This window comes from Ovis canadensis, chromosome 9 (assembly GCF_042477335.2).
Source record: "Ovis canadensis isolate MfBH-ARS-UI-01 breed Bighorn chromosome 9, ARS-UI_OviCan_v2, whole genome shotgun sequence".
NCBI lineage: Eukaryota > Metazoa > Chordata > Mammalia > Artiodactyla > Bovidae > Ovis > Ovis canadensis.
In genome coordinates this window covers 57,367,019-57,511,197 of record NC_091253.1, presented here as the reverse complement: position 1 = coordinate 57,511,197, position 144,179 = coordinate 57,367,019, and the positions used below count along the sequence as shown (strand labels likewise).

The window sequence follows — 144,179 nt, the reverse complement described above, 5'->3', positions numbered from 1 at the left end:
AGGAAAATTCTTCAAGAGATGGAAATACCAGACCACCTGATCTGCCTCTTGAGAAATCTGTATGCAGGTCAAGAAGCAACATTTAGAACTGGACATAGAACAAAGAACTGGTTCCAAACTAGGAAAGGAGCATGTCAAGGCTGCATATTATCACCCAGCTTATTTAACTTATATGCAGAGAACTTAATGAGAAATGCCGGGCTGGAAGAAGCACAAGCTGGAATCAAGATTGCCAGGAGAAATATCAATAACCTCAGATGTGCAGAGGACACCACCCCTATGGCAGAAAGTGAAGAGGAACTAAAAATCTCTTGATGAAAATGAAAGAGGAGAATGAAAAAGTTGGCTTAAAGCTCAACATTCAGAAAACGAAGATTGTGGCATCTGGTCCCATCACTTCATGGGAAATAAAAGGGGAGACAATGGAAACAGTGTCAGACTTTATTTTGGGGGGCTCCAAAATCACTGCAGATGGTGATTGCAGCCATGAAATTAAAAGTCACTCACAAAAAAAAAAAAGAAAAAAAAAAGTCACTCACTCCTTGGAAGGAAAATTATGACCAACCTAGACAGCATATTAAAAAGCAGAGATATTACTTTGTCAACAAAAGTCTTTCTAGTCAAGGATATGGTTTTTCCATTGGTCATGTATGGATCTGAGAGTTGGACTGTGAAGAAAACTGAGTGCCGAAGAATTGATGCTTTTCAACTGTCATGCTGCAAAGACTCTTGAGAGTCCCTTGGACTGCAAGGAGATCCAACCAGTCCCTCCTAAAGGAGACCAGTCCTGGGTGTTCATTGGAAAGACTGATGCTGAAGCTGAAACTCCAATTCTTTGGCCATCTCATGCGAAGAGTTGACTCATTGGAAAAGACTCTGATACTGGGAGGGATTGGGGGCAGGAGGAGAAGGGGACAACAGAGGATGAGATGGCTGGATGGCATCACCAACTCAATGGACATGAGTTTGGGAAAACTCCAGGAGTTGTTGATGGACAGGGAGGCCTGGCGTGCTGTGATTCATGGGGTCACAAAGAGTCGGACATGACTGAGCAACTGAACTGAAGTGAACTGAACTGAACTAAGTCTATTATAGCTTTTCTTCCAAGGAACAAGTATCTTTTAATTTCATGGCTGAAGTCCCATCTGCAGTGATTTGGGAGCCCCCAAAATAAAGTCTGCCACTGTTTCCCCATCTATTTACCATGAAATTGATGGGACCAGATGCCATGATCTTAGTTTTCTGAATGTTGAGTTTTAAGCCAATTTTTTCACTCTCCTCTTTCATTTTTCTCAGGAGGCTCTTTAGTTCCTCTTTGTTTCCTGCCATAAGGGTGGTGTCATCTGCATAGCTGAAGTTATTGATATTTCTCTTGGCAATCTTGATTCCAGCTTGTGCTTCTTCCAGCCTAGCGTTTCTCATGATGTACCCTGCATAGAAGTTAAATAAGCAGGGTGACAATATCCAGACTTGACGTGTTCCTTTTCCTATTTGGAACCAGTCTGTTGTTCCATGTCCAGTTCTAACTGCTGCTTCCTGACCTGCATATAGATTTCTCAAGAGGCAGGTCATGTGGTCTGGTATTCCCATCTCTTTCAGAATTGTCCACAGTTTATTGTGATCCACACAGTCAAAGGCTTTGGCATAGTCAATAAAGCAGAAATAGATGTTGTTCTGGAACTCTCTTGCTTTTCTGATGATCCAGCAGATGTTGGCAATATGATCTCTGGTTCTTCTGCCTTTTCTAAAACCAGCTCAAACATCTGGAAGTTCATGTTTCATGTATTACTGAAGCCTGGCTTGGAGAATTTTGAGCATTACTTTACTAGCATGTGAGATGAGTGCAATATTGTGGTAGTTTGAGCATTCTTTGGCATTGCCTTTCTTTGGGATTGGAATGAAAATTGACCTTTCCCAGTCCTGTGGTCACTGCTGAGTTGACCTAGACAGCATATTAAAAATCAAACATTATTTACCAACAATGATCTGTCTAGTCAAAGCTATGGTTTTTCCAGTAGTCATGTATGTATGTGAGAGTTGGACTATAAAGAAAGCTGAGTGCCAAAGAATTGATGTTTTTGAACCATGGTGTTGTAGAAGCCTCTTGAGAGTCCTCTGGATTGCAAGGAGATAAAATTAGTCCATCCTAAAGAAAATCAGTCCTGAACATTCACTGGAAGGACTGATACTGAAGCTGAAACTCCATACAGTGGCCAGCTGATGCAAAGAACTGACTCATTGGAAAAGGCCCTGATGCTGGGAAAGATTGAAGGCAGGAGGAGAAGAGGACAATAGAGGATAAGATGATAAGATGGTTTCACCAACTGGATGGACATGAGATTGAGCAAGCTCTAGGAGTTGGTGGTGGACAGGGAAGCCTGGCATGCTTCAGTTCATGGGGTTGCAAAGAGTCAGACACAAATGAATGACTGAACTGAACTGACTGAAGCTCAAATGAGCCAGTGCCTTGAAAGAAAGAAATGAACAAAACTCACTCAAAGAGAAATAGATAACCTGAATATCTATTATAGAATGAATACCTTCCCACAAAGAATACTATAGGCCCAGATTGTTCCACTGGAGATTTCTACCAAAAATTTTAGGAAGAAGTAACAATAATTCTACATCATATGTTCCAAAAAATGAGTAAAGACTCTCATTTTATGAATCAGCATAACATTGATACCAAAACCAGAAATAAGACATTATAAAGAAACTACAGACCAATGTCCATATGACCTCCTTATGAGGAGGCATAAGTCCTCAACAAAATATTAGCAAACTGTATCCAGCAACATATAAAGCAACAGTATGAGCAGACTGGGGCTTATCCAAGGAAATTAAACTAGTTCAATACTTGAGAATCAATCAAATATTCATATAATTCACCATTAAGAAAGCTTTTTAAATTCATAGATTCTATTAATTAAGGAAGAAAAAAGCCTTTGATAAAACTCAGCATTAATGATTAAAATACCTCTGCAAAGTAGGAATGAAAAAGAATTTCCTTAACCTGATAAAGGGCATCTACAAAACACCTGTAGATAACATCAAAATAGTTATCTAAGCCTTAATCATCTAATACGTAAAATGAGGATAGAAATATTTGCTTTGTGGACTTGTTGTGAAAGTTAAAGTTGTTAGCATTATGCCTAGCACATTAAAATGGTGAAAATGGTAAGTCCTATCATATACACAGTAATAAAGTTTGTATTCATCACACATTAGTGCTGCATTAATAGTTGGAATGTAGCACAATCCAGATCTCAAAATGTCTCCAGTATGTATTACAAAAACAAAAGAAAAGCACAAGTTGTAAAAGCCACAAAGTGATAAAAGACAAATCAAACAGAGACAAATCTTAACTTTTTACCATTGTTATGCTGTATAGATCCCCTTAGGGAAGTAAGGAGACTCAGTGGTAAAGAATTTGCCTGCTAATGTAGTAGACATGGGTTCAATCCCTGGGTTGGGAACAGTATGAGTGAACTCATACTGCTGGGGTTGGGAAGATCCCCTGGAGGAGGAAATGGCAACTTACTCCAGTATTCTTGCCTGGGAAATCCCATAAACAGAGGAGCCTAGAGGGCTACAGTCCACAGGGTCACAAAAGAGGTAGACATGACTTAATGACTAAAACACACACACATACAGATTCCCTTTTGATTTCATTCAGTTCAGTTCAGTTCAGTTCAGTTCAGTTGCTCAGTTGTGTCTGACTCTGCTACCCCATGAATCACAGCAGGCCTCCCTGTCCATCACCAACTCCTGGAGTTTACTCAAACTCATGTCCATTGAGTCGTTGATACCATCCAGCCATCTCATCCTCTGTCGTCCCCTTCTCCTCCTGCCCCCAATCCCTCCCAGCATCAGGGTCTTGTCCAATGAGTCAACTCTTTGCATGAGGTAGCCAAAGTATTGGAGTTTCAGCTTTAGCATCAGTCCTTCCAGTGAACATCCAGGACTGATCTCCTTTAGGATGGACTGGTTGGATCTCCTTGTAGTCCAAGGGACTCTCAAGAGTCTTTGCAGCACTACAGTTGAAAAGCATCAATTCTTCGGCACTCAGTTTTCTTCACAGTCCAACTCTCACATCCATACATGACCACTGGAAAAACCATAGCCTTAACTAGAAAGACCTTTGTTGGCAAAGTAATATCTCTGCTTTTAATATGCTGTCTAGGTTGGTCATAGCTTTCCTTCCAAGGAGTAAGCATCTTTTAATTTCATGGCTGCAATTACCATCTGCAGTGATTTTGGAACCCCCCAAAATAAAGTCTGACACTATTTCCACTGTTTCCCCACCTATTTCCCATGAAGTGATGGGACCAGATGCCATGATCTTCGTTTTCTGAATGTTGAGCTTTAAGCCAACTTTTTCACTCTCCTCTTTCACTTTCATCAAGAAGCTTTTTAGTTCCTCTTCACTTTCTGCCATAAGGGTGGTGTCATCTGCACATCTGAGGTTATTGATATTCCTCCTGGCAATCTTGATTCCAGCTTGTGCTTCCTCCAGCCCAGAGTTTCTCATGATGTATTCTGCATATAAGTTAAATAAGCAGAGTGTCAATATACAGCCTTGATGTACTCCTTTTCCTATTTGGAACCAGTCTGTTGTTCCATGTCCAGTTCTAACTGCTGCTTCCTGACCTGCATATAGATTTCTCAAGAGGCAGGTCAGGTAGTCTGGTATTCCCATCTCTTTCAGAATTGTCCACAGTTTATTGTGATCCACACAGTCAAAGGCTTTGGCATAGTCAATAAAGCAGAAATAGATGTTTTTCTGGAACTCTCTTGCTTTTTCCATGATCCAGCAGATGTTGGCAATTTGATCTCTGGTTCCTCTGCCTTGTCTAAAACCAGCTTGAACTTCTGGAAGTTCACGGTTCATGTATTGCTGAAGCCTGGCTTGGAGAATTTTGAGCATTACATTACTAGCGTGTGAGATAAGTGCAATTGTGTGGTAGTTTGAGCATTCTTTGGCATTGCCTTTCTTTGGGAATGGAATGAAAACTGACCTTTTCCAGTCCTGTGGCCACTGCTGAGTTTTCCAAATTTGTGGGCATGTTGAGTGTAGCACTTTCACAGCATCATCTTTTAGGATTTGAAATAGCTCAGCTGGAATTCCATCATCTCCACTAGCTTTGTTCATAGTGATGCTTTCTAAGGCCCACTTGACTTCACATTCCAGGATGTCTGGCTCTAGGTGAGTGATCACACCATCGTGGTTATCTGGGTCATGAAGATCTTTTTTGTATAGTTTTTCTGTGTATTCTTGCCACCTCTTCTTAATATCTTCTGCTTCTGTTAGGTCCATACCATTTCTGTCCTTTATTGAGCCCATCTTTGCATGAAATGTTCCCTTGGTATCTCTAATTTTCTTGAAGAGATCTCTAGTCTTTCCCATTCTGTTGTTTTCCTCTATTTCTTTGCATTGATCGCTGAGGAAGGCTTTCTTATCTCTCTGTGCTATTCTTTGAAACTCTGCATTCAGATGCTTATATCTTTCCTTTTCTCCTTTGCTTTTGGCTTCTCTTCTTTTCACAGCTATTTGTAAGGCCTCCCCAGACAGCCATTTTGCTTTTTTGCATTTCTTTTCCATGGGGATGGTCTTGATCCCTGTCTCCTGTACAATGTCACAAACCTGTGTCCATAGTTCATCAGGCACTCTGTCTAGCAGATCTAGTCCCTTAAATCTATTTCTCACTTCCACTGTATAATCATAAGGGATTTTATTTAGGTCATTAGCAGATGTTAACTATTTTTGAACACTCAAAAATCCATTAGATTAAGTATAACCATCAAGTTAGAAGCAAAATTTAATTTTCAAAGGAAAAACTCTTCCTAATATAATTTATATGAATTCATAATGCTTTTTCTTTAAGGAGACATACCATATTAAAAATTCCTTGTGATGAGCACACAAGACATATATCCTGCTCTAAAATCAAGGAATTTTGATGACATAAGAATATATACCTTCACATCCAAGGCAAGCCATATGGCCAAATAGCACAGAGCCTCTTCTCTGCTATAAATGGAAACATTCTCCACTTAAGGATTTCACATTTCTAAAAATCCCTGGTTTAAACCATGGTCTCTTAGACAGACTAATGTGCAAACCTAAATGTGCAAGATAGAGGAAAATATGTCCACTGGGCCAGAGAGAAGAGGCCAGAATGGAACTTGCCATGGTGATATAAGGCAGAAGACAAACAGGACCTTTCTAGATACTACATATTGCTGAAAGTAATATAACAGATAGCCATATTCATGCCCTCTCTTTCTAACAGAAGTCTGATTTTCCTCATTCTCAGTTCCTGTGGCTTGGGTGAGAGTGGCATCAACCCAGCTCCAAGTCTAAGCATGTGACCCAAGGCATACCAACCAGAGTCAATGAAACTCAATTCTTATATTTTGGTTGGAATTATTGGAGAAAAAGTATGATCTTCCATTTGAATTGTTAGCAAAATAGGACATAACGCTAGTACTGCTAACAGCCATCTTATCACCATGAGGAAGAACCCACTCAAAAGATGGAGCCAATACAGAAAAAAGCCAAGCCAAGAAAGAGTCTTAACCCTATTGACATCATTTGAGTCTCTGGATTAGACCAAGTCTGAAGCCCTAGGCTTTTCAGGTCTGGAATTAATACATTTATTTTTCTTAAGCCAGTTATCAGTAAAAGAAAATACTCTCTAAAGAATTAGTATAAGATACACTCATGGTTCACACACTTTTAAATATTTGAGAAGAGTCAATACTATAGTCACATAGCTCATGTTTCAACCTTAAAAAGATTCTTCTATTTGCCGTAGACTCATACAAGCACCATGCTTTGTATTAATATCTTATTATTTTTTAATTTGTATATAGTTCTATTCATTATAGATATATTAGAGTATTGAAGGGTTTTCCCATTCATAGGGATCTCTGGTAAAGAATAAGCTTCTTCATAAATAAATAGAAATGTACATATTAACAGAAATATCAGAATAACCCATTATAAACCCTCTTATTTGTTAAAGTTCGTAAATAATAAGAAAAAAGAAATTAAACTTAAAAACATGAGACTAGTTATCTTCTTTATCCTCATCACCTAGTTCAGTACCTGGAACTTAATATACTGGTTGAATGAATAAGGAAATGAATACATGAATTTAAAAAATTAGTGTAAATCATTATCCAACATCTGACTCTTGGGTTTTTCCCATATTAATAATATTAGTTCTTTGTTGATTCAGTTTCTCTACAAGTAAAGTAGGGAAGGTCCCCTGGAGGAAGAAATGGCAACCCACTCCAGTATTCTTGCCTGGAAAATCCCATAGACAGAAGAGCCTGTCAGGTTACAGTCCATGGGATCAGACACAACTTAGCAACTGAGCGCACACACACACGGTGTAAGGTATAAATTTCTACTTGGAATCCCTGTGTGTAATTAGTACAAATCTGGAGCATACACTGTGCTTCCCTGGTAGCTCAGCTAATAGAGAATCCACCTGCAATGCAGGAGACCCTATTTCGATTCCTGGGTTGGGAAGATCCCCTGCAGAGGGATAGGTTACCCACTCCAGTATTCTTGGGCTTACCTGGTGGCTCAGATGGTAAAGAATCTGCCTGCAATGCAGGAGACCTGGGTTCAGTCCCTGAGTTGGGAAGATCCCCTGGAGGAGGGCATGGCAACCCACTCCATCAGCCACTCTAATGGTGGAAGAAAATACCACCCTTTGGGGAGACTTTACAAATGACACACTTCTCATTGCCAGTAGATAAATACACTGTTTCTTATCCCCGCACTTATTTTCCTTTTATTTCCTTTTGTTAGTAAAGCTTTTAGCAAAGGAAAATGAGTGATAAAATCACATGGCCCAAGTTCCACTTGGAATATTTTAGTAAATCTGAGTTTCTAAATTATTTTGATCTTTTCACAGACTTGAAAAATTGGGGATATCCACATAGTTGTCATAGAAATAGAACTTTCTCAGATTATTCCACAGTCATTCATTTTGGAGCCACAACAAACTGATGGTGTAAATGCTACTATCAACTTTTCAAAAGTGGATTAACTGAAAACCAAAATGGGTGATTGACCCTCACAGGGTAAACTACCAGGCCTGGAATGCAAAGCACCTGGCTTCCATATTTTTTGAGACCACAAAATGGTGGCTGCCATTCCAAACCAAAAAGATAAAAAGCAACGCTAAAGCCTCACTAATAGAATAGGCTTTTAGAGAACTTTCTTCCCTCTGGCCATGTCTGGGCTGATGACAATCTGACTGTTTCCTGTGCTACAACATATGTGACCAGACTCTCTCAAACACTGGCATGTGGTCATTTCTAAACTCAATGACTGGGTCAATCCCACTTCTGGGCATACACACTGAGGAAACCAAAATTGAAAGAGACACATGTACCCCAATGTTCATCGCAGCACTGTTTATAATAGCCAGGACATGGAAACAACCTAGATGTCCATCAGCAGATGAATGGATAAGAAAGCTGTGGTACATATACACAATGGAGTATTACTCAGCCATCAAAAAGAATACATTTGAATCAGTTCTGATGAGATGGATGAAACTGGAGCTGATTATACAGAGTGAAGTAAGCCAGAAAGAAAAATACCAATACAGTATACTAACACATATATATGGAATTTAGAAAGATGGCAATTTCGACCCTGTATGCAAGACAGCAAAAAAGACACAGATGTGTATAACAGACTTTTGGACTCAGAGGGAGAGGGAGAGGGTGGGATGATTTGGGAGAATGGCATTGTAACATGTATACTATCATGTAAGAATCGAATCGCCAGTCTATGCCCGACGCAGGATACAGCATGCTTGGGGCTGGTGCACGGTGATGACCCAGAGAGATGTTATGGGGAGGGAGGTGGGAGGGGGGTTCATGTTTGGGAATGCACGTACACCCATGGTAGATTCATGTCAATGTATGGCAAAACCAATACAGTATTGTAAAGTAAAATAAAGTAAAAATAAAAAATTTTTTAAATAAATTAATTAATTAAATAAAAATAAAAATAAATAAATAAATAAAAATAAAAAACACAGAAAAAATAAAATTAAATTAAATTAAAAAAAATAAATAAACTCAGTGACTAATACAAGTGCCTTGAAATTGTATTCAGATTACAAACTTGCTAAGAAGGTTCTATTTTCTCTGTGGCACCTGATATAATTGCGGCATTTGATCAATGAAAAATATTTTTCTTATTTTTTTACAAAATATTAATAAAAATTATCCTAGCTATTTGAAAGGAAAGAAGATGTGGTCTTGTTATCTTTTTCTGTAGGACCTCCATAACTTGGAAAATATCATACTAGTTAATTCTGATGGTAAGCTTTGCCAAAAACATTGGCATGATTTTCCTCACTGAAAGAATAAAGAAAACAAAATTACTACACCTGAATCACAGAATTTAAAAATGAAAAGAAATCTAAAAATTAGAATTCTAATTCTAAAAATTAGCAATCCAAGCTTCCTCATTTATGTCATATATCATTTTTATCCCTATTAACTGCCAAGCACTATACTAGGACCTGAGGATAAAATAAGAAAAACATGAAGACTGGAGGCCAGCAAGGTTACATGATTTGTTTAGAACCACTTAGCCACTTTGTGGCTATTTTATAAAGTAAATCAGCGATAGGTTCTTATTTTATGAACAAGATAGCCTCAGTTGTTTCCTTGGCCATATATGTGAAAAAGCACCCTAACCAGCATCACTGACTTCACAAGACTTCGACTACAGCCAACATTTTCTCATGGTCAATCTCAAGTGCTTACTTGCACACTCATTTTTATAAACAAATGAATGTACATTGGGTAAAGGTTTATAACAGCTCACTTTCAGAAGCATAGGCCAGGTTTCAAGATGAAGAATCCAAAGTGAATTTTTCTTCTGTTATCCTTATTGACTGACATCATCGTGGTTCAGGTGGTAAAGAATCTGCCTACAATGCAGGAGACCCAGGTTCAATCCCTGGGTCAGGAAGATCCCCTGGAGAAGGGTATGGCAACCCACCATGGACAGAGGAGCCTGGTGGGCTACAGTCCATGGGATTGCAGAGTCATACACAACTAACCAACTAAACCACCACCACCACCATGAGGTACTCCGACCATTATAGATAGGAAATTAGTTTTATCAACCACCCCTGCTCTGCTCCACCACTTTAAATTCATTCAAATCAGATGAAGATTTTCCACATAAACTTCTGTGAACCACCTGGGCTCACCTTCTCACTGTATTTCACTCACAACTGCTTAATTATTTCATTTTTCTACTTTTTGATTTTAAGACAGTAAAATTCATAGCTTGCACTGAAACTATAAGCTCTAGCCTTATAGTACTAAGAAGTAATTTATTATTAACAATTTACTTTTATTAATTTTTATTATATTTATTAATATAATTAAAATTAGATTTTAAAACAGCAAGCTTTATTAGGATGTAGATGTCTTGAACAGGACAAAATTTCAGGGTTAATCCCAGTTTCAGAGGGCTTTTGACTTCTCTCTTTCCTACAAACACATACACAAATACAGAAGGACTTTTGATCAATACGAATGAAAGATTCTTTCTGCTGTCAGTCCAAAGGACAAATTCTTGGGGAAAGTTCTCCACTCCTTTAGGCAAACTCTTTCTACCACTAAATGAACTAACAAAAGCAATCCTCCCTTTTTTCCAGGCAATCAATTTCAAAACCTAAACAACTATGAGAAGCGAGACATTTTGATGCACAACAAATGTCCTTTGAAAAAACTAAACAGGAGACATCAGGATGTCCCACTTTCTAGTTATAATCATTCACAGAAAATACTAAGTTTTCTTGCCTGGCAAAGGCCACTTCAGACCAAAAGGGCTGAAACAAGCATGCCTACTTGGATAGTTTTCAATGAAATTCTGTTGAAAGATTTTTTGATAAAAAATGTTGCTAGGGTTAAAACTTTAAGATCTGGAAAGGTTATTCTGGAGATCATCCACTCTGGGTAATGTGGTATCTAGAGACCCGATAAGGTTAATCTGAATTATCCGGGAGATTACCCCTGAGACAGCAAACGGTTCCATAAACATCACCATTGCTATCCCAAGCAGAGAAATTATATCCTTCACTTTTGTAAGCATTTTCAAGGAGACTAAACCTGAAGAAGTTGGTGAAATGAAGACTGAAGTTTATAGGCAAAGCTGTCACTGGACCTCTGAATTATGAGGCTAGACTTTCAGTAGCCGCCAAGTTATACAGGTCAAGGCCTCTAGGTCAACTTTCACCTCTTTCACAAAACCCATGATGAAATTTCAAAGCCTTTTATGTGAAGTTTTATTAACTTGGGTTAGCTGGAAAAAAAAAAAAAGGTAGCCAAGGCAAAATGTGAAATTTCATTATCTTTGTCCATTGTTTTCTGCCTTTTTTACTCCAATGCTTGTAGGATCATTCATGGATAATCAATTATTCTGGGCACACAGTGGGAAAGCAAGGTAAAAAGGTTAAGAAGATTCTTAAAAGAGGGCATTTTCTATACAATATTCAAGAACTTCTGTTTCCTTTTACATTTTCATACGTTTAACTTCCAAGCTATTTAAAATTAAGTTGGAATAGTTTAATCTTTTTCATAATTACCATAATGTTGTAAGATAGTAGGGGAAAAATACAAATTTATAGGTCATAAATTAAAATCCTTTATCATTTGGAACATAATAAGTGCTCAATAAATGTTGGTTGACAATTTCTGCCTTAAAAACGAAGCCAAAGTGTAAATATTACCATGTGCAAGTTGTGTTATTGCCATATCTAAGTGACCACTTGTACATGCAAATAGTTGTTTGGAAAGTGAAAATTTTAAGTATATCCAGATATGGGACCATGGAAAGACATGATTATATGAAAAAAGAATCGCTGTATTGGTGTAATTAATTTTTGCTTACCTTCAGTCAAGTGATCTAATTCTAACACCAATATGGGGACATTATTCTATAAAGTCCAAAATCACGGTTGTTCTAGATATTCAATCTAATTTTCCAGGCAAGAATACTGGAGTGGGTTGCCATTTCCTTCTCCAGGGGATATTCCCAACTCAGGGATCAAACCCGGGTCTCCCACATTTCAGGCAGACTCTTTACCATCTAAGCCACCAGGGAAGCCCAAACAAAGACTAAAACAATCCATGTGTTTCTTTCCAGCTCTCCTGTCATCACCCTAACACCTGCCCCTAGCATCTCTAGTCAGGACTCCTGCAGAGATCTTCTAACTGATCTTTCCAAATTCTCACTGTCCACTTTAAAATTTGCTCAATTTACATCCAGTGTTGTGGTTTTGTTTTTTTTGTTTTTTTTTTTTCAACATGCAGGGCTGACTACATCACTTTCCATTATTTGCAACATTTCAACAATTCCTAATTCAGAGCCTATCATAAAGGCAGACCATGAAGGCTCATATTCATGAAAAGCCACAAACTTCAAGTTTAACCCTACCCGCAAAGAAGGACAGGGTTTCCCTGGTGGCTCAGATGGTAAAGAACCTGCCTGCCAATGCAGGCAATGCAGGTTCAAACCCAGGGTCCAGAAGATCCCCTGGAGAAGGAAATGGCAACCCACTCCAGCATTCTTGCCTGGGAAATCCCATGACAGAGGGGCTTGGCAGGCTACAGTCCATGGGGTTGCAAAGGGTCAGAGTAAGTAGACAACAACCATCGCCAAATAAGGACATTTGGAATCACAGAGACATAGTGCCAGGACTGGGAGAAGGTGCTCAACCATACAACTTCAAATCGGTGTCCCATTACCGATCTTTACTGATTTTTCGACTAATTTTTGTAAGTCCTTTAATTATCTTGTGAACAGCATACTTATACTAAATTGTATTTTTATATATTCAGAGCATTAAAATGAAAACCCTAATTATAAGCCTTTTTAGCATTTCTTTTTCTTTTTCTTTTTTTTGTATACCATAAGCCATGACCTAAACTTCTCTCAACAGCTAAGAGGTACTTTTCCAGCCAACTTGGGATAACACAAGTACATAATGTGGCCCATGAGGCCCAACTGCCCTGGCTCCTACCTCACTCTACAGCCTTGTGACATCACCATACTCCTCTTGCCTCTGAACTCAGGCAACTCTGACCTTCCTTCTGCTCTTCAGACAATCCATGCTTCCTCCTGCCACAGACCTTGGTATACACTAGGCCCCTGAATGGAATATTCACCTTCCTTCTCTCCCTGATGCCCCTGCAGTGTTATCTCCTTCTCATCCTTCAGATCTCACCTCAAATGCCACTGCCTCCAGGAAGCCTTCCATGACCTCTCTGAGTAAATGAAGAAGAAATGAAAGTTGTTCAGTCGTGTTTGACTCATTGCAACCCCATGGACTGTAACCCACCAGGCTCCTCTGTCCATGGAATTCTCTAGGCAAGAATACTGGAGTGGGTTGCCATTCCCTTCTCCAGTGGATCTTCCTGACCCAGGGATCAAACCTAGGTCTCCTGCACTGCAAGCAGATTCTTTATCATCTGAGCCACCAGAGAAGCCCAGATCTCTGAGTAGATAAATTTATCCTAATATCCATTCTCTCAACACCACATTCTTACTCCAGTTATAATTACTTTTTATTTACATGATTCTTAATCTGTCTCCCCACCAGATGGAAATTGTAAGAGAAGAAATATCTTTTCACCTGGGGAGTAGGGGAGACAATGTGTATGTATATACATGCTTTCTGTTTGCCCAGCAGAGTTGGCTTGCATTTATAGGAGCTTAATGGATATTTGTTTAATGAATAAATGTTCTTTTTTATCACATCATGCTGCCTCTAAGAAAAGTCTAAACCAATATTAAGTACAATCTATGTTTTCAAAGAACAATCATATTCAACATTTAACTCTGTACTGGTCCAATTTATCTGAAACAAATAAGCAAAAACAACACAGATTTTTCAAAAAACTGATATTTAACCAAAATATTGTCATACCCCTTCAAAAACAACATCTCTTTTGCTACTGATTTCAAGTCTAAAGTACAAAGCTCTAACCTCAAGTGCATGAATCAGTGAGGCAGAAAAAAAAAAAAACACCAATGATTTGAGATACTATGTGGGGTTTTATGCTACAAACAAGATGGATTGAGTCAAGCCATTCAGCTGACCTGGTTCTCCATGGCTCTATAAGCATGTGAGCCATGTGGAGGAAAGTAGAGGCACCTATTGCTGCTTCTCAACCATCCAGATATCCTCCAATGGATCCCATCAGTGATCTGCTTTGCCTCCACTCTCATCTCACTTGTACATGTGGCTATGAGGCTAAAGAGAAAAGGTCTCTCCCACACCACAATCAATCATATTGTATCAATAGAATGGATAAATAAGAAAACTATATACATAATATAGTTGTCATCTGTATGTAATTGTAATATATATGTAATATGTGTACTATAAAAATTCAGCTTCCTACAAACAAAGGAAAAGACATCTAAACAATGGGGCATAAGCACGATTTGGTTGTGGTCACAGGATATCTCCCATGCTTTTGGAAAGGCCACTATAGGTCAGTAGTTGAATGGCTTATGTGTATACAGTGCTTGAAGTGAAGTGAAGTGAAAGTAATAGTTCCTCAGTAGCGTCTAACTGTGTGCATCTCTATGGACTGTAGTCCACCAGGCTCCTCTGCCCATGGAATTCTCCAGGCAAGAATACTGGAGTGGGTAGCCATTCCCTTCTCCAGGGGATCTTCCTGACCCAGCGATTGAACCCAGGTCTCCAGCATTGCAGGCAGATTCTTAAGTGCTGATACCAGTCTAAGTACATTCACACATTTTAACTTGTTGAATTCTCACAACTGTCTCACAAAATGATTATTTTCATTATCAACCCCATTTTCCAGATGAGGAAACTAATGCACAGGGTGAAGGTGAAGTCGCTCAGTCGTGTCGGACTCTTTGCGACCCCGTGGACTGTAACCTACTAGGCTTCTCCGTCCATGGGATTCTCCAGGCAAGAACACTGGAGTGGATTGCCATAAATTGTCAGAGATCACACAACTAGGGAGTGGGAGAACTAGGGTTGAAACCCATGCCATTTGGCTCCAGAGTCCTTGCCCTTAAAAATATTATACTGACTCTCCTCAGTTGTCTGTCTGAGATTCCACAATCCTAAATTTGTCATATCACTCTAAAATATCCAAAATCTCAGATTTTTTTCAGATACTACTAATCAACAACTGTTTGGAGTTGCATGTATCCACTTTTCTCAGCATTAGAGCAAATATTCATGATGTGGAACAAAGGCATCCAAGAAAAGAGAAGAAAGTCAAAGCAGTTAGAAGGCCAGAATCAACCCCTCCAATTGGGTATCATAATCATAGCTAACATTTTTTGAGTACTGTGCTAAGTGCTTTAGTAAATTGTCCCATTTAAACCACATCAGTTCAGTTCAGTCGCTCAGTTGTGTCCGATTCTTTGCAACCCCATGAACTGCAGCACGCCAGGCCTCCCTGTCCATCATCAACTCCCGGAGTTCACTCAAACTCACGTCCATCGAGTCGGTGATGCCATCCAGCCATCATCCTCTGTTGTCCCCTTCTCCTCCTGCCCCCAATCCCTCCCAGCATCAGAGTCTTTTCCAATGAGTCAACTCTTTGCATAAGGTGGCCAAAGTACTGGAAGTTTCAGCTTTAGCATCATTCCTTCCAAAGAACACCCAGGACTGATCTCCTTTAGGATGGACTGGTTGGATCTCCTTGCAGTCCAAGGGACTCTCAAGAGTCTTCTCCAACACCACAGTTCAAAAGCATCAATTCTTCAGTGCTCACCTTTCTTCACAGTCCAACTCTCACATCCATACATGACTACTGGAAAAACCATAGCCGTGACTAGACGGACCTTTGTTGGCAAAGTAATATCTCTGCTTTTTAATATACTGTCTAGGTTGCTCATAACTTTTCTTCCAAAGAGTGGGAAAGACATGTCACAAAGACACAGAAGCTAGCTTGAAGGGGCACCTTAGGCAAAATCTGGTCAGTTTGAACATCAAAATAATAATGACAGGGGCAATCCAGTGGTTAAGATTCCAGACCTCCACTGTAGGGGTTCCAGGTTCCATCCCTGGTTGGGAAGCTAAGATCCCACATGCCATGCAGTGTGCCAAGTAATAATGATAATAACAGATTATAAACCACTGAATAAAATAGGAATTGATGAGTCTACACTGACATAAATAAATGGTGAGAACAGAAGCTCTGCTTATAGTATGACACTGACTATTAAATGTACAAAAATGATGGAATTAGAAAAAAAACATACTTAGAAACCATCATGGTAATAATTAAGTTAAGCATGATACATCAATGCATCCTAAAACTAGTGGATGAAGGTGAGGTGAGAAAAAGGTATTTATGTAGTTTCTTTTTTATTTAAGTTTTATTGAAGTATATAGTTGATATATGATGCTGTGTTAGTTTCAGGTATACAGCAGAGTAAGGACTCAGTTATATATACATTTATATATTTTTCAGATTCTTTTCCTGGACAGGTTTTACAAAATATTGAGTATAGTTCCCTGTGCTATACAGTAGGTCCTGGTATTTATATACTTTCAATTTCCACATAAAACACTTACTTAATTACAAAGACAAAAAACAACTTTATAGTGGAGACACTATGGCAATCAAGTAACAGCATTTACACATCCAGCAAGGGGGCGAGTCAACATTGTATGCCACCCAGTTGGAACGCAGTGATAAAACACATCATCGCTTCTTTAATATTGTTGTCAAAAACTGCATAATCTGACCATGAGGAAACACTTGAAAAACTGAAATTGATGGGCAGTCTACAAAGTGACTGATCTGTGACCTGAAAATAGTCAAGGATATGAAAATCAAAGGCAGATTGAGGAACTGTTCGATACTGAAAGAATTTTTGTTTGTGACCACTGGTTGCAGGTGGTAATCCTGGATCCTTATGCTATAAAAGATATCAAAAGGATAGTTGCTGAAACTTGAATGGGATCTCTAGGTAAAGAGTATATAGGAGATTTTTGTGCTATTCTTGCAATTTTTATTTAACTTTGAAATTATTACCAACTAAATTGCTTCTTGTGTGTGCTCACTCAGTCCTGTCTGACTCTTTGTGACCCTATGGACTGTAGCCATCCATGCTCCTCTGTCCATGAAATTTTCCAGTCAAGAATACTGGTGTGGGTTGCCATCTCTTTCTCCAGGGAATCTTCCTGACCCAGGGATAAAACCTGGGTCTCCTGTGTCTCCTGCATTGGCAGGTAGATTTTTTACCACTGCACAACCTGGGAAGCCCCCTTAAAAATCTCAACTAGATAGTGAAATAATGTTGAATATGTTATAGAGTAAAACCATATTGTGATTTTTATATTAACCAAGAAGTTCATGGAAATCTGATGAAGTACTTCTTTATTAAGAAATGGTTAATAACCTATAATGGAAAAGAATCTGAATATATGTGTGTGTGTGTGTGTGTATATATATATATATATATATATATATATATATATATACATATACATGTGTACAACTTAGTATTGGGGATGCTAGATGAGGCTGAATTGCTAGAAACCATATTATGATCACAAGAAGAAGTCTAAGGATGGAGTCAAGTCAAGAACGACAAAGTGGAGATATAGAAGAATCTCAGTGGCACCCCACTCCAGTACTCTTGCCTGGAAAATCCCATGGATGGAGGAGCCTGGTGGGCTGCTGTCTATGGGGCTGCTGAGAGTCGGACACAACTGAGTGACTTCACTTTCACTTTCACTTTCATGCATTGGAGAAAGAAATGGCAACCCACTCCAGTGTTCTTGCCTGGAGAATCCCAGGGACGGGGGAGCCTGGTGGGCTGCCGTCTATGGGGTTGCACAGAGTCAGACATGACTGAAGCGACTTAGCAGCAGCAGCAGCAGCAGTAGATTGCTTTACCTCAGGATTTTCTATTATGCTGTTGTTATTGTTGTTTAGTCACTAAGTCATGTCCAACTCTGCAGCCTCATGGACTGTAGCCTGCCAGGCTCCTCTGTCCATGGGGTTCTCTAGACAAGAATACTGGAGTGGGTTACCATTTCCTTCCCTAGGAAATCTTCCTGGATCAGGGATCAAATTCATGTCTTCTGCATTGGCAAGCAGATTTTTTACCACTGGGCCACCACGGAAGCCCCATTTTCTATTATAGAAAATAACAATTATCCTTATTATTTAAATTAACTTGAGATGGGTTTTCTGTTATAGCCAAAAACATCTTCATACATATATATCAAGGAAAAGGCTCAAGATCATAGAAAATTTCCTACAAAGAGAATAAATCTTAAGATATGCATAAAGATGAAGCATCAGCCACAGGCCTCAAATATCTTACAGAGTTTCCAGAGTTCAACCAGTTTCTGGAAGATTATAGTACCTACAGTACAGGGGGACTTTTGTAAGCAATAGACTGTAGAGTTATTATAGAAGTCAACCACCAATCCACAGATGAAAGGAGGGGCACAGAGAGAGTAAAACAATCAAATTCAAAATCACAGCCTTTTCTTGAGGAGAAAGCTCCACGTTTCTTATTTACATAAAACAACCAACAACATTCTCTGCCTCAACTTTTGCTCATGTTGCTGTTGTTCAGCCATGTCTGACTCTTTGTGATCCCACAGACTGCAGCATGCCAGGCTATCTTGTCCTTCACTATCTCCCAGAGTTTGCTCTAACTCACATCCATTGAATCAATGATGCCATCCAACTATCTCATCCTCTGTTGCCCCCTTCTCCTCTCACCCTCAATCTTTCCCAGCATCAGAATCTTTTCCAATGAACTGATTAACAAGTTCAGTTGTTAATTCAAGACTTAGCATCTCAAGACATTGGATTGGCCAAGCGCAGGAGGTCATAGACTTAAGTACAGCAAATAGCCCCATCAAGGTGACTGTGGAGAGCTATCAACATAAGTTGCTTGTTAAAAACATCTGCTCCTAATACCAAAACTAGGGACCATATTCAAAGCACTCACTATAGTAGCCACTCTTGACCTTTAGGATGATATACACAAAACTCTGAGTGGGAGAACTGTCAGGAGGAACGAAGAGATGAGATAATAGCTGAGAGATAATTTTAAATGGGTTCCTACCCAGTTAAAGTTATCAGGTTTCTCTGAAATGGCATGTGACTTCACTGGGGGTATCCAATGACTTAGGTACTTGCCATTTGTCTGGAAAGAGATTCCATGTAGGGGGATTGCCATCTGCTGGTGGCTCTCTTTTTAAGGACTGAGACCCTTGAAATTTAGGGACTGTGCCTTATGGCAAACCACACACAATTATTCAGCAAGTGGTAGTTTCCTTTCCATAGAAAGATACTGTCTTCTCTGTTGATTAGATGGATATAAAATTTTCCCTTAGGAAGGTGAGCAAGTTATCTCTGAAAACAAATAGAAGAGAAACAAAATAGAAGACAAACACATTTCACTGGAATATCAGTTTTTGTCCAATGGTACACTAAAATCCTGCAGATAAAATAGTCTTCGTGATAAAGCAAGTACTAACAAAATTTCATTAAAGGGATTGTAACTCCCATGCTTGATAGACATAAATGTACTATGTTGGTTTATCTGAGCACATATTTAAAGACCAAGCCTTAAAATCTCCTGAGAGTCCTAGTCTCTCAGGCAACATATTTCTAAGTAGTATATAAAAAGAAATGAGAAAGAAAATCTAGCTTCCAAGCACAAAGCTGTAAATTTAGCCTTCAAAACCAAGATTAAAATTCCCTTTTTTTGTGAAATTCTTTGGAAGCACACTTCTTTATATCCTAGGTACATTTATGCAAGCAAAATTCAGTCCTTTGGAGCACAGAATATGGATTTTAGACCACGAAATTTCTCTATTTGCCCAGTATATCTTCAAGTCATTGAATTTAAGAAATATGAAATCAGGTCATATTATTTCACCTACATTTCATTCTTCAGAGCAACACTTCTCTTTGAGAATATCTCAGGATCTCTATATCAGGAACTAGCATCTCAGAATAGACAAGTTTGTGCTCTTTTCTTTAATGTAAAGTAACAGGAGGTGAAAAAAATTAAAAGGTAAGTGGCCTTTAAAAGTGAGAAACTCCTGTTACATGCTACAACATGGATAAACCTTGAGAACGTTATACAACACAAATACTGTACGATTACAACAAATACTATATGACTCCACTTAGATGAGGTTTCTGAAGTATAGTCAAATTCCTAGAAAGGTGGTGGCCAGGAGCTTGGGGGCAGGGGAAATCAGAATTTAATGAGTAGTAGAGCTTCAGTTTTGTAGGATGAATAAGTTCTGAAGATCTGTTTCACAACAATGTAAATATGCTTAACGCTACTGAACTGTACACTAAAAATAGTTTATCTGGTCAATTTTATATTATATGTTTTAGTTTATCACAATTAAAAAGGATAAACAAAAATATTAGAGGCTAAAAACATGATCTGCAAGCAAAGGTGAAAGGAATTGCTATCCCAGTATTTAGTCTAGTGACACAAGGTCACAGTCACATGGATCTGAAAATTTCTCATTAAAAGCAAACCCTTGACCTGCTTTCTCTACCTTTGGAGAGGGCATAAAGAAGAGACAAACTGAAACCACACAGCAGCAGCAGCAGGACGCAGCAGAAAGAAAGGCCCAACCTAGAGTTATAAACTTCACTCTACTCCGAACTTTGTGACCAGGACAAATCAAGTATCAGAGAGAGAACACTCTATCTTTGAGGTCACATGGGCTTCAAGGAAAGATAGGACTGCTTTTGACTCCCAGTTTTGTTTTGGTTTTGTTCACTGAATGTATGAATTTGAGCCAATTACTTAATGTCCCTGAACCTCAGTGTTCTCATTTCTAATGTAGGGATAATTGTAACTGTTTGGCAGGTTGTCAGGAGACTGTGAAATCCAACAATGATGGGAATGCATTCAGCAGAATGACTGATACCAAGTATTCAGTAAGTGTTTGTTCCCTGAGTAAAATTATTGGTACAAAAAAAGTTTATAGTAACTTTATTTGTAATGACTAAAAGCTGGGAAAAAATAAAGTATCCATCAATAGGAGAATGGATTAAAAAAAACTGGTGGTGTAGTTATACAAGGAAATACCAGTCAGAAATAAAAAGAACAAACTATTGATACAGGCAACAAGACTGACGAATCTCAAAAATGGTATGTTAAGCCAAAGAAGCCAGTCACAAAAAGTGCACAGTGTAATTTTGTTCATACGAAGTTTATGACTGGAAAACTAATCTTTAAAAAAGAAACAGTGGTTACCTTGGTTATCTCCGGGTGGGAGACAAGGATTTTCTGGGATGTGACATGAGGGTCACTCTACCATCTAGAGTGATGATAATGCTCTATGTCTGAAAGGAGTTTATATTACACAGGTGTATTCATTTGTCAAAATTCAGCAAATATTCTCTTAAGATTTCTGCATTTTTTGCAGATCAAAACTACAATGAGATATCACTTCACATCAGCCAGAAAGGCTATCATCAAAAAATCTATAAACAATAAATGCTGGAAAGGGTATGCAGAGAAGGGAACCATCCCACACTGTGGGTGGGAATGTAAACTGGTATAGCCACTATGGAGAACAGTATGGAGGTTCCTTAAAAAACTAAAAATAGAGCTACCATATGATCCAGTATTTTCACTCCTAGGCATATATCCGGAGAATAACATGATCCAAAAGGATACATTCACCCCAGTGTTCATTGCAGCACTTTTTACAATAGACAAGACGTGGAAGAAACCCAAGTGTTCATTGACAGAAGAAGATAAGGAAGATGTGGTGCATATATACGATGGAATATTACTCAGCCACTAAAAAGAATGAAATAATGCCATTTGCAGCAACATGGATGGACCTAGAGAGTGTCATACTGCGTCAAGTAAGTCAGACAGAGAAGGAGAAATATTATGACATCCCTTACGTGTGGAATCTAAAAAGAAATTCTGCGAATGAACTTACAAAACAGAAACAGACTCACAGACTTAGAGAACGAATTTACGGTTCCCATGGGAAGGTTGGGGAGACGGGATATCTAGGGAGTCTGGGATGAACATCAACGCATTGTCATATTTAAAAGGGATAGCCACCAAGGATCTACTATATAGCACATGGAATTTTGCTCAATGCTATGTGGCAGCCTGAATGAGCGTGGGGTTTGGGGGAGAATGGATACATGTATATGCATGGCTGAGTCCCTTCCCTGTTCACCTGAAGCTATCACAACACTGTTTGTTAACTAGCTATAACCTAATACAAAATAGAAAGTTTTTTTTTAAAAGATTTCTGCATTTTTTGGTGAAAATTTCACCAAAAAGAATGAAACAAATGTTGAACTCTACTTATAAATTATACATGCTGAGCAAACTGATGTCAACAATTTACTTTGAAATGCACCAGAAAATAAGAGAAGTGGATAGATATGTTATACGGCAATGGTAGCAAAATGTTAATGATAAAATCTGTCTGGTAGATAATACAGGTATTCACTGTAAAAGTCTTTCTACTCTTCTCTGTATTTAAAATTATCTGTAATGAACTGTTTTCTTTAAATTAATAAATAGAATTACATCAACCAAAATATTGGAAGTGAAAAGAATCTTTGAGGGCAGCCATTTTATTTTTTTTATATATTTTTTTTATTTTTTATTTTTTTATTTTTTTATTTTTTAAATTTTAAAATCTTTAGTTCTTACATGCGTTCCCAAACATGAACCCCACTCCCACCTCCTCCCCCACAACATCTCTCTGGGTCATCCCCATGCACCAGCCCCAAGCATGCTGCACCCTGCGTCAGACATAGACTGGCGATTCAATTCTTACATGATAGTATACATGTTAGAATTCCCATTCTCCCAAATCATCCCACCCTCTCCCTCTCCCTCTGAGTCCAAAAGTCCATTATACACATCTGTGTCTCTTTCTCTGTCTTGCATACAGGGTCGTCATTGCCATCTTCCTAAATTCCATATATATGTGTTAGTATACTGTATTGGTGTTTTTCTTTCTGGCTTACTTCACTCTGTATAATTGGCTCCAGTTTCATCCATCTCATTAGAACTGATTCAAATGAATTCTTTTTAATGGAGGGCAGCCATTTTAAAGTGACATCTAATGCAGGAATCTCAGTGACTTCCCAAAACATGTGGATTGTGTCAGCCTCTGTTTATATATGAATAATGGCTAAAAAATCACTATCCCCAAAGCAGCCTACTGCATCTTTGAATATGGCTGAAAGTAGTTTGTTAACTTACATTTAAACTATATTTAAGCAGTAAATGCAGAAGGGACAACATGATTTTGTATATGAAGTATAATCCAAGGAATTAGAAACCTGGGGTTTGGTGTGATATCCTCCTTTTCCCAAATCTTTCTCCCATTGGCTGACTACTTGTTTAGTCAACTTAATTAACCTACCTGGCCTACATTAATGAATGGTCGTTTATTCATTCATTCATCAACACAAGATTTTTGAAAGTGAAAGTGACAGTCAGTCAGTCATGTCTGACTTTTTGCGACCCCATGAACTGTAACCTGCCAGGCTCCTCTGTCCATGGAATTCTCCAGGCAAGAATACTGGAGTGGGTAGCCATTCCCTTCTCCAGGGGATCTTCCCAAACCAGGGATCAACCAGGTCTCCTGCCTTCCAGGAAAATTCTTTACTGTCTGAGCCACCAGGGAATGATTATTGAGCCCATATTATATTTCTTAAAACCCTAATACCCAAATACCTAAAGGCACAGGAGTGAACCAGGTGATCTGAGATTCCTGTTCACTCTAAGGCTTATGGTTCTAGGTGAAGAATTGATGAATAAGCCAACTGGTCTTTCCCACATATCTAACTAGTTGAAAAAGAAAACAGTCCATGTAATTCTCCAGGTCAGAACACTGGAGAGGGTAGCCATTCCTTTCTCCAGGGGATCTTCTCAACCCAGGGATCAAACCCAGATCTCCCACATTGCAGGCGGATTCTTTACCAGCTGAGCCACCAAAGAAGCCCAAAAAAGAAAACACTTTTTTCTTAATGGAAGTAGTTTTATTTTAATCACAAGTAATTGCATCATTTCTTTTACTTTTGAAAATAAAGATTAGATTATGCATTTAAATGTTCTTAGATGAATATCATTTTTTATAATTTTCCAAGCTATATCCCCTTTCCTGAGAAAGCATCTTCTGAGTTGCCCCTCCCAGCATGAAGCAAGCCTCTCCCTTATTAGACCATAGCTCCTCCTTGTGGTCGATAGATGTAAGAACCTTAAATTCAAACCACAGAAACAGGTAAAAAAGGAAAAAACAAAATGATGTGATCATAATAGAATTAGCTCTAAAATGAAAAACACCAGCATGACTTTCCTTGACTCTGTCTCCCTGAATTCTCACTCAAGCATCTGATCAACTAATCCAAGTCAAGGGTCCTACTTGGGGAAGAATCCAGATCAGGATATTCAATCCCAGGATCTTTTTTGAATCTCTGGTCGTTTAATTATTCAGGAAAGATCCTCAGATTGAATATCCTGATCTGGATTCCTCCCCAAGTAGGATCCTTGACTTGGATTAGTTGATCAGATGCTTGAGTGAGAATCCAGGGAGACAGAGTCAAGGAAAGTCATGCTGGTGTTTTTCATTTTAGAGCTAATTCTAATATGATCACATCATTTTGTTTGCTTCCCTGGTGGCTCAGACGGTAAAGCGTCTGCCTGCAGTGCAGGAGACCCAGGTTCGATCCCTGGGTCAGGAAGATCCCCTGGAGAAGGAAATGGCAACCCACTCCAGTACTCTTGTCTGGAAAATTCCATGGGCTGAGAAGCCTGGTAGGCTACAGCCCATGGGATCACAAAGAGTCGGACACAACTGAGCGACTTCAGTTTCAGTGGTCGTTTAAAGTAGCATGTTTTACCTTCTCCAGTCGAGATCTAAACAATAAACTCACCAGTCTTGCTTTGATCTGTGGCAAGTGAAAACAACTGCATGGTTAACTGCAGATTCTGCTTCATTTTGTAACAGTTCCTATTCTACCCAACATAATTCTTATCAATAGCTTAAATGAATATATAGAAGGATTGCTTATCAAATGTGTGAATAACATGAAGATGGAAAGCAAGTTAAAATACGAGGTGATCCAACTACAGTCCAAAAAAAAAATTAAGAAGCTGAATAATTATATGAAGCTAGATTTAACCAGATCAATTTTTAAGTGAAAAATCCACCTCAAAAATCTAAATGTGAAATAAATTGGGGCAAAATACAAGGCCTTACATTAAAATTTTTCAGAAAATGAACTGAAACCAGATAGGAAAATCATAGATTAGTGATAGTACATGTGAAAATTAACAGTGTGAGTTGGTTATTGAAAAGCTAAGATGACTTTGAACTACATTAAAATAAATGGAACCAACTTAAATGTCCACCAGCAGAGAAAGGATATATACTGTTGTAGTTATGACAATAGAATAGCGTGTAGCAGTGAAAATGAATGAACTAAAGTGTCATATATCAACCTAGTTGAATCTCACAAACATTAACAGTAAGTTACAAAACAATATATACATATGGGGCTTCCTTGGTGGCTCAGTGGTAAAGAATCCACCTGCCAACGCAGGAGACACGGGTTGGATCCCTGATCTAGGAGGATCCCACATCATGGAACAGCTAAGCCCCTGTGCCAGAATTACTGAGCCTGTGCTCTAGAGTCAGGGAGCCGCCATTACTGAGCCCATGTGTGGCAGCTTACTGAAGCCCATGCACCTGGAGTTCCTGCTCTGCAACAAGAGAAGCTATGGCAATGTGAAGCCTGTGCACTGCAGCTGGAGAGCAGCCCCTGCTCACCGCGATTAGAGAAAAACCCCACCCAGTAATGAAGACCCAGCACAGCCCAAAATGGATAAATTAAGAAAATTAAAAAACATATATATGCATATGAACATTTTAATAAAAGTTCAAAATTTTTAAATGGAAAATGATACTCTATATTGCTTAGAAATATGTGTTATTTTTTAAAAGAGAAATATGCAGTTACTTTGGGGAAGTAAGTGCATTTGGGGGAGCTATGCAGAGTGTTTCAACTGTCATTTGGTGATATGTCTTGTCTTTAATCTAGTGGCACGTCTATGAATAGCCATTGAATTATTTTTTTAATTTTTTGCATGTCTGAAGTATTATGTGATTTTTCTCTTTTGTTTAAATTGTTTTGAGAAGCAGTGAAAAGATAAGGGGAAGAGGGGAAGATTGGCTTCCCCTCATAGGACATAGGTTTCCCTGGTGGCTCAGATGGTAAAGAATCTGCCTGCAATGCAGGAGACCTGGGTTCAATTCCTGGGTCAAGATGATCCCATAGAGAAGGAACGGCTACCCACTCCAGTATTCTTGCCTGGAGAATTCCATGGACAGAGGAACCTGGTGGGCTGAGCAACTAACACTTTTACTTTCACTTTCATGGGACTTCTGTTCTAGTGGAGGAGACAGGTAGTAAGCATATAAATAATTACAGAGCATGGTAAGTGCTATTAATCATTTGTTCAGTATTTCTACAACTTACCAGTCCTGCGAACTTGAGCAAGTTATTAACCTCTCTAAATCTTTACAAAGCACAGATAAAAGTGTACCTTACTCACAAGGTTGTTTTGAGAACTAAATGAGGTAACTGTCGAGCACACAGGAAAACTAAGAGTTAGCTAGTACTATTAATAAGAATAATTCAGTGATTACACAGCATTCCAAGTTCAAATATACACACATATATATATACACACACTTTGTATTAAACATTCTGCTACGACTAAACTTTCTCAGCAGAATTCCTTTTTAATATCATCTCTTTAAGTAAATACTTTTCCCTTCAATCATCTTTCGTCTGTGTTGTGGGAATTCAGCCCTTTTCATCTTTTTCTGCAAATCTTTTTTTCCACTCCAAGATCAATTTGTGGCCATTTTTGCCAAGTACTTTCTATTTCTCTTTTCTTTTACTTTTCCTCCAAAAGTGGGGGAAAAAAAATCAATGTCTGGGTTCTCTGAATGCCCAGGCTCAGTTGTTTGTGGAAATTTGAAGACCAAGAGGGTTTGAGAACTATAGGTCGGTGTGCCCTCATCTAGTCTGGAACAATAATGCAAATGTGATACTCTATAAGAATGAGCTCACAGAAGAGTGGAGCAATGCATTCATTTATAGAAAGGAAATTGCACTCAGGATACCTGCTTTCTAGATCAGTGAATAGATGGCTATCAAGCTAAAGTAAACCTCTTAAAAGTTAATTTTTATGTGTAAGTCAAGCTGTGCAGAATGACCCTGAGATGGAATTAGGTTTATGGGATGGGAACCAAGAAGTGCATTTACAGCTGCTCAGACACATAAGAAAAAGCGCTTCTGGGATCATAACAGGTGAAAAGAATTTCAGTCATTCCTGCCAGGGAGGTGGCAGGATGCAGCAGGGAAATACCTGGGTTTAAAGTATGGATATTTACTAGGTGTGAGGCCTCAAGCAAGTCAGGTAATCTGTTTAAGTCTCTTTGCTACCAGTAAAATGGAAAGCCTAATAATATTACCCTTATATATTATTTTGAAAATTAAAGGAGATAATGATTATGTAAAGCATCCTGAATCTGAAAGTTTATGAGAGCCAAACATAGGTTTTTTTCTTTGGAAGGAAAAGGAAAGAAGTCTAACTTGGCAAAAAAAAAAAAAAAAAATCAGCACTGATTGCTAAGGAGTAAAAATGCAACCTTACCGAAAGATGATTTAAGAAAAAAACAGGGGGGGTTTATAACATGGAGATGAGATTAATGAAAAGAAGTATTTACTAATAGGAAATGATATAGTTTCTGCTAAAGGGAAATTTAAAAGAAATTAAAGAATACTTTAATGTAGAGGCTCACATATAAATATTAGCTCAACAAATGTTTCCTTTCCGCTTTTTTAGTGGGTATCTGAAACAGCAAGAATTTGGAATTTCAAAATTCAAAAAAGTTAGGTCCTTAAAAAGTTACTTGGTATATTACTCAAGTCCAAATTCTGCTGTTTATTAGGTGCATAACGTTAGAAAATCCAAGCCTTTCTGAGATTTGGAAATATAATAATATCCATCTTCTTCTGTAAAGATGTTTTGAGGAGTGAAATAAAATTATAGAATGCATGTTAGAAGTGTTCTGTAAACTATAATGTGCAATATCAGCAGACAATGGGTATCTAGTTGGTTTATATAAATATAAATTTATATTTAGTGGGAAACTTTTGCTATGATAATTGGTGATGTTTTAATTACAATAAAAGTAAGTGACTTCTCAAGCTCACACAGATAAATAACTCCAAGTTCTTGAAACTGATGAGCAAATAATGCTCTGTACTACTCTAATCAGGACTTAGCCTGAACCAGCAGGTTTCATGAATCTTAAGAATGGGAGCTTTTCAGTGGAAGAAATTACAAGGGAAAATATCAACAGATTTCACTATATAAACAAAATTTCCATACATATGAAATATAAAACTAAAAGGAAGGAGTCTTTACAACAAATGTGACAAAAGCTAATATCCTTAAACAAAGGCCTCATAAAACTAGATGAGCAAAACGATAAGACTGCAAAGAAAAACAGGACAAGGACCTTTTACAAATAAACACATTTTAAGATTGATCTATTTAATCATCAAGAAAATTAAAATTAAAAGCATAATGTGGTAATCATGTTTGAGTATTACTCAGCAAAAATTCAAAATTGTAGTAATGGTATCTTGGTACAGGTGAAATAGAAACTTTCATAAGTCCTTTGGGAACATAAACTAGTAGAATCTTTTGAAAAAACAGTTTAATAATACATATCAAAAAGTTAAAAAAATATACTCAACTCCTTGGTCCAAAAAAGGACCCCACAAAGACACATGGAAATTAAAGTATCCAATAAAGTATGCAGGATCAGCTTTCCTGGTAAGCGTTGGGGAATAAGGCCCGTTCCCTGGGGCGCGGCTGGAGGGCGCAGGAACTGGAGGCTAGGTCCCCGGGGGCCCCCAGCGCCAGATTGATACCCCTCTGATGAAGCTATGACCAGGTGGGCACGAGTCACTACCACACAGAACAAACGACCCTTTCCTGCAACATCATGGGAGGCTATGAAGAAGGGGTCCTCTGAGGGACACAGCCAGAATCTTCCAAAGAGTAAACAACTTGAAGCCAACAGGCTGTCCCTTAAAAATGATGCCCCCCCAAGCAAAACACAAAAAGAATAAAAAGAAAAAGGAGTATTTAAATGAAGATGTGAATGGATTCATGGAATATTTAAGACAAAACTCACAGATGCTTCACAATGGTGAGGTGATAGCAACAGACAGTCAGAAAGTAAGGGAAGAAATTGAAGTTGCTTTAAAGAAAGACAGTCGTCGGGAAGGAAGACAATTAAAAAGACAAGCAGCAAAGAAAAATGCAATGGTATGTTTCCATTGTAGACAACCTGGCCATGGGATTGCAGATTGCCCTGCTGCCCTTGAGAACCAAGAAATGGGCACTGGAATATGTTACAGGTGTGGATCCACAGAGCATGAAATAACCAAGTGCAAGGCTAAAGTAGACCCAGCTCTTGGTGAATTTCCTTTTGCAAAATGTTTCGTTTGTGGGGAAATGGGGCATCTGTCCAGATCTTGTCCTGATAATCCCAAAGGACTCTATGCTGATGGTGGTGGCTGCAGACTTTGTGGCTCTGTGGAACATATGAAGAAAGATTGTCCCAAAAGTCAGAACTCAGATCGAATGGTCACAGTTGGTCGCTGGGCAAAGGGAATGAGTGCAGACTATGAAGAAATTTTGGATGTGCCTAAACCACAGAAACCCAAAACAAAGATACCTAAAGTTGTTAATTTTTGATGATTAGTACTGTTGTTTGTTCAACATTCTGAACTGGGCCTGCTTCACAAGTTGGAGCTAGACTGTCCCTTGGAGGCCTGTATTATAGATATCAGTATAATTTAGGTGTGATCAAACCAATTCCTGAGTTCTGTCCATCAAGGGGCACTTCTCCCATTGTTTGGAGAAGATCACTGAAAAAAAGTGTAAGATGTTTAAAATGGATTTTCTAAAAGAATATATTTTTGACCAGTAGAACTTAGGTGTAACTAAGTGATTATATACCTGATTGTAACAATCATTTTTTTCTTAAAAACAAAATTATGCATTAATGTGAACTATCCCTAAACATAGGGTAACTGCTTTGCATTTGGAAGTGAATTTGTGGCCCTCTTGTTGGTTCCAAGTATCAGTTTATCATTATGTTAGAAATTTATTTATAATTGCCACAAAGTGTATTTTTAAAATATTAAATAAAAATTCATTTGCTATTTTAAAAAAAAAGTATGCAAGATCAACAACAATAATAGCTGTAGCCAACATTTAATTAGCGCTCATTGTCTAAAGTGCCTTACTTGTATTTTCCTGTTTAATCTGTACAGAAGTCCTATTATTTTCTTTACCCCAAATAAAGACATGGAGGCAAAGAAAGATTGGGTAATTTACAAAAGGTCACACATCTGGTAAGTAGAAGAGCTAGGATTTAGTTCATGCTTGGAAAATAAATTCCACTCTTTTTATTTCAAAGATAAACCACTACACCAGAATTTGTGATAGTAAGTCCCAAAGAAATGTCATTTATACCATATATTGGTAAAAGCTATGGTGGTCTTCAATAGCAGAATTTATCCTTCTCGTATAGAAACAGATTGAACTTTGTTGGCAATGAAAACAGTTTAATTCTTCTAAAAGGAGACAACTAAAAATTGTGGAGAAGCAACAAGTAGAGATGGAAAAATTTATGTATGTAAAGATCTTAGAATGGGAACTTGGTCTTTATTCTCAGGACTCTTTTGTCACCCAATGGATAACATCATTAGGGATAATGTAACCATGATGGTTGTTATAGACTCTATTCTTCTAACCACTATTCGCATTCCCCACAAGTCCTTCCTATGCATTAAATCAAATGATTAGGTGGTCAACTCAAAGCCCCTATCTAAACCTTGAAAGCTCTTGTTCCAATCTCCATATGGTATCCCCAGTGCTGTCCTCTTTCTCACATATACTAAAGCTACAGAAGGGAGACCAATCACGCGTTTGCATAACTGTGAACTAAGGGATATATCAATTGTTGGTTTTACAGTTAAATCATGCATCTAAAATCCAAGTCTACTTGGAATTTACTTTTTTATTCATAAAAAACTTTCCATTAATCTCCATCTTCTTTGAAGATGGAAGACTTCACCACAAAACAAAACGTGTGCTGTGTGAAATCCTTAAAAATCATAGCAAACTTAGTCAATTCTTTCAAAACTTGCAACGCAACTTAAAAACAAAAAATTTGCCAAATGGCCAAGTTGAAACAAATCCTAACTTGTTTAGTCAATTGCTCCCACCTTACATATTATAAACTGCCTTATATGATACCCGCACTTGTATTTTATGACATTGTTATGAATAATAACAAAATTCTTGTGCAAAAAGCCTTATAAAGTATAATGTGATTTTCATTTATAAATAAGGTGTTCACTGGATTATAAAAAATATTAAAATGGGATCCAGAATTTGACATTTTAATAAGTGTGTACTGTTCAGTTTAAATTCTAGATTAACTCTGAATTAAGCAATTCAGAGTTAGAATTAAGTAAATTTTTATTTTACCTGCTTAAAACCTTGCCTCTCTTGGCATATTTTCATATGTATTAACAATTTGAAAATGAACTCCTTTTTTTCAACAAATACATTAATAAGGAGTGCTGACATTTCTCTGGACTTTGCTTAAACTGTCATAGATTTTTGGCATTTTGCAAAAGGTCTAATTACAGTGTATGTGGAGGCCAAGGAATGAACTTCTTGGCTTTAAAAGAAGTATCTTTGATTGCTAAAGTGACATATGAAAATACACTACAGCTTAATAGAAGGCCTGAGGAATATTTTCAAGATCTCACAATACAGCTAACAAATTAACTTTTCTAATTAAATGAGGTACCATATGTAAAATGCTTACACTCAGTAGTCTCTTAGATATTAATTCTCTTCTCTCTACATATGTCTGGAAAAAGTCAGGGTAGAAGTTAAAAAGAGCATTGGGTAATCTCAGATCTTAACTTTGGGTAACCACAGTCACATACAGATTTGACTGAGGTTTGTTTGTGTCATACTACATTTCTTTTCTGCTTATCAGTTTCTAAGAAGTAAATTTCACAACTATTCATGCAAATAAAACACAAGTCATACATATGCAAAAAACACAAGTCATACATATATGCACATATACATATATGGCATATATGTATGTATAAATACAGTTTTTAATCATGGAATAAATATTCCATCAAAGAGACTTTAATGTTCCACAGAGGCAGATCTCAAATGACTTTTATGGTATCATGTTAAAAACCAGAACACAGTCCATTTTTACAGTAGATTTACTCAATCACAGTTACTAATTAAATTAGCACCGCTTTTATGTCCAACAAATTTTAAGAGTTGAGGCACTATTAGAGAAGCTACATATTATGAGTCTGTGGCCCACATTGTGTTTTACTTGTTAACCTTTTTTAAAATGGTCTGAAAAAATAGCTTCAAGGAATTATTTTTCTTCTTAAACTACACTTAGTATATGTCTATATCACTACAAATTTATTCATTTTTAATGTTATAACATGAACATTTTTATTTTAAAAGCTAATCCTTTACTTATGTCAACATATCAAATGGCTAAGTTCCATTTCTACTGACACATCATTTGAGACTAGAACAGCAATGTTACCTGAAGAGTTTATCAAACTAGCTGTAGCAGAAAAAGATCTACATATGAGCAATGGAAAGCCTACAAAATCAACCAGCCTGAACTATTATAATTCTTAAAATAAATAACATAAATCAATATAAAAGACTTAATACTGGTAGAAGAAGGAAAGTTTCCACGCCTCTAAATTTCTCATAATTTAAATATAAGAACCATTTAAGCCAGTTTGTCTGACTTAAATTAAGCTCTACTGCTGTCTTCTATCCAAAATAAGGCAAAATTTATGTTATCTAATATGTCATTGGATGAAGAATGCTCAACAATGAAAAAAATAGTAGAAAAATCAAAAGAAGTCAATGTTTAATTTTGCTGATGATAGATGACAGACTAAAAACCTTTTATAAAGCTTCTGATACTACACAAAACTAGTTAGTTCAAATTTTATCTCATGATTCCTATAGTCCAGACTCAGTTTTGACTCAAGACCCCGTCAAAACTTGGGAAATGGGAGTAAAATTTAACAACTGAGAATTTACTATACAAATATAGTCTTCCCTTAGAAAACAAAGACCCAAAATAAGTATGATAGAAATGTACTTTTATCAACATATATTTAGCTATTTTCAGGTCTAATTTTTCCTAAATTATTTATTCTACTATATGCCATAACTTAAAAATCAGTTACAAAATAAATCATATATATATATATGTATATATATATACACACACACACATATGCAATAGAACAAACTGGACCTTTCTGAAGGAAGTATAATTCATTCTTAAATCTCTTTTAAAATTCCCTTTTAAAAATGGAATTCCATTTTCCAGCATGGTCATTGCAGGGGAGGAGGAAAGAGGAAAGAGGTGGATAGTTAACAGAGCATGTCCATAGATCCCACAAATGAATAATCAATTTTCAAAGGATCCTCAAGTTTCCAGGGGTCTAGTAGATTTTCCCCATGGCTTATCTATTAAAATTCTAGCGGACAGCAATGACATTCACAGACATGGCTGTGCAATTTGTTCAGAAGATACAAAAGTGACTGAATCTTGTACAAAAGAAGTTCTTTGGGGTGGTCCCATGAAAGAACTATAGAAATTTGGTATTTTCAGGAGCTGAAGACAGAACCAGTGAGTCAATCTTCAAGAGAAGCTCCTTTTTACTAGAACCTTAAGATAATTTTCCCAAAGTTATCTAACTTTTCAGGATTCTGTGACAGAATTATACGAGCTTAAAACATTCTATTTCAGGAAAACTTTGAAGGAAGACATAAAAGGAGGAAATAAATCTCCCTGCATTCAGACAAGAATGCAAGCTAACAAATTTTCAAGATATCTGAGCAGGCTACTCAATGAGGTAAGGATAAGAAAATGGACCAAGTCCGCTGAGAACTCCAGCAGGGGAAATGCCTGAGGATATGATCAGTAATGGATAAGGGCAAGGTGGGAGGGGAACAGGGGAAGAGCTATAGATTAACAATTTATCATTCACCAAATAACTCAAACAAAAGAAAGAGAACTTCTAGAAAAACTTCAAAGATCAGATCTCCATGTTTCAGAGAGCCCCACAAAGAATTCAGAGAACCATGATGAATGTGGAACTTGATTCAACTCAAAATTAAATCCTCTTGCCACTGAAGCCATGTATACTGAATATTTTAACCTTCTTATAAGGGTTGAGAAAGGACTGAAATCTTGCAGGACCTCAGTGACTATGATTAACATCTCTATTAATACTAGTTAGTACTTGTTGCTCTAATGAGTCCTTGTACCTGAGAGTTACATCTCTCAAGAAGTGCTTCTTTCATTTAAATCAAGCCCACCAAAATCTAAAACCACACACCACAACTCAAGAAGACTACAAAATAGCTCTCTTCATGTAATCATAGATATTCACCAAACATATTTTTTTGCTCTTCCTAGTATTCTAAGGTGTAAATGCTTGCCCATGGCTCCTATATAGAATGAGAAAGAGTGAGAGAATGAAAATATATAACTTTATTTAGACTTGGGTGCTCAATTTCTTTTGGTCCTTGGTATGTAGTTGGCAAGAGGATATGATCATCTTAACAAATCTTCATAGTCCTTGTCTTGGTCTTTTACATAGGCCTATTTTGAGGAGTTCTATCTGAACTCCTGAAGCAGTAAAAGACATTGCTCAAGGTGGTTGTTATGGACTGAATTAATTCCTCCCCAAATTCATGTATTAAAGTATTCATCCCCAATACCTCAAACCTGTATTTGAAGATAGAGTCTTTATAGAGGTAGTTAAGGTAAAATGAGATCATAGCAGTGGATTCTAATTCCAATATGACTGGTGTCCTATAAGAAGGAAAGATTAGGACACAGAAAATACCCATACACACCAGGAGAGGATCATATGAGGACACACCCAGAAGGCAGCCATCCGCAAGTCAAGGAGACAAGCTTCAGAAGAAACCAAATATGCTACCACTTGAATCATGGATTTCTAGCCTCTAGAGTTGTGAGAAAATAAATTTCTGTTGTTTAAACCACTCAGTTTGTGGTATTTTGTTATAGCAGCCCTAACAAAAGAACACAATGCTATCAAAAAACTTGAAAATAAGATTATTAAGCTAAGAAATAGAGAGCTAAGAACAGAGTTTTAGAACCTAACCAAAAAAAAAAAGAGAGAGAGAGAGAAAGAGAAGAGCAGACAAAGGCCTTAACTTCTCTAGATTCTAGACTGAAAATAATAATCTTGTGCTTATAGTTGTGCTAAAGATAACATATAAGTCTTGTCTATTTGCTGTCTGCCAGATACCATGCTATTAAAAGAGGCAATAATAAAGGATGAAGTTAACCAGGTATTCAGATATTCCTTCTCTAAAAGATATCATGGATGAAAATGGTCTATTTTTTCCCAAATGAAAATGATCTTTTGTATTTCCTTCGTCACTATCTCAGAGTCACAGTCATATAGCTCACCTTTCCCAGTGTTCTCTGTGGTATTATAGTTAATCCAATCTACCTCTAAAAAATACTGTGCTCTAACTTTTTTCACTAGAAAAATTCTCAAAAGGCTACAAATTATTTTGATAATATGTCTTAATAATTCACCATTCCACTGCAATAAATTCTTGCTACAGAAACTGAAATTCAAGTTCTTAGAGAATGGAGATCTTATTTCTACTTTAGGGAAAGTAGTAATGTTGCAGGAAGGGGCCCCCTTCCAGGACCCAAAAGGGGGCTCTTGTCTAACACTTACTAATGACTTGTGTGAAGAGACACACGTGCTGACAAAGCAAGAGACTTTACTGGGAAGGAGAGCCCAAACAGAGAACAGGAAGGCAAGGGAACCAAGGAGCACTGCTCTGCCAAGTGGCTCGCAGTCTCTGGTTTTATGGTGATGGGATTAGTTTCTGGATTGTCTTTGGCCACTCAATCTGACTCAGGGTCCTTCCAGGTGGCATACACATTACTCAGCCAACATGGATGCCAGTGAGAAGGATTGTGGGAGGTTCTAGGACAGTGGCATCTTCTTTTGACCTTTTGTGAACTCTTCTGGTTGGTGGTGGCTTGTTAGTTCCGTGTTCCTTACCAGGACCCTGTGTGGTACAATAACTCATGCAAATGGTTACTATGGTGCCTGGCCAGGGTGGGTGGTTTCAGTCAGTGTGTTTCCCCTAACAGTGAGATGGGCAAAGTTTATCTTCAGCATCTCTAGTGCTCTTCCATCAGCATCACCCCAACTCCTTTATATAAACCCCCATGTACTTGGTCAAGGACTCAACCTTTCTTCTCCATCCCCTACCACCACCCCATCCTCATCCAAAACTTCTCTCATGGGACAGACTCATAAACCTACCTCACAGAGATAGGCAAACATCGTTAAATACTAAATAAAAATATGTTCACCCATGCACAAGAATCTTTTCCCAGCAACAATCTTTTCTTAAAAGAAATTCTAGTCTCCTGTATACATATACTTTTAGCAACCAATTTGAGTTCCTGAGTATTTAAACTGTAAGTCATTTCTATTAGTGATAAGTAGAAAAAGAAGGAACTAGTGATTGGGAATAGAAAAATAGACTGGTTGGCAGAGAAACTGTAGAACTTTTTGTATTGGGCCCTTCTTCAGGGATAAAGGAAGCTAAGGAAAAGTACCCTTCAGCTTTGGAATTGCACTCTCCTTTGGTAAGGAGGGCTTCCCTGGTGGCTCAGATGATAAAGAGTCTGCCTGTAATGTGGGAGACCTGGGTTCAATCCCTGGGTTGGGAAGATGTCCTGGAGAAGGAAACGGCAATCCACTCGAGTATTCTGGCCTGGAAAATCCCGTGGATGGAGGATCCTGGCAGGCAGTCCATGGGGTGGCAAAGAGTCGGACATGACTGAGTGACTTCACTTGGTAAGGAGGGAAGGAAATACGCATAAGAGCTGGTGCTGTGTTTTCATGCAAACTGCAGTGACTAGAACCAAGGTATTGAATTTTCAATTTAATTCATAGTTTAGGAAATATCTATTTAGTTAGGCCAAATATGTAAAATAAAGGCTACCCAGAGCTTGATAAATGTCAGATCCCTAATTTTGCTGCATCTCTAAGACAACTATCTGGGAAACTGGAGTCAACAACTCTGGATCATAAAGTCTAAAAGGATCCAGACAGAACATTAGACACAAAAGAAATAGACCCTTAGAATATATATTATCCCCATAAGGTAAATTGGACATTTTTTAATCTCTCCTTGAAACTAGCAGATAGAGATCCTGAAAATGCTCTAGCAGCAAGCAATGATTAATGGAAATTAATGGTAAAGTATCCATTATTATTCATATCAAAGGGTTGAAATACTACTGACTGTTCTCCTTATTTCATGTACTGAAAACTTCAAGCTTTCTAATTTAATTTATCTGGTAATATCTTATATTTTTAAAGGGTGAATTTTCCTACCAAAGAGTTTTTTTAGGAACTTGCCCTTCTCATTGGGTGTGTGTGCTGGGGCTGTGGGTAAGATGTCTGGTCTGTTTACATTTTAAGAATAGATAAAACCTTAAATCTGAGTGGGGTGGGGGTAGGGATGGAAGGAAAGAATTCATGTTTGCTACTAAAGCTAAACTTACTACTCAGAACCAACAACTAAGTACTGAAAGTGTTCATTTCACTGTCCTGGGCAGTTATTAAGTTAAAGTGATTATTCCTGCTGCCAGCATTTTAATCTATTCCTCATTTCTCCTCTTAGTATGAATTATTATGTTATTTAACATACTAAATTACTTGTTACAAAAAATATACTCACTAGAGTATATTCCTAAGTTTTGAGGAAAATACAAATAGTGTAATAGTTTGGGGGAAGTTATCAGATTCAAATATAAAGAAAAGAGTCTTTCATCTTCTGTTTGTATTACTCATGGTCACAAATATTCCTGTTCTTCCCAAACTATGTGAAAAAAATTTGACAAGACCTTCTAGGACAGTTAAGATAATAGGACATTAAACTATTAAATTATTAAAACTGACCTGATGAAATTTATTGCTTTTAATCAAAATACTGTTTGGAAAAATAGTAAAAATGTTATGTAATACAATAAATTAAACTGATTTTTAATCAGGTTGATGTATGTTTTCCTTTATAATGAAGTAATGGATTAAGTCTATTAAATGAGTGCATTTATAATCCCCCTTCAATAAATATATACTAACAATATTCTCCCAAGTATATGCTTTCTATCAGAATTTGTATTTCCTTAGGGGCCTTGGCAGAAGAGATATGACAAGGAAAAGGTTTTTATATGAACCAACTTTCCTTTCTTTGAAGGCTGGCAGGTCACCTGCAAGACTCTAGGGTTTCTTCTCCACTTTCCTCCAAATCTCATCATAGAGCCTGACACCTGTTCTGGTAAAAAAAAAAAAAAAAAAAAAAGTATGGCCTTAGAGGAATGATTAACTAGTGGTTGGAGAAAGTCAACATTTTCTTTAAGGAAAGGAGAGAAAAAAGTCTTGGCAAGGACAATGGTACTTTACATTTGCAAAGAGCTTTACAGGATACAAAGTACCTTCACATCCATTATTTTGATTCTTAAAACAAGTCTGTGAGTTAGGTAGAGCAGCTGTTATTTCTATTTTACTTAAGGAAATTGAGGCTCAGAGATGTTAAGTGACTTTCCTAAAGTCCTCAAATTGTTAAGTGACAGAGTCATAATTTGAACCCTTCTTTGAATTCCAGGAACAACACTCTTTCCATCACCACTCAGAAAAGATTGAATATTAGAACACTACTGAACAGCTTCTTGGAAATATTGTCCACTTTCTCAAAGAAAGAATGGCAATTCTTTATGTGTTAATAACATACTAAAGACTTCTAAGAGGTATAATTCTTTTTTTCAATTTTCCTAAGATACCCCTAAACATTTCCTTTCAAGGAAGCAACAGAGAAACAAAAGTGTTATCTCAACTTTTAATCTTGTTGTGGGAAACTCTTAGATGTCTACTGGAATCTTATCAATAAGTCAGACACAGGGTAGGGGAAGCTGAATGTGTAATAGTCAAATGAACCAGGAAATCTGTTTCTATGCAGTGCTGAACAAACAGCTCAAGGGGTGAGAGAACAGATCCAAGCTGCTGTTGATTGGACAGCCAGCTCTCTTTCTTCACAGCTTCCTGGTATATGTCTTTGCCTGTAAGCAGTGTTATGAAATAGTGTGATTTTAATCAGTTTTGACTGTACCCTGCTCTAAAGGTTTACTCAGTGCAGTCCTTAGAGGCACATTACCGTTCGGCCTCATTCCAGGGAAGAAGTCTGTTCTTCATCAGCTTCAGAAAGACAGGAGTGTTTTTGTCTCACCATTCCAGACCGAAAGAAGAACCTAAGACACAGATGGCCAGCCATGGCCTTGGCCTTGCCAAACTACAACCACACAGTCAATAGGCCAGTGTGTAGCCCAATTCTCTAGTAATGACTTAGCAGAGGTATGTCAAATGGCACAGTCTCTAAGACCACTCAACCCCCAGTTACATTTGCTTATAGCAATTTAATGCAAACAGAAGTCCCAGACAATCAGATGTATTCTGTATGACCCAGCACAAATGTTGTCTAATGCCTCCAATACATATGGCCATTTACCCCCCAGATTTCACAGATTTCTCCAGAATCTCTGAGAACCTTTAGGTAGATTCATTTTATCATTCATTTAATAAACAGTGCCAGATATTAGTTACATGGGGGGAAATAGTCATAGTTTAAATGTTGCTTTATCACAATAAATAAGTCATAATCTCCTCATTCATGAAGGTTATAGTCTAGGTAAGAGACAGTCAATAAACAGGTAATTTGTTAAATTAAAAGAATGCAATTATAATACAAGAAAGGTACTCCAAAAGAAAAATAAATAAATAAGGCACTGTAGTAGAAAGTAATAGTAAGTGGATGGGAATGATTTTTAGGTTGACCAGGAAAGGACTTTCTGCAGATTTAAGCCGAAATAGAGATAATCACATAAAAATTACATTGAAAAGCATTCCAAGCAGATGCCCCGAGCAAAAGCGCTAAAGCATAAAAGAGAACAGCATCTAAGGACCTGAGAGGGGACCACAGAAGATGGCGTTTAATAAGCAAAAAGAAGAATACTGAGATTAGAAAGGTAAGTATCATAAAACATGTAAGACCTCGTAATCCATGACAGTTTTGATTTTATTTATAAATAAAATGGGAAGCCAGTCAAGTATTTTAAGGGGCAGACATAAACCTATTTGCAGTTTTAAAAGGCCATTTGCCTTCCTCATTGTATGTGGAAATGAATTACAAGGAGATGAAACAAGAAGAAAAACACCAGTCTGATGCCATTATTGTAGTTTATGCAAGAAATGATGGTGCATGGGCTGAGATCATGGAAGCCAAGATGGAGAAACGTAAACACATTCAAGATATACTTTGGAAATAAGACTTTGAGAGTCTTACTGATGGATTGAAGGAAGATGGTGAGGTTGAGGGGAAGGGACAAATCACCAAGGACTCCTGGGTTTCTGGCTTGAATGATGGTGCTATTTACTTAGGAGAAAACAAAGAAAGAACAGGTATCAGCCAGAATGGCAAGGTGGGGATGGGGATTAAAAATCCATTTGAGGCGTATTAACTTTGAAATTCCTGTGAAAAATCCAAGAGGAAATACCAAATAGGCATATATATATATATATATATATATATATATATATATGTGTGTGTGTGTGTGTGTGTGTGTGTGCGTGTGTGTGCGTGTGTGTGTATGTATCTGAGAAGAGTCTACACTGAAGACGTAAACATGAAAATCACCAGCAGAGTATATAAAGGCATGTAAATAGATATGACCTAGGAAGAAAATATCCAGAGAAGAGAAAGGGACCTAAAACCAAGACCTGAGGAACCCCAACACTTAGAAGTCAATTAATATAAGAAAAGCTGTCAAGGGATAGAGAGGACTGAAGGCCAAGTAGAGGTTCATTCACTTGATCAGTCTCAGGAACACCCTGTAATAGTGGATTTGTGCCTTATCAATATTATTCCCTCCTGTGTCTTTCAAGATTAGATTCAACTACATCTAAGATAACATTCCTTAAACAAAATTAAAATGTATTTCTCTCTCTTGTAAATGAAGTGCAGAAGTAGCAGTCCTGTAGCTGTTCTAGGGTTCCACAGTGTCACTCTGCCAACCTTAACACATTCCTTCCATTTTCAAGGTCACCTCATGATGCAAGATATCTGCTGGAACTCCAGTCATCACATGTATTTCAAGATATCAGTAAGAGAAAAGAAAGACACCAACAGCATAACTCCTCCTTTTTAATGACTCTTTTAAGTCTCACACAAGACATCCACTTGTATTTATTTGGCTTAGAAGTTGGTCAACATGGCCACATCTAGCTTCAAGGTAACAATTTTTTTTCAAGTTAAATACTTTTTATTTTGTTCTGTGTTCTGCATCTGGGCAGAAATGCGCTCAGTTAATAATGGATCTCTATTACTAAGGAAGAAGAGAAGAAAATTGATAACAGGCTGGGCAACTAGTAGAGTCTGCCATAACCATCATCCTCAAACTCATAATCCTGAAACCATATTGAAACATACCTTCCCTATAACCTCCTTCAGAGGACCCCTCAAACTCTTGAAAGGCAGTGTGCACAGTGGTTTGGAATGTGACTCTGGAACAAAACTACATGGTTTCTACTGAAGTTTTTAAACTTAACATGTAACTTTGGGCAAGTGGATTAACCTATATGTACTTTAGTTTCTTCTGAAAATAAGGACAACAATAAGAGCTACCTTATAGGACTGAAATGAAAATTAAATAAATTAATACTTCTTAAGCATATTCTAATGAGTTAGAATGGTGCATTTTACAAAGCACTCAGTAAATATCAGTCATTATTATTCTCTTAAAAATTCTTCATATTTTCAAGACCAACTGGCTTCTAGAGTGGATATCTATCAACCCTCCACCTTTCTATCATAAACCCCTCTCCACTACCCAAATATGTGCCCTGGGATTGGAATATACAGAAGAAATCCTTGCATAGAACCAGACTTGTTTCCATCCTTTGGGAGAAACCAAAGCCTCTGAATCTTGATATTAATACCTTGAACAAGATCTGTAGCATCCATGCCCCTCTTTCCTCACTTAGCCTCCCTCACAATCGTGATGGCCTGGTATAGACCTCACATCACCTTTTCAATTCCCTATCAAGAGTGCCCCCAACAGACTCTGCTCCTATACTTTTCCTTCACCAAACATTTTTAAAGGAGTATCTATCTCACTTTCTCTGCTCAAATTGAAATAACTAACGCCTATTATTTGATTAACCAACGGATTTAGCTTTTACATTGGTATAATTTGCCATGCATGTTAGGTTCAATTACTATATAAAAACCTTTTTATATATTTTCATTTTTAGGTGAAATATTTTTATTGATTTTTTTAATATTTCCAATTTATTTATTTTTATTCAAAATTTTTATTTTATATTGGAATATAGTTGATTAAATAACAATGTTGTGTTAGTTTCAGGTGTACAGCAAAGTGATTTGGTAATACATATGCAAGTATCTATTCTTTTTCAAATTCTTTTCCCATTTAAGGTAAAACTCTCATGTTTTAGAGAGAAAAGTATGTTTTGTAACTCCTTGGTCCTGTTTGTTATCCATAGAAAATGTATCTACCACCTGCCTTTACTATACCTTATATTTCTACATTACTTCCCAATTTTTATCTAATAATAAAAGCAATACTCCAGGTGTATGTTATGCCAGGTGTATGCTAAGACTTTACATTCACAATATTACTGAATTTATTTTAATGATCACCTTATTTTGCAGATTGTGGAAACTGAGGCATAAAAAGGCAATAAAACTTCCCTTTGGCCATATAATTAGTAAACCTATGGAGCTGAGAACCTCAGAAGACCAAAACTTATTTTCTTTGAAATGTTTAAACCTGAATAAAAAACATAATACAAAAAATATATATAGTGTGACCCCACATATTTTAAGAAAGTAAACTCTATGATAATAATGCAGTTTGGATGTATATATACCAAAAGGTTAGTTGCAGTTATCTTGATGGATAGGACCATAAATGGTTTTCTTTTCCTTTTTGAGAATTATCTATATTTTCCATAAGAAGTAAGCATTAATTTTATAATTTAAAAAATGTTATTTTCTACATTAATATGGAAGTAGGAAAGCCCACTAGGACAACTGTGTTTGATTTTGAGTGTCTAAAACTACAGGCTAGAATAAAGGTTTTTAGCTGGGGTATATCAAGGGGTATAAATGCTCACAAATTTCCATGTCCTCCCTCGCATCTTTTACACACACACACACACACACACACACACACACACACCTCTCTATAACTGTAGCTGTCCTAATGTGTTACATGTTATTGTGTATGACGTTGAACATTTTGAAATTTCTGATATTCAAAAATTTCTTACCTACAAAAATGACAACTTCATATGATCCAATACAACTGAAAGAGCAAGAATCTGTGCCCAGTAGGGACAGAGTTGAGCCAAAAAATTATTTAAAAAGTAATAGACATACTGTATTTAAAAGACATTTAAGGACTAATTTCTTCTGCATCAAGGCCAAAAGGATTCTATACTTGATACCTGTGTTTAATAGCATATATATTTAAGACTCACTTTGCCCCTGGGCAATAAAAACGTAGCCAAGGTATACTTTGCTTTTTCTTATACCAAATGTCTGAGAAGAAACTAGATACATCACTGGACAATGTATATAGCTTTCTAGATGTGATATGGTCATCTTAATATGATGTGTAGTAAACAGGATGTGAATTATGGAGAAAATGTTTTTTCTACTTGACTTATTGGAAGTTTGGGATTGACATATATACACTACTTTATATATAAAGTATATATAAAATAGTTAACTAATAAAGACCTACTGTATAGCATAGGAAACTCTACTTGTTATTCTGTAATGGCCTAGGTGGGAAAAGAATCTTAAAAAGATTAGATATATGTATATGCATAACTGATTCTCTTTTCTGTACACATGAAACTAACACAACATTGTATATCATCTATACTCCAACAAAATTTTAAAGTAAAATAAAAAATAATAGTAATAAATATTGTAAAGCAATTACCCTCCAATTTAAAATAAATAAATTTTAAAAATAGATAGCAATAACAACAAAATGCTACTATGGTGGCTACTACTAATAATAATAAATAGCAGATGTAACTAAGAGCATAAACATATATATGTTAATTCATTTAATCATCATACAATCTTATAAGTTAGTACTATTAATTATCCTTAGTTTCAGATGAGGAAACCAAGTCATGAAGAAATTAAGTAACTTGTCCATAGATATATGTCTAGAAAGGGACAAGCAGATATTTGAACCCAAAGGGTCAGGCTTCAGAGTCTTGTAGTCTTTACCACTATGCTACATATATTATAAATCACAGTCTATTGTTATGTACAAGTGAAGCAAAAGTTGCTCAGTCCTGTCTGACTCTTTGAGACCCTATGGACTATAGAGTTCATGGAATTCTCCAGGCCAGAACACTGGAGTCAGTTGCCTTTCCCTTCTCCAGGGGATCTTCCCAAACCAGGGATCGAACCAGGGTCTCCTGCATTGCAGGCAGATTCTTTACCAACAGAGCTACGAGGGAAGCACTCATTAAAGTTATACAAAGTTATACACTCATTAAAGTTATAGAAAGTACTCATTAAAGTTAAGGATTTTTGTGTGCTTATTTTATTATTTATTTATTTGGCTGCGTTGGGTCCTAGTGGCTGCACACAAGATCTTTGCTGTGTTATGTTGGCACTTGGGCTCAGAAGTTGTGGTGCATGGAATTGGCTGCTCTACAGCATATGGGATCTTAGTTCCCCAACCAGGAATCAAACCTGTGCCCCCTGAAATGCAAGGCAGATTCTTAACCATTGGACCACCAGGGAAGTTCGTGTGTACTTATTTTTAAAATCAAAAAGAAATAGTCTAGCTCATATTTTTTGGCTAGCAATCTAGAGTTTCTCTTCTGTTATGTAATAGCTTAAAAGCCAGTCACAGGGGAAAAAAGCCATTCGCAGTCACCATTTGCTCAAATAATACACATGAAAGTAGTTAAAAGCTCTTTACAAATGTAAACTATTATTATTATAAAACTGTTTATATTTACAAGCCTCAAAGGACTTTACTGCCACTTAGCCTCATTACCACCCTATGAATTCAAAGATTGTGCTGACCAGAAAACATTTTTGCAGTTATTGCCACTTGCTATATATCTTTCATTTTTACTTGCCCCTAAACAATAAGATGGAGAAGGAAATGGCAACCCATTCCAGTACTCTTGCCTGGAGATCCCATGAGCAGAGGAGCCTGGCAGGCTACAGACTGGTCGCAAAGAATCGGACATGACTAAAGCGACTTACTTAGCATACAATAAGAGGGCTTCCCCTGTGGCTCAGCGGTAAAGAATCCACCCACAATGCAGGAGAGGCAGAAGATGTGGGTTCAGTCCCTAGGTCTGTAAGATCCCCTCAAGGAGGGCATGGCAACTACTCCAGTATTCTTGCCTGGAGAATCCCATGGACAGAGGAGCCTGGTGGGCTATAATCCTCAGGGTCACAAGGAATCGAACATGACAAGCAACTGAGCACACAAGCACACAAGAACACAATAAGTAAGTTTTAGGCATACTCATCCTTCAGTAAAAGTTTAAGTTAAATTATGTATATTAGAGTTCCTTATAAGAGCATTCAAAAGCTAATCTTTGCATAGTACTGTGCCAGAAAGTGTTCTAAGCAATATATATATATACTAATTCATATTAGTCCTATGAATAAGTACTATCACACCATGACTCCTCCATTTTATAAATGGTAAACTGAAGCAAAGTGGGGTCAATGAGTTCCCCAAGATCACATAGCTAATAAATAGTGAAACTAGAATGAAAAAGCAGGTAACCTGGCCTATAGGTCAGAGCTCATGTGCTCCCACTTATCACTTTAGTAGGTGTAGTTCTTAAATTCTAAGGCCCTGGAATTAGAAGCTATATGTTTCTGAGAGAATAAAGAAGATCTAAATAAATGAAGAGATACGCCTTGTTCATAGGTCCAGAAGTCCAATTTTGTTAAGATGTCAATTCTTCTCAATTGACCTGTAAACTGAACACAATCCCAATCAAAATCTCAGCAAGACTTTCATGTAGAATTGAAAAGCTAATTCTTAATTGTGTATAAAAATGTTAAAGATCTATAATATCCAAACAATTCTGAAAAAAGTGATAATAAAGTTGAAGAACCTATACTCCTTGATTTCAAGAATTAATATGAATTTTTAGTAATCAGAACAGGTATGGTATTGGCATGGTAATACCAACAGGCATGGTAAAGACAAGACATTAATGGAAAAGAGTAAAAATCCAGAATTAAACCCACATATGCATAGACAACTGATTTTTGACAAACATGCAAAGGGAAAGTAGTGGAGAAAGGCAGCCTTTCCAACAAATTGTGATAAAATGATTGCATATTTATGTAGAAAAAAATGTATTTGGATCCATACTTTGCAGTGTTTACAATAATTAACTCAAAATAGATCATAGACCTAAATTTAAAACTTAAAACCATAAAATTTCTCAAGGAAACATAAGAGAAAATATCTGGATCTTGGATAAGACCAGAGATCAGAAAATTTTTCCTATACAGGGCCAGAGAGTAAATATTTTAAGCACTGGACCAAGAAGAAAAAATGAGGATATTCGAGAGGTATTTACATAACAAGAAAGAAAAAAATTTCCACACGTTTAGTGGAACTAAATAACAAAGTGAAATTTATTTGTAATAAAGGCCCTCTATATTGATAAGAGTATGAACAAAGGAATTCTTTGAAGAGGGTAATATTTTACTTAGTTGGAGGTCAAAGTTAGTATTTCCTAACATCAAAATTGATTACAGTGTGACATCAGGGAAATTGGCAGAGTAAATACCTCCAAAAATTTGCTTCTCCATAAAAGCAGCAAAAAAAAAAAAAAGGTAAAAATTGTCAAAATAAACTTTTTCATAACTCTGGGAATTAATCAAAGGCTTGCGGCAATCCAGGAAACATTTAATCAAGAAAAACATCTAAATCTCAGTGAAAAATTAAGCTTTGTTTTAACTTGTACAAGTCCCATACCCAGAACTGCAGCAGTCTTGAAAAAATTCACGTCTCACATGCCCAATGAGAGCAGAACAGATTTCATTCCCAAAGAATTATTATTTGACCTGTCTGATAACTCTCCATTCAAAATGTTTGCATTTATATTTGACCCTTAAATATGTGTTTGAACTGTGCAGATCCACTTCTCAGTTCAGTTCAGTCGCTCAGTCGTGTCCGACTCTTTCCGACCCCATGAACTGCAGTACACCAGGCTTCCCTGTCCATCACCAACTCCCAGAGTTCGCCCAAACCCATGTCCATTGAGTTGGTGATGCCATCCAACCATCTCATCCTCTGTCATCCCCTTCTCCTCCTGCCCTCAATCTTTCCCAGCATCAGGGTCTTTTCAAATGAGTCAGCTCTTCACATCAGGTGTCCGAAGGATTGGAGTTTCAGCTCCAACATCAGTCCTACCAATGAACACCCAGGACTGATCTCCCTTAAGATGGACTGGTTGGATCTCCTTGCAGTCCAGGAGACTCTCAAAAGTCTTCTCCAACACCACAGTTCAAAAGCATCAATTCTTCGGCACTCAGCTTTCTTTATAGTCTGCCTCTCACATCCATACATGACCACTGGAAAAACCATAGCCTTGACTAGATGGACCTTTGTTGACAAAGTAATGTCTCTGCTGTAAATATGTTAATACAAGACCTGAAAATGCCCTAACCTCTCACTTCTGACTAACCTTAAGGCTCTGCACAAGTAGAAAATGAAGTGTAAGGTAGAGTGTAAACTTCTTGGCTGAGTATTGAAGGCATGCCTCAAAAAGCACCTATCAGTTCAGTCCAGTCGCTCAGTCATGTCCGACTCTTTGCGACCCCATGAATCGCAGCATGCCAGGCCTCCCTGTCCATCGTCAACTCCCAGAGTTCATTCAAACTCATGTCCATTAAGTTGGTGATGCCATCCAACCATCTCATCCTCTGTCATCCCCTTCTCCTCCTGCCCTCATCAGGGCAGCATCAGGGTCTTTTCAAATGAGTCTACTCTGCATCAGATGGCCAAAGTATTGGAGTTTCAGCTTCAATGTCAGTCTTTCCAATGAACTCTCAGGACTGATCTCCTTCAGGATGGACCTGTTGGATCTCCTTGCAGTCCAGGAGACTCTCATGAGTCTTCTCCAACACCTCAGTTCAAAAGCATCAATTCTTCGGTGCTCAGCTTTCTTCACAGTCCAACTCTCACATCCATACATGACTACTGGAAAAACCATAGCCTTGACTAGACAGACCTTTGTTGGCAAAGTAATGTCGCTGCCTTAAAAAGCACCTATAGTCTCTTGAAAAATACTGAGAGACTTAATGATTCCAGACATTTAAGGAATCTCTGTTAAATCATTACCTGACCACAAAGCTAACCAGTGGAAACTTTAGTGGGCACACACACACAAAAAAGATACAAGCTTATCAAAATTAGTTCTCAGAAAAGCTGCTAAACAAAAAACTGCTTCAACAAGTGGCAGTTATACCAAATCCTGAAGATGGAGCAGAATCTAATTTTCAGAGTGCTACATTATATTATTTGAAATGTCCAGTTTTCAACAAGAAGTTACAAGACATGCAAATAACAAGAAAGAATTATACAAACTCAGGATTAAGTTGTCAATATACACTGTCCCTGAGGACGTTAGACACTGGACAAACTAAAGACTTAATCAGTTATGCTGAAAATGTTCAAGGAATAAGAAGATAATGCTTAAAGAAATATCATTATTAAAATGATGTTTTATTGAATAGAGGCTTATCAATTTAAAAAATCCAAATAATAAGAAGCAATCAAATAGAGATTCTAAAGTTGAAATGTAAAATTGCTTTATGAAAGTTAAACAATATTGACAGGTGTTTATAAAAGGAAAAAAGAAGATTCAAATATTAAAACTATGAATGAAAGGGGAAATATTACTATTAACCATTCAAAACTATAAAGGATTATAAGGGAATACAATGAACAGTTGTAGGTCAATAAATTAGAAAAAGTGGAAGATTTTATTGAAAGACACAAATTACCAAAATTAATTTGAGAAAAAATTTTGGGGAGGGAGGTAGATTGGGAGACTGGGACTGAGGTATACACACTGCTATATATAAAATAGGTAAACAAGGACCTATAGCACAGGGAACTATGTTCAATATCTTATAATTACCTGTAATGGAAAAGAATCTGAAAAAGAATAGATAGATATGTGTATGTATAACTGAACCACTTTATTGTACACCTGAAACTAACACAACATTGTAAGTCAACTATACTTCAATTAAAAAAAAAAGTAAACCTATTCATCTATAGTCAAATTGTTTTAGTTGAGGATGCAAGAACAGTCAACGAGGAAAACTTAACTTTTTCAACAAATGGTGCTGAGACAGCTGCATATCCACATGCAGAAGAATGAATTCAGACCCATACCTTACACCGTACACAAAAATTAGCTTAAAATTAATCAAAATCTAAACATAAGAGCTGAAACTATAAAACTCTAACATAGGTGTAAGTCATCATGAGCTTGATTAGGCATGTTTTTCTCATACATAACAACAAAAATAACAGTCAAAGAAAAAATTGTTACACTGACTCCATCAAAACATAAAACTTTTGTACTTCAAAAGTGAAGATACAGTACACAAAATGGGAGAAAATATTGCAAATTATATATCTGATTAGGATCTAATATCCAGGTTGTACAAAGAACACTTATACCTCAACCCAATATAAAATGGGCAAAGGATTTCAATAGATATTTTCACAAAGAAGATACACAAGTAGCCAACAAGCACTTGAAAAGATCATTAAGAATCACTGATCACTAGGGAAATGTAAATTAAAACCACCAGCTACCACACTCACTGGGATGACTTCAATTTAAAAAAAAGTTGATGAGGATGTAGAGAAACTGAAGTCCTCATATCCTGTTAGTGGGATTGTAAAATGGCACAGCTACTACTGAATCAGTTTAACATTTCCTAAAAATGTTAGACATAGAATTATCATATGACCCAGTGATATGATCCTCTAGGGGTTCCAAAACAAATTAGTATAAACTGAATGACTTAAAATCATAGAAATTTATTCTTTCACAGATCCTAAAGTTAGAAATCCAAAATCAGGCTGTGATTTCAGACCATGCCCTCTCTAAAGATTCTAGGGAAGATTCCCCCTTGCTTCTTCTAGCTTTCAGTGGTTATCAGTATCTTTAGCATTATTGGGCTAAACACACTCCAGTTTGTGTTTCTGTCTTCCCTTTATGTATGTCTGTCTCTGTATGTCCTAATTCCCCTCTTCTTATTGTTGTTCAGTTGCTAAGTTGTGTCCAACTCTTTGCAATCCCATGGACTGCAGTACACCAGGTTTCCTTATCCTTCACCATCTCCCAGGGTTTGCTCAAACCCATGTCCATTGAATCAGTGATGCCGTCCAACCATCTCATCTTCTGTCAGCCTCTTCTCTTCTTGCCCTCAATCTTTCCCAGCATCAGGGTCTTTTCCAATGAGGCAGCCCTTCACATCAGGCGGCCAAAGGATTGGAGCTTCAGCTTCAGCATCAATCCTTCCAATGAATATCCAAGGTGATTTCCTTTAGGATTGAATGGTTTGATCTCCATTCTATCCAAGGGACTCTCAAGAATCTTCTCCAGCACTACAATTCCGAAGTGTTGATTCTTTGGCACTCCTCTTATAAGGACATCTATCATAGGATTACAGTCCACCTTAACCCAACATCTTAATTTTATTACAGCTGCAAAAACCGTATTTCCAGATAAGGTCATAGCAAAGACACCAAAGGTTAGAACCACAACATGGCCTTTGTGAGGGAGGATACAATTCAACCCATGACAATCAGCAATTCCACAACTAGGTATATACTCAAGATAATTGAAAATATGTGCTCAAACAAAATTTTGTACATGAATGCTCATAGGAGCATTATTCATAATAGCAAAAAGAATAGAAACTTTCAATCAATTTCTACCAATTATTCAAATTTGTGTCAGTTAGTAAGTGGATAAACAAATGTGGAGTATCCATATAAAGGAATTCACCATAAAAATGACAAGTACTGAAACTTGGTACAACTGGCTGAGCCTTGAAAACATATGCTAAGGGAAAGAAGCCAGACAAATGGCCAGATAAACAATTTCATTTATATTAAATGTTCAGAATAAGCAAATCCATACAGAGAGGAAAGTAAATAGCAGTTAGAGGAAGGGGTAATTAGTAACTGCTAGTGGGTATGGTTAGATAACATCACCAACTCAATGGACATGCATCTGCACAAACTCTGGGAGACAGTAGAGGACAGAGGGGCCTGGTGTATGCTACAGCCCATGGGGTCACAAAGAGTAGGACATGACTTAGCAACTGAACAAGAACAACAAAATGGGTATGGGCTTTTGGTGCTGATGTAAACTTTCTGAAACAGTAATTGTTCAACCTTGTCAAAATATTAAAAACTACTGAAGTATGCACTTTAAAATGATGATTTTATGATATGTGAGTTCAATCTCAATATAAAAAAATTAATGTAAAAAAATAAATTGCAAAGGTACATATTTTAATGCTGATCTGTAATGAGATGTTATTATACGGTCTTCCCTGGTAGCTCAGTGGTAAAGAATCCACCTACAATGCAGGCAGCTCAAGAGAAAAGGGCTCCATCCCTGGGTTGGGAAGATCCCCTGGCACAAGAAATGGCAACACACTATAGTATTCCTGCCTGGAGAATTCCATGGACAGAGGAGCCTGGTGGGCTCCATGGGGTTGCAAAAAGTTGGACACGACTGAGCTACTGAGCACACACAATGAGATTTCACACATTTTTATATTTGAAAATGTCTTTCACTTAGATAGGTACTACCAGATACTGATAACAATCCATAATCATATGATTTTAATTAAGAATATTCATCACTTGGAAGGCATTTACATAATTCTGCTAGATTCTTTTCTTCGTATTTTTCTTTCAGCATGTCATTACACTGCAGATTACTTCTAAGTGAAGGTTACTTGCACTAAGTTAAATGGATTATGAAATATGGAATTTCTCTTGCCTTTGCATTATAGTTTTTAAAATGCTTCTGGAAAAGATACCTACTACAAATCTGCATAGGAATGAAGGTCTCATTTCTTGTTTTAACACTGGACAGTATAGAAACTGTATAAAGAAGCCTGACATTACTTGAGATTCAAGAAACAAAAATCAAAATAACTTTGCCTCATTTATACTTTACTCATATATGCACTGTTTTCCTTGTAATTTTGGAGTAAGCACATTAACTTTTTGTTAAGTTACAGCAAAAGCTAATTTCCAAAGCCATTCAGTGTTAAATAGTAACAATTCAAAGAGGTTTTTTGCTTTCAGAAAAATTTCAGTCTTAGCCCTTAATTCAAGAAAATCACAATGGGATACTACCATTGCTAAATCATTGAACTGCTGTGTGGAAGGGCAAGCTAGGATATTCTGCTTCTGTTTCTGATAAAAATTCACTGAATGCACAATTGAAGCCCATGAGAGTGCATGAAGTCTACTCTTAAAACTACTGTTTCAAAAACAAATAACAGATTCAAATATTAATATTTCCTGCAGAGAACCACTAAATAACCAAAGGCTTTAAACAAGTTTTATTTTCAAAAGTTATGTTCATTTGTTCAACCAAATCTTTCCTGCTTCATTCACATTTTTACCACTAACAGATGTACAACATTTTAGCAAATACCACCCTTCAGGTTGAACTAAATTAATGTTTTCATAACTTACTTGAAAATATTCTCACCTGTAGTAGTTCCATGATGACTTTTCATTGGGTTAATACTTTATCACTTTGTATTGATTCTTTGAATGCTGTGCTCAGTCGCTTCAGTCATGTCTGACTCTTTGAAACCCCTTGGACTGTAGCCTGCCAGGCTCCTCTGTCCATGGGATTTTTCAGGCAAGAACAGTAGAGCGGTTGCCATGCTCTCCCAGGGATCTTCCTGATCCAGAGATCGAACTTGCATTGCATCCCCTGAGTCTCCTGCATTGCAGGCAAATTTTTTACCACTGAGCCACCAAGGAAGCCCTGAATCTTTGAATAAACAGTAACAGTTAAGGAATATCAATAACATTTTTCAATTCAACAAGAGCCAAGGAAATGCACTTGAAATCATTTGCCTTCATTTTAAACTGACTACGATGTCCCTCGTAATGTCAACTCTTTGAAGAATCACTTTTGCCCGACAACTAATAATCTTAAATGTTTTCCCTCACCACATTTATTCTTCAGTTGCTGCAAACAAGATTTAATTAACTCACCATCAGAAATCCTTGCTTGGCTGACAAATGGACCACTTGAAAGCTTGTTTTGGTTGTATCTCACTTTATATTTTTGGAAAAAAATTTTACCATGATGAGATATTTCATTGAAAATTTCTAATTTTTCCTGACTGTTCTGTCCTATGTATTGGGAATATCATGATGAACAGTCTGGTAATATCAATGTAAATATATTATATTCTTTCAGCACAGCTGTTGAGTCATTCCACAATAAATAAATACTTCACCACCTAATTTGTTTACAAATTGTTAATTTAAATGGGTAAACTCTACTGTGCCTTAAAAGCATGATATTTAAAGTCTAGTTTTCTCTTCTTGATGTGACATGACGGGAATGCCCTGGTGATGAAAAAGTAAATATAATGTCGTGGTACAGTGATATGTGATACACAAAATGCTGTCAACAGCATTACAACAGCATCACAGCAATTTATAGTGCATTGAGCAACAGTGGAAGATAATGGGATTATCACATATAGCTTCTGTTACAACTACCCCATTCTGTTATAGAGTCACAGATAATACATAAAGGAATAAATGTTCCAATGAAACTTTACTTTGGACAAGGACAAGTGAATTTCATATAATACTCATATATTGAGAAATAATACACTTTTGATTTGGAAATGGTTGATTTCCAACCATTTAAAAATGTTTAAGTATTTACCCACACAAATGAGTGAAAGACTGCAGAAATCTGAATAAGGTTTGTGGATTGTGTCAATAACTTGTATGTGATATTAAACTACACAGTTTTGCAAACTTCTACCACTGGGAGAAATTAGAGAAAGTTTATATGGATGCATCTTTATTGTTTGCTGTAATTTCACATGAACTTACAGTTATCTCAACAAAAATTTCTGTTAAAAAATTCTTGACCGCAGATCATGTAAAACAATCAGCAGCCCATATTTGCCCTATAGAAGACCTATAGTTTGCTGATCCCTAGATTAGGCTAAAATTTCTTAGATATGAAACAAAAAGTATGATCCATAAAAGAATAAATTGATTAACTAGACTTCAACAAAATTTAAAACTTCTACTCTTCAAAAAGGCACTGTTAAGAGAATAACAAAACAAGCCATTGACTGAGAAGAAACCTTTACAAAGTACATACCTGATAAGGGACTTGTATTCAGCATACAAAAAGAACTCTCAAAATTCAGCACAAGTAGACAAAAGATTTGAACAGGCCCATCACCAAACAAGATATACAGATGACAAATAAGCATATCAAAAGATGCTTATCATTATTAATCATTAATAAAACACAAATTTAAATCACAATGAGAGATCACTGTACAACAATTAGAATGTCTAATATTAACAAAATGAACATATCAAGTGTTGGCAAAGATATGAAACAACTGAAAATCTCATGCACTGCTGGTAGAAATATAAAATGATATAATCATTTTTGAAAATAGTTTGTCAGTTTCTTAAAATGTTAAATACATATAGCCAGCCATTTCACCTATTGGGATTTACTCAACGGAAAGGAAACATATGTTTATACGAAGACTTGTACACAAATGTTCAAAACAACTTTATTTGAAAAGCCAAAAACTGAACACAAGTCAAATGTCCATCAATGTAAAGTGTGGTATATCCATACGATAAAATGCTACTCAGCATTATAAATAATTAATGATGCCTGGATAAGTCTTCAAGGATTATTAATAAAATATAAGCAAGTTAAATCCAGCAATACATAAAAGTGTTATACATTATGACCAAATAGGGTTTTCTTGAAAATACAAGATTGATAAAATAAATCAATTGATTTATTGAATTGATAAATAAATTGAAAATAAATCAGTGTAGTTCATCATATTAGAAGAATGAAGGAGAAAAGACATCTGAGCATCTCAAAATCAGTGCATAAAAAATACTTAAGAAACTTTAATACCTATCTTAACGTTTAAATCTCAGAAAACTGGGGCTAGAAAACTTCCTCAATTTGATAAAAAAGCATCTACTAAAGATTTATAGCTACTAAAAAACCCACAACTAACATCATGCTTAATAGTGAAGACAATATTTTCCCCTCAAAGATCAGAAATAAGGCATATATCTGCTCTGACAACTTCTGTTCAACACTGTTGAGGTCCTACTAGTGAAATAATGAAAGAAAATAAATAAAAGGCATACTATTTGAAAAAGAAGAGGTAAACTATCTTACCATGAAAAAGAAATTATTATATACATAGAAGACACCAATACATATCAAAAAGGTACTAAAATTTAATAAGTGAATTGAGAAAGCTTACAGGGTGCAAGGCCAATATATACCAATCTGTTGTATTTATATATCTTAGCATGAAATTAAAAGATGAAATTTAAAGAATAATTCCATTTTCATTATCATGAAAAACAAAATACTTAGGGGTAAATTTAATAGGATACACACACTGAAAATTATAAAATATTGTTGAGGAAAATTTAAAGACCTATACAGATAAGGAAATACTGAAAAACTCAACTGAGTTAAGAAGTAAATCTTGTCATCCTAAATTGGCCCAAAGATTCAAAGCAATCCTAATCATGGGATAGAAATTTGGAAGAGAATGGGTACATGTATACGTGTGGCTGAGTACCTTCACTGTTCACCTGAAACGATCACAACGTTGATAACTGACCACACCCCAATGCAAAATAAAAAGTTAGGAAAAAAAAAACAAGCAAGCCTAATCAAAACTCTATCCTTTCTTTGTAAAGGATGACAAGTTAATTACAATATTTATTATGGAGCTGTAATGGACATGGGTTTGGATAGACTCTGGCAGTTGGTGGTGCACAGGGAGGCCTGGCGTGCTGCAGTTCATGGGGTAGCAAAGAGTCAGACACGACTGAGCGACTGAACTGAACTGAACTGAACTGAAAGGACCTAAAACAGTGAAAACAATACTGAAATAGACCAAAGTTACAGGACTTAACACTACCTATTTCAAACTTACAGATACAGTAATCAAAACACTATTCACTGGCCTACGGATAGACATATACAGCAATGGACCAAGAGAGACAGCCCAGTAATAGTTTAGAATAGACAGATGAATAGATAGTCAATTTATTATTTACAAAGGTGCTATGATAACTATATGGGGAAAGGACAGTCTTTTCAACAAATTGTTCTGGAACAACTGGAAATCCATCTGGAAAGAGAGAAAATGCAATCCTTACCTCTTACCACAGACCAAAATAATCCAAAATGGCTCACAAACCTAAATGCAAATTACAGATCTCCTAGAAGAAAACATCGGAGAAATCCTTGAGACTTTGGTGTAGGCAAATACTGATTTGCTTTGGCTTCCCTGGTAGCTCAGATGGTAAAGAATCTGCCTGCAATGCAGAAGACCTGGGTTTAATCCCTGGGTTGGGAAGATCCTAGAGAAGGGAATGGCAACCCACTCCTGTTTTCTTGCCTGGAGAATTCCATGGACATAGGAGCCTGGCGGGCTACAATCCATGGGGTGGCAAAGAGTGGAACATGACTGAGTGACTAACACTTTCACTGTGGTCAATAAAATGTGTATGGCTATGACATGAAAGCTTTAAGAGCCAGGACATGATATAACATGTTCCCTTTTCCAAGTAATCATGAAAGCATCTGTCCAGACAGAAGATTTGTCAAAGATTCTGCCCATTATCTGTGGACACGTAGTGTGAGAGTTAAATTTTTGTATTGTTAAGTCCTGAAATTTGGGCATTCTTTGTTACTGAAGCATATTCTAGCCTGATAAGTAATAAATGGATTGGTTATTCAATCCAAATGCTATTCTTCTCAAAAATGTAAGGATTTGTTGACAATTTTAATATAAAAAGCTGGTATATCATCATAAAGAAGAGATGTGCTATTGAAAACGACATGTGTCCAACCTCTGAGTGATGCAAAGAAAAATTGAAAAGTATGATTAAAGAGTGCCCAAAGAATGGTGTGGAGTCATTTCTACTGAACCACTGCTCTAAATCTTAAATCTCTATATTTTTATTCTACATAAAGGTGACCCCCATACTAACAGCCATATTCTGCCTTCTTACTAAATGTAACAAAAATTATAAAGAAATGAAGAGTTAGCTGCAACCAACTGGCTTAAGAACTAATTAAGTGGCTTGACTTTATGGTGGCCTTTAAGTCCAAATATTACAATGACATTTTGTCCATTCATTTTCTTTGTAAGTAGCAAATAAATCATTGTTTTTGATGCAGAACACTTCCCCTCTTTAGCTGAGAAATAGAAGCTAGAAATGGTATGCCAACATTTCACCATGAAGCTATCCATCTCCTTCCCAGAGTCTGATCCACACACATTCCAAAAGATTAACACACAAAATTTAATCTAAGTGTTTCTTCCCTTTCCCAAAATGCACACATTGAGGCTGCTTTACAACAACCGGATCATCCAGTTTTGCATGTGGAGCTTGTTAAGTGCTGAGCCAGGAGAAAAGTCAGCCTGATGGAAAGAAGAAAAAACCTGTGTTGCTCTATGACCATGGCCAGTAGGTTGCATTCAGCTAACTTCTTTCAGGCATAATCCATCATTGACAGAGCCAATTTGTTAATGTACATTCTCTGGCTAAATTAGGCCACAGACCTGCTGCCCAGCATACCATTATATCCATAGACATGCCAAATAGTAATCCTTTTTCAGTTGGGCAACCCAAACTAAAAATCCCTCAAAGACATTTATGAACTGCTTACCTCATTGATCAGACCTGTTTATAACCACTGAAAGAACATTTCTGAGCACTCAGTAATCATAATATTGGGGCTTTTTACAAAGTAACAAGATTTCTGTTATAGCACAATGACAATGTAATAGGTTTATCACAAAAGTGTGTTTCTCTTACATGCACAAATAACTTTTTTTATATAAAACAATAACAATTTTCAAAACACGTATTCATTTGGAACCAACAATGCTTAATTCTTGCCATTAAAATTCTTCAAACTTTCAATACCAAAGTATTCTCCTTACTTCATACCTGGCTATAAATGGTAAAAACTGAAACATTTTCAAGTCCTAAAAGGCAAAGACTTGCAAGCCATAAATTAAAAATCAAAGAGCTGATTTTTGCTGTTCATCTCACAAGGTTTTTTAATTTTATTTTTTAACATTTGTATAAATATTTTTTAAGTTGCCATGGTATTTCAGTATGATATCAGGAGACATCACAATCAAGAGTACTTGTAGTATATCAAATGAAACCTTGTGTGTTTTCACACTCCTATCGGTTCATAAAAGTTAGAATTCTTAGCTTGTTGGCTTGTGAAAGCTATGATAATGAAGGCCTTTCATGATGTTATAAACTAGATTAGATTGCTAAGAAATCTGTTTTTCACCAGAAGCCTTGACTAGCATTAAATTGGGCCATTCAAATTCAATTCATTTTAATACAAGTTAAAACTCAAATTATTAGGTTCCCCCTCCCGTCATGGAGTGTTGTCCCAAGCATATAACCCTAAAAAGAGATATATAATTGCCTTTTTCAAGCATATAACCCTAAAAAGAGATATATAATTGCCTTTTTGTTCTCATTTTGTTCTTTTTCACAAGTCTTTTGTTCAGAGATCAGCAAAGATCCAGACAGACAGCATATAGGTGTTAATATTTACAATGTTCCAATTATCTATCACTTTAGAGCCTGGGATTAACAAAGTGAATAAGACACAGTCTTACTCTCAAGTTGCTTACAGTCTGGTAGAGAAAGCAAACAGTAATGATGTAAAAAAAGACATTCTCATGGTATTACAGCATTAGATTGCCATGTATAATTTTGGTGCTTGGCTGGACCACCTTAAATAAAGTCTAATTATAAATGTTCAACATTTCACAAGGCAAGTGAAAATTTTTATTTTGTATATTTTACTTTGTTTATCTAAAACCTATGTATTTTCTTGGCTTTTTTAAATAAGTCAACTTTATTTTTAATAAATTATCTTGCAAAAATCTGCCAATATTCAAAATTCTTTTTTCGCTAGGTCTTGAAAGATTCATGCTACAGCAGGATTGAGCCATTTGCTTTATCCAAATGCTAGGAAACAGGGTTTGACAAGTGAGAATGGATGATCTGAAGGTCGACATTTTAGGTACTACCAACCTACATATCAATCAACCCAGGCCACACTTTCTTTGCAGCTAGTCTAACCCTATCTTTACTTATAGGCTAATGTCACATACAAGACAGATGAACTAAAACAGCTGCTTGATCCATAGACAGCATACGTAACATTTTTTGAAGTATATTACCAGGCTTTCCTCTTTCGCATACTATTTAGATATCATAAAGTATCCATCTTCCTTGGGAAGTGGGGTAAAGAGGATAGGATTGCTGCAGCATCAATATAAACAGAAATAAAAGTAGATAATCACTAGAGCCACCAAATAGAGTTTTCAAGTCAACAAGGTTAGGAAACAGTCTTCAAAGTCAGGCTTTGTGTGAGAGAAAAAAGATTTTTAAGATTCCTTTATGGGTGAAGAGGCAGATCTGGCTGACTTGACCAGAGATTTTCACAGAAGAAAAGTACAGATTAGACAATGAGAAGTGTGAAAACCTATTTCTTCCTTTGCAAGTGGCTTTTGGGAAGAGGGAGGAAGACAGAAGAGAAGGGAAGCAGCAAAAGAAAAGTATTTCCTACCCACACTTTCCAGGCTGAAGTGGGGGGATGCAGGGTGGACTGTTAGGTAAGATAAAAGGAACATTGAAGGCAAAGGGGCTCTTTACCCCTTGGGTCTCAGGAACAAAACCACTATGCAAGGCAACACTATGCTAGAACAGAGTAAAGAAGTAATACATCCCCAACAGAGTAAAGAAGGCAGAAAAAGATAGTCAGAAAGAGGCCTAATTAAAAAAAAAAAAAAGATGCCTAATTATCATTCCTAATCTCTCATCTGGTGGAGTAACCCAAAGGTTTCCACAGGTTCCTTAGGCAAAAAGTTAACAGGATAGCAGTCATGGTGGGGCCTTCCATGCTGAGGAACCTAGAGACCCACAGAAGAGGATAAGGAGATAGTCAGTGTTCTCGGTAGCTCATGGCAGAGACTTGAGACCCATGCAGCATCAATGGAAGGTGAAGTAAAACCATGCCAGATGGGATGAACCACCAGGTCCTGACCAAGCTGAGTCTAAACTTACAGCAGGAGTTGTATCCATTGCAGACTTCAGAAGCAAATGCCAATATATTACCCAGAATTGGTATCCACTAAATCCAGCTCATCAATTATCAGTCAGTGTATGTTCAAGATCAATACAAGGCCAGGTATAAGTTCCCTTCCCCAATATACTCGAAGATGAGTTTAAGGTGAAGCACCACTGCTGTTTGCATTTGTGCTTCAAACAAGAGTCAGAGACAGCTCACTGGACTTTTATCTACTACAAGATGGCAGGAGAAAAGAATTTCTTTTTTTCTTCAATAAGTTCTAGATCTGCTTTTTAATCTGAGATTTCCATGTAGGCTAAAAAGTTCAAATACCTGTAAATTGAATACATGCACCGTTGATGAAAATTAGTTATTATAAACAGAAGGAAAACAGTACCAGGACTTCCCAAGGGCCAGAGCAGTCAGCCATGAACTCTCAAATTCTGTTTCAGGTGAAGCCCACAAGGGTGATTCTGACCTCAAGTCCAAACCTCTAGAAATGCTAAAAAGGAGCAGAGCACAAACTGAGAGGATACCCATAGGTTCTTAAAGAACTTCAGCTGGATGATCCCTGCTCTATCCTGCAAAGGCCCAGAAGTTCCCATGACCAGCTACAAGTGAGCAAGACCACAGCCTCAGAACACTTTTCAAAATTAATCACCATTCTTCAGAAGTAGTGGTGGACCATGTTCCACCCCAATATGCATTAAGCTTTCCCCCAAATTATAGGCAGAATATATACCAAGTTTACCTTATGTCTAATAATTTTCACTCACTAATCTCTTTCTCACAAACCCCAGGCTGAGGTTCCTTCATGTAAATCCCTTTTCACATTCTCCAATCACAAAATAATTCAGGATCAACCTTTCTTTACCAAAACTCTACCACATTTGGTTCAAAATTTCAATAGTGCCTCTATATTTTCTTTAAAAAAAATAAAAGCATGAAAACTTATTTCTGCTTCATAACTCAAATAAATAAAGCTCATCAAATTTCACAGCAGACTTGAGACTATTGCTAGTGACTGAATTTTTTTTAATATTTGGGGACTATAAGAATCCCTTCAGATCAGGGACCTTATCTTATTTATCTTTGTGATCTCAGTGGCTAGAACTCTACTTGGAACACCATCATGCGTGTGTGTATGCTAAGTCACTTCAGTAGTGTCCAACTCTGTGTGACCCCATGGACTGTAGCCTGCCAGGCTCCTCTGTTCAGGGGATTCTCCAGGAAAGAATCCTAGAGTGGGTTGCCATTGCCTTCTCCAGGAAATCTTGCCAACCCAGGGATCGAACACATGTATCTTCCATCTAACTCGTATTGGCAGGTGGGTTCTTTACCACTGGCACCGCCTGGGAAGCCCCTCCATCAGTGTTGTTTGTTTAAATACTTATTAATGTGAACAGCTGGCTTAACCTGTTTATACACTTATGTTTTCAAATAATACCATGACTGAAGATGACTCTAATATTTATCAAAAGGAATGACACTATTAATAAATTTTTTAAAGGGGAGAGTAAGGTTCCTGAAAACATTAAATAGAATTATCATGATTCAGCAATTCCACTCTAAAAAAACTGAAAATAGTGACTCAAATAGATAAATGTACATGAATGTTCACAGTAGCATAAGTCCCAATAGTCAAAAAGTGGAAACAATTCAAGTGTCCACTGACAGATGAATGGATAAACAAAATATGGTGTATACATATGATGGGATATTATTCAGCCATAAAAAAGGAATAAAATTCTGATATATGCTACAATATGATAGGTGAACCTTGAAAATGTTACAAGTGAAATAAGCTAGACACAAGAGTAAAAACATATGGTTCAACCATATGAGGTACCTAGACTAGTCAAATTCATTAAAAAAATAGAATAAATATTATTAGGGCTGGCTGGTGGGGAGAAAGGAATGAAGAGTTATTGTTTAATGGGTAGAGTTTCTGTTTGAGATAATGAGAATGTTCTGGAAATACTGATTATGATTGTACAACATTGTAAAGTATTTAATGTCACTAAATTGTATATTCAAAATGGTTAAAATGGTAAATTTTATGTTGTGTATATTATGCCACAATAAAAAAGATAGTGACTATTAAATATTAAAACAATGCTTCATAAGGTAACCTGTAATAACATACTCTATAAAGTAAAGGATACAAGACATATATGCTGTGTAAATTACATATCTTACTTATTGACGTGAAACTCCAATGGAAACAAAGACTAATCTGTTAAAGAGTAAACAAGTAAAATTTAAAATAAAGATCATTGATCTTTATCAGAAACCTTAGCAATTGGCAAACTAATATGAGGGCAATGTATGTTTTGTTCTTACTTAGAAGTAAATTGAGTAAGAATGGATAAAAATATGTTGTCGTAACAGAATTTGAGATAGCTATAAAATGATGCTAAAGATTCATAATTGAATAAATCTTAAGTCACTAGATTCATTTTGTAACAAGTACCTTGACAAGTAAACATTGAAGTATATTTTATTTAAACTTAAAAATATGAAGGAATGTGGTGAAAACCAGCAAGTTAGAATACTAAGTCCTCTAAAGAGTTAAAATAAGCTGTAGTCTCTGAGCAGTCACTCTCCAGAACTGTGTCTTCATAAATTTGATTCATTTATAGAGTGTTTTTGATGATAGGCAATTCTTTGTTGAAAGTTAAGTGCTCTTTTATATGAATAAATAAAGAAGGCTTTGGTTTGAACTAATACATTATTTTGACAAATGTTTATCGGAAACCCAATTATGGGTTCATAAATCAGGGTTCTTTGTGGTCCATCAGGTGAGCTCACCAATGCCACCAGATGTCACAGTGCATACAGATAGGGTATTTAAAACAACTCCTTGGAATGCTGTCTCTCCCTGACACAATGACAAAAGGAAAAATAGAGCCTATTACCTTTAACTTAACAAAAATGCTTTTGCAAGATGTCATGATCATACCTTCAAGGAAAAAATAGCATTTGTTTTCTATTTACTGTTGGATTAAAATGATAAGGTCAAGAATGATGTATGGACTATCAGATAGATGATTTTCAAACACTCCTCATGATAAAAAGGGGAAAAAACTCATCTGCATACATCCCATGACCGAACTATGTCCTTAGAAGAGTGACTCCTTTTTCTTTTTTTCCTTCTCTTCCTTGCCCTTTACTCCCTTTTTTAAATAGCTGTTATTATATTTCCTGAAAAAAAAAAGAATCCTATTAACGATGCTTAGTGTACCTAGACCACAGCACATTCAGCTGTATATTGCATGAACCTAAGGTGGATGAAAAATGCCATGAAAAGTTTATCTTTTTCATTACCAAAAAGAAAACAGTTGACAAGACAATTATGGCAGAACAACAAACCCATTTTAGCCGAAAACTGGAAAGACTTTTAACTCTAAAGACTTTTGGAAGTCCTTGTATAGCCCAAATGTACTAATCACGGAAAGGGAGGGGATGAAGTATTTAATTAAAGCAGGCGTTTGCATATTATAGCTAAGAGGGGGAAATTTTATTGACGTTTGATTTTCTAATCCCAGTGAAAGATGCAGAAAAATATGATCTCAGTGATTTTCATAAATCTAAGAATTCCATCTCTTATCAATATTGCCAAATTTGTTGAAACTATTTCTTTTAACTTTCCTTGTTATATAAGTCCATAGCTGACAGTTTTGCTTTCTGTGTAGGCAAAGTATCTTTTCCTTTGTGGAGAGAATGATAACATATGATTTAAGATATTTGAGTATATACTGTGATAAAAATACTACATTTTCCTATATGGTACAGTTAAAAGGGGGCTTCTGCCCTTTTTGTTTACACATCACTATCCAGCAGTAGAAACTCAGGGATCCTGCGTATCACAGACTGCTGGACAGACCTCTGCATAATCCATCACTAACAATCACAGGTAACACAGGCCAGCACATCAGGGGTTTGCCTCTCCACCAACCAGGCAGCTCCACGTGAAGTGCCAATAGGGTAAGGTCACACATGCAGTGTTCTGCTGTTACTCTTGAACTGCACTGCCTATGCCTGCTAGCTTGGCTATTGCTCATAATATAAACAAATGGGTGAGTGACAGCTTAAAATGCTAACTGATGAGTTACCCTAATCTTAAACCCAAGAAATTTTGTCATTAAGACTAATTTAAAAGGACACTGTCTAAATACAGCTGTTATTTGTGAATGTCCTGAATATTCATTGGAAGGACTGATGCTGCAGCTGAAGCGCCAATACTTTGGCCACATAATGCAAAGAACTGACTCATTAAAAAAGACCCTGATGCTGGGAAAGATTGAAGGCAGGAGGAGAAGGAGACGACAGAGGATGAGATGGTTCGTTGGCATTACCGACTCGATGAACATGAGTTCGAGCAAGCTCTGGGAGTCGGTGGTGGACAGGGAATCCTGGCATGCTGCAGTCCATGGGGTCAAAAAGAGTCAGAAACAACTGAGAGACTAACCTGATTTATGAAAGACAAAAACATGTTACCACTGTATCACGGAGTTCAGTTCAGATCAGTCGCTCAGTCGTGCCCAGCTCTCTACGACCCCATGAACCGCAGCACGCCAGGCCTCCCTGTCCATCACCAACTCCCAGAGTCCACCCAAACCCATGTCCATTGAGTTGGTGATGCCATCCAACCATCTCATCCTCTGTCATCCCCTTCTCCTCCTGCCCTCAATCTTTCCCAGCATCAGGGTCTCTTCAAATGAGTCAGCATGTCGCATCAGGTGGACAAAGTATTGGCGTTTCAGCTTTAGCATCAGTCTTTCCAATGAACACCCAGGACTGATCTCCTTTAGGATGGACTGGTTGGATCTCCTTGTAGTCCAAGGGACTCTCAAAAGTCTTCTCCAACACCACAGTTCAAAAGCATCAATTCTTCGGCACTCAGCTTTCTTTATAGTCCAACTCTCACATCCATGCATGACCACTGGAAAAACCATAGCCTTGACTAGACGGACCTTTGTTAGCAAAGTAACGTCTCTGCTTTTGAATATGCTATCTAGGTTGGTCATAACTTTCCTTCCAAGGAGTAAGTGTCTTTTAATTTCATGGCTGCAATCGCCATCTGCAGTGATTTTGGAGCCCAGAAAAATAAAGTCTGACACTGTTTCCCCATCTATTTTCCATGAAGTGATGGGACCAGACGCCATGATCTTCGTTTTCTGAATGTTGAGCTTTAAGCCAACTTTTTCACTCTCCTCTTTCACTTTCATCAAGAGGCTTTTTATTCTTCTTCACTTTCTGCCATAAGGGTGGTGTCATCTGCATATCTGAGGTTATTGATATTTCTTCTGGCAATCTTGATTCCAGCTTGTCCTTCCTCCAGCCCAGCATTTCTCATGATGTGCTCTGCATATAAGTTAAACAAACAGGGTGACAATATACAGCCTTGACGTACTCCTTTTCCTATCTGGAACCAGTTTGTTGTTCCATGTACAGTTCTAACTGTTACTTCCTGACCTGCATACAGATTTCTATATCACAGAAAAGTGTTTAGAAAGATAGAAAGAACTGAACCGGGAGCTGGGTCTCCTAGAGCATCCTGGATTTATATTATCTGAGCAACTCCATTCAAAGAAGAGTTATGTTTACATGGGTGCCTGAAGGGCCTTGAATTCTTACAATGAATCAAGAGATTTTTCTTATTGGCTTGAGTTGTATGAATCTTCTTAATGTTAGGTTAGTGGACAGTTGTCAAGAACAACACACTGCTGTGAATAGTGACATGTCAGCAAAAGAGCTCCGCTGAACCACTCCCTAGTGAAACTGAGAATTATTAAAAAGTAAGCAAATAAAACTTCAGGAAATGATAGTAAGTGTAAACAACAAATGGAGAAACATCTATTCCAAAAACACCCAAGAAAGTTTCTGTAAGAAAGGTGAAAGTCTGTGTTATCTGAATCAAGACCACTCTCCCTACTCCACACCCGGCTCAATGAGGCAGACACTCCACTCAAGGGCTCCTGCAGCCAGGAATATGGGCTCCCCTGAGACTTAGCAAGACTTCAGTGTTTCCCATCTTGCACCAGCTGTCTCAGGCAAGTGCAGTCAAGAGGTGGGGGCTCCTACTTTCACCCAAATCCTACTTGTGGAACTGAAGCTTCTATAATAGGGGTATCACACAGAGAGAAGCTTGCCATTGTCCCCACCCACAGCTCCAGAGTCCTGGGTCAGAGATTTTACCTGAGGGAAGAAGCAGTCATAAAACAAGTAGCTCCTGATCTCTTCCCACAGAAACTTACTTCATTTGCAACACAACTTGGAGAAATTTAACCTAAGAGCACTCTCAAAAACAGTGGAGAATGTAGCGAAAGGCAACTGGGAGGAGATTTGTGTGTGTGATGAAGAAAAAAGCCTAGACTGTAGACTGGCTAATTTAATTTGTGGGAGACAACTAGGGACTAAGATATCTAGGAGGAGTCTTCCTGGGGTCAGAACAAATATCAAACACTGATTTCAGAAACTATTCTGTCCAAAAAGCCATAATTTGACTGGATTCATTTGTAGAGGAATTTATGCCCCAGGGCATTTTTTTTTCTTTTTAATACAGCAACCACCCAACACTTAACAGAGTTTTAACAGCTGAGTGTGGTCAGGGCCAGAGTGGAAAAAATTCAGTGAGTGCTGCTGTCACCCCAACATGACTGGACAAACCTAAATTTGTTCCTAGAAGCATCAGAGACTTAATACTGCGGGTAGAGGGTGACAGAGGATAAACTTAACTAAAATAACCCAGCCAATCACTAAACAAATAAACAAGCAAACAGCAATAACAAGCCCCAGAATGAGGGGACCAATGCCCAGAGTTGCTACAATATATTACCTAAAATGTCTAATTACCAAAAAAAAATTATGAGGCATGCAAAGAAACGGGAAATTATGACTAACACTCCAAAAGAGACTAAAGTAGGCAACAGAAACTTCCTATGAGAGCAACCAGATGCCTGATTCAACATAAAAATTTTCAAAATAACCATTATAAATATGTTCACAAAACTAAAGAAAATCATATTTAAAGAAGAAAAGAATACCAACAATGTTGCAGTAAATAGAGAATACCAGTAGAAAGAATCAAATGGAATTCTGGAAATAAAAGTACAATAACAAATAAAAAAAGTTGCTAGAAGGGATCAATAATAGATTGGAACTGGTAGAAGAAAGAAATAGTAACCTTGAAGACAGATTGATGGAGATTATGTAAGCCAAAGTACAGAGCAGAGAAATAAAGAAAAATAAACAGAGCCTCAGAGAAATGTGAGAAATCCTTAAGCACACCAACATACAGATAAAGGCAATACCAGAAGGAGAAGAAACAGAAGATCCATGATGCATGGCTGAAAATCCAAGCAGGATTTATTTCAAAGATTCAAGATAGGTTTATCATCTGAAACCAATTAATATAATAGGTCATATCAATAGATCAAAAAACAAAAATCACATAACCATCTCAACCACATAATCTTCTCAAAAAAATTTGACAAAAATTATGTCACCCCCGCCTTATGATAAAAATATTAAACAACCCAGGCATAGAAGGGAACACCTTCAATCTGATAAAGAGCATCTATCAAAAACCCACAGCTAACATCATAATTAACAGTGAAAGACTGAACTCTTAACTCCTAAAATGGGGAGCAAGACAAGGATGTCTGCTCTCACTACTTCTATTCAACATTGTACTGGAAGTTCTAGCCAAGGGGACTAAGCACAGAAAAAGAAAAGGCACCCAAATTTGAAGGAGTAAAACTATCTCTATTTGTAGATGGGCACATTCTTGTATATAGAAAGTCCTAAGGTACCTCTAAAAAGCTATTAGAACTAATAAATGAATTTAACAAAGATGCAGGATTTCAGATCAATACACAAAAATCAATTGTGCTTCCATACACTGGCAATGAACAATCTAAAATGAAGTCAAGAAAACAATTCCACCCCAATGGCATCGTAAAGAAATATCTAGGATTAAATTACAAAAGAAGTATAAAATTCATACTCTGAAAACTATAAAACATTATTGGAAGAAATTAAATATCTAAATAAATGGAAAACATCCCACATTTAAGGACGGGGAGACACTGTTAAGATGGTAATACTAACCAAACTAAACTACAGATTCAAAACAACCCCTATCAGAATCCCAACTGAGTTCTTTGTAGAAATTGACAAGCCAATTCTAAAATTCAGATGGAATTGCAAAGGATTTAGAACAGCCAAAACAACCCTGGAAAAGAAGAAATAGCTAGAAAGATTCACACTTCCTGATTTTAAAATTTAGCAACAGCAACAAAGCAACAGTAAGGCTATGGTTTTTCCAGTAGTCATGTATGGATGTGAGAGTTGGACTGTGAAGAAGGCTGAACGCCGAAGAATTAATGCTTTTGAACTGTGGTGTTGGAGAAGACTCTTGAGAGTCCCTTGGACTGCAAGGAGATTCAACCAGTCCATTCTGAAGGAGATCAACCCTGGGATTTCTTTGGAAGGAATGATACTAAAGCTGAAACTCCAGTACTTTGGCCACCTCATGCAAAGAGTTGACTCATTGGAAAAGACTGATGCTGGGAGGGATTGGAGGCAGGAGAAGAAGGGGACGACCGAGGATGAGATGGCTGGATGGCATCACTGACTCGATGGACGCGAGTCTGAGTGAACTCCGGGAGTTGGTGATGGACAGGGAGGCCTGGCATGCTGCGATTCATGGGGTCGCAAAGAGTCAGATACCACTGAGCGACTGAGCTGAAGTGAACTGAACTGAATCACAATAGTGTGGTGCAAGGACAGACATACAGACCAACAGAATAGAATTTAGAATCCAGAAATAATTCAGCAGCTCTTTGGCCAAAAAATTTTCAACAAGGGTGCAAAGACCAGTCAATGGGGAAAGAAGAGTTCTTGATAAATGGTGCTGGGACAAATGGATAGCCACATGCAAAAGAATAACACTGGATTCTTATGTCACACCATGTACAAAAAATAACTCAGATGGATTAAAGACATAAAGGTAAGAACAAAAACTATAAAATTCTTAGGAGAAAACATAAGGGCAAATATTCATGACCTTGGATTTGGCAAAGGATTCTTAGGTATGACAACAAAAATATGAGTAACAAAAGGAAAATTGATAAATTACATGTTATTAAGTTCAAAACTTTCGTGCTTCAAAAGACATCATCAAAGAATGAGAGTAAATATTTTCAAATCAACTATTTGATTAAGAGACTTGAATCTACAGTATATGAAGAATCCTCACAAGTCAATAATAAGAGGACAAATGACCCAATCTAAAAAATCAGCAAAGATATAAATAAACATTTCCCCAAGATGTTGTTGTTGCTGTTGTTGTATTGCTGTTGTGTCTGACTTTTTTGTGACCCCCATGTTCTAAAATTGACTGTGGTAATGGTTGAACATGTCTGTAAATATATATAGTAAAAAACACTGAATTGTACACTTTTAGTAGGTGAATTGTATGTGACTTATATATCTCAATAAAGCTGTTTTAAAAAAAAACAGACTAAAACAGTAATATTCACACAAATTTTTTAAAAACTGCTTTTCATCCATAAGTAAGTAAGTGAAGTCACTCAGTCATGTCTGACTCTTGGCGACCCCATGGACTGTAGCCCATCAGGCTCCTTCATCCATGGGATTCTCCAGGCAAGAGTACTAGAGTGGGTTGCCATTTCCTTCTCCAGGGGATCTTCCTGACCCAGGGATCGAACCCGCATTGCAGGCAGACACTTTAACCTTTGAGCCACCAGGGAAGCCCACAGACCACCAAAAAACACAAATCACTCTTTGGAGTGGTGATTAATCAGTTAAGAAATAGGTATTTACTAAGCCTTATCCTACCACTGAATTGAACACACAACCCTCAAACTGATGGACTGATTCGTGCTCCAAACAGGAATGAGATGACTTTCCTAGTAGTGTATGGAATGAGATATATTCACTTTTCCAGAGGTTCACAAAAAGTAACAGTACTCTGTTGCTATTGGAAACTCCCAAAAATGCTATACAAAGACCTCTGAGGGGCACAGAAATACAATCACAAGCTTATAGTCTAGTTAGCGTGCATACTGCTAGACACAAACTCAAAAGGTAAAACTTGTGTTTAATCTTAAAGCAATCATAGCGAAGGTGTTCTGTTGTCCAGAAGGACTGTAAGACTACAGCCTGCCAGGCTCCTCTGTCCATGGGATTTCCAAGGAAAGAATATTAGCATGAGACTGTATTTAGCTGCACTGGGCAGCACACAGCAGCATCAGCTACATACAACAAATTCTGATACATTCTCTTTCATTTTTATTCTGTTACAAATATTTTCTAATTTTCCCTATGACTTTTTAGATATACTCATATTTAAAAATGAACATTTAATTTCCAAATATATGGGATTTTCTAAGTATCCCTGATATTAATTTCTCATTTTGATACTAATTTCTCATTTAAATGCTTCCTTCTCTGCAATCACCCTCTGTGTTTTTTTAGTCAACTTTATTGAGGCTTTCAATGGCTAAGTCAAAGATCTCTCTTGGTAAATGTCACAAATGTAGGTTACTTTCAAATATCTTTTGATATTGATCTAACATAATTCCACAGTGATGAGAGAACAGATTGTGATTTCGATACCTTTGCTAACTGCTGCCAAGTCACTTCAGTCATGTCCGACTCTGTGCGACCCCATAGATGGCAGCCCACCAGGCTCCCCCGTCCCTGGGATTCTCCAGGCAAGAACACTGGAGTGGGTTGCCATTTCCTTCTCCAAGGCATGAAAGTGAAAAGTGAAAGTGAAGCCGTTCAGTCATGTCCGACCCTCAGTGATCCCATGGACTGCAGCCCACCAGGCTCCTCCATCCATGGGATTTTCCAGGCAAGAGTACTGGAGTGGGGTGCCATTGCCTTCTCCGTCGATACCTTTAGACCATGAAATTTTTGCACCTTGTTTTACATCTCTGGATATGTTCCAGTGTCTTCTGGCTTATAGTCTATGGGAACTTGAATAGAAGTTGTATCCTGCTGTTCTGTGAAAATTGTTATCAATACTAATCCCATTGAATTGGTTTACAGTGCTTTTCAGGTCTACTATATCCTTCTACTTTTCTGTCTATTCACTCTATTGATTTTTGAGAGTTTGATATAAAACTCCAACTAAAAATCTTATCTACTTAAGAAAATCATTGTAATATATAGTAGAACCATATGTAACTTTGTTTGTATTTTCCAAGTTTCCTGTAAATGTGTTATCACACTTTCATAATTTAAAAAATAATACTAGAGTGTGTTACCATTTCCTTCTCCAGAGGATCTTCGCCACCCAGAAATCAAAACCACATCTCCTGCATTGGCAGGCAGATTCCTTACCACTGAGCCACCAGGGGAGCCCAGGAGAAATTTTACAATGGTAAAATAATGACATCAACTGCTGCTGCTGCTAAGTCACTTCAGTCGTGTTCGACCCTGTGCGACCCCCTAGACAGCAGCCCACCAGGCTCCTCTGCCCCTGGGATTCTCCAGGGAAGAATACTGGAGTGGGTTGCCATTTCCTTCTCCAATGCATGAAAGTGAAAAGTGAAGTGATGTCCAACACTGCACGACCCCATGGACTGTAGCCTACCAGGCTCTTCCATCTGTGGGATTTTCCAGGCAAGAGTACTGGAGTGGGTTGCCATGTCCTTCTCCAATGACATAAAAACCAAGTTCAAAAATACTGCTGGTGGAAGTATGTCAAAAATAGAAACTTCCAAAGATAATTGCAATATATAAAACACTATCACAAATACCTTGCTGATTTTTCTCAACAACCCAGAGAGATAGCTGTATTATGTAATTCTCTCTACATACATAGAAATTGAGACTTAGATTAAATCATGAAGGTCATCCAGGTAATAATGACAAGGCAAGAAATCAAATTCAGGACTTTGGGCTTCCAAAGCAAAAGACAATATAGCAAGAACCCTGCAAACTGTATCTTTTGATTTTTCTCTAGTCCTTTTGTACTATCAAAAAATACATCTGAGAGAAAAGAATTACAAATTCCTGATAGTCTGTGAATCTTTATGTTTTTTGAGTTTTAGTGTATACTAGGTTTAATACTTTTAAAAGTACTTAGGTCTCACTTTCACAAAATAAAAAGTGCATGTATCAAAACAATAAATACCATTTAAGTGTAGAATTATCTTCGTAACTAAACCTATTATCAAAATGTCACCTCTCTGGGAACCACAAATTGTTCATGTTAACTCCCAATACTACTAGATGTATATGCAAATGCCCACTTAGAAAAGTCCAGTTTTTACTGTGATTGCAATACAAGCATCAGCCAGAGTTAGAACTGCACTGTGTCTCTATGACCCTCACAACCGCAAAGACAAGATTTTATTTACATTACAGTTGAGAATGAGCCTCATGATATTGCACAGAAAATTAATGTTTGGCTTTCGTTTTCTTATAGCCTATGGCAAAACTGTAGCTGATAGCATAAACCAGGGACTCTTGCACATCTAATTTTTCTATGGTTCCACTGCCCTCTAGTGGCTATGTTAAATTATTAACAGTGATATTAGCCTTCAGAAGTCAGCAACAGTTCTCAAAGTTGAGTGTGCAGACCAGCAGCATTAGCCACACTCGGGAACTTCCTAGACATACAGAGTTCAAAACCCACCTAAGATCTTCTAAAAAGAAACTCTGTGGATGGTGCCCAGCAGTATGTATTAATGGCCCCTCCAGGTGATTCTGATGCACACTAAAGTTTGAGAACCACTAGGCAGTCTAAAGGAGAAGGCAACGGCAACCGACTCCACTACTCTTGCCTAGAAAATCCCATGGACAGAGGAGCCTGGTGGGCTGCCGTCTACAGGGTCGCACAGAGTCAGACACAACTGAAGCGACTTAGCAACAGCAGCAGCAGCAGGCAGTCTAAGTGGAGAAGGAAATGGCAAACCACTCCAGTGTTCTTGCCTGGGAAATCCCATGGACGGAGGAGCCTGGTGGGCTGCTGTCTATGGGGTTACACAGTCAGACACAACTGAAGCGACTTAGCAGCAGCAGCAGGCAATCTAAGGGAAGCATTCTATTTGTAGTTGCAATAAACGTGAAAGTATAGAGGTACGTGTTAGGGTTAACTTTATGGTTTAACTGGGCTAAGTGTGCCAGATGGCTAGTAAGACATCCTGGGAGTCTGTGAGGGTGTTTCTTGAAGAGATTAGCATTTGATGAACTGAGTGAAGCAAATGGCTTCCCCACCATGGGTGGGTATCATCCAGTTAGTTGAGGGCCTAAAAAGAACAAAAGTCAGAAGAATGACAAATTCACTCTCTCTGGTCCAGCTATAACATCCATCACCACTTGTCTTCAATCATTAGGACTCCTGTTTCTCAAGCTTTTGGACCCAGATCAGCACTTAAATCATTAGCCTCATGATTCTTAGGCCTTCAGATTTGGACGGAATTACACCACAGGCTTGTTCTCCGGCTTGTCTATGGCTGATGGTGGGGCTTTTCGGCCTCTTACAACCATGTGAGCCAATTCTTACAAGAAATCCCCTCTTAGATGTTTCCATATATATCTTACTGGTTCTGTTTCCCTGGAGAACTCTGACCAGGACAGTGCATGAGTGCTCTTTTATAAGTATTGTTCATAATTATTACTATGCTTTTTCTAAATTTTCAAAAGCTCTTCATATGTGCAGAATAATCTAGAAAAAGCTTACACTAAATTGAGGAGGGATTTAAAAGTGCTATAAATCTATGGCTGAATGATATAGAAAATAAGATAAAATGAATAAAGGTAAAATAATTAGATATTAAAAGTTCATTTTAAGAGCTTGCTAACTAGCCAAAACATCTGACCAGGATCCAGGATCGACCCATTTATTTCATTGCTATAAAATCAATCATAAAATATTTGTTGAATGCAATGAATATTCAATCCAGGTTGGTGTGGGGATTGCAATATTCAGTAGATGTACTTTATTTTCTACCCATTTTTTTCCATTACATAAATTGTCCCTTTTCATTACATGTATTGTTAGTCAAATTATTCAATCAGTGACACAACCTTAGCCCCATCCCGAACTAGAGCCAAAAAATATTGGGACCAAACTTTTAAAAAATTGTTTTGTTGGCAAATAAATAATTTAATAATAGTTTTTACAAATTATGTGTAATTTACTATAGCTCTAGGCTGTTGATGGGTCAGTTCATCTATTTATCAGATAAAGAATAGAATGAAAGCAAACTAGATGAGGTCAAAAGTATGAGATTGGATCTGTGTGAAATTTGGCAAGTTACTTAAATTCTATGAGGCTTGCTTTTTCCAGCTAAAGGGTAAGGGAAGTGAAGTCGCTCAGTTGTGTCCGACTCTTTGAGACCCCATGGACTGTAGCCTACCAGGCTCCTCTGTCTATGAGATTTTCCAGGCAATAGTATTGGAGTGGATTGCCATTTCCTTCTCCAGGGGATCTTCCCAACCCAGGGATCTAACCCGGGTCTCCCGCATTGTAGACAGACACTTTACTGTCTGAGCCACCAGGGAAGTCAGCTAAAGGGTAGTGATAACAATAACTATATTGCCCAGTGTTTTGTGAGCATCAAATAAATAAGGATAGTGAGTGAGTGAGTGAAGTCGCTCAGTCGTGTCCGACTCTTTGCGACCCCATGGACTGTAGTCTATCAGGCTCCTCTGTCCACGGGATTTTCCAGGCAAGAGTACTGGGAGTGGGTTGCCATTTCCTTCTCCAGGGTATCTTCCTCACCCAGGGATCGAACCTAGATCTCCCTCACTGTAGACAGACGCTTTACCATCTGAGCCACCAGAGAAGTCCTTATACAAGGATAAGACAGACTTAAATATAGTGGGGTTTTTCTTTTTTTTTTTCAGAAAGGGTTTAAGCAGTAAGAGTTATACCCATCTTTTTGTTAATCATACCATGTTAAACAAAAGGAACTTACACATGATGTTTGAGCAAATCTCAGAAAAAAATGCAGACATTACAGAAAGACTTAACAATGGTACTGATTAATAAAAAGATGGGTATAACTCTTACTGCTTAAACCCTTTTTCAAAAAAAAAAAAAACCCACTATATACTCTGGATAACACATGAAAAAAAAAAAAACCTATCTGGAAAAAATGCAGGCAGACACTGGAAGGCAGTCAACATTCTGAAGAAGGAATGGCACTGAGTAAAGATAGACCCCCGTCGGCACACTGTGTATACAAACCGAGATAGAAAAGCTGCAGTCTTAATGGTTTAACGTCCCAGAGCACAGAGTATGAAGTGACCACAGAAACTGAAGAGTGACAGTGAAAATCGTAAAAAGGAGACAGCCAACATAAGCCTCATTTCATGTATTAACTCTTCCCAAATCTCTGACTGACTGAACTATATATACATGAGGGGCAGACTCCCAAGTAGTACATTAAAGGGTAATGAAATAAAGATTCTTTAGAGTTCAGAGTTTAAGTTTCTAAAAGAAAATATATATATATATTCCTCTAAGAAACAATCAAGAGGATCTAAAGATACTCATAGTATCCAAGAAACAATTCAAAATTAGCCAAGAGGTAGAAGGAACCCAATGAAGTATAAATAAAGAAAATGTGGCAAATATGTATATTCAGTTCAGTTCAGTCGCTCAGTCGTGTCCACTCTCTGCTACCCCATGAATTGAAGCATGCCAGGTCTCCCTGTCTATAACCAACGCCCGGAGTTCACTCAAACTCACGTCCATCGAGTCAGTAATGCCATCTAGCCATCTCATCCTCAGTCATCCCCTTCTCCTCCTGCCCCCAATCCTTCCCAGCATCAGAGTCTTTTCCAATAAGTCAACTTTTTGCATGAGGTGGCCAAAGTTCTGGAGTTTCAGCTTTAGCATCATTCCTTCCAAAGAAATCCCAGGGCTGATCTCCTTCAGAATGGACTGGTTGGATCTCCTTGCAGTCCAAGGGACTCTCAAGAGTCTTTTCCAACACCACAGTTCAAAAGCATCAATTCTTTGGCACTCAGCTTTCTTCACAGTCCAACTCTCACATCCATACATGACCACTGGAAAAACCATAGCCTTGACTAGAAAGACCTTTGTTGGCAAAGTAATATCTCTGCTTTTCAATATGCTATCTAGGTTGGTCATAACTTTTCTTCCAAGGAGTAAGTGTCTTTTAATTTCATGGCTGCAATCACCATCTGCAGTGATTTTGGAGCCCAAAAAAATAAACTCTGACACTGTTTCCACTGTTTCCCCATCTATTTCCCATGAAGTGATGGGACCAGATGCCATGATCTTCATTTTCTGAATGTCGAGCTTTAAGCCAACTTTTTCACTCTCCTCTTTCACTTTCATCAACAGGCTTTTTAGTTCTTCACTTTCTGCCATAAGGGTGGTGTCATCTGCATATCTGAGGTTATTGATATTTCTCCTGGCAATCTTGATTCCAGCTTATGCTTCTTCCAGCCCAGCGTTTCTCATGATGTACTCTGCATAGAAGTTATATAAGCAGGGTGACAATATACACCTTGCCATACTCCTTTTCCTTTTTGGAACCAGTCTGTTGTTCCATGTCCAGTTCTAAATGTTGCTTCCTGGCCTGCATACAGGTTTCTCAAGAGGTAAGTCAGGTGCTCTCATGTTCCCATCTCTTCCAGAATTGTCCACAGTTTATTGTGATCCACACAGTCAAAGGCTTTGGCATAGTCAATAAAGCAGAAATAGATGTTTTTCTGGAACTCTCTTGCTTTTTCCATGATCCAGTGGATGTTGGCAATTTGATCTCTGGTTCCTCTGCTTTTTCTAAATCCAGCTTTCACAGCATCATCTTTCAGGATTTGGAATAGCTCAACTAGAATTCCATCACCTCCACTAGCTTTGTTCATAGTGATGCTTTCTAAGACCAACTTGACTTCACATTCCAGGATGTCTTGTTCTAGGTGAGTGATCACACCATTGTGATTATCTTGTTCATGAAGATCTTTTTTGTACAGTTCCTCTGTGTATTCTTGCCACCTCTTAACATCTTCTGCTTATATCAGGTCCATGCCATTTCTGTCCTTTATCAAGCCCATCTTTGCATGAAATGTTCCCTTGGTATCTCTAATTTTCTTGAAGAGATCTCTAGTCTTTCCCATTCTGTTGTTTTCCTCTATTTCTTTGCATTGATTGCTGAAAAAGGCTTTCTTATCTCTTCTTGCTATTCTTTGGAACTCTGCATTCAGATGCTTATATCTTTCCTTTTCTCCTTTGCTTTTCACTTCTCTTCTTTTCACAGCTATTTGTAAGGCCTTCTCAGACAGCCATTTTGCTTTTTTGCATTTCTTTTCCATGGGGATGGTCTTGATCCCTGTCTCCTGTACAATGTCATGAACTTCCATCCATAGTTCATCAGGCACTCTATCTATCAGATCTAGTCCCTTAAATCTATTTCTCACTTTCACTGTATAATCATAAGGGATTTGATTTAGGTCATACCTGAATGGTCTAGTGGTTTTCCCCACTTTCTTCAATTTAAGTCTGAATTTGGCAATAAGGAGTTCATGATCTGAGCCACAGTCAGCTCCTAGTCTTGTTTTTGTTGACTGTATAGAGCTTCTCCATCTTTGGCTGCAAAGAATATAATCAGTCTGATTTCGGTGTTGACCATCTGGTGATGTCCACGTGTAGAGTCTTCTCTTGTGTTGTTGGAAGAGGGTGTTTGCTATGACCAGTGCATTTTCTTGGCAAAACTCTATTAGTCTTTGCCCTGCTTCATTCCATATTCCAAGGCCAGATTTGGCTGTTACTCCAGGTGTTTCATGACTTCCTACTTTTGGATTCCAGTCCCCTATAATGAAAAAGACATCTTTTTTGGGTGTTAGTTCTAAAAGGTCTTGTAGGTCTTCATAGAACCATTCAACTTCAGCTTCTTCAGCGTTACTGGTTGGGGCATAGACTTGGATTACTGTGACTGAACTATATTCTTAAAAATGGTTAAGATGGGTTAAATGATTAACTTTCTGTTTTCTTCCTCTTCCCTCCTTTTCCTTTTCCTCTACTCAATCTGTCTCCAACTCACTGAAAAAAAAAAGATAGATAGATAGGTAACTGGATGAAGAAAATAGAGGAAAGAAGACAAACACCAGTTCTAGCTCAGAAACAATGAGGGAAAAGTTGGAGGCAATTCAATTCTACCTTCTACCTTGTAATTATGAGAATTAGACCCTTTCTTTCAGTTCAGGCTCAAGATGGCAACTTTACAAGTCAATAGAGAAATTAAATAATAGAAACATTATTATACTCTCTAACAGTCATAATTAATGTACTAGAACTGGTCTCAAATTAAGAAAGGCAAAAATAAGCAACACACACATACACAAACTTTTTCTTTACTAACCAATGAAATAAAAAATAAGCAAACATATCTCTTAAGTGAATAGCTTATTCCATGAGGAAATACTTCATTCTACAATCTCTTTGAACTGGTTTTCCATCAACTTCATCCAGTTTTGTCTCTTCACTTCTGTTTGGGTGAAAAGTCCCATAATAAACAAGAAGAAAAATAATTCCAAGGAGAAGAGAAAGAACTATAGTAATGCTGACAGGTATAAAATAGTCTGCATTAAAAATAGAGAGTGGGTAAAACCAGAACACAATCAATATCCCCAATGTGACCAATACCCTTACAATATAATAACAAGACATTGGGCATTTGGTATTCTGTCCCTTAATATTAAAAAATGTAAAGATAAGAATGAATCCAACAACAATCCTGTATAGGATTTCCATGCTTGTCGAAACACAAAAATCAGTTTGTTCTTTAAATGCCCAAAATATACCTAAAAGCCAAAGAAATAACAATAGAAGGAAAGCAATCTTAACATTTAAGAATAAAAGAAGCACAACACTCAACATCCAAGATAATAATGTAAACAACTTGTAAAAGAGATATACAAGCTTGGGACAGGGTCCATTAAAGAGGTTTTTATCAGGTAAGGATTTTCTTAAAGCTACTTGATAATCAACAGTCGACCAAGAAACAGCACAGCAAGAGACCACGATGGCTGCATCTACAAAATAAAAAAATTTTTTAAGATGTAGTTATAGGAAGAATAATAGCAATATTATTTATTATACACCATACATGTTTTATCTGTATATACACAGCCACAAACACAAGTCAGGCACTTTGTATATTCATCTCATTTAATCATTTGAAATATATATTAATATTTCTGTACTACATATGAGGGAATTGAGGCTTAGAGAATAAGCCTCAATACATATATTACTTGACCCAAATCACACAGCCAGCAAGTTGCAGAGAGGTGAAATTTGAATTGAAATCTGCACGATTCCAAAGTTGGTGTACTTAACCACCATACCAGACTGTGAATAAATTCACTGGACAAATCTTCTTGAGCACCTGGTACAATGCAAACTGCCTACTACAGAAGTTTTCTAAGAGACTAGTTATAGTCCTAGCTTTTCCAGTCTTTTTGACTTTGGCCTTGGACATAAACCTAATTTACTGAGAAATGGCATTCAAGAAAGAAAACAGCAGGAAGACAGGGAAGGAGGTTATAGAGAAATTTTAACATAAGTATGAGGTATTAACAGCTCAGTTTCCCATGTCTTTAAGATGATAGATCAAATGAACAAATATGATCTAAAACTTATAAATTTCTATAGGCTTTACGTCTTTAGCCCATTTGTTTATCCCATCAAATAACAGAAAAGCAAGCTAATTACTACTTTGGAAAGACATGTCATTATCCCACCGTCAAAGCTGGGGACCTAAAACTGAAAGCAAAGATAGTAGGGAATTAGAAGGAAGTAATTTAGAGTATAATACAGAATGCTCATCATTCCCATTTAAACTCATTGGAGGTCAATATATTAGAAAAGAAAGGCAGATTTAAGACAAACCTATCTATTGAAGCGGATTGTAAATGACTTTGTCCACTCTTCTGGTTTTAGCATATAGCATTCTGGACTGCCCTAATTAGTTGGACTTTTGCTTCTTCTTTAATTCAAAAATATGAATTAAAACATCATTTCCCCTAAATTGCCCTTCAGTTCAGTTCAGTCACTCAGTCGTGTCCGACTCTCTGTGACCCCATGAATCGCAGCACGCCAGGCCTTCCTGTCCGTCACCAACTCCCGGAGTTCACTCAAACTGCCCTTCCGTGGTGTCTTTTTTATAACTGGTTTTAATTTCTACCAAATCTAGTACATATACTTCATTTTTAAACATCAATAAATGTCATAGAACTTATAAGAAAAAAGCAGTAGGTTGCTCTGCCCCTTCTCACTTCTCAGTAGGGACCCTCAGAAAAAAACCACTATCAACTCTTGGCATTTCTTCTGACATTATTGCCCTATTTCTAAATAAAACACATACTATGCTGTTTTTTAAATTCATCTACTTTAGACACTGCTTACTGATTTAAAAGCTGCTCGGCCAAGTTACTACATTCTACTTATATTTCTTTCCCTTTAAAAAAATTTTTTGTTAAGTATTTTATTAATTTTAAAAAATTCCTCAACTTTACTGAAATATTATTGATATATATGCAAGTTTACAATCTGATGATTTGATATACATATATACACAAAATGATGACCACAACTAGGTTAGTTAATACCTCATCCCCCCATGACATTTTTGGTGGGTCAACATTACAACTTTCCAGTATACAATGCAATATTTTTAAAACATTTCATTGTTCCTTACTTTGCTTATTATTTCATGACTCATAAATATTTTTTTAGCAAACTCTTCAAATTAATTAAACTCCCCAGATACATCTATTAGCTTTTTTAAAATAATAATATGATCTTTATGGTCAAAGGTAGCTGTTGTCAAGGTTTGCTTTCCTGTCTTCCCAGAACTCGCCTTTACCTTTCTTCACTGTTGATTTTGTTTCCCATTATTTCTTTCTTGCTTCATTCTCATGGTTGGATCAAACATTCTCCAGACATTTCTGAGAAAAACTGTACCTAAGCTGAACTTTTAAGCATGAATTTCTCTAAATGTCTTTATTCTACCCTCCATGTTTGATATACAGTTTCAACAGAAATAGAATTCAAAGTTTAAAAATATTTTCCAATGAAACCTTGAAGTCATTTATCTTTTAAATTCTAATCTCAAGTATTACAGTTAAGAATTTCAAAGCTATTCACTTTCTTTATATTTAAACAATCTTTAGTTTCTTTCAAATCTTCTAAAATCTTTAAGTCTCTGAAATGTTGTAATGATGGGCTTGGTGTGGACCATTTTATCAACTTTTCAATCTAGTAACACATGTCCTTCAGAGATACGCTGCTTTTATTCTTTGAAGGCTTCCCTAGAAATCACAACATGTATACTAAACATATTAAAGTTTAAAATTAATCAAAATTTCTACCTCACAGGAAGATTTATCATGAAGGTAGTGAAGCTTAAATTTCAGGGACCTATGCTGGCCCAGACTCCTTCCAAGCCTGACAAAGCTCTGGCAATGTGTTCACTTTGTCATATACTTTTATAAAATTTGGAAAAATAAGATGTTTTAATTGTAATTGCTTAAATTCCCTGTTTCTACTTCTATTTTCCCTCTTACACATTTTTCCCTAAGTGTACTGAACCAACTGTCATCATTTGGGGGCTCTAGCTAAAGGGAAATTGAGTTGAGAAGAGTTTAGGTTTAGGAGGATTTGTTTATAAGATTTGCTTGGAAAATTATGATGAGTAAGTAACAGATCTAGGATTTTGAAGGAGTTTGCTTTAACTCTTCACTATCCTGCCATCAACAGGTCTTTGATTCCTTAACATTAAGGTATGATGATCTATCCTTGTCCACCTGACGCTATTTGTTTGACATTATTTTCCATTTCCTGCTTACCTACCTGTTTCCAATATACTTTTTCTGCTCATTTTGCTAATCTAATCTGTACATTACAGTTTATCCAAACTGAATTTCCTTGTCTTTGCCAAACCATGCCTTTGTTTATGCATTTCTCTCAGTATGGAATGACTTTGCCTAATTACATCTATACAGATTCTTTTTAACTTCTTCTGATTCGACATTATTGACACCAGTAGAAAAAAACAAGACTCCCACTATTTACTAAATTAGACATCAACAATAAATTAGTGTTGTCAATTCAAACAGTATTTAAAATCAGTTACTTCATCAAAAAAAAAAATCTTGATATACCCTGATCTTAAACCATATTATTGAATAAATTGGTATAGTTTGTTTCAAATGTGACAATAATCCAAAAATATATATATAACATTATCAATAATTTGTGAAGTTGAAAGAAACTTTTCTAAATTTAAAAATAAAAATTCTGTTAACTGTACTACAAAAAAGATTGAATTTTCCTTTTCTACAGAAATTATAAAATCATTATCAAATCAAAAGCCAATCAGATACTAAAAATTTGTATTAAAGAGCATTAAAATAAGAAAAAGATATTACTTTTATTTCTCTTGTGAAATTTGTGGTATTGGTCAGATTTCTTATCCCTACAATTTGCTATTACTTATTTTTTATATTTTAAAAAATGCTTATTTTCATGCCTTTTATGGCCTGAATTATATTCTTCCAAAATTCATATGTTAAAGCCCTAATCCTCAATGTGACTACACTTTGAGATAGGCCCTTTAGGGAGATAAGTTAGGTTTGGCAAGGTCATAAAGGTGGAGCCTGAATCTAACAGGACTGGTATCCTTGTAAGTAGACAAAGAGACACCAGAGATCTCACTTTTTCTCCATACACAGAGGAAAGACATGTGAGGACACAGCAAAAAAGTGGCCATCTGCAACCCAAAGAGTCCTCACCAGAAATCAACCCGACTGGGCCCCTTGATCTCATATTTCTAGTATCCAGAACTATGAGAAACTATAGTTCTGTTGGTTAAGCTGCCCAGTCTGTGGTATTGTTATGGCAGCCCAAGCAGATAAAATAATATCTAATTTTGTCTTCCTAATAATATATTATTTTTTTTAAAAAACAGGTTCTAATTGTTTAATTTTACACCTTAAAAAGCCCAGATTCATTTCTGCTTTACCTTTCTCCTGAACTGTATAAGGCATTTAAGACAGTTTAACTCCATTCATCTTCTACCTGTCTTGTATTTATTTCTGTCTTGTATTTTCATTCTTTTCCTTAGCCACATAGTATTATTTTTGTTTATGCAGTCAATTTTCATTTAGAAGTGGGTAGCTTCACTTTTACCCTGAGGAGAGGAAGGGTGCCTTCTGGCATGTCAGCTTTACAAGTAGGATTTTCTACTAAATATCCCTCCCTCGTGAGGACCCTGAGTTTTGTCTCCAGTCCTCCGGACTCTGGGAAGCCATCAAAACTGAATCTGCTGTGTATAAGTTTCTGTAAAACTCCTCAGGGTGTAAATACCTTCACAGTCCTCCTCAACCCTGCTGCACTCCCACTTTCATGCATATTTTGGCCTGTTGTATTAGATTATTTTAAGCTTTTACGAAGAATTTTGAAACTATATACCCAATTGTTTCAGATAATTTCAGGAGGAGAATTGATTCAAATAATTTAGCCTTTTGGTGGTAGTGGAACTGATTTGAATAACCCAAGTTTTCCATCTGCTTTCCATCTTCTATATATTTACTGATATTTCTAGTCTGCTACTCTACTCTACATTCTCTTCATCCTTATGAGTTTTATTGTTTTCACTCCTTTACTTTCCTCTTTAGCATGTTTTCAGGAAGGAATAAAGATAAAAGAATATGTTTAGTTTTCTGAAGTCATTTTATACACAAATTGATTTTTTCTACATTTTGAATTTTTCTTCCTGATTATCAAAACATGGTTACTATAAAAATTTTGAAATTCAGAAAAATATAAAGAAGATGAAATAAGTAAAATCATTCATAATCCCACCACACAGAAGCAGCCACAGTTAACATCAGCAGATCTACCAAAGCACAGCTTGTAAGCTCTAAATGTTGATCTTTAGCTTCAGGGACTATATAATATACAACTATTCTGGGCATCACAAGGAAAAAGAGATCTCATACGCTGTAGGCTCATTTCAATGTTACACTAACAGATATGAAAATATTAGAAAAGACTACATCTAGAGGGAAACTGGGAACAGGAAGACTGTTTAGGGGAATGAACTCATCTCACAAGAAAATCTAGCATAGAAAGAACTCCAAGGGAGAGGAAAATCTGCTACTACTCTGAGGTGAATCCAAGACCACATGGAACCCTCATCATTAATGAAAAGTGCAACTATTTTTAGTAAATAATTAGTTTTTTAACATCTCAAAATAAACACCTATTAAAATATTTTTAATAGAAATATCAAACTGTCCTTTTAAAATGTACATTTAACCATGAGAAAATCTGCTATAAAAGAGCAACATATTGATCAATTTGCAAAACTAACATTTGTTTTGTAGCAGGTGCACTTGTACACAATGATTCTAATTCTAGGAATTTACCCTATGGATAAACTTCACACATGCAGAAGGATGCATGCATAAGATTATTCACTGCAGAATGTTTTTCCAACAGTAAAATATTAGAAACAACCTAAATTAACATAAAGAAGCTTGTCAGATAATTCAGGATACACCTATAATTTGTAAAACTATACAGATAAGAAAAATAAAATGTCAGCACTCTTTCTGTACCAATATGTTTAGATCTCCAAGACATAGGTTAAGTAAAAAAAAAAAAAAAAAGACAGTTTTCATGTTACCATCCTATGAAAGAAAAAAAGAGAATAAAGATAGGCTCTGAAAAAAATTTTTCTGAAAGAATCATTAAAAAGCTGACAGTAGTTTCATTTTAGGCAAAGAGAAGGAATAGGAAGAAGGGGAGCGAGACAGTACACCTTTAAACATTTTTGATATTTGAACTATGTACTTCTTTTCAAAAATAACAAATAACTCTTTAAAAAATGATAAAAATAAATATAAAACCTGCCAAAGAGTTACACAGTTGACATAAGATATCAGTGGCATCCATCTAACACAAAGAATTAAGAAAGACCTACACTGAGTGAAATTTGCTTGACCATGTTCCAGAAAGATGTAGAGCTGAAGAGCAAGTTGTGGGCAACCTTCCAGGTAGGTCTCAAACAGCCTTAGCATGCTCAAATCTGTCACCCTATCATTAATCTCTTTTTCCACGAAGTTTTCAGTTTTGCTGCTATACTTGAAAGCCACTTGATAACCTTGTTTCAAGGCAAACCAATACCTGTAAAGTAAACATGAACATTTATCTTCAGTAACAGATTCTTCATGTATGTTCATATACATAATAATTTTGAAAAAAAAAGTGTTTAAGTTTAGAATTTTCCCACAAACTTTATCTGCTACAATTTTGTAAACATTTCACAGTAGTATTGAGATTCAAGACTCCACAATTTTTATTGGATGTTTGATGTGTCAGTGCGTGCTAGCACTGTTAAGCATACACGATCTTATTTCATCTTCAAAATAATTATGAGACATGAGTAGGTATTATTCCCAATTAACAGTTGGGAAAAGTAAGACTGAGAACTAGAATGATATGCTGAAAGATACACAGAGTGTCAGGAGCAGACCTAGAGTCCAAACCTTTATGATTCCTAGTCCTAACCACTACTTTCTGAAAGACAAACTGCAATGTCCACTTCATGCATTTATCTTAATTATAAGACAGATATTAATACATGCCCTTACGAATATGTCAAGGTTGAAGATAAGACTGAATCTTCTTTCAATTTAATCTAGCAAATAATTACTTGACCCTTGAACAACATGGGGGTTAGGGACACCAAGCCTGTGTGCAGTTGAAAATTTCATGCATAATCGATAGTTGGTAGTTGGCCCTCTGTGTCCTCAGTTCCACATCCATGGACTGGGTAGTACTGTAATATTTACTACTGAAAAGATCTGCATATAAGTGAACCCACACAGTTCAAACCCATGTTATTCAAGGGTCATCTGTACTCCATAATCTACAAAGTATTAGTCTCTGTGACCATCAGCATCCTGAAAAATATATAAAACTTCAAAGACTCCTAAAACATCCTTGCTCAGGCTCTTCTTTACAAGGAATTTTTAAAATTAACATGAGTTATCATCATTCAAGTAAAATTAATGACAAAAATAATCGAAACAATTATTTTTAAAATAGCCGAGGGTAGAAATAAGACAATCAGGATTCTAGCCCAAAGCTTATCAAAATTCTTTATTTATACCTCAGTTTCCTCATATATAAAGTTACAACAGTGATATATATCCTGCTTCAACCTGCTCTCTCTGTCAATGTTTCCCATTTCAGTAAATGGCACTAATATTCATCATGTTGCTCAGAACAAAATGTGGGAATAATTTCCAATTTCTTTCTAACACCCTATAAAAATTCCCCAGCAGGTTCTCTTGGTTCTTAGCTCAAACTCCAAATATATCCAAATCTAAACACATCTTATCACTTCCACTGCCTCCATCCTAGTTTAAGCAGCCAATGTCTCTGGCCTGGATTACTTCAATAGCCTCATAACTGGTCTCTCTGATTCTACTCTTGTTCCCTATACAGCATCTAGGTTGAACCTCTTAACCATATTTCAGATGCTATCCCTTCAGTCAAAATGTTCTAATGCTTTCCATAATATTTAGAATAAAACACAAAGTCTTTACCCCATCTTACAAGGGCCCCTGTAATCTGACTCCCACACATACTATAACACTGCCTTTCCCTTTCAAGTCTCCCACACTTCCAGGGTACTATTCGTGCTGTTTTTTCCAACTTAAAGGCCTTGGTCTTTGCTACTCCCTCTTCCTGGAACTCTTCTAAACCCCAGAGATTTTACAGGCTTACTCCTTAACTTCATTCAGGCTTCTATTCAAATGCCATGTCCTTACTGATATGTTTCCAGATCACACCATCCATCATATTCTCTTTATCCTATTATTTTTCTTTATTACCACTTGACGCATTATGTTTTTATTTGTACCTTCTCACAAGAATGAGATCTGCATGAAAGCAGGGACTTTGTTTTGTTCATTGGCATATCCTAAGCAACTAGAACAGTCCTGGGACATAGCAGGCTCTCAGAAAATATTTGCTGAAGGAATGAACAAATGAAAAACTCATGACAATTTTTCCATAAAGAGACAGTAGATATGAAAGGGCTTTGAAAAGTTGAAAGATATAAACATAAGATATTCTGATTGTAAACATGATATATACATATATGAATATGCAAAGATTCTTTACCTAGCAAATAAAAGTATATTTTTATCATAAGAGTTTTGGAATAACATAGTCCATTATATTCCATGTGGACAAGATGCCAGGGTAGAGGGTCTACAAAAATGATGAAGACATGACCTCCACTTTCAATGACCTTACAGCCTAGTATGAGGATCAAGCCTATAAACTGCTAGCTGCAATAAGAGTCAGAAGAAATAACAACTCAACAGAAATATAAATACTATTGATACATTATAAAAGCACAGGAAAAAATGATTAACACTGTCCAGGATTTACAGGCCAGATTCATAAGATAATTTGTGTTTGAGTTTTTTCTGGGTATCTGGCACAATAAGGAGTTCCTGTATGTATATTATGTAAGACTAATAAGCAATACAGTATGCGGTTCCTATTCTTAAAGGTATCGATCCTTTCAAAGCAAGAGGATAAATACCACTTACTGAAAAACTTGAAAAACACACAAAAATTATAGGTACATGCTCAGAGCAAATTAATATAGCAGCAGAGTGGGAGAGCTAGCAGAGTACAGTGTTTAACAGTAATTACTCCAAAAAACTCAGGAGACTTAGATTCAAATCCTTGCTCCAATACTTCCTAGTAATGTTTTAGTTTCCTCATCTGAAAAAGGGAGTAATCATCATACCTACCTCATTGGGTTGATATGAGGATTAAAGGAACTAACATATGTAAAATGCTTAGACCAGTAACTGGCACATGTCAAGTGCTATGTCAATGCCTGTTAAAATAAACAAACAAACAAAAAAAACAGATGAGGCTGTTCACAGATGTGCACATTAATATTTCCAGGGACTTTAGGGAAGTCCAAATCTGTAGCACTTAGTGGCAAATGTATACAAAGTTCTGCTTATCTAAGGATAATTTCATGCAAAGGGGAGTATGAATATAATTTTTTAATCAACAGGATATTGTTTCAGTTTTATGGGATAAATGATGAAGAGGCCAAAGAAAAATAAACAGAAGGAGCTTTCTTGGCATATTTTATCACAATGTATTATTTTATTTGAGATAAAGAGGCAATAGCTTCTAGTAATGATAGATTCCTTTGCATCAAGCTCACCCTCCTTCTGATGACAATGATAAATTATAGACAAAAATGTTAAAGATAACAAGGCACTAAAAAACAACCAAAAGCAGGAAGAAGCATGAGGTCACTTAACCCTTGAGAAAAGGGAACCATACTACATGAGAAGCACATGTGGCTTTTCCTCTAACAGCATCGCACAGTCGAAATGGCACAAAGCAGACACAGTTCAAGCAGAAAGTCAAATTATTATTGGCTCAAAGAGTCAGAGGACTGAGGCTAAATCTGCCAGAGTGGTTAGAAATTAATAGGGACCTCAGAAAAGAGGGAGCCACAGAGTAAAAGAAACCCCAAATCTCTATATACTCTTCTTAAATCCCCAGTCAAACCCTTACTATGTATATGTAGGGTGAGACTCCAAGGAACTGAGGAACAATGTCTAAATAGGACCTGGGCAGAGATTTCAGCAGCTACCATAAGGAAGAGTCTGGAGTCTGCAATCCATCAAATTCAAGGAGCTTGGTAAATACTTCAGGCATCCTATTGAAACCCCAAAAGAGCCATGTTTTAGAATTAAAGACCATATTTCAGGTCTGTGAGACTCTCCTTAGGACTAAGGACAAAAGCAAAACAGACATTCCCTAATAAAGCTTAAACCAAGCCTCTGTAATACATCAAGGTAATTTACCAATAATTTAGCTATTTGCTTTCTCTTCAATGGAAGATAACAGAAATTACAGTCACTACAAGGTATCAATCACAATGCCCATTACACAATTAAAAAATTACTTGAGTAAATTTACTTAATGCAAATTAAGAGTAAATATAACTTATGCTAAAGGAGAAAACCAGGTAATAGAAACATATCAATTAATAGAAACATACCCACAGATGACCCAGATACTGCAATTAGCAAACAAAACACAGAGAGAAAAAATTAGGAAAAAAACTAACAGAACCTCATAACAAAGGTGTAATTGAAGTCACAAAAGAAACAGAGAAAATGGGACAGGAAAAAAATTAAACTTGACAACACACTGGCCAAAAATATTTTCCAAAGTTGATTAAAAACAACATAAAGCTCAATAAACACAAACAGAAAACATAAAAAGAAAACAATATGTAGGCCCAGAAAACAGCTATATCAATAATTGCAATAATATATGAAATGGAAATAGATTAAATTCTTCAATTAATAAAAGACTGTCAAGCTGGATAAAAAAATTAAGATTCAACTCTATGTGATTTGGAAGAGACTCTCTTTATACATCTTGAGCTTCCCTGGTGGCTCAGAGGGTAAAAAGGCATCTGCCTGCAATGCGAGAGAGCCGGGTTGGATCCCTTGGTTGGGAAGATCCCCTGGAGAAGGAAATGGCAACCCATTCCAGTATTATTGCCTGGAAAACTCCATGGACTGAGGAGCCTGGTAGGCTATACTCCAGGGAGCAGCAAAGAGTCAGACATGACTTCACTTTCACTTTCACTCTTTATACATAAAGATACAGACAGCTTGAAGGGCAATCACAAAAAATAGTTAGTACAGTGGCACCCCACTCCAGTACTTTTGCCTGGAAAATCCCATGGATAGAGGAACCTGGTAGGCTGCAGTCCATGGGGTCGCTAAGAGTCAGACATGACTGAGCGACTTCACTTTCACTTTTCACTTTCATGCATTGGAGAAGGAAATGGCAACCCACTCCAGTGTTCTTGCCTGGAGAATCCCAGGGACGGGGGAGCCTGGTGGGCTGCCATCTATGGGATTGCACAGAGTTGGATACAACTGAAGCGACTTAGCAGTAGCATGGCTATATCAGTACACCAGACAAAATAGATTTCAAATCAAAGAGCATTTACAGAGATAAAGAGGATCATGTCATAATGATATAAGAATCAATTTTTCCGAACACATCTGAATGTACCTAATAATAGAGTTTTAAGACACATGAAGCAAAAACTGTCAAAAGTACAAGAAGAAAAAGATAAATCCACTATCTTAGAGCATTTTAACACTCATCTCTCAGTAAATGAAAGAAAAGATAGGCCAAAAGAAAAAAATCAGTGAGAATATAGACGACTTTAATGACATTATCAACATACTGCCCTAATTTACATTTATAGACCACTATACTCAATGAGGGGCTTCCCAGGTGGCTCACAGTGGTAAAGAATCCACACACAGTGAAGAAGTGTTCAATGTCTTGGTCAGGAAGATCTACTGGAGAAGGAAATGGCAACCCGCTCCAGTATTCTTGCCTGGGAAATCCCACTGACAGAGGAGCCTGGTGGGCTACAGCCCATGGGATCTCAAAAAGTTGGACACTCAACAAAGGCAAGTTACAAATAATTTTCAAATGCCCATGGAATATTCACCAAGTTAGACTCTGTGCTGGGAAATGAAATAAGTCAGTTAACTAAAGAAGACTGTAATCACACAAATTATGTTTTCTGATCAAAATAAAATTGAGTGAGAAATCAACAACAATAACATATCTAGGAAAATCCACACATATTTAGGGATTGAAGGGCCCAGACTCTCAAGTTTCATATATATTGCACCCTAGGAAATTTGAACATTACCAGATGACCTCTCTCTAAAGAGCTTTAAATAGAAGAATAGGTAAGGAAAAACTGTTCAACTATTTAATGCCCATTTAGGAAACTTCGGGCTTTCCTGATAGCTCAGCTAGTAAAGAACCCACCTGCAATGCAGGAGACCCTGGTTCAATTCCTGGGACAGGAAGATCCGCTAGCGAAGGGATAGGCTACCCACTCCAGCATTCTCAGGCTTCCCCTGTGGCTCAGCTGGTAAAGAATCTGCCTTCAATGTGGGAGACCTGGGTTCAATTCCTGGGTTGGGAAGATCCCGTGGAGAAGGGAAAGGCTACCCACTGCAGTATTCTGGCCTGGAGAATTCCATGGTCTCTATAGTCTATGGGGTCACAAAGAGTCTGACACAATTGAAGGACTTTCACTTTCACACTTTAAGAAACCCCTTAAAAAAGGGCCTAGGGACCTATGGAGGAATTGAAACTCTTCTCCCATTGTACTCTCTTTCACACAATTTGAACTTTTCTACCAGCTATTTTAAAACAGCAATAATAACTTCCATATTGTAAATAAAGCAAATTCCTTTCATATATCCATCAAAGGAAAAAGTCTCCTTTGGCAAAGACAAAGGTATTATCACAAGTCATACATAAACTAGAAATACAAAAGTGTCATATAATTTATATTCTGAAAAATGTATTGTTCTACTCCATAGACCACTAAGCAGTAAGAACACACTTAATAGCAAAACACTTATACAGAATAAATAATTTATGTTGACATCCTTGTCTTTCATCTACCAACACAAACTCAATGTATCTATTTTGTAGGGAAATGAATCTGTAGTTTAGTATATCTCATGTTTTTGCATACTTAGTTTAAACAAATGCTTGGATAATTTGGCCACTTTTAAGAACTGCTTTAATTTTTGCTTAATCCTCACTATTCATGTCTGTTTTGGGCCACTTCCTGCACCAAGAAAACAAAGAAAAAGAGACAAAAAGAGGAAAATGTTTATTTATCAAATATCTGTTTAACAGTAATAGCAAACCTACTTCAGTTTTTCCTTTTCTTCTTAATTATTTTAATAGGTAAAATATTCACATAAATCAAAAATCAAAAGAAGTTACTAACTTTTTGAAAATACTGACAGGGAGGCCTGGCATGCTGCAATTCATGGGGTCACAAAGAATCAGGCACGACTGAGCAACTGAACTGAACTGAACTGAACTGACCCCACTCCTATGACCTAACTACCCAGTCTTCACCCTCCCTCATGACCATAACAATTCATGGTTACTAGTTTCATGTATACCCTTTCCAGAGTTTCTTTCAGTTCAGTTCAGTTCAGTCGCTCAGTCGAGTATGACACTTTGCGACCCCATGAATCGCAGCATGCCAGGCCTCCCTGTCCATCACCAACTCCCGGAGTTCACGCAAACACATCCATCGAGTTGATGATGCCGTCCAGCCATCTTATCCTCTGTCTTCCCCTTCTCCTCCTGCCCCCAATCCCTCCCAGCATCAGTGTCTTTTCCAATGAGTCAACTCTTCGCATGAGGTGGCCAAAGTATTGGAGTTTCAGCTTTAGCATCAGTCCTTCCGAAGAACACCCAGGACTGATCTCCTTTAGAATGGACTGGTTGGATCTCCTTGCAGTCCAAGGGACATTCAAGAGTCTTCTCCAACACCACAGTTCAAAAGCATCAATTCTTTGGTGCTCAGCTTTCTTCACAGTCCAACTCTCATGTCCATACATGACTACTGGAAAAACCATAGCCTTGACTAGATGGACCTTTGTTTGCAAAGTAATGTCTCTGCTTTTGAATATGCTGTCTAGGTTGGTCAAGGAGTAAGCGTCTTGGAAACTTTGCTTCCAAGGAGTAAGCGTCTTTTAATTTCATGGCTGCAATCACCATCTGCAGTGATTTTGGAGCCCCCCAAAATAAAGTCTGACACTGTTTCCACTGTTTCCCCATCTAGTTCCCATGAAGTGATGGGACCAGATGCCACAATCTTCATTTTCTGAATGTTGAGCTTTAAGCCAATGTTTTCACTCTCTCACTTTCATCAAGAGGCTTTTTAGTTCCTCTTCACTTTCTGCCATAAGGGTGGTGTCATCTGCACATCTGAGGTTATTGATATTTCTTCCAGCAATCTTGATTCCAGTTTGTGCTTCTTCCAGCCCAGCGTTTCTCATAATGTACTCTGCATAGAAGTTAAATAAGCAGGATGACAATATACAGCCTTGCCATACTCCTTTTCCTATTTGGAACCAGTCTGCTGTTCCATGTCCAGTTCTAACTGTTGCTTCCTGACCTGCATATAGGTTTCTCAAGACGCAGGTCAGGTGCTCTGGTATTTCCATGTCTTGAAGAATTGTCCACAGTTTATTGTGATCCACACAGTCAAAGGCTTTGGCATAGTCAATAAAGCAGAAATAGATGTTTTTCTGGAACTCTCTTGCTTTTTCCATGATCCAGCGGATGTTGGCAATTTGATCTCTGGTTCCTCTGCCTATTCTCAAACCAGCTTGAACATCTGGAAGTTCACGGTTCACATATTGCTGAAGGCTGGCTTGGAGAATTTTGAGCATTACTTTACTAGCATGTGAGATGAGTGCAATTGTGTGGTAGTTTGAGCATTCTTTGGCATTGCCTTTCTTTGGGATTGGAATGAAAACTGACCTTTTCTAGTCCTGTGACCACTGCTGAGTTTCCAAATTTGCTAGTGTATTGAGTGCAGCACTTTCACAGCATCATCTTTCAGGATTTGAAATAGCTCAACTGGAATTCCATCACCTCCACTAGCTTTGTTCATAGTGATGCTTTCTAAGGCCCATTTGACTTCACATTCCAGGATGTCTGGCTCTAGGTGAATGATCACACCATCGTGATTATCTTGGTCATGAAGATCTTTTTTTCATTGTGAAGAGTTTCTTTATGCATATTCAAGCACATGTAAATATGCCTTTTTACCACCTTTTAAAAATAGACTGTATTATATCATACCTGTTGTCTACACCCTGTCTTTTCACTTAAAAGTACATCCTGGAGATCTTGCCATTCCAGTATATAAAGTATTTTATCATTCTTTGTAATAATTATTGTAGTATGACATTGCATAGATATATAAATTCTACCAACAGCTTGTTTCCAGTATGTTGCTGTCATAAACAATACTACAACTGAAAAGCTATGCATATGTCATTTTACATGTATGCAGGCATGATAGATTCCCAGAAGAGGAACCTCTGGCCTAAAGATATGTGCACCTGAAATATGCTCAAACTGTTTATGAACTGGTATGGATTGTATCAATCCATACTCCCATCAACAAAGTAGGAGAATACCTATTTTCCCATACTTTACCATGACAGTGTATTATCACTTGGATTTTCACCAATCTGGTAGGTAAAGTATCTCAGTGAAGTTTTAATTGGCAGTTTTTAAATTATGAATGAGGTATAGTATCCTTCAGACAACTTAAGAGCCATTTGCATTTCCTCTTCTCAAAAATATCCTCATTCTTTTCCCCATTTTTCAACCGGGAGGATGACCTTTTTCTCTTTGACTTCAGAAGCTCATTAAATATGAAAAGATTAGGTCTTTTTCTATTAAAAATTATAAATATTTTCCCCTATGAAAACTGTTTTCCTTTTTGCTTTGCTTTTGTTTGTTGGGATATTTTTATTTATTGTGTGCAATTTTTATTGTCAAATCTATAATTTTTATAGCTTGGGGATTTTGAGTTATGGTTAGAAAGCCTCTCCATTTCAAGGCTGAAAGGAATTTTCCTATGTTTTCTAATAGTACATTTCTTGCATTAAATATTTGAGTCATTTGAAATTTATCCTGATGTCTGGTATTTTACCTAGCTGTATAGTCTATAATATGCAACCTGAAATTATCCCAACTCTAAAGTGAATCAAAACTTTTACTGTTCTTATGTTGCATATACTGGTTATTACTTCCTCTTATTTCCATTCTAGTCAATTTCTACAACCTGTGGTCTATTCATTTAAATGGCAAATGGGAAAAAAATCTGTTTTCTTGTCCTTGTGGTTTGGGTTTGGTGTTGCGGGTTGCAGGTGGGTGGTGCTTAGTGTCTCTCTGGAAACAAAACTCTTCCAGTTTATGCTTTCAGATTTTCTTCTGATTAGGAGTTAGCGCCCATGTCCTGTCATATCAAAGACTGAGAAACTGAAGACATAAACTGCAACATTTTAAAACTCTCCCAATACTCTACCCATCTCTATGTTTCTACCAATATATTTCTAAAGATTTCACCTTCATTACAGAACAGGCTAAACTCTTTTCAAGATCACATACCATGCTAGAGCATAAGCTAAGTATGACCTTTGTGTGAAGGTCCACTTATAATTTACTTATTTTTCCAAATGACTATCTACTTATTCCAGCATCTCTAATTACTAAGCATAAAAATCAGTAAGAATGTAGAATCTCTGTTACATGTACAAGGGAATTCCCATAAAACTATCAGCTGCCTTTTTCATAGAAATTCTACAGACCAGAAGGCAGTGGCACCATGTAGTCAAAGCGATGAAAGGAAAAAAACCTATAAGCAAGAATACTCTACTCGGCAAGGATATCATTCAGATTTGAAGGAGAGATATAAAATCTTACAGACAAGCAAAAGCTAAAAGAGTTTAGAACCAGTAGGCCAGCTTTATAAAAAATGTTAAGGAAGCTTCCCTAAGCAGAAAAGAGACCACCACTAGAAATATGAAAATTATGAAAGGAAGAATCTCATTGGTAAAGGCAAATATACAGTAGGGGTAGTAAATCAACCACTCATAAAGCTAATAGGAAGGTTAAAAGACAAAAGGAGTAAAATCATCTATATCCATAATAAGTATCTAAGGAACAAAAAAAAACAAAAAGATATAAAGTAAGTGAAGTCGCTCAGTCATGTCCAACTCTTTGCGACCCTGTGGACTTTAGCCTACCAGGCTCCTCTGTCCCTGGGATTCTCCAGGCAAGAATACTGGAGTGGGTTGCCATTTCCTTCTCCAGGGGGTCTTCCTGACCCAGGGATCGAACCCAGGTCTCCCACATTGGAGGCAGACGCTTTAACCTCTGAGCCACCAGGGAAGCCTTAAAAGATATAAAATATGAAATCAAAAACAGTAAATATGAGTGGTGGGAAGCAAAAGTGCATGGTTGTTACAAACTGTTAGAACTTAAAACATCATCAACTTAAAATAATCACATATCAGTATGATAAACAGATTGTTGACTTCCCTGGTGGCTCAGGCAGTAAAAGCGTCTGCCTGCAATGCAGGAGACCAGGGTTCGATCCCTGGGTCAGGAAGATCCCCTGGGGAAGGAAATGGCAACCCACTCTAGTACTTTTGCCTGGAAAATCCCATGGACAGAGGAGCCTGGTGGGCTACAGTCCATGGGGTCACAAAGAATTGGACTGTACTGAGCGACTTCACTTTCACATGGTAATAACAAAACAAATATTTATAATAGATACACAAAAGAAGGGAAAGAAACCAAACATAACACCAAAGACAGTCATCAAATCACAAAGGAAGAGAGCAAAAGAAGAAAAAAACGAAAAAGAACTGCAACAGTTAACAAAATGGCAATAAGACATATCTAACAATAATTACTTTCAATGTAAATTGACTGAATGCTCCAGTCAAAAGACACAGAGTAGCTGAATGGACACGAAAACAAGACCTGTATATGCTACCTACCTTCAGACCTAAAGACATATAGACTGAAAGAGAAAGTATAGGAAAAAGTATTACATGCAAATGGAAATCACAAGAAAGCTGAGGTAGTTATATCAGGCAAGACAGACTTTAAAACAAAGACTGTATGTAACAAGAGACAAAAAAAGACTTACATAATGATAAGGGGATCAGTCAAAGAAGAAGATATAACAATTGTAAATATATAAATACACAACATAGGAGCATCTAAATGCATAAAGCAAATATTAACAGACATAAAGAGAGAAACTGACATAGTGGACCTTGACATCCCATTTACATCAGGGGAGAGATGTAAGATCCAGATAAGAAAACACTGATCTTAAGTGACATTAAACCAGATGGACTTAAGAGATTATATATTGACCATTCCATCCAGAAGCGGCAAGATACACACTCTTTTCAAGTGCACATTGAACAGTCTCCAGGATAGATCACATGACAAGCCACAAAAACAAGTTTCAATGAATTTAAGAGTATTGAAATTATATCAAGCATCTTTTCTGACCACAATGGCATAAAACTAGAAATCAACTACAAGAACGCATAAAAAACAAAAATAACATGCTACTAGACAATCAATGGGTCACCAACAAAATCAACGAGGAAATCAAAAAATACCTGAAGACAAGTGAATATGAAAACACAGTGATACTAAGTATATGGAACACAGCAAAAGCTGTTCTATGAGAGAAGTTTATAACAATACAGACTTATATTAGGAAACAAAAAAGATCTCAGATAACCGATCTAACAGTAACAATCATGTTGGATATAGCAAGAAAATCTATCTTAAATTTTTTTGGAGTCCAGAAGGAAAAGAGACAGAAATATAGTAAAGAAAATGTTAGAAAAGATAATGGCTGAGAATTGTGCAGAACTCATGGAAGCTAATAATTCACAGCATCAAGACAGCAAGCAAATCCCAAGTGAAAGAAATAAAAATAAATTTTTTACATGGATATATCATAAACTGGAGAAACCCAAATATAAGGAGAAAAATCATAAGTGCAACCAGAGGGGAAAGAAAACAAAACCCTTTTAAAGAACAACAGCAAGACTGATCTAATTACTCAATAATGACAATGGAAACAAAAAGACGACAGAACATAACATACAGAGAGAAAATAACTATTTACCTAGAATTCTACTACCACTAACATCTTTCTCAGGAAAGATGACTATTAAAATAGCTCAAATTCAAAACCTAACTGTAACAAAATAGTACATTATCCTTTTAATATTTGTCTTTAATTCTTCTCCTTACCTTTAATACATATATTGCTTTGAACAGAATTAAATCTCTTAAGAAAATGAAAGAAAAGGAGATGTGAAATTAGATATATGGATAATCAGAATTCTCCAAGCTCATTTAGATTCTACTTTCTTTAACCATAAAATAGGTTTTAAACAACTCTATTTTTAAGTTTGTTTTTAGTTCTGAGTGATTCTGTACCCTAGCTAACCACATGGCTACGCAGTAAAAATTTCATCTCATTAAATCAATAATACAAGTTACTTAAAAAAGTAAGTTCTTTCCATCAGAGTTGCAAGTGATAGGCTGTATTTACATAATCAGTTTTAAAATATAAAATAGAGGAGAAAAGATTCGCAAGACATAGAAATGAGTCTTTTTCTTTCTCATAAAAATGTGATAATATATTAGAAAAAGCAACTTAATTCAGTAAATTAAAACATTCTATTAATGAACTTGGAAATTCTGACAGTACAATGACTCATGCAAGCATTGCTAGTGAGAAGCAAGTAACCTTTGTCCTACATGCAAATAGAGAAACTTTGTACATTTCACTAACCAGATGCAGAAAGTAGCTTCTGTCTGAATCAGAGAATAACAGTAGTAAAGATCAAAAGTATATGCTTACCTTGTAAAAACTCCACCTTGCAAGCAATGAAGTAGAAGAAAACAATGATGACTTTCTCGGCCTGCTTCTTTTAAATCAGCCTTGAACCAAGAATAACTAAAACACTGGACCACAAGTGTTCCAAAGAGCATAAAGCTTACTGTTAAAACACCAAAAACATACTGTCTTTCATGAAAAAATCTGACAGACACCCAGATGTCCACAATTAAATCAGTAACATAGATCATAATGCCAAGGACTGACATCATAAAATTCAACTTAGTATATTTCATTATGAATCACTGTATCTCTTGGTTATTTACCTTCTCCTCTCATACATAAAGAAAAAAACACATATTAGTGCATTCTTTGGTGTAGCACTGAATTTTAATTTTCACTCCCTAAATATTTTAAAGAATAAACATTATGAAATTGGAACACTAAAACCAAAGTGACTAATTTTAACTTTCTATTCTAAACCTCTAGTCCAGTTGTTACTAGGCTTTATTCAATCTTGTTTCACAGTGATCTTCATTACAGATGAAAACACCTAAAATAAAACATAAAAATTTCAAAAAATCTTGATTCTAACATTAAAAATCCTAGGCCATGACTTTATCAAAGCCCTACTTTTTCTAAAAATAATATATTACCACTAAATACATTTCTTACAATATATAGCTTTGGGAAAGTAAAGTGTTAGAAATATACTTAATGTTAGGGACCAAACGACGGTCTCTAGGACCTGAGTCATGTTTACCAGAAAGAGACAGGATATGCGCTCATCCTGCCTGGCCAATCATGTAACGCCAGCTACTCCTGTAACTGAGACAAAGAACTGCCTGTATATAAGCCGCCATACTCCTTTGTTCGGGGCTCTTGTCGGATTCCCTTGTGTGGGATGAGACTTGGGCCCTAGCGCGCTAGAGATAAACTCCCTTCTTGCCCTTGCAGTACCGTGGTGGACTTGCTCTCTCTCTCGGTCGGTTCAGAGATACGGGCTCGGAGCATAACACTTAATAGTTGACAACTTCCTCTCAGACTATTTGCTTTTTAAAAAACATAACGTACTCACAAATATATTTACTAAAGGACTATATATAGTGGCAAAAAATTGGAAATAATCTAAATGTATCAACAAGAAGAATTAAATAATGATAGATTCATAAAGTAAAATATCACAAAGCTACTAAAAATATATTTAACAAAGGTCCAGCAGTTGTGAAAATTCTTAATGTGCTTTGATATAGCAATTCCATCTAAGAATCAAGCCTAGGGAAATATTTACAAACATGCACAAAGGTATATGCTCTTTGCAGAACCTTTTTTAAAACAGCAAAAATTGAAAACAACCCAAATGACAATTGAGAAATCTAATTCAATAAATTATGGTACATTCACACTAAAGAATATACTATACAGCCTTTAAAAAGAATGAAGTAGCTTCATATAAACTGATTTCACAAGGTCTCCAAGACATATTAAATGAAAGAAGCAAGTACCAGAAGGATAAATATAGCATGTTGCAGTATATACTTTTTTAATATACATGGAGAGGGGAAAGGAGTGGAGTGGGAAGCAAGTGCAATTTCAATCTTTTAAATATTCTTTCATATTGTTTGAGTTTTTTACAACAGATATGCACTAATGTGTTTTATAATTTCTTAAAACAAAAACAGTAGTAAATGATACTTCTAAAGAATCTTGATGACTGGAGAAAATATTAATAACAGTTACTACACGCCAGGAATTGACCTATATGTTGCAAATAAAATGTCTTCATATAATTCTTACACCAAACTTAGAAGGTAGATATTACTATTATGAAGCCTATTTTATAAACATGAATGCAATCTGCAGATGACATCTGTTCAACCCAACAGGGATTTCTTTAATTGTACTAATGAATTGCCAAGATTTCATATAAAAATCCAGAGTTTTCACTGCTATCAAAGAACTCAAAGATCTGCTACAGTAGACTATCATTTCTTCATGAGCAGTGGGTACCCACCCTAGACGGCAAAGGCTCTCTCAAGTTCACCACAGTAGCCAGTAACCCCACTTCAGTCATTTCAACAGTGAGGTCTCAGTGCCCATGCAGCTATCTAATAGCTGTATTTCCTTAAATATGTTCTTTTTACCTCCCTATCCCTTATCTTCATTTGAAATATGGAGATAATAATGGTATATATCTCAGAGAGTTGTTGTTAAGGTTAAGAAAGGTTATATATATATATATATATAATTCATACAAGCCTCTAGAAAAGTACATGATACAATTAGAGCTTAATAACTGTTAGTTACCATTATTACTTTGCCTGTCTGCCTGATACCTGTAAGCATCTGAGTTTGCAGTCTTTGACTTCACTTTAAAGAATGTTAAGTGGAAAAAATACTGTTATAATCTCAAAGCTTTGAAAATGTAAAGGAAATAGGACTAGAGAAGTAGGAAAAACGTTAACAGTAGTTTCATCTGGGGAATTAACGGTATTATAGATGATTTGTTCTTCATTCTTTTCTATATTTATGAGCTGAACAGTTTCCCTCAAAATTCATACGCTGACGCACTAACCTTCAAAGTGACTGTTCCTAGAGACAGGCCTTTATAGAGGTAATAAGGTTAAAAGAAGTCACAAGGATGGGTCCCTAACCCAATAGGAGTGGTGTCCTTATAAGAAACGACAGAGCAAGAAAAGAGCCATCTGCAAGCCAAAGAAAGAGGCCTCAACAGAAACCAACCCTCCTGGCACCTCAATGTTGGACTTCCAGTCTCCAGACTATGGGAAAAATTAATTTATATTATTTAATCCACCTATCTGTTGGATTCTGTTAAGGCAGCCTGAGTAGATTAACACCCTATGTATTGGGGAAGATGTTATTTAAAAAAACACACACAATCTAATACTTAGCAGTGTTCCTGTCATTTTAGCACTTGTATGTAATTTCTTTTAAAAGTTTTCAGAATAATATTAAAAGATAGTTCACTGTTCTTACAGTAAAAAAAAAACACTCATTATTGCTACTTTTCCTACCAAGAATGTTGTGGCCAACAGGATGGAAAAAAATTTTTTTAAGTCTAAGTATTTCTCATCTAATAGGGCATGAATTTCCCTGCAGCCAGTTTCTTATCTTAAATGAAAGATGTCATGTCACTTTAAGCATGGAGTTTAGCAGGATAAGACTTCATCAAAAAGTTCTGTTTAATTAAATATTTATACCTATGATGTGCTATATTAAGCTCTTGAGATGTATCATGTGTAAAAGAAACAAGAATCCCTGCCATTGTGGAACTTACATCCTAGCACAGAAAGATAATCAAATAATAAAAATAAGTAAAATTAGACATCATATTAGAAGGTGATAAGTGCTACAGAAAGAACAGAGCATTTTAAGGGAAATCAGGAGTTGGAGTAGAGGCAGGTGCATCACAGGTTGTAATTTTAATTAGAATGGTCAGAGCAGGCCTCACTAAGATGGCATCTGAGTAAAGAAATTAGCCATATTGCTATTATATGAGAAAGCTTGCCAGGTGGAAGGAACAGTGAGTTCAGAAGTCTAATGTACTAGATTTTGAGTATGTGGAACAAAATTCCCCAAAATGTTGACGAATTTCTTAACATGAATATATTGGATGTGTTTAATATGTATCCAAGTCCTGTTTAACATCATCTAAAAAAACTGCAATTTCCTAAGCTTCCTATTTAGGAAAAAAAAAAATTTCCATATATAGTAGAAGAAAACAAAGAGTGAAAGTGAAGTCGCTCATTCGTGTCCGACTCTTTGCAACCCCACAGACAGTAGCCTACCAGGCTCCAGGTCCATGGGATTTTCCAGGCAAGAATACTGAAGTGGGCTGCCATTTCCTTCTCCAAGGGATCTTCCCAACCCAGGGGTCGAACCTGGGTAGAACTCCTGCAATGCAGGAGTGCACTGCAGACAGACGCTTTACTATCTGAACCACTAGGGAAGCCCATAGTAGAAGAATAGATAGTATTCTGATAGACGCTGAGTATTTACTATGTGTGAAATGTTTTACAAACTTTATTTAATTCTCACAAATTTCTGTAAGATTATCATCGGCCCCATTTTACAGATCATAAACTGAGGCTTAGAGATGTTGGTATTTGTGTGAGTTATCTCTAATGAGTAAACTAATTTTAATGTACAGGCATGCCTTGGAGACACTATGAGTTCAGTTCCAGACTGCCACAATAAAGCAAATATCACAATGAAGTGAGTCACACAAAGTTTTTGGTTTCCCTATGCATACAAAAATTATGTTTAAGCTGTAACTGTAGTCTATTAAGTGTGCTGCTGCTGCTGCTGCTAAGTCGCTTCAGTCGTGGCCAACTCTGTGCGACCCCATAGACGGCAGCCTACCAGGCTCTGCCGTCCCTGGGATTCTCCAGGCAAGAACACATTAATTATGTTTTAAAACTGTATATACTTAAATTTTAAAATTCTTCATTGCTAAAAAAACTCCTAACCATGATCTCAGCCTTCAGCAAGACAAAATCCTTTTGCAGTTGTAAAAGATAACTGATCACCATGACAAATGTAACAATAATAAAAAAAATTTTGAAGCACTGTGAGAATTACCAAAATTGAACACAGTAACACAAAGAGATCAAATGCTGTTGGGAAAATGGCACTGGTAGACTGGCTCCATGCAGGTTGCCAAAACGTTCAATTTATAAAAACCACAATATCTGAGAAGTGCAATAAAGTGAAGTGCAATAAAACGAGGTAGACCTCCTTGTACACAATTCTTAAACACTCTCCCCACAAATATAGCTTACTTTACCTGGCATGGAAAAGGAAAACTCTAGCCATTTGAATCAAGATTTACAAGATGGGAAAAAATAATTTCTAAGAAACTTAGAAATTGCATTATTGGCAGAATATCAGACTCAATAAACTAATCTGATCTGGCAGCTTTTAAATTCCCAATTTAGTGAAGCAGAACATAATGCCAACTGGAAAGAAAACTACACAGCAAAGTACTTAATAAATATAGCAGCTCTCATAAAAAAGGGCCTGCACTTCCTTCAATAACCACATAGTCGGATAACTTGTATGAAGGATGTTCATATTTATCCCTACAACTGATCACTGTTCCAATACCACCTTATGAGAAATAATGCCAATCTACAAAATTTCACTTCACTTAGAGAATTTGGAACACTGACTTAATAGGCGTTTCAATCCAGTTTCTCATTCAGAGGTCAACCCACCTGTGTGACTATCTGGCTGCCAGCCAAAAAATATAAACTTTGCCCACTGTACAGCTCTCTTCCTCTCTTTGCAATAAAGCAGATACCTGAAGAAGTACAAACCAGCAAATGTTCATTTGTCAATCAAATTTAATACACATAATATACAGACTTACTTGCCACATATAAAAAGACTTCTTTAATTCAAAGTTCCTTCTGGAAAATCTTCATCCTGGGAATTTTTTTTTTCTTCCTCACAGAAAATAAGCATTATTAAAGAGTGTGTAAACCTTTAAGATCCAAACCAAAATGAAACTGAAATCACCTGTTAGTCACATGTGCGATATTCTAATCCAGTGATAAGAGTCTATATCATTGTGACCATAGTACATCCTTTTTTTTTTAACTATCACCTTGGGGGAAGGAATTACATGGCTCCTTTTAAGGCTGATGAGTTTACAAGTTTTTACTATATAATCAATTAATTCTTTTAAAAAATACAATATGCTTCACAGCATATCTAAATGGACAATTCATGTTTGAAAGGGAGAGATTCCTGAATTTTAAATACTCTAATAAAGAATTTACAATGTATTATTAATAGAGCCCTACCTACCTAATTTTTCAAATTTTATACCTTCTCAAACCCTATGCCCCAAGAACATATGATCATTGGTTTCTATTACCAAAATAAACATTACAATTCTTATTTCCAAGCCTTTGCTTGGTTATTTACTGTCCAGAAAACCCTTCTTCCTCCAGCTACCTGATAAAAGTTATATCAATCCTTTAAGAATCAGCTAACATCCACTACTGTTAAGCTTTCTCAGATCATCCTAATTTCTCTCCTTCCTTCTAGCAATCTCACCACTTTCACTATACTTCTATAGGATTCACCTGAATATGCTTTAAAATATTATCATGTACATCTCCTTTTTAGTTATAAGCCTCTATAAAGCTATCCTATTCATTTTTACACACATTCCCGCACATCAATGACAATACATGTCAGAGGTAGCTGATCAATTATTGTAACTGTAACTGAACAGAATGTAAAACTCACTGGTCTTCTTTCATGGGAACTTAAAACTTCAAGTTACATTGATATTCACAAAGACTCAGTTTTGAATCTGCAGCCTCCATCTTTCTTCCTAGCTCAAGCCATACATCTAACTATTTGTGGATTTCTTTATGGGGATATCCCACAATGAACTCAACTTAAACTCCTCTAAACCAAGTTCATCACCTACACTCTGTTCTGCTCTTCTGCTAGTGTCTAACTTCTCCTTCTACGACTCAAGTCACTTTTAAATTATTTGTTGGGCCCATTTCTTCATCTACCAAATGAAGACCCTGGCAAGGAACTAAATGGGATTGAGATGGAAGGCACAAGGGAAATTCTAATTCACGAGAAAAAAAAAAAAAAAGTTAAGGAATAAGAAAGTTGAGCTGCCCACAAAAATAGTTCCACTCTCTTCTCAAAGGTTTGCTGACTTTCCAGGAGAGAGGTTTTAAAATGGGAAGCCAGCTTCTTGCTGGAAGAGCTACTGATAACAGACAAATAAATATTGTTGAGTTGAAAATACTTGATATAGGGAATTTTGATGATTATCCCAAGAAGTCTTTAAAGGACTTGTTGCTTGCCTTCCCATTGCAAAGGAGATAATTCACATGATTGTTTCAATGAAGGTTTTTGAAACATTTTGCTATTAAAAGTACATCTTAAAGACACAGGGAAAGAAATTTGCCACACATAATCTAGGTGTGTTTTCAAGAAATCTGGAATATTAAACTTTCGATTTGTAATATAAATACTGCATACAGAGCAACAATCCTTTCTCCAGAAGCACCTGCCAAAAAGGATGTTAAAAATGCATGCCCTACAACCTAGAGGGGTGGGATGGGGTAGGAGGCGGATTCAAGAGGGAGGGGGTGTGTATGTACCTATGGGGCATTCATGTTAATGTACGGCAGAAACCAACATAATATTGTAAAGCAATTATCCTCCAATTAGAAATAAATAATTATCTTTAAAAAGGCCTAAATTTTAGAACCACTAGCATCTAATGTATCAATTTATCATTTCTTTTGAAAAAGGCATGGGCTAGGATATCACACGTGTTCCACATCTTTTACATACATACAATTGCCCATAAGGGAATGAAACTGATTATGAGATCTGTGCATTCCCTTTTAGATAAACAGTAACTGGTTTTGTTTTGTTTTTTAATATGGGGAAGGTTAGTTAACACTAGGGTAGTTAACTGCTCAGCAGATTAGAAAAGGACTCCTTACAAAGAAACAGAAGTCCTTTATGTCTTGGACACAACCTCCCACCAAGACCACACCCCCAACACACACGCTCGCGTCTCCCCTAGTCTTGGGGTTGGTGGGGGTACTGCAAGTGGCACAAAAGGGAGCGGAGCTCCTTGAACCCACTGCAGGTGAGGCGTGGGATGTTGGTACAAGGTTGGGGCATGTCTGCAAACCTCCGTTTTGTGCCTGTAAAATGGACATAAAAATATTGCCTTCTTCACATTGTGAAGATTAAAGGAGATAGTAGTCAAAGCTATGGTTTTCCCAGTGGTCATGTATGGATGTGAGAGTTGGACTGTGAAAAAAGCTGAGTGCCAAAGAATTGATGCTTTTGAACTGCGGTGTTGGAGACGACTCTTGCGAGTCCCTTGGACAGCAAGGAGATCTAACCAGTCCATTCTAAAAGAGATCAGTCCTGGGTGTTCACTGGAAGGACTGATGCTAAAGCTGAAACTCCAATATTTTGGCCACCTCATGCGAAGAGTTGACTCATTGGAAAAGACCATGATGCTGGGAGGGATTGGGGGCAAGAGGAAAAGGGGACAGCAGAGGAAAAGATGGCTAGATGGCATCACCGACACAATGGACATCAGTCTGGGTGAATTCCGGGAGTTGGTGATGGACAGGGAGGCCTGGCCTGCTGCGATTCATGGGGTCGCAGAGTCAGACACGACTGAGCGACTAAACTGAACGTTTGTAAAATGCACTCGGCACAGCTGCTGCGGCAAAGTCGCTTCAGTCGTGTCCAACTCTGTGCGACCCCATAGACGGCAGCCCACCAGTCTCCCCATTCCTGGGACTCTCCAGGCAAGAACACTGGAGTGGGTTGCCATTTCCTTCTCTAATGCAGGAAACTGAAAAGTGAAAGTGAAGTCGGTCAGCCGTGCCCGACTCTTCGCAACCCCATGGACTGCAGCCCACCAGGCTCCTCCATCCACGGGATTTTCCAGGCAAGAGTACTGGAGTGGGTTGTCATTGCCTTCTCCACAGCAGTAAGTGCTAAACAAACCACCTACTCCAGTACTCTTGCCTGGAAAATTCCATGGACGGAGGAGCCTGATAGACTACAGTCCATGGGGTCGCGAAGAGTCGGACACGACTGAGCGACTTCACTTTCACTGCTATTTATTATAAAAGATAAACCAGTTCCTCCTCACACACCCACCCTGACCTGAAAACCCGACTAGCTACCCTTCCCGGGATTCCGTGCTCTGTAACTAACCCGAAACCTGCCTACCCCTTGCTCCATTCCAAGACTTCCCGGGTTAAAATGTGTCTTTCGCAGTCGAACAAACTAGCCTGCCTGAAAACAAACTCCTGCAAAACCACCAGGCTCTGTGACAGGCGGCAGCACGCAAGGGCCGGAGTCCAGTCTCGCCTCAGGCCGCCGCGCGCCTCGTGCCAGCGAACAACCTCGCGCTGCCGCCCACGAAACTCGGCTAGAGTCACGTGCCACTGGCCCGCCTCACCGCAAGTCCGCGACTCCCCCACCTGCTGGGCTCGCGCGTCAACACGTGATCTCCGGCCCCGCCCACGGCACCAGGGGTGATTTCCCCGGCCCGCCCACTTCGCTCGTGCTACGCCACGTGACCTATGTCCCCGCCCCCTGCACAGCTACGGGTCCACGCCCCATCCACTCGCGCGGCGTCAGGTGACCGCCGGCCCCGCCCCCGGCCTTGTTGCTGGTTCCGCGCCTGGGCGGTCTTGCCTGCTCCGCGGCGGCGAGCGGCAGGGGAGGAGATGGCTGCCACCTTGCAACGCATAGAACGGCTGTCCAGTCGGGTGATTCGCGTCCTAGGCTGTAACCCGGGTCCCATGACCCTGCAGGGCACCAACACCTACCTGGTGGGGACCGGCCCCAGGTAAACGTTTCTCCACCCTCGCCATCATACCTACCGCCCCTCGGGACGCACGGAGCTGGGCCTGCGGGGACTGCTCGCGGCGGGTGGAGAGGCTGTGCGCCTGCAGCCTGCACTGTGGGGTCCTGCCCCAGCCCACCCCGATTCGGACACCCCCTCCCCAAAATCACTTCCACCCGACGTAGTCAACTGTCTTAACTTACAAATGGCTAAGGAAAAACGGACATGTTTCCTGTTTTCGAGACCCAATTTACTTTGTTTGATTTTGAAAGCCAGAGTGAGGTTAAGTTGTTGAGACACTAGGATCGCTTGGAGTTAAGAATCCAAGAATGCGTTTACTTTCCTCACCTGACTTTCACTGGTGGTTGGCCCTGAGTTTGACTTCCGTTCGCAAAAGCGAGAGGTTGTATTGAGGCCTTTTTCTTAACTCTATAGCGGAGAGCAGGATTTCCTTGCTTCAAATTGCTCGAGTCAGGGAAAGAGCTAGCCAGCTTGGGGAAAGAAGAGCTAACTTTGTTTCTTGTTACTGTTGTGTGACTTTATTTTAAATATTTTTAACTATTTTAAATTATTCTGCGAATGGAATAACCTGTCTGTATTTTCAAGATTTTTGTCTTGTTCAGACGCATTCTGTTTTAGTGGTATGATGGAGGAACGGTAACATGTCAGTTACTGCACAGCAAGTGCATTGAGCAATCTTTGTGTAGTCCTTACTCTAGATAATAAAAATTGAAAATAAGATATAGTTTACCTTGAGCCCAGAATTTAATTATTCAGTCTGGACGTGTTCGTCAGTTAAACTTAATGACTCAGTCGTGGCCGACTCTTTGTGACCCTATGGACTGCAGCACGCCAGGTTTCCCTGTCAATCACCAACTCTGGAAGCGTGCTCAAACTCATGTCCATCGGTCAGTGATACCATCCAACCATCTCATCCTCTGTCGTCCCCTTCTCCAGCCTTCAATCTTTCCCAGCGTCAGGGTCTTTTCCAATGAGTCGATTCTTCACATCAGGTAGCCAAAGTATTGGAGTTTCAGCATCACTCCTTCCAATGAGTATTCAGGATCGATTTCCTTTAGGATTGACTGGTTTGATCGCCTTGCTGTCTAAGGGACTCTCAAGAGTCTTCTCCAACACCACAGTTCAAAAGCATCAATTCTTTGGTGCTCAGCTTTCTTTACGGTCCAACTCTCACATCCTTACATGACTACTGGAAAAACCATAGCTTTGACTAGACAGACCTTGTTGGTAAAGTAATGTTTCTGCTTTTAAATGTGCTGTCTAGGTTGGTCATAGCTTTTCTTCCAAGGAGCAAGTGTCTTTCAATTTCATGGCTGCAGTCACTATCTGCAGTGATTTTGGAGCCCCCAAAAATAAAGTCTCTCACTGTTTCCATTGTTTCCCCATCTATTTGCCATGAACTAGACGTGTTACGGAGAAGGCAATGGCACCCTACTCCAGTACTCTTGCCTGGAAAATCCCATGGATGGAGGAGCCTGGTGGGCTGCAGTCCATGGGGTTGCTCGGAGTCGGGCACGACTGAGAGACTTCACTTTCACTTTTCTGCATAGGAGAAGGAAATGGCAACCCACTCCAGTGTTCTTGCCTGGAGAATCCCAGGGATGGTGGAGCCTGGTGGTCTGCTGTCTGTGGGGTCTCACAGAGTTGGACACAACTGAAGCAACTTAGCCGCAGCAGCAGACATGTTACAATTAGTAAAATTAGTTGATTAATAAACAGTTTAATAAGTAGTTTATTGGGTTTTCATTTGAAGTATCCACTGTATTTGCCTTTTTCTGGTAAATCGGTTTTAGAAGCAGCAGCTTGGAGAATCTGGAAGTACTGACCATCTAGCAGAAAGCAAAAAGTTGAGTCAGGATAAACAACGCAGAGTCAGAGCTTTAAGCTGCCTCCGGGGTCTAGGCGAACAGAAAATTAGGCAGAAAAAAATACCTGATATCTAGCATAGAGTCGGGGTTGGCTTAGACCCACTCACCCCAGGAAGTCTATAGGTGTGCTCTTCACTTTTCAGTGTGTCGTCTTAAATGAGTTCTAAAGTCAGTACCTAAGATGAAAATTGCATATAGTCAAAATTATCCTTGGAAGTCTCTCAGGAAAACACAACATAGGAGATCAGTGTACTGTGTCTCAAAAAGTTCAACACAGCCTGTTTTTCCTCCAGCGATGAAACAGATGGCTGGTTCTGTTTGAAAACCAGATGAAGAAATTGGCGGGGGTTGGGGACAATGTTGTATGAAAAATCCATACTGTATCTTTAAACACTAGAATCACACTCAGCGTGGCAAAGTGCTGGTGCTAAAAGACATGAAGAACCTGAAGCTGGTTGAGAGAAGAACAGATTCCCCGTCTTTGATGTTGCACTACTTAGACTACTATGAATGGCCAGTGGAATCACTCACAGATGAGAGCGAGAGAGATGATGTTGAGCCCATGCAACTGAGCTGTGATAAGTTAATGTGCCAGTGCTGCTGCTCTGCTGTATAAAGTGGATGTTCAGTTCAGTTCAGTCGCTCAGTTGTGTCCGACTCTTTGCAACCCCATGAATCGCAGCACGCCAGGCCTCCCTGTCCATCACCAACTCCCAGAGTTCTCTCAAACTCACATCCATCGAGTTGGTGATGCCATCCAGCCATCTCATCCTCTGTCGTCCCCTTCTCCTCCTGCCCAATCCCTCCCAGCATCAGAGTCTTTTCCAATGAGTCAACTCTTCGCATGAGGTGGCCAAAGTACTGGAGTTTCAGCTTTAGCATCAGTCCTTCCAAAGAACACCCAGGACTGATTTCCTTTAGAATGGACTGGTTGGATCTCCTTGCTGTCCAAGGGACTCTCAAGAGTCTTCTCCAACACCACAGTTCAAAAGCATCAATTCTTCAGTGCTCAGCTTTCTTCACAGTCCAACTCTCACATCCATACATGACCACTGGAAAAACCATAGCCTTGACTAGATGGACCTTTGTTCGCAAAGTAATGTCTCTTCTTTTGAATATGCTATCTAGGTTGGTCATAACTTTGCTTCCAAGGAGTAAGTGTCTTTTAATTTCATGGCTGCAATCACCATCTGCAGTGATTTTAGGGCCCCCCGAAATAAAGTCAGCCACTGTTTCCACTGTTTCCCCATCTATTTCCCATGAAGTGATGGGACCAGATGCCATGATCTTCGTTTTCTGAATGTTGAGCTTTAAGCCAACATTTTCACTCTCCTCTTTCACGTCCATCAAGAGCCTTTTTAGTTCTTCTTCACTTTCTGCCATAAGGGTGATGTCATCTGCATATCTGAGGTTATTGATATTTCTCCTGGCAGTCTTGATTCCAGCTTGTGCTTCTTCCAGCCCAGCGTTTCTCATGATGTACTCTGCATAGAAGTTAAATAAGTAGGGTGACAATATACAGCCTTGATGTACTCCTTTTCCTTTTTGGAACCAGTCTGTTGTTCCATGTCCAGTTCTAACTGTTGCTTCCTGACCTGCATATAGGTTTCTCAAAAGGCAGGTCTAGTAGATGTTAGGTGGCTAGAAATGAAAAGTAATTGGGTCCAGGTGATTCTGATAAGTGAGATCCATCTATTCCACTAAGATCACTGGTGGCTCGTGTATCACTAAACCCAGTGGCATTTTACCATTCCCATCTTATTTGAACTTGAGTATCTTTTGATGCTGTGGACCACTCCCTGATTTATTGACACGGCCTTCTCCTGGTTTGTTCTCACCTCTCTAGCTATTCTACTCTCCAGCAATCTCCTTTATAGAATCATCCTCTTTACCAGATATTTTAAGCTGTTGAGTTCCTCAGGAGACAGTCTTACTCTTTCTTCTGTTCTCATCGTTGTATTCTCTACCCAGAGGATTTTGACTACTTCCTGGGCTTCACCTGTTGTATTCATTAATAACTCCCGAATTTATAGCTCCATTGTAGACAAATCCAGGTTCATCTTCAGACAAGGGTAGCCAACTGCTTTTTTATATCTCTGATTGGATACTCGAAACTACCTGTCTTCTTCCAGTTGTCTGAATCTTGGTAAACAGAACCATCCTCATATATAATCAAGGTAAGTACTTAAGTACCCTCCTTGTCCACTTTTCTTTACTTCCTGCACACACATATCCAAGCCATTATAAAGATCTCAACATTTCCACTGCTGTTAACCTGTCCAAGCCAGTACAACTCTAGCTTATGCTTTTAAAATAGTTTCTCACTGGCCTGTCTGCGTTTACTTTTGTCCCTGTTCAATCCGTTCTTCCCCACATAGCCAAAGTAGCAGTGTATGGTTTTTATTTTTGTGTTTTGGTCACTTATCCTGCAGCAGGCTAGCCTAACGTATTCACTGGCTGATTGCAGGGTTCCAGTGGAATGAGAGGAAGTATGTAAAGACCTAGAGGCAAAGGCTTACAATCACTTTCATGTCAGTCCATTGGCCATAGGAAAACCCAGTGTACATCCATACTCAAAGGATGAGGAAACAGGCCCTAGTCCTTGGTGGCAAGAACTTCAAAGTGACATTTCAAGAGACACTGTTAAATGTAGATGAAAATTGAAACTTCATTTTTTCCTTGCAGGATGCTTAATAAAATGAGGTCCTATTTGTAAAGTATTAATACAACTTAGTCTTGATTAAGTTGTGCTTTAATAAAACACTTATGGTATTTTTTTTAATTTCTGGAGACATAGTATTTCTTACTGTTTTAAATGGGATTTAATTAAAAGAGAAAAAAGAAAGCTTTCATTCATTCATAGTAGAAAAGTGCCTAAGTGCCTATAGTGTTTCAGGTAGTGTATTAAGGGTGTCCTATGAACTTGGCAGAAAAAATACACCTTTAACAAAAGCTTTGTTTTCTCTTGTCTTAGAGACTTGTAGATACCATAAATCATCAGATAGCCCCCAAAATGAATATATAATTTAAAATTTGATGTGACCAGTGAAGAGTAAGTCTGCTGCTGCTGCTAAGTCGCTTCAGTCATGTCTGACTCTGTGCGACCCTAGAGACGGCAGCCCACCGGGCTCCCCCGTCCCTGGGATTCTCAAGGCAAGAACACTGGAGTGGGTTGCCGTTTCCTTCTCCAATGCATGAAAGTGAAAAGTGAAAGTGAAGTCATTCAGTTGTGTCCGACTCCTAGCGACCCCATGGACTGCAGCCTACCAGGCTCTTCCGTCCATGGGATTTGCCAGCCAAGAGTACTGGAGTGGGTTGCCATTGCCTTCTCAGAAGATTAAGTCTAGGATAGTATAATTAAAGGTTTTAATCCAGTTATCACTGTCAGAAGTTTCCAGTGTGGCAATTCAGTCAACATCAGAAATCACAGAAGAGATATCATTAACACTTAAACTCAGGTTTTTCCAGGGCAAGATGGGGTTTTGCCTTGTGAGACAAGCATAACACATTTTTGATGTTAAAAATGTAAAAAGCAACAAAAAAGAAAAGCATAGCACATAGTAGATCATTCATAAACAGCTATTGAGGAATTAATGCACAAATGAATAACAGACTTTTTATCAAGATGAATCCTGTCTCCCCCAGCCTCAGCTTGAGAGGGATTCTTGTGAAACAGCATGAATTTAAGAAGTTGGTGAATTGGTTCTTGAGGAGGAAAATGTCCCCATTATTTCTTCACTTCAGAGAGAAAGACTGTTGCCCCCATAAAACAGTACTGTTCCGTCGCTCAGTCGTGTCTGACTGTTTGTAACCCTGTGGACTACAACATGCCAGGCTTCCCTCTCCTTCACCGTCTTCCCAGAGTTTGCTCTAACTCATGTCTGTTGAGTCGATGATGCCATCCAACCATCTCATCATCTGTTGCCTCCTTCTCCTGCCCTCAGTCTTTCCCAGCATCAGGGTCTTTTCCATTGAGTCTGCTCTTTGGATCAGGTGCCAAAGTATTGGAGCTTCAGCGTCAGTACTTCCAGTGAATATTCAGGTTGATAAAACAGGGAGGAAGGGCAAACAAAGCAGAAGGAGGTTTCAGAACCACAAAGCAGAAAAAGTAAGTTGTCTAAGTAAAGGAAGGAAACAGCTCAAACATTCCCCCACCCCCACCCCTTGCTCCCCTGCTGCCCTCACTTTCCCATACGGAAACCCCAGTACTTCATTTTGTATGTAGTGCAGAAGACTACATTTCCTTAGGGAAACCACTGAATCAGCTTCTTCCCTATTGCTCAGACATTTGAGGATGCTGTAAAAAATCTCGAGAGCAGAGTGAATAAACATGCATATTCTGGCATCAGAATACCTGGGCTTGAATGTTGGTTCTGCCATTTCTTTGCAAAGTAACCTTGGGCCAGTTACTTAATTTCTGGATATAATAATGAAAAGCCTACCTTCAGAGTTTGTTACAAGGAATACAGTTGTAAAAACATGTAAGATCCTTGGAACTGTGCCTTCCTTCTTGTTTTTTTCTTTTAAATGCTATGTAAGTGTTCAATGTCATTGCTGTTATTCCTCGTTGAGACTCGCATTTAGCTTTTAAGTTTTTTCAAAGAATCTTCTTAAGGTGAGATGATTATAGTTAAGCTTATATGCATCTGGTTTTCAAGCACTTTAGAAGCAAGGCAATTTATGCAGTTTCTTACACGTGCTGTAAATTATCTGTGTGAGAAATATATTGATACTATGTGTTCTGATTGTTTGATTATCTTCCATTTAATTTTCAGGAGGATCCTCATCGACACTGGAGAACCATCAATCCCAGAATATATCAGCTGTTTAAAGCAGGCTCTGACGGAATTTAACACAGCCATCCAGGAAATCATAGTGACCCATTGGCACCGTGATCATACTGGAGGCATAGCAGATATTTGTAAAAGCATCAATAATGGTAAACAGAAAATATTCATTAAGCACATTGAAGAAAACTGTGTTTTCAGGATCATTTAATTCAGTTAACAGAGCTAAGTAAGCTAGTAAACCATTTACTGAATACCCCGTAATTAAATGGTACTTTCAGAAACTACTGTAACTTGAAAACTAGCCCCAATTTTAACAAAGAAGGAAAGAAAAGTCCTATTTTCTACCTCTGATCTCTTTTACGTGGTATTTTTCCCCGATGCCCATAACAAAGGTCAGTTTTAATTTAGTTTGTGTGACACTTACTATTTCAGATTAAATAGTAAGCAGCTACTGTTGAATGTTTACTGTGTGCCCAGCACTGTGCCGATCACGTGGCCTGAGTACTGTGAGGTGGGTGTGTTCTTATCCGTATGTCTTCCAGAGCATAAGGCAGTCACCGTGATAAACTGAACTACTGGGGAGGGGGTGTCATATTGGTAATTCTCTGTCCTTGAAACCTCTTAAGTACTGACACTTCACCATCTTTCTCATTCCCTCATCCCATCACACACATAGTTTCATCCACCCATCCATTCCTCTACCAAACACTGGAGTGACTGCTATATGCAGGTACTATGCTTGACGCAAGGAACCTAGCAGTGAATAAAACATGGAGCTTTATTCTCACAGGGAAGGTAAATGGTAAATGGATCATAGATCAGATGGTGACAGGTACTACAAAGAAAAGTAAAGTGACAACATGAAAGCAAGGGGAGAAAGGGTTAAGCAGAGGAGGGCAGTGGCAGAGAGATCCAGGGTGGAGGGAGAGGCGGTAAGCTGTACAGTGTCTGAGAGCGGGGCTTACCTGGCTGAGGGCATTGCAGGGCCAGAGATACCGGAACAGTACTGTGCTTGGCCTGTCCAAGGCACTGGAAAGACAAGGAAGTTGAGGAAGCTCATTCACACAAGGGATGCACGTAGCATTCAACTAGTATTATCTGTATTACTGTCTTTTTAGGCCTTGAGACTAATTGGGACACCAAGATGTTCTCAGGCCCAGCACCAATATCACCAGGATGCCGATTGTGAAAACCTGTCTAACCTGTCTTACCTTCTCACTTCCTTTCTTCCAATCCAAGGGGACTATCCACTGCAGGAAATTATTCTTTCTTAGTCTGACCTGTCCTCGCCTTTGTTTTTCTTGTCCATCATTAAATTTTGCAAAGTGAAAAACTATACTGAGGACCCTTAATTACCTCTGGTCAGTTCTTTTAACATGAGGGTCAGGGTGATGAATTAAAATACTTATGGCCCCCTTTTTCTCCTTCATGAATCAGCTTTATTGAGCTTGAATTCACATACGTAAAATGTACCCATGTGTAGTGTATAGTTTGGCAAACATTGATGTGACCACTCCAATCAAGATAATTCTCCCAACACCCCAGAAAGATCTGCCAGTGGCCACCCTCAACAACCACACATCTGCTTCGTTTTGCCATAGGTTAGTTTTGTGTGTGTTTTGAAGTTTCCTATAATGGAAGAATACAGAACCACTCTTTGTCTGGCTTCGCTCACACCACATTTTGTCTCTGAGATTCACCTGTGTTTCATGCGTCAGTAGTCTGTCCCTTTCTTATTGCCAAACAGTAACTCATGGTAGGAATATACCACCATCGGTGTGTATCCATTCACCTATTAATGGCCATCTGACCCACTTCCTTCAAATTAAACATGAAAATAGGTTTGAGTTCCCTACAAAATAATATTTATTTAATAAATTAACTATTATATTGATTTAAAAGGAGAAATTTGACACAGCTTTATAGCCACAAAAACTTTAGTGCTTATTTGAGACGTGGCTAGTGTTTCATTCTGAACTCTGTGGAAACTAGACCAGCTACATGCAGACCTTGAGGTGCTCAGCACTAAAAAATTGTTCAGAGGTAACTTTCAGGGTCTCCTCCCCAAAGTTCCATATATTTCTGTATTCTCTCAATGGTTAATCGCTATCATTTTTGTTCCATTTCACTTTTTTTGTTCCATATTTTAATTATTAGTTTAAATTTTTTTATAATTTTGTTTAGCTGTTAGCATGGCAGAAAATTTCAACTACTTTACAGTGCTAGCCACCTATGTTTCTAACAGGACACACCAAAATTATAAATGCCATTTATAAGATTTTTGTGGGAAGATAAGTTAATTGCTCCGTCATGTCCTACTCTTTATGACCCCATGGACTACAGCCCACCAGGCTCCTCTGTCCATGGGGATTCTGCAGGCAAGAATATTGGAGTGGGTTGCCATGCCCTACCCCAGGAGATCTTCCCAACCCAGGGATCAAACCTGAGTCTCTCGCATTCTTGGCAGATTCTTTACCATCTGAGCCACCAGGGAAGACTGCCTCTTAAGCAAACTGCTTACAAAATGTAAAATACAATCAGTATGTGATTTGGGAACTCCTATGGCACCCCACTCCAGTACTCTTGCCTGGAAAATCCCATGGACGCAGGAGCCTGGTGGGCTGCAGTCCATGGGGTCGCTAGGAGTCGGACAAGACTGAACGACTTCACTTTCACTCTTCACTTTGATGCATTGGAGAAGGAAATGGCAACCCACTCCAGTATTCTTGCCTGGAGAATCCCAGGGACGGGGGAGCCTGGTGGGCTGCCATCTATGGGGTCGCACAGAGTCGGACACGACTGAAGTGACTTAGCAGCAGCAGCAGCAGCAGTGGCTTACAGGGAACCAGAATTTTACCAGACGTGAGAACTAGATGGCCTCTGGCTGTCTGAGTGTTTTGGTTTGGTTTGGGGTAAATCTTATAAAGTATATTTTGTTTTCTGATTATTATTTTGCAGCTAAAGTTGGGCCTTTGCCATGTGTTTAACACCCAAGCCTTAGGAGTCAAACAGTTGCTTCCTGCTTTTCAATTAGAATGTGTTTTTATTAGAAAGTATTATACATGAGCAATATCACATGTTTGTATCAGCTTAAATGATTAGCATCAACAATGTTGTTATAATCCATAAACCTTAACAAATGACTGAGGGTTTCCTCCTGTTTAAATAATTATATGATGGAGACAGAAATTAGTTGCCAAGTGCAGGGAGAAGGAAAGAATAAGGAGTGAATGCCATTGAGTAGGAGGATTTGAAAACATTCTAAAATTTTATAGTGCTCATGGTGTATAGTTCTTTGAATATACTTTAAAAAAAAACAAACCTAACAATAGTGAGTTGCACATTTCAAAAGGGTCGAGTTTATAGTATGTGAATTCCATCTGAGTAATAATATGATTGCTTTCAGCATGCCTGTCTTCATCTTGCCTGTATAGATTGCTATTGTGAATAGGATATGTGTTTTCAAATTTGCACATTATGATACAGACTTATTTTATCATATGACATTTGTTTTGTAATTTTGAGATAGTTGTGAGTTTTTTGGAAGGGTCGTCTGCCAAAGATCTCATAACTAGAGGTAAAATATCTCCACTGCTTCACTGAAAGGCAAAATTGTGTAGATTACTAAATAAAAACAAAAAGCCTCACTATCTCACTCTAGAATGAAGACAGCCTTATTGTGTAATGTCAGTTCCCAGCATGACATACTGTTTTTTGCCTCTGCCTCTTAAGATGCAAAGTAATGGGGTTTAGAGCTGAGAAGAGGGAAGGTCTAGTTGCTGTTGTTTTATTTTATTTGCGGTATTTCTGTCTCCTCCCTACCAGCCAGATTTCTATCCTTTGTCAGTTTTCCTCAGAATGTTTTCTTCTCCTGTATTTCCACTAATGCCACCCTAGCCCTGATGCTCACTATCTTTCAGTGGATTTATTGCAGTCACCTCACCCCACCCCTGTCTTTCTTACCTCTCCCCCTGCAGTCTCCCCACCTTCAGCCATCATACTCATCTACCTGTTAACACTATTTCATTTTCTTACTAAAGAGTGTACAGTAGCCACATACAGTGAAGTTTAAATCCTTCTGTTCTGTGAAGGGCACTTTAAGGCCCTCCATGATCTGAGCTCATCTTACTTACCCCACTTTCCCTCCACATTTCCAGCCAGTGTTTTGCTTTGGCAAATTTGGCCTTGGAATGCGGAATGAAGCAGGGCAAAGACTAATAGAATTTTGCCAAGAAAATGCACTGGTCATAGCAAACACCCTTTTCCAACAACACAAGAGAAGACTCTGCACATGGACATCACCAGATGGTCAACACCAAAATCACATTGATTATATTCTTTGCAGCCAAAGATGGAGAAGCTCTATACAGTCAGCAAAAACAAGACCGGGAGCTGACTGTGGCTCAGATCGTGAACTCCTTATTGCCAAATTCAGACTTAAATTGGAGAAAGTAGGGAAAACCGCTAGACCATTTAGGTATGACGTAAATCAAATCCCTTATGCTTATACAGTGGAAGTGAGAAATAGATTTAAGGGCCTAGATCTGATGGATAGAGTGCCTGATGAACTATGGAATGAGGTTCATGACATTGTACAGGAGACAGGGATCAAGACCATCCCTATGGAAAAGAAATGCAAAAAAGCAAAATGGCTGTCTGGGGAGGCCTTACAAATAGCTGTGAAAAGAGATGTGAAAAGCAAAGGAGAAAAGAAAAGATATAAGCATCTGAATGCAGAGTTCCAAAGAATAGCACAGAGAGATAAGAAAGCCTTCCTCAGCGATCAATGCAAAAAAATAGAGGAAAACAACAGAATGGGAAAGACTAGAGATCTCTTCAAGAAAATTAGAGATACCAAGGGAACATTTTATGCAAAGATGGGCTCGATAAAGGACGGAAATGGTATGGACCTAACAGAAGCAGAAGATATTAAGAAGAGGCGGCAAGAATACACAGAAGAACTATACAAAAAAGATCTTCATGACCCGGATAATCATGATGGTGTGATTACTCATCTAGAGCCAGACATCCTGGAATGTGAAGTCAAGTGGGCCTTAGAAAGCATCACTACGAACAAAGCTAGTGGAGGTGATGGAATTCCAGTTGAGCTATTTCAAATCCTGAAAGATGATGCTATTGAAGTGCTACACTGAATATGCCAGCAAATCCGGAAAACTCAGCAGTGGCCACAAGACTGGAAAAGGTCAATTTTCATTCCAATCCCAAAGAAAGGCAATGCCAAAGAATGCTCAAACTACCGCACAATTGCACTCATCTCACACGCTAGTAAAGTAATGCTCAAAATTCTCCAAGCCAGGCTTCAGCAATACGTGAACTGTGAACTTCCAGATGTTCAAGCTGGTTTTAGAATAGGCAGAGGAACCAGAGATCAAATTGCCAACATCCACTGGATCATCAAAAAAGCAAGAGAGTTCCAGAAAAACATCTATTTCTGCTTTATTGACTATGTCAAAGCCTTTGACTGTGTGGATCACAATAAACTGTGGAAAATTCTGAAAGAGATGGAAATACCAGAGCACCTGACCTGCCTCTTGAAAAATCTGTATGTAGGTCAGGAAGCAACAGTTAGAACTGGACATTGAACAACAGACTGGTTCCAAAAAGGAAAAGGAGTACGTCAAGGCTGTATATTGTCACCCTGCTTATTTAACTTATATGCAGAGTACATCATGAGAAATGCTACTGGAAGAAACACAAGCTGGAATCAAGATTGCCAGGAGAAATATCAATAACCTCAGATATGCAGATGACACCACCCTTATGGCAGAAAGTGAAGAAGAACTAAAAAGCCTCTTGATGAAAGTGAAAGAGGAGAGGGAAAATGTTGGCTTACAGCTCAACATTCAGAAAACGAAGATCGTGGCATCCGGTCCCATCACTTCATGGGAAATGGATGGGGAAACAGTGGAAACTGTGTCAGACTTTATTTTTTTGGGCTCCACAATCACTGCAGATGGTGACTGCAGCCATGAAATTAAAAGACGCTTACTCCTTGGAAGAAAAGTTATGAGCAACCTAGATAGCATATTCAAAAGCAGAGACATTACTTTGCCAACTAAGGTCTGTCTAGTCAAGGCTATGGTTTTTCCAGTGATCATGTATGGATGTGAGAGTTGGACTGTGAAGAAGGCTGAGTGCCGAAGAATTGATGCTTTTGAACTGTGGTGTTGGAGAAGATTCTTGAGAGTCCCTTGGACTGCAAGGAGACCCAACCAGTCCATTTTGAAGGAGATCAGCCCTGGGATTTCTTTGGAAGGAATGATGCTCAAGCTGAAACTCCAGTACTTTGGCCACCTCATGCAAAGAGTTGACTCATTGGAAAAGACTCTGATGCTGGGAGGGATTGGGGGCAGGAGGAGAAGGGGACGACAGAGGATGAGATGGCTGGATGGCATCACTGACTCGATGGACATGAGTCTGAGTGAACTGCGGGAGTTGATGATGGACAGGGAGGCCTGGCGTGCTGTGATTCATGGGGTCGCAGAGTCGGACACGACTGAGCGACTAAACTGGACTGAGCTGAACTGTTTTGCTATGGACAAGTAGGCAGCGTCACATTTGGCACGTGCACAGAGCTCTTCCTTGTCTCTGTACTTTTACTAGCACCACTCCCCACAGGTCTTTCTCTGAACCTTTTCCCATCCTACTCATTCTGTAAGTCACACCTCAAGTTCTGTTTTGTCTGTGAACCCCTGCCTAACTGTTGCTCCTTTCTCCAAACACTTGTTGCTTTTATTAGCTTCATTGTCCATTTAGTATATCCATGAAATAGGTCTCAGTGTAGTCCTCTAATTATTGCCTGTTTGTGTTTTATTTCCCCAACTATGACAGTTTTTAAGCACTTTGGGATCATGGTGCTTGTATTCACTATACGTAATATACTGGTTATATGATTGCCCACTCAGGTGTTGATTGGTTAAGTAATTGATTGTCCTTGTGTCAGGGAGGGTATTATGGTTTACAGTGATTTTAATGTTTTCATATCTCAGCCCTGGGTTTGGGGCTTCCTTTCAGCATTCATAGAAGGAACCTTATGCTCTCATCCTTTTATTATTAAGTTCTGCCATGATGCCGTATCTCTTTTATTTTGTTAGGCACTTAAATTAGAGAAGGAAACAGCAACCCACTCCAGTATTCTTGCCTAGAGAATCCTGTGGACAGAGAAGCCTGGTGGGTTGCCATCTATGGGGTCGCACAGAGTCGGACACGACTGAAGTGACGCAGCAGCAGCAGCAGCAGCAGGCACTTAGATAGAAAAAAGTTTCTGGGTTCTGTACTGCTGCTCCTTAAACACCCATTTTCTTTTAAATTTTCATTTTATATCAGAGTATAGTTGATTTACAATGTTGTGTTAGTCTCAGGTGTACAGCAGAGTAATTCACTTATGCATGCATTCGTGTCCCACTCTTTGTAACCTAATGGACTGTAGCCCCCCCCACCCACCCACCTCCCCAGGCTCCACTGTCCATGGGATTCTTCAGGCAAGAATACTGGAGTGGGTTGCCATTCCTTCTCCAGAGGATCTTATAGATAGACAGACAGACATAAATATATATATATACACACACACACACATATCTGTTCTTTTTCAGATTCTTTTCCCATATAGATTATTACAGAGCTTTGAGTAGAGTTCCTGGTGCTATACAGTATTCAGTTCCCATCTTGATCTCAAAGCTAGCTGAGACTGTGAAGTGCTATTTCCAAATTTTGTATAAAAATAAGAGTGACTAGAAAAACACAAAGGTTTTTATGTAGATCTGAAAGGGTATGATAGAATAAAAATCTCTTTGTTAAGGTGGGAAAAAATAGTTACCATCTCAGAGGTATGCTTCATCCCAATTTCTGTTGCCTCTTACTGTTAATTTACTCAAGAGTTTGTGGCTCTATGGAAGTTGATCTTGTAAAAGGCTGAATTATCACTTAAAATGTGACTTTCATATATTTTACATGTTTTGTGACTAGACACTACCTATTGCATTAAAAAACTCCCACGGAATCCTGAGAGAAAAGAAATTATAGGCAATGGAGAGCAACAGTATGTTTATGTGAAAGATGGAGATATAATTAAGACTGAAGGTGCCACGCTAAGGTAAGTCAATGTCCTTGAGCTGGGGAAGGCAGGATGGGGATCTACATCTATGTGTTACAAAAGCGGGAGAAGGGAGATTTCATCACATTTGCTTGTCTGAGTGAAGATATCTCAGGAAGGATACAGAAGATGTGCTGACATTGATTTCTCTGGGCGGAGACAACAGGTTGCTTGATAAGCAGAGGAAAAGACTTTTCACTCAATCTGCCTTTCTAAAATTGTTTATTTGAATTAATTGAGGACCTTTGTTAATAAATCAAATTTAAATGTTAAAAAATGGAGTAGCTTCCTGCTAGGGTGATTTAGGGACCTTCCCATTAGGTAAATTCAGGGCTCTCTCATGCTCTCATTTCCAAAGGCTGCCCCGTCCCTAAAGTAAACACATTTCAGGCCAGACTCGTCTCTCCTGAGACCTGTCTGAGGGATTTGAAAGGGTATTTCAGATTCAACTTCAAAGCTGAACTAATTCTGGTTTTCTCTCCCCCACAAACTGTGCTTGCTTTCTGACTTCAGAATAGTTACTTTTCTTAGTACTTTATAGAAATTTTTTTTTCTGCTAAGATAGAAGCTGACTCCTCTTCACTCTTTATTGTTCCTCCTTCTCCCCTCCCCACCCTCGCCTGCTACATTTAATCGGGTTAGTTTTTAACCTCAGAAATATTTGGCAGTGCAGCCTCTTTCACCATGTGTACAACCACTACCTCTTACTCAATCTTCCTGGCTTCCTAATCTAACCCTTTGTACCTCGTGTCACCTGGAACGTAGAATAGCGCTCCCTGCACACAAGGTGATGTTTGTTCCCTTGATGTGTGACAGTCTGGCCCCACAGGTTCCTGGTCTTCGCTCTCATCACTGCCCTCGTAGGCACAGTTACAAGGACATTGTGTGCATCCAGGCCTTGGCTTGTACCATCCCTCATACCAGGCATTGCCCCTTCCCCTCAACTTGTCTCCCTGACAGATTCTTATCTGTTCATTCTTCAAACCTAATCCACCCATTACGTAGTTGCAGAACCCTTTCTGGGCAAAATTCATTGCTCCTTCCCCTAACTTTCCTATAACCTTTATTGTTTTGTCATAGCACATATTAAATTTTAAGGTTTTTTGTACGTAAGTACCTCAGGTAATCAACTCCTTAGCTGCACTAATTAATATTAGTTAATTCTAGTTGCTGTGGTCAACCAACCCAGAAATGGGTAATGGCTAAAACACGGAAGAAGTTTAGTTCTCAGTCACAGAAAGTCCAAAATTGGGTAGTGATTAGTGAGGGACTCTCCTGCAAGTGAGGTTTCAAGCTCCTTCCATTTTGTGATTCCATTACCCTCAGTCCTTGCTTTCAAAGTCGCCATGCTCACCTCCCTCAACCCAGCAGGTGGAGAAAGAGGCATTGCAAGCACTTTGACAGAAAAGGCCATATGCAGACTCTGAAAAGAATGGTTTTCCAAATGAGTCTTTCTCAATTAAAAGAAAAAAAACCACTGGGTCTGTTCATAAATGCATTTTATTGTGATTGTTCATAGGATTGTCTGTAAGATATGATACACACTGACACTATTTTTTCCATGGTGGTTTGATTTACATGTATTACAGTTCAGCTAACATCCATCAACTCATATAGATAAAAAGAAATGAAAGAAGAATAAAAAGAAAAAAAGAGCAATTTTCTCCTTGTGATGAGAACTCAGGATTTATTCTCCTAACAGCTTTTTTATAGATCATACAGCAGTGTTTAGTCACCTTGTTGTACATTGTATGCCTTGTACCAACCTTATAATTGGAAATTTTTACCTTTAACTACCTTTCCTCCATTTCTCCCTCCCCTCACCCTCCACCTCTGGTAACTATGCCTGATCTCTTTTTCTGTGAGTTTGATGGGTTTTTTTTTTTTTTTTAAGATTCCACATATAAGTGAGATCATGTTGTATTTGTCTTTCTCTGTCTGACTTATTTTACTTAGCATAATACCTTCAAGGTCCGTCTACATTGTCCCAAATGGTAGGATTTCCTCATTTGTTATGACTGAATAATCCTGCATTGTGTGTATATGTGTGTGTATATCACAACTTTTTTATCCATTTATCCATCAGTGGCCACTTAGGTTACTTCCATGTTTTGGCTATTGTAAATGACACTGCTGTGAACATTGGGCTACAGATATTTTTGGAAGTTAGTGTTTTCATTTCCTGAGCATCTATTCCTGAGAGTAGAATTGCTGGTGATATGTAGTTCTATTTTTAATTTTTCGAGTGTTCTTCATCTTGTTTTCTGTAGTGGCTGTATCAATTTACAGTCCTGCCAATAATGCACAAGCGTTTCCTTTTGTCCACACTCATAGCAGCACTTCGTATCTCTTGTGTTGTTGGTGATGGCCATTCTGACAGGCATCAGGTGACATCTTATTTTGGTTTTAATCTGGATTTCCCCAATGACCAATGAACAATTTTCATGTTCCTGTTGGTCTTTCATCTATCTTTGAAAAAATGTCTATTCAAGTTTTTGGTCATTTTTTTAATTGGATTTTTTGCCATTGAGTTGTTTGAGTTCCTTATTTATTTTGGATGTTAACTCCTTATCAGATATATGGTTTGCAAATGTTTTCCCATTCTGTAGACTGTCTTCATAATTTCATATTTGCTAGAAATATACCTACTGGAATCATTTTCATATAACATGAATACTTTCATTAACAGGTTGCAGCAGGTTTAATCAGACCAGAGATGATTTCTAACATCTCTTTAATAACTTGACATTGGTGTAACTATAAAATTGTAATTGTTTGCAATATATAAAGCATATACTTAGAAACTATAAAAGCATAAAATTCTTAATGTCAGTTCTTAATGCCTCTCAAAAGTGATTGCTCCCCTTACACTAGTAGCTTATGTTCTTGTACCTTATATCTATTACATTTTTAGCAGAATTTTTTATAAGGACTTGATTTTTTTTTTTTTTGGTAAGGGAGAAATCATTCTACGTTACACTCATTTCTGTTTTCTTCTTGTTCAGTGGCTAAGTCATGTCTGACTCTGTGCAACCCATGGACTGTAGCACGCCAGGCTTCCTTGTCTTTCACTATCTCCCACAGTTTGCTCAACTCATGTGCCTTGAGTCAGTGATGCCACCCAACCATCTCACCCTCTGTTGCCCCTTTCTCCTTCTACCTTCAGTCTTTCTCAGCCTCAAGGTCTCTTCCAATGAGTTGACTCTTCAGGTCAAGTCACCAAAATATTGGCGCTTTCAGCTTCAGCATCAGTCCTTCTAATGAATATTCAGAATTGATTTCCTTTAGGATCGACTAATTTGATCTCCTTCCTGTCTAAGGGACTCTCAAGAGTCTTCCCCAGCACCACAGTTCAAAAGTATCAATTCTTCACAGCACTCAGCCTTCTTTATGGTCCAACTCTCACATCTGTATAGGACTACTGGAAAAACTATAGCTTTGACTGTACGGACCTTTGTTGGCAAAGTGATGTCTTTCTTTTTAGTACACTGTCTGGATTTGTCATAGCTTTTCTTCGAGGGAGCAAGTGTCTTTCAATTTCAGGGCTGTGGTCACCATCCACAGTGGTTTTGGAGCCCAAGGAAATAAAATCTGCCAGTGTTTCCACTTTTCCCCATCATTAGCCGTGAAGTGATGGGACTGGATGCCATGATCTTAGTTCTTTGAATGTTGAGTTTTAAGCCAGCTTTTTCACTCTTCTCAAACTCTCATCAGGAGGCTCTTTGTTCCTCCTCATTTTCAGCCATTAGAGTGGTATCATCTCAGTCAGTCAGTTCAGTTGCTCAGCCGTATCTGACTCTTTGCAACCCCATGGACTGCAAAACCTCAGACTTCTCTGTCCATCACCAATTCCCGGAGCTTACTCAAACTCATGTCCATCAAGTCAGTGATGCCATCCAGTCATCTCATCCTCTGTCGTCCCCTTCTCCTCCTGCCTTCAATCTCTCCCAGCATCAGGGCCTTTTCCAGTGAGGTGGTTCTTCACATCAGGTGACCAAAGTATTAGAGTTTCAGCATCAGCCCTTCCAATGAATATTCAGGACCGATTTCCTTTAGGATTGACTGGTTGGCTCTCCTTGCAGTCCAAGGGACTCTCAAGAGTCTTCTCCAACACCACAGTTCAAAAGCATCAATTCTTCAGCACTCAGCTTTCTTTAAAGTCCAACTCTCACATCCATACATGACTACTGGAAAAACAATGGCTTTGACTAAATGGACCTTTTTGGTAAAATAATGTTTCTGCTTTTTAATATGCTAACTAGGTTGGTCATAGCTTTTCTTCCAAGGAGCAAGTGTCTTTTAATTTCATGGCTACAGTCATCATCTGCAGTGATTCTGGAGCCCAAAAAAATAGTCTCTCACTGTTTCCATTGTTACCCGTCTATTACCATGAAGTGATGGGACCAGATGCCATGATCTTCGTTTTCTGAATGTTGAGTTTTAAGCCAACTTTTTCACTCTCCTCTTTCACTTTCATCAAGAGGCTCTTTAGTTCTTCACTTTCTGCCATAAGGGTGGTGTCATCTGCATATCTGAGGTTATTGATATTTCTCCCAGGAGTCTTGATTCCAGCTTGTGCTTCCTCCAGCCCAGCATTTTGCATGATGTACTCTGCAGGTAAGTTAAATAAGCCGGGTGACAATATACAGCCTTGACATACTCGTTTCCCCATTTGAAACCAGTCTGTTGTTTCATGTCCAGTTCTAACTGTTGCTTCTTGACCCACATACAGATTTCTCAGGAAGCAGGTAAGGGTGATCTCTTTAAGAATTTTCCACAGTTTGTTGTAATCCACACAGTTAAAGGCTTTGACATAGTCGATAAAGCAGAAATAGATGTTTTTCTGAAACTCTCTTGCTTTCTCAGTGATCCAGCAGATGTTGGCAATTTGATCTCTGGTTCCTCTGCCTTTTCTAAAACCAGCTTGAACATCTGGAAGTTCACAGTTCACATACTGTTGAAGTCTGGCTTGGAGAATTTTGAGCATTACTTTGCTAGCGTGTGAGATGAGTGCAATTGTCCAATAGTTTGAACATTCTTTGGTATGGCCTTTCTTTGGGTTTGGAATGAAAACTGACCTTTTCCAGCCTTGTGGCCACTGCTGAGTTTTCTAGATTTGCTGGCATATTGAGTGCAGCACTTTAACAGCATCATCTTTTAGGATTTGAAATAAATAGTTCAACGGGAATTCCATCACCTCCACTAGCTTTGTTCATAGTGATGCTTCCTAAGGCCCATTTGACTTCACATTCCAGGATGTCTGGCTCTAGGTGAATGATCACACCATCATCATTGTATGGGTCATGACAATTTTTTTGTCTAGTTCTGTGTATTCTTGCCACCTCTTCTTAATATCTTCTGCTTCTGTTAGGTCCATACCATTTCTGTTCTTTATTGTGCCCATCTTTGCATGAAATATTCCCTTGATAGCTCTCATTTTCTTGAAGAGATCTCTAGTCTTTCCCACTCTGTTGTTTTCCTCTATTTCTTTGCATTGATCACTGAGGAAGACTTTCTTATCTCTCCTTGCTATTCTTTGGAACACTGCATTTAAATGGGTATATCGCTCCTTTTCTCCTTTGCCTTTAGCTTCTCTTCTTTTCTCAGCTATTTGTAAGGCCTCCTCCGACAACCATTTTTCCTTTTTGCATTTCTTTTCCTTGGGCATGGTCTTGACCACTGCCTCCTGTACAATGTCAGGAACCTCCTCCCATAGTTCTTCAGGCACTCTGTCTATCAGATCCAATCCCTTGAATCTACTTGTCACTTCCACTGTATAATCGTAAGGGATTTGATTTAGGTCATACCTGAATGGTTTATTGTTTTTCCGTACTTTCTTCAATTTAAGTCTGAATTTGGCAATAAGGAGATCATGATCTGAGCCATGGTCAGATCCCGGTCTTGTTTTTGCTGTCTATATAGAGCTTCTCCATCTTTGGCTGCAAAGAATATAATCAATCTGATTTTGGTGTTGACATTCTGGTGATATCCATGTGTAGAGTCTTCTCTTGTGTTGTTGGAAGAGGGTGTTTGCTATGATCAGTTCATTCTCTTGGCAGAACTCTGTTAGCCTTTGACCTGCTTCATTTTGTACTCTAAGGCCAAACTTGCCTGTTATACAGGTATCTCTTGACTTCCTACTTTTGCATTCCAGTCTCCTTTAATTAAGAGGATGTCTTTTTTGGGTTTTAGTCTTAGAAGGTCTTGTAGGTCTTCATAGAACCATTCAGCTTCAGCTTCTTCAGCATTACTGGTCGGAGTATAGACTTGGATTACTGTGATATTGAATGCCTTGGAAACGAACAGAGATCCTTCTGTCATTTTTGAGATTCCACCCAAGTAATGCATTTTGGGCTCCTCTTTTGAAATCCAATTATTATTAATTTATCATTAATGCCATTAGAGTGGTGTCAGTTTTCTTAAATACTGTTACGATTTGAATTTTGTCATCTTTGCAATGTCTAGGGCGGTGGTCTTATTAGTTTTCTCCATAGCTTTATTATTATTATCAGGGATCTTATTGAAACACCCTTGCATTTTTTATAAACTTTATTTGATCACTATGTTATTTTTAAATTTGCTTTTGCATTCTATTTGTTAATATTGAGTTGACCAGAAAGGTCATTCAAGTTTTTCCATGCCAGCTTATGGGAAAAACCCAAACAAACTTTTTAGCTAACCTAATATTTTGGTTAAGATTTTTATAATAATATTCATTAATGAGATTGGGTAGTTAATTTTCTTTTTGTGCAGCCTTATCAGGTTTGGCAGTCATAAGTTTTCCTTCTTTACCTAAGTTCTGGTGTAGATTATAGTGAAACTATCTGACTTTTAAATGTTTGTTAGACGTAGTCCATAAAAATACTGAGCCTTTAGTTGCTAATAGTTACACATCTTGTTAGTGAAGCTTCATTGTTGCTTACTAGTAATATGGTCCTGTGAGTTAAGCTTAAGTAAGACATATAATTTAAACTTATTTGTCTATTTTTTATAGATTCTCTTTTAAATTCTAGATTAGCCTGGAAACTCCCGTGGATAGAGGATCCTGGTAGGCTACAGTCCATGGAATTGCAAAGAGTCGGACATGACTAAACGACTTCACTTCACTTCAGACTTTAAAAAGTCATGTAATCTAACTTACTTTATTAAGAAAAAGGTTTACCTGCATGTGCATGCTCAGTTGTTTCAGTCATGTCCAACTCTTTGCAAACCTATGGACTATAGCCTGCCAGGCTCCTCTGTCCATGGGATTCTCCAGGCAAGAATACTGGAGTGGGTTGCCATGCCCTCCTTTAGGGGATCTTCCTGACTCAGGGATTGAACCCAAGTCTCATGTCTCCTGCCTTAGCAGGCAGATTCTTTACCACTAGCACCACATAGGAAGCCCAGAAGAAGGTTTACTCATCATAACTTGCTAGAATCTAAAACCAAACTTGAAAATATGTTTATTAGACCATTAGGTAGGCTTTTCAAGGTCTTGAAGCAGAGAGGAATGCAGAATTACCTTCGGTAGGTAGCTTTTTTAGGCCAGACAGACACACACACTCAAAAAAAATTCAGGCACATGACATACATAATTAGCAAAGGGGGTGAAAGTGGACACCTCTAGGGAGAAAAAATGAAAGAGGGTGGAGCAGTGACAGTAACAAATCTTGAAGGACTGTTTGATCCGTTGCTGCATCTTGACTTTCCCATTTAGTTTTTTTTTTTTCTTTTCACTTTTCTTAGTCACTTTTATTTTATTTTTTTTAATTTTTACTTTATTTTACTTTACAATACTGTATTGGTTTTACCATACATTGATATGAATCTGCCATGGGTATACATGAGTTCCCAATCCTGAACCCCCCTCCCACCTCCCTCCCCATATCATCTCTCTGGATCATCCCCGTGCACCAGCCCCAAGCATCCTGTATCCTGTATCGAACACAGACTGGCACTTCGTTTCTTACATGATAGTATACATGTTTCAGTGCCATTCTCCCAAATCATCCCACCCTCTCCCTCTCCCTCAGAGTCCAAAAGTCCATTCTACACTAGTTTTTTTTTTTTAATAATTTCCCACTCTGAAAAAAATCAGAGTTGGTTTCCCCCCATTCTCCCAAATCATCCCACCCTCTCCCTCTCCCTCAGAGTCCAAAAGTCCATTCTATACTAGGTTTGTTTTTTAAAAAATTAATTTTCCACTCTGAAAAAAATCAGAGTTGGTTTTCACACTTCTCTTACTTACGGGCTCCATTCCTGTCTCCCCGTCTCCTGGGGTCATAATTTTGGTTAGCTCAGTATTCAATGTTAACCTTACTAGGACTATAGATACTATTTACAGCTGAACCATGTAGTAAACTGTGCTTAATTTTCCTTTCGTGCTTTCCTGCAGTTAATAATTGTTTTGTTACTTGAATAATTTTCTATATACTTATCATTAATTCAACTCCAATCACATAAATGTTCTCTCAGAGTGTTTAAATGTATCTGGGATTCTCGCATTTCTGTGTTCTGGATGAACCTCCCTCAGAGCCTCCTAACTTGCTGTCCTGGATGGGTCTCTTCCAGGCTGACTGTATGATCCTCCCAGAATTCCCTTCATGCGCACCTGGGGCTTCCCCTTGCCTCCCTCCAGTCTTGGATTACCTGTCCCCTGTACCCCATAATTTTCTTTCTTGATACTCCTGTTTTGGTGGAGCCCACCTCCAATAGCTTTCTGAGAAAGTGCATTTTTAAGACCTTTCATATCTAAAAATGTCTCTGTTTAATCCAACTTGACTTAAAATGCACTGTTTGTAAATTCCAGGTTGAAAATCTTTTTTCCTTCTTGGTTTCATATGCAAGATTTCATTGCCTTCTAGTTAATACAGTATCAAGACTGAGAAATCTGAAACCTTTCAGATTGCAGAACTTTTTTGACCACCTGTTTGTTTTTTTTCTTTCTGTTTTTTTTCTTCTTCACTATGTTCTGGAAATTCCCAGTGGTATACCTTGGAGGAAGTTTATAATGGTGGATCCTTGAAAGGCCTTTTCAGTCTGGAAACATGTGTCCTTCAGGTCTCACAATTTTCCTGAAGTTGTTCACTGATGTTTTCTGTAATCTGTTTTGTCCTGTTTCATTTATTAAACCCCGCCTGTTTTGTTAGAACGCGTAGACTCATCCCCTAACTTTTATTTTTTTTCTCCTGGTTTCTATCCTTTTTGCCTTTTTGCTGTACTTTCTGGGTGGTTTTTAATCTCCTAATCCAATTTTTCCCTTTCTCTTCTCACAGTTTTAGCTTTCAGGAGATCTTTTTGCCCCATAAATGCTCTGTTCATACTATTCTTTCTTGTTTCATCGTTGCAACTTCTCATCTCTCCTAGGACATTAGTGAGGCTGTTTTTCTTTGTGGCTGTGGAGGGGAGGTTTGTGTGTGTTTTTGTTTTTGTTGGAAATTTTCTTCCTTATAATTTGTAGCCTCTAAATTGGTTTCCTTGTTTTTATTTGCTCTCCTCAGTTTGAAAGGTTCTCTTCAGATGCCTGGTGATCTGGTGTTTACCAGTGTCTTCTAAGGGTGAATGTGTGCACAGTTGCTTCAGTCATGTCAGACTCTTTGTGACCCCGTGGAGTATAGCCCGCCAGGCACCTCTGTCTGGGATTCTCCCAGCAAGAACACTGGAGTGGGCTGCCATGCCCTCCCCCATGATGTCTTCTAAGGGAGATGACAGCTCTTTGGGAGCTCTGAAAACGGCTCCTGTAGGTTGTGCGCCACCCTGTGGCTCCATCTAGATGAATTGTTTAGTTGAGGAACTTCCAACATAGGAATCAGAGTCTTTCTTCCTGAGCTGGGAATGTTTCCCAGCAAAGACTTTTCTCATCTTCATGAAGAGTAAAGGCCTGGCTGCCAGCATTATAGGAGCTGAGTGTGGAAAGAAGGCTTGCGGATCCATGTGTATTCACGTGGTCTTCCTGTTTTTAGAAGAGTGTAACTACCTCTGTCGGTGTCTATGTTTCACCCTCATTGAAGTTTCGTTCGTTGAAGATTAAATCTCCAGTCTTCTCCTTCAGTGGGGTTGGGGTGCTTGTCAGGCTGCTCCAAATGAGAGGGGAATCTGAAGACCTGAATGTTTGCTAAATACACTCTCAGCCAATCTTTCTTCCTTTAATCTCCACTCCCCCTTCTACTTCTAGATTCCTGGTGCCCCACGTCCAAAGACTGGAGACTTCTACAGTGTGAATCTGGTTGGGTCTCAGCTTTCACATCTGCCAGCTTAGATGTCAGTTTTTCTCTCATCTAATAAGTCATTTCTCACTCATATGTCTTCTTTTAGCTTCTAGAATTCTAATGATATGGTCCATTCTCCTCACTCCTATGGGTTTATGCCATTTTTCACATATCCCTTTATGGTAATTTATTGATGTTTTAGGAAAAGAAGAGATGCAGGTGTTCAATCCAGTCTTAACCAGAAACACATGCTCAATTCCTATATAATAAATGCAAATATGCAATTATATCTGCCCTATCTTCCCCCCAAAAAAGTCCATTATTGAGAAAAATTATCTAAAGTATTCCAGGCAAATAAAATCCAATACTGTTTAGAATAGGCAAAGAGAAGGACTTCCTTGGCAGTCCAGTAGTTTAGACTCCATGCTTCCACTGCAGAGGGCATGGGTTTGATCCCTGGCCAGGGAATTAAGATCCCTCATGCTGCATTGAGCAGCTGAAAAAATAAAATAATTAATTTTAAAAATCAAAACAGAGCTCTGTTTTTGCAGCCAAAAAATAAAGTTTTATTTTAAAAAAGAGGTAAGGATAATTAACCTCTCAAGCTAAATAAAACATAATTTAAATCTTATTCCATCAGACATTTTTTGCTATCTCCTGTGATTTCATTATCTAAAATAGAAAATGAAGAGGTTAATAGTACCCACCCCATTACTAGTAGGAAGGATTAAGTGTATAATGCTTGCAAATTCCTGAAGTCAGTGCCTGGCACATGGAAAGCAATATATTGATATTAGCTACTACTGAGTGCTAAGCATTGGGAATATAAAGATGAGAATTAGACAGGAGTCCAGCCTTTCAGAGATCATAGCCTTGTGAGGTAGAACGGTAAACAAGAAAACAATGTGAAATCTGCAGTAATTCAGAGTATACAACTCAAAGTACAGGAGTAACAACAGAAAAAAATGACCACTAGAGAGGGTTGCCTGTATGTGGCTGAGCAATCAAGTACTCTGCAGAACAAATTATTTAGACTTAGTTTTTTAACTGGTTGATTATTGGTAAGGTCATAAACCTTCATGTAGGGGATTTCCTGGCAGTCCAGTGGTTAAGACTCCACTCTTTTCAGAAAATGTGTTGACATCATTTATTTGTGTCTTTTCCATAAAGAAGAAGAGAATAATTTATGACTCAAAATTTCTTCCAAGCCTGCGAGTTCCAACTGTTGCTATTTCTTCTTTGAACTAGAGTTATATACACACCTGGCCACACTGATGATCATATGGCTCTAGTCCTAGAAGAAGAAAATGCTCTGTTTTCTGGAGATTGCATCCTAGGGGAAGGAACAACTGTATTTGAAGACCTCTATGATTATATGAACTCCCTGAAAGAGTTATTAAAAATCAAAGCTAAAGTTATATATCCAGGTGGGTCATTCTTTTAACCTAGCAAACCATTTGTTTCAAATGATGAGAAAGATTTCCTTTTGGTTTGTGTGTGTCTTCAGCCTTGAAGAGATATGTATAAACTGCTTCTTTCTAAATTAACCCTTAAGTCTTGTCTAGCAATGCAATTAAAAAGAAGACTGAGAGTTGTATTAATAACTTTTTTAAAGATAGGGTTATTTTTTAACATCTACCCAGCTGTTAATAGAACTCTTAAACAAAGGAAATAAACTTATTGGGACCAGAAAATGTTTTCATTTCATGAGCTATCTTTAGTTTTGTTAACTTGATTTCTGCTGTGGACTGAATTTTAGCCATGTGACCAAGTAACATTTGACCTCTGAGCTTTAGTTTTTTAACTCACACTGTGGAAATCAGTGGGGCTTCCCAGATGGCACTAGTGGTAAAGAACCTGCCTACCAATACAGGAGACTAAGAGACGTGGGTTTGGTCCCTGGGTCAGGAAGGTCCCCTGGAAAAGGAAATGGCAACCCTCTCCAGTGTTCTTGTCTGGAAAATCCCACGGACAGGGGACCCTGGCAGGCTATGGCTCGTAGGGTTGCAAAGAGAAGGGCACAACTGAAGTAACAAGCATGCATGCATGGAAATCAATATTTTCCATATTAACTGTGAGACTGTACATTTATTTCAGTTCCTCAGGAAAAAAAATACCTATTATTAGTATATCAGCTATCACTGCCCTGCTCTACACTATGAATCTCCCCTCCCTCTTAAAACCTAAGAAAGATACAGGACCCAACAGAAGGACCCAGGAGGGAAAAGAGACTCAATTACTGACTCTCTCAAGTCCTTCTGACTTGTTCCGAGCCAGAGAGCCATGAAAGGGTCTGTAAATACAGTGTCTTCAATACCTTCATATTCTTTCATGAGTTCCCACTGCTGAGGGGTGGGAAACATACAGTTGGTGGGACTAGGCATTTGGATTAATGTATGACATCAAAGAAGCAGAGGCTGACAACTGTTTTGAAAAAGAAGAGAGTAGACGTTTGATGCACTCACATTGGAGCAAAGCTAATGAGAGGGTGCCTGGTACAGGTTCCTGGAGTGTTGGCTTTAGTGAATCCAGTGAACTGGCTTATTGGCACAGCAGGAGCCCATTTGTCAATGGTATTCCATAGCCATAGCTACCACATATTAAAGCCTACTACCCTACCTGCAGGTACAGTGTCAGGATCTTCACAAAGCTGTCTTCACAAAAACTCAGTGAAGCAGATAGCTGAAGAAATAAGCTCCAAGATTCAGAGACTTTCACAGCCATACAGCTAGTAAATGGTAGTCCGTATCATAAAGCCTGAGCTCTTTATATAACAGGTCAGTCTACTTTTGGTTTCTTGTTGTTACTCTTTAGTTGCTAAGTCATGGACCCCATGGACTATAACCCGCCAGGCTCCTCTGTCTGTGCGCTTTTCTAGGCAAGAATACTACAGTGAGTTGCCATTTTCTTCTCCAGAGGATCTTCTTAACCCAGGTATCGAACCCACATCCCCTACATTGGCAGGTAGATTCATTACCACTGAGCCACCAAGGAAGCCCCTACCCCTGGTGATTGTTCTCAGATATCTTTAAAAAAACCTCTCTTGCAGATTGGTGTAATATATTCATTTTCACTGTTTTAAGAGAAGGCAAATTTCATTATGACTTTATCTGGGTTATCAATGTTTCTGAACTGCTAGCCTGTGCATAAAACTCAAAGTTCTCCTGTGGTCCTTGTGAGTTGTTAATAGCTCTTCATCACTTCCATGAAGTTACTTTATATATTCCACTTTTCAATCTTTGATAAGCACAGTGGTTAAGAACACAGAGTGGTTAAAAGCATCTGAGTCAGAATCCCAGCTCCATTTGGTTATGTAACTACAGGCAGATTAATTACCCTTCCTATGCCTCAGTTTCTGCTGTTCAAAGGAGAAAATAAACATACATACTTCATGGGATTCTTGTAAGAATAAAATGTATCAAGCATTTAGAGCAGTACCTGGCAAATAAACTCAACATTAAAAAAAAGACTAAGATCACGGTATCCAGTCCCATCACTTCATGGCAAATATTGGGGAAACAATGGAAGCAGCAACAGACTTTTTATTTTCCTGGGCTCCAAAATCACTGTTGACAGTGACTGCAGCCATGAAATTAAAAGGCACTTGCTCCTTGAAAGGAAAGCTATGACAAATCTAGACAGTGTATTAAAAAGCAGAGACATCATTTTGCCAACAAAGGTCCGTATAGTTAAAGCTATGGTTTTTCCAGTAGTCATGTAAAGATGTGAGAGTTAGACCATAAAGAAGGCTGAGTGCCATGAAGAATTGATGCTCTTCAATTGTGGTGCTGGAAAAGACTCTCAAGAGCCCTTGGACAGCAAGGAAATCAAACCAGTCAATCCTAAAGGAAATCAACCCAAAATATTCATTGAAGGACTGTTGCTTAAGCTCAAGTTCCAACACTGTGGCCACCTGTTGGAAAGAGCTGACTCATTAGCTGATGCTGGGAAAGATTGAAGGTAAAAGTAGAAGGGAACAGCAGAGGATGAGATGGTTGAGTGGCATCACTGATTCAAGTACATGAATTTGAGCAAACTCTGGGAGGCGGTGGAGGACAGAGGAGCCTGACATGCTACAGTCCACGGGATTGCAAAGAGTCGGACACAGCAACTGAACAACTGGCAAATAATGAACACTGTTAATACTACCTGTTGTTACTGTTGTGGTTACTATTTTTATTGTTAATTTTATTGTTATCTTTTAATTGTTACTCTACTTTTTTCTAATGAACACTAATATTTTATATAGATTTTGACGTAATTCTCTAAAAGTTTTTATCTTGGTATGTAATTTTTAAATCTCTTATTACCTGTATAGTTTTCCAAATAATTCTCACTTGTATATTTAGTGTGCCTTTTCCAGTACACTTTGAAATATTTTTTTGAGTAGAGTGAATTAACTTCAGTTGTACTTAAAATTTTTTATTTGGTTGAAATAATTTTTATAATTATTCTGATTCAGGACATGGCCCAGTTATCCATAATGCCGAAGCTAAAATTCTACAGTACATTTCTCACAGAAACATCCGAGAACAGCAGATTCTTACAGTATTTCATGAAAACTTTGAAAAGTCATTCACAGCAATGGAACTTGTAAAAAGTATTTACAAGGTAAATTTTGTTTATCTTATTTGTACATAGCCACAATTTTAATAGAAGAATCTATTCACTAGATTATTAATGTGGTAAACTCATCACATCATGGAGCAGAATGAGTCTGTTAATTTTTTAAGTAATATTAGTCACTTGTATAGATTTGAGATCATCAAATCTCAAGTTTCTAGAATGCAGAAGTTGATAAACACTGGCCCAGAGAATAACCCTTCTGAGCCTTTATTAAGCCTTTTATACTTCATTCTGTAGGAGGTCATTGCCAACAGCCTGGTGATGAGGCTTTGTTATGATTTATGTTTTACATGGAGAAGGAAATGGCAACCAACTTCGGTATTCTTGCCTGGACAATTCCATGATCAGGCTACAGAGGATCCTGGTGGGCTACAGTCCATGGAATAGCAGGGAGTTGGACACTACTGAGCGGCTAACAACAATCATATATTACTCTGACCATCTTGATTATCTAGTGTCCTACTCGGCAGCGAATGAGAAGGGGTGATCTGCTGGAGACAGATCCTGGCTAATAGCAGTGAGAATTAGTAGCAGTGCCTGTGGAGGTGAAAGTCGCTCAGTCATATCCAACTCTTCGAGACCCCATGGACTATACAGTCCATGGAATTCTCCAGGCCAGAATAGTGGAGTGAGTAGCCTTTCCCTTTTCCAGAGGATCTTCCTACCCAGGGATTGAACCCAGGTCTCCCACATTGCAGGCAGATTCTTTACCAGCTGAGCCACAGGGGAAGCCCAAAGGATTAAAAGGAGAAAGGCCTCAAAGAAGAGCATGAGGAGAGTCATTTAGTAGAGAAAGAGCCCCTCACACAGTGGCCTCTGAGCACATTCTTGTTTAACAGCAGCATGTGGCAATCCATCCGTAGGATTCAGTTTCTGAGCAAATGTGTATTAGATAACTGATGTAGGCAGTATAGCTTAGGGGTTAAGAATGTAATAAGATTATCTGGGTTTTAAGACTCCATGGCCATAAGATACCTGAGAGTGTAACTAAAGATGAACTTGAAAAGGAACCTGAGTAAGTTTCATTTAGTAAAGGTCTTTAACGTCCCATCAGACCAGTCAATCCCTGAATGTTCATTGGAAGGACTGATGGTGAGGCTGAAGCTCTAATACTTCAGCCACCTGATGCAAAGAGCTGACTCATTGGAAAAAACCCTGATGCTGGGAAGGATTGAGGGCAGAAGGAGAAGGTGGCAGCAGAGGATGAGATGGTTGGGTGTCATCACTGAGTTTGACATGAGTTTGAGCAAGCTCCAGGAGATAGTGAAGGACAGAAGCCTGATGTGCTGCTGATTTCAGGTAAAATGAGGACTTAAAAGAATTCTTTGAATTTTCATTAAAATGTAATTCGATGACCTTAACAAAACATTTTCAGGGAGCTGAGAAATGGAGATAGTCAATTTAGTTAAGAAGCTTGACTTTGAAAAATTCTTATTTAAAGAATAAAAAAGACAAATAGTGTATGTGACAAATAAGTGTATGTTACCTCTTATAATGTGGAATCTAAACAATACAACAAGCTAGTGAATTATACAGTACTCTTGCCTGGAAAATCCTATGGACGGAGGAGCCTGGTAAGCTGCAGTCCATGGGGTCACTAAGAGTCAGACATGATTGAGCAACTGCACTTTCACTTTTCACTTTCATGCATTGGAGAAGGAAATGGCAGCCCACTCGTGTTCTTGCCTGGAGAATCCCAGGGATGGGGGAGCCTAGTGGGCTGCTGTCTATGGGGTCACACAGAGTCGGACACGACTGAAGGAACTTAACAGCACCAGCAGCAGCAGCAGTGACCCAAAGTGAGACATACATAGGATGAAATAGTTTTGGTTATTACTGTATAAAAACCTAGAGTTAAAGCTGTCTTCTTGACGGTATGGAGACTCCTTAAAAAGCTAGGAATAAAACCACCATGAAAGTGAAAGAAAGTGAAGTCGCTCAGTAATGTCTGACTCTTTGCGACGCCATGGACTGTAGCCCACCAGGCTCCTCTGTCCATGGGATTCTCCAGACAAGAATACTAGAGTGGGTTGCCATTTCCCTTCTCCAGGGGATCTTACCAACCCAGGGATCGAACCCAGGTCTCCTACATTGCAGGTAGCCACTTTATCCCCTGAGCCACCAGGGAAGCCCCCATATGATCACCAGAGGAAAACCAGGAAAACCACCATATGACCCAGCAATCCCACTCCTAGGCATATACCCTGAGGAAATCAAAACTGAAAAAGACACATGTACCCCAGTGTTCACTACAGCACTATTTACAGTAGCTAGAACATGGAAGCAACCTAGATGTCCATCGACAGATGAAAGGATAAAGAAGCTGTGGTCCATATCTACAATGGAATACTACTCAGCCATAAAAAGGAATGCATTTGAATCTGTTCTAATGAAGTAGACAAAACTAGAGCCAATTACGCAGAGTGAAGGAAGTCAGAAAGAGAAATATAAATATCATATATTGACACACATATATGGAATCTGAAGAAACAGCACTGATGAATTTATTTTCAGGGTAGCAGTAGAGAAACAGACATAGAGAACAGACCTATGGACAAGGTGGGAGGAGAGGAGGGAGAAAGGGAGATGTATGGAGAGAGTAATATAGAGATTTACAATACCCTGTGTGAAACAGATGGCCAATGGGAATTTACCGTTTCATTCAGGGAACTCAAACGGGCTCTGTGACAGGCTGAAGGGTGGGGTGGAAAGGGAGATGGGAGTGTGGTCTGGGAGGGAGGGGACATGGACCTACCTATGGCTGATTCTTGATGTATGACAGAAAAACCACAAAGTTTTGTAAAGCAGTTATCCTTCAGTTAAAATATTTTTTTAAAAGTACTTCTCAACAACAACAAAGACTGTCATCTTTTGTCTTTTTTCTTTAAAAATTTCAAAAAGATTAACCATGTTATTTTTTTGAAAAAGAAATGTTGTAGGGACTTCTCTGGCGGTCCAGTGGTAAGAACTCTGTGCTTCTACTGCAGAGGGTGAGAGTTCAGAACTAAGATCCTGCACACTGTGTAGTATGGCCAGAAAAAATTAATTAAAATTAAAAATTAAAATATACTCTCATCTTTCCTTTAGGATACTCCCGAGCATTTACATAAAATGGCCCAACATAATGTCTTGCTACATTTGAAAAAATTAGAAAAAGAAGGAAAAATATGTAAGTATTCTTCCAGTTTTTTTTTATTTTGGGTGCTGAACATATTTGTTAACAAATGAACTAGTTTTCCTGTGAGGAAAAACACCACCTACCAGAGTTCTCCCTTGAATGTCACTGTGAGTGGGAGAGACAGTCATTAGGAAGGGTCAGTAGCAAAAGGCCAGGGAACGACACATTAGAACAAAAGCTCCCACAGGAGTGAGAGCCCTGCATGGGGGCTCCAGTCCTCACCCACCCGAATGTAGCGGGAAGAAAACTTCGCTTTTGCCGGAGTGGCCACAAAGAACTTTACATGTAGATTTGGGAACAGCCAGAGGTTTCACAGTAGTAAAGGTAGTAAACTCAAAGATACTAAAGCAGTAATTCTGTAATTGTTCACTAGTGTTGACTTGTCAACTTAATAATCTTAGAAGTTTGCTGCTTAAAAAGCAAGAGGTGCAAAGTTGGATCCTGTGTAGAAGTTTTAGCAACGTTATTTGTACCCCCCACCCCCGCTGCAAGAGAAACCCCAACTTTATATTGAGCAACAAAATTTTTTTAAGAATTAATGCTCTTTCTAGTTACAAGATAACTTAAAATCCAGTGATTTTACTTGTCTGTTGTTAAATGTTTACTCTGTAATTTTCTTTCCACAGTTAGCAACACAGATCCTGAGAAGAAATGGAAAGCTCATCTTTAGTTTCAGCTTAATGAAAGATTATGTTGTTTTGATTTTGGAGAATGAGATGTTCTGTTAACTATGAATTATTTACGGAGAATATAGCCTGTGGAACACTGAAAATAACCCTAGATATACTTTTAAATAACATTATACCTATTCTAAAATGTGTAAGTCACATTTTGCACCTACAATATTAGCTATTTATCTAATCAAGCTCTTATAACATTTTACCAAAAAAATGCAGAAATCCAATTGTTTATGCATTTTCAATAAACAAAGTAACGGTTTCTTTTAAAATAATAAGTTTTATGTCATTTAAACTGGGTATTATTTTTAGAGATCATTTATCTATGACCAGTGGTCAGTAATACTTTTTTTTTCCCAGTTGCTTCAGTTAACAGCACAGATGTCAATGTCATCCTTCCCTTTCTACAACCTTTGTCTATATCAGTAGATTAGAGGCTTGTTTTCATGTTTCTCTCAATCATATGATTAAATATCAACTCTGTTCCTCTATATCATATGTATTTTCTTCTAATGGCATCCTACAAGTGATTCATGTAAATCAACATTTGGTAATAGAAAAGCATTAAATTCCCAATTAAAGTCATTGTGTATAAATAATTATTTCTGTAATCCATTAGTACAACCAATATGTTTTATTAATTTAGGTTTTAGTATATACTGGCTCAGTTGATAAAGAATCCACCTGCAATGCAGGAAACCCAGGTTCAATCCCTGGGTTGGGAAGATCCTCTGAAGAAGGAAATGGCAATTTACTCAGGTATTCTTGCCTAGGAAACCCCATGGACAGAGGAGCCTAGATGGCTACAGTCCATGGGATTGCAAGACACAACTTAGTGATTAAACCACCACCATCATCAAAATATATATGAATTACATACCAAAGATTTTTAAGATTAGAATATTATAAGAGCATTTTTTATATAAAGTGTTTTTAAATAGTGGTTAGGTTCTAAGGTCAACCACCAGTGCTTATTTAACCCATAAGGTTGCTAAATAACAGTACAAAAATTAGCTCAGAATCCTGAAACTACTTCCTATTCTCTTTTCTAAGACTTTTAAAAAATTCTTTTGAAACTTTTTTTTTTTGACAACCTCATCTCTCCCTGCCCCTTTTTCCAAAGTGAAAGGGAAAGTCGCTCAGTTGTGTCCACCCATGGGATTCTCCAGGCCAGAATACTGGAGTGGGTAGTCGTTCCCTTCTCCAGGCAGTCTTCCCAACCCAGGTGTCAAACCCAGGTCTCCCACATTGCCAGCAGATTCTTGAGCAGCTGAGCCACCCAGGGAAGCACCTTTTTCCCAAGGCCTCTAGCATTTTCATATCATCCTAAACTCTGGAGATCTGGTGTGTTCATGAAACCATTCCATATTACAAAGTGACTGGGAATTCAACAACAAACTAACAACCCAAAATGAGCAAAGGACTTGATGAGACATTTTTCCCGAGAAGATATACAAATGGCCAATAAGCACATGAAAAGATATTCATTCAACATCACTAATCATGAGGAAGATGCAAATTAAAACCACGGTGAGTTAGAGGACAGAGATGAGAAGGGCTTTCCAAATTGAGGGGATCACATACACAAAGCCATGGAACCATTGTCTTTCTCTAAGGTACCAGAGCACGTTTCAGACTGCAGGTGGATCTAGTGAAAGAGGACTGATAATGGAAGGTTATTAAACTTGGTTACTGAACGAGCCTATAAACAAGTGGTTTTTTTTTTTCCCTTCTTTCTTTTTATCCTCTTGGAATTTTTTTGTTTAATTGGAGTATAATTGCTTTACAATAGTGTGTTAGTTTCTGCTATACAAGTGGATCAGCTATAACTATACATATATTCCCTCCCCCTTGAACCTCCCACCCCACCCCTCTAGGTCAGCACAGAGCTGAGCTTCCTTTATCAGGTAGATTCCCTATCTCTTCCTCTTTTGTTTGGTTTGATGGGCATTTATCCTGTTCCTTTACCTGCTGGGTATTTCTCTGCCTTTTCATCTTGTTTACAGTC

General features: G+C 37.9%; 2 protein-coding genes, 1 non-coding gene and 1 pseudogene across 3 annotated transcripts; 3 read left to right on the top strand and 1 right to left on the bottom strand.

The window, feature by feature from the left end:
- Positions 1–24,714: 24,714 nt before the first annotated feature.
- On the top strand, positions 24,715–24,787 carry TRNAC-GCA (transfer RNA cysteine (anticodon GCA)). Its single transcript has one exon. It is a non-coding gene; the product is annotated as a tRNA-Cys (tRNA).
- A 4,258-nt stretch (positions 24,788–29,045) lies between these two features.
- LOC138446084 (zinc finger CCHC domain-containing protein 9 pseudogene) lies at positions 29,046–30,121 on the top strand (annotated as a pseudogene).
- Positions 30,122–79,262: 49,141 nt separating this feature from the next.
- XKR9 (XK related 9) lies at positions 79,263–108,425 on the bottom strand. The gene is made up of 5 exons (XM_069600232.2): positions 108,341–108,425; positions 104,710–104,782; positions 99,342–99,870; positions 85,917–86,119; positions 79,263–79,959 (listed from the first exon to the last, which is right to left on the bottom strand). Exons 3-5 carry the CDS (start codon positions 99,611–99,613, stop codon positions 79,331–79,333), a joined length of 1,104 nt encoding a protein of 367 aa, XP_069456333.1. The 5' UTR covers positions 99,614–99,870; positions 104,710–104,782; positions 108,341–108,425; the 3' UTR covers positions 79,263–79,330.
- Positions 108,169–143,883, top strand: LACTB2 (lactamase beta 2). Its single transcript, XM_069600233.1, has 7 exons — positions 108,169–108,711; positions 115,373–115,536; positions 123,374–123,500; positions 134,939–135,117; positions 138,153–138,301; positions 141,404–141,485; positions 142,121–143,883. The coding sequence occupies exons 1-7, from the start codon at positions 108,443–108,445 to the stop codon at positions 142,162–142,164; spliced, it is 1,014 nt and encodes a 337-aa protein (XP_069456334.1). The 5' UTR covers positions 108,169–108,442; the 3' UTR covers positions 142,165–143,883.
- The last annotated feature ends 296 nt before the right edge of the window (positions 143,884–144,179 follow it).

Bases quoted from the DNA above. Each gene is read 5' to 3' on its own strand.
- XKR9 (XM_069600232.2), bottom strand. From the start codon at position 99,613: ATGAAATATACTAAGTTGAATTTTATGATGTCAGTCCTTGGCATTATG. The intron at 86,120-99,341 runs GTAAGCATATAC...TTTACTTTACAG, and splicing joins CAAGGTGGAGTTTTTACAAG to GTATTGGTTTGCCTTGAAAC. The intron at 79,960-85,916 runs GTAGGTCTTTCT...TTTATTTTGTAG, and splicing joins TCAAGCAAATTTCACTCAGT to ATGCAGCCATCGTGGTCTCT.
- LACTB2 (XM_069600233.1), top strand. From the start codon at position 108,443: ATGTCCCCGCCCCCTGCACAGCTACGGGTCCACGCCCCATCCACTCGC. The intron at 108,712-115,372 runs GTAAACGTTTCT...TTTAATTTTCAG, and splicing joins CTGGTGGGGACCGGCCCCAG to GAGGATCCTCATCGACACTG. The intron at 135,118-138,152 runs GTGGGTCATTCT...ATTCTGATTCAG, and splicing joins AGCTAAAGTTATATATCCAG to GACATGGCCCAGTTATCCAT.